This window comes from Melopsittacus undulatus, chromosome 5, assembly GCF_012275295.1.
Source record: "Melopsittacus undulatus isolate bMelUnd1 chromosome 5, bMelUnd1.mat.Z, whole genome shotgun sequence".
Lineage (NCBI taxonomy): Eukaryota > Metazoa > Chordata > Aves > Psittaciformes > Psittaculidae > Melopsittacus > Melopsittacus undulatus.
In genome coordinates, this window is record NC_047531.1 from 11,084,227 (window position 1) to 11,190,874 (window position 106,648).

General features: G+C 41.3%; 3 protein-coding genes across 4 annotated transcripts; 2 read left to right on the plus strand and 1 right to left on the minus strand.

Moving 5' to 3' along the window:
- The first annotated feature begins 4,112 nt into the window (after positions 1-4,112).
- TWF1 (twinfilin actin binding protein 1) lies at positions 4,113-23,840 on the plus strand. Its single transcript, XM_005148045.3, has 9 exons — positions 4,113-4,215; positions 7,275-7,352; positions 9,777-9,955; positions 11,095-11,190; positions 13,160-13,264; positions 17,698-17,823; positions 18,011-18,161; positions 18,568-18,689; positions 20,698-23,840. The coding sequence occupies exons 1-9, from the start codon at positions 4,191-4,193 to the stop codon at positions 20,866-20,868; spliced, it is 1,053 nt and encodes a 350-aa protein (XP_005148102.1). The 5' UTR covers positions 4,113-4,190; the 3' UTR covers positions 20,869-23,840.
- An 18,470-nt stretch (positions 23,841-42,310) lies between these two features.
- On the minus strand, positions 42,311-58,364 carry IRAK4 (interleukin 1 receptor associated kinase 4). Of its 2 annotated transcripts, XM_031048064.2 has the most exons (13): positions 58,230-58,364; positions 57,823-57,992; positions 56,607-56,752; positions 56,108-56,302; positions 55,138-55,298; positions 54,382-54,446; positions 53,953-54,067; positions 51,825-51,934; positions 49,504-49,545; positions 48,439-48,622; positions 46,565-46,627; positions 44,691-44,849; positions 42,311-44,604 (listed from the first exon to the last, which is right to left on the minus strand). In XM_031048064.2, the coding sequence occupies exons 2-13, from the start codon at positions 57,981-57,983 to the stop codon at positions 44,569-44,571; spliced, it is 1,437 nt and encodes a 478-aa protein (XP_030903924.1). In that variant the 5' UTR covers positions 57,984-57,992; positions 58,230-58,364; the 3' UTR covers positions 42,311-44,568. The 2 variants fall into 2 exon arrangements, with proteins under 2 accessions (XP_030903924.1, XP_005148151.1); XM_005148094.3 differs by lacking the exon at positions 49,504-49,545 and having other exon boundaries at positions 58,225-58,352.
- A 168-nt stretch (positions 58,365-58,532) lies between these two features.
- PUS7L (pseudouridine synthase 7 like) lies at positions 58,533-70,134 on the plus strand. Its single transcript, XM_005148093.3, has 8 exons — positions 58,533-59,699; positions 60,373-60,532; positions 62,141-62,336; positions 64,005-64,103; positions 65,545-65,626; positions 67,254-67,531; positions 69,081-69,134; positions 69,750-70,134. Exons 1-8 carry the CDS (start codon positions 58,805-58,807, stop codon positions 70,071-70,073), a joined length of 2,088 nt encoding a protein of 695 aa, XP_005148150.2. The 5' UTR covers positions 58,533-58,804; the 3' UTR covers positions 70,074-70,134.
- The last annotated feature ends 36,514 nt before the right edge of the window (positions 70,135-106,648 follow it).

Sequence of the window (106,648 nt, forward strand, 5' to 3'; positions counted from 1 at the left end):
AACCATGGAGGCAGAACAGAAAATCTGAAAAGAGTGGCTGAAACCATGACATCATTTTGCACAATGATTTTGCAGGGGTATTATCATGTTTGCTAATCGCTGCTATTAGAGTAAGCACATGAAATAACAAACAACACTCAAGAAATTTTGTAATTTTAAAATCACTGAGAGCATGAAATAATTTGATCATCATATTGCTCATTATGCTATGCATAGAGAACATAGAGATTCCATGTCTAGTGTCTATCTGCAGATTTACCAGATCAGAATATGGGCTAGAAATGGACAAAGACATCAACAAACCATTTTCAGAATCAACTCCTTAATGATGTCTGAAAGCATTTAACAGAACAGAATTCCCAATATTTACTTCTTCTTAACAAAGCCTACCAAAACACGAAAAGAATCAGCAGTCTGCAACTTTCTGAATAGCAAAACCTATTACTGCAAATCTGTTTTCTTCTATGGCAATGGCTAGGAAAGCCCCAGTACCTCAAACTTGGCAGTCTTGTAATTCAGTTTAAAATAGTTGTGTATCTAGCATGTTCCTGGCCATCCACAGACTACGTCTACTGTGTCAGCTGTTTCAGCAGCCAGAAAGAAAAGCTTCTCAGATTATGAATATTTAAAGAGAGTATGGTTTACTTTCTCATTTATGAGAAATGAACAGAAATTCTTCAAAGCTTAAAGAAATTAAGAGATATATTCATACTGCTATAAAGACTTGCTGATGAATGTAAAGTGGGAGCTGTCCACACTGTAATAAAAAACACTAGTAAGTAAGGCAAGGGAGTTATGAGTTCTTACAGTAATGCTTCTTAATAGCAGACTATCCATAAACTCTAGCCATCACAAAGAAATATGGTTTTATTTGACTTGGGCATAGTATGTTGGTTGAATAGAGCTACGTAGACTGAGACTTACAAACAGGTAACACTGGCATATTCAGAAGTCAAAGTCCATTTTGCTAGGAACAACTTTCACACGTATCCTCAAAGTTAGAAGCAAATCCAACTTTAGGAGTGTGATTTCTGCCCTTTTTTTTAGCTACCTATGGGTGTATAGGAATGGAGATTACTGGAAGCAAACAGAGCTGAAGAAATGAAGTTTTCACTTATTTCTGAAGGAAGTAATGATATTCACTCTTATTCTATATGGAATAAGATTCATCTTGTAATGGACTAATTATTATTATAATTATCTTATAAAAATATGGTTATTTTGAAGAACATGCTGATGGGGGAGAAGAATAATGTAATGTAAGATGAAGCTTGGATCAATGAAGATCCGCAGCAAGACAATGAAGTCGTAATATTGCCCAGCAAAAAAAGTTTTCACTCGTCAGCTGTTGGAAATGTCTTTAGCGTCTGAAATGTCACCTCACTGTAACTACAGACTTCAGTGATAAAAACTGTGTGTAAATAAACATGTGCATTTCCAATGTTAGAGGGACAATTATAGTCAAAACCAGGACAGGCCTTCCTGGCTACATCACAACAGGAGAAAATGTTTGCATGCCAGTATGGAACTATGAAGACAGTTAACTGAGAATTCCATAGAGATTATAACTACATTAATAAACGAGCATAAGTGAAAGAGCATTGTTAAATCAATGAAGAAGCAAATCTATTGGGAAAGACAATAAAGACAGAAAACCAAAACAAGACCCAGAATTCACACTGAAAATGCTGTAGCAAAGTCTACTAAAATATTTCCTTTTATAAATTTCATTTATCATTCAGTTACAAGAGTCTTATTAAAATTTGGAAAGGGGCAATAGACTGCCTCTACCAAAACAATCACAGCCTTCATTAGATACAAATCCTAATATATACTGGAAAAAAATTACACTCAAGTACAGGAATAAACATAACTAACAAAAAGGAAAAAGTTACTTACTGCATATGCTAACAAATAAACTTCCCTATTATTATCCTGACCATCTTATGATTTGGATAGCACTTTTATAATCAAAACCATTTTAGTAAGACTCTGAAGAACACCAAAATTCAGAAGTTTAGGCATCTTCAATAGACATAAAATTGTTACTTCCTTGTGCTTGTTTCTGTGCAATGCCTCTTCTGTGTCAAACATCAAACAGTGATTTAAGAAAATCTTTGTGATAATGATATTAAAGAAAAAACTTCAGACTTTGTCTTTTTGTCAAAAAGGAGCTATTAATGCCAGTGTGTACCAGCCTTGTTTCAGGTGAAGCAAATGTTAAGATCCCACTTCTGTACTTCAGAGCCCTCTGGCAGATTAGTGGGAATTGATGTGACCTCAGATAGCCAAGGTGATCTGGATATGGTGACAGACATTATAGTCTCATACCGCTGTGGTATTTCCATCGAAGCATAGGTTTCCACTGAAACCATAGTTCCAGTCTTAGCTACATGCCCTTGTTACCACATTGTGACAACAGTAGTGCTCCTCGGGACACATGACTAACTGGATCAAGGAACCGATCTGTCTTTTCAGGATATATATCTACCAAGGAAAACTTGTTATTCCCTTGTAAATTTTCAGGCAAATCCATCCTTTACAAACACCAACACAGGGGAGGAACCAAGAACACATGACTAGGAAAAAGACAAACTACAGCTTTGTTTCTCCAGCTGCTACAGTCCTTGCAGTGAGTCTCAACTCAGTAGCTGGTGACATTTCTCCATAGTGACTTTATATTGGCCAGACTAGGATTACACAGCACAACTCATATACTGCAGTTACAGTGCTATTTCACATTTCCCAAATAGGACACCAAATCCCTCACCTGTTTAAACTAGGGATCTGACAAGGCACAGGCACTCAGATGTATCAACACAGCTGACTCTGGAAATTCCAGAGCTGCAGTGCTCTGGAGCCTGGGAAGGTGAACCAGGGAAAGATTACTGTGCACTTGTCTTACTCTTCTATTGCCTGGTCCACCGGGGGTATTTGGCATGCCCTGTTACACTATTTCTTGTGTTCTCAGGTTGAATAGTGACCCATTAAACCCCTTTTAATTCCCAGGATTCTGAAGGAATTGTCAGCATCAGGACATTGCACTGGGTGCCTACAGCCCTATTATATCTTGCCTGAACATTTCACTTGTGTGGTCTAATCCAGATCCCAGCACAGAATGCCTGTGAAAGACAGCAGTGGCAAACCTCCTTTCAGGGCATGCTTACATTCCTGACGTTGGACTTCCCACTGAGAACTTTAAAATAAGAAGTTTAGGGAAACTTTGTCAGAAAAGTTGTAAAAGCCTTCGGCTGTGTGGAGAGGACACTTGCTGAGAAGCACTTACATGCTTCTGACAACCCAGATGAGCATCTCAACTGTCGGATCCATGCTGAAAGAAATCTACACTATTCCTGTTGATCAAGTGCCACCAAGTAGCACATAACACGAAGTTAATACAGAAAGATTGCCTTGTCAGGGGCTTGGGCTCAAGCAGCCGTGGTTCTGGGCTGCTTTCCGGGCTCTTTACCGGGTGACTGTTTAATATGAAAGTGACAGGACACACTATCAGCCTTGTGTCCCACTCTGTGGCTCCTTCCCCGCTGCCCCAAGCTGGAAGGAGAGGTCTCTACAACAGACTCCTAGAGATAACTCGATGCACCTCAGTTCCTTTTCAGCACTTCTCCCTTTCTCCAGGACGCCCGCGGCCGCAGGGCCGGCTATGTCGCGCTGCGGGCCGGCAGGTGGTACGGCGACAGATAGAACGGAGGACACCTAAACCTAACCCTAACCCTAACCTCATTCCTGGTTTAAAGAGCTCAGAGACGCCGCCGGCGGGCGAGGAAGCGGGGAATGGGCACAGAAGGGACACCCGGCCCGGCGGGGTCTCCGCTGTAGGGGGTCAGCAGCAGAGCGGCGGGGCGCTGGGGCCGGCCCGGCCCGGCGGGGTCTCCGCTGTAGGGGTCAGCAGCAGGGAGCGGGGCGCTGGGGAGGGCCCGGCCCGACGGGGTCTCCGCTGTAGGGGGTCAGCAGCAGGGAGCGGGGCGCTGGGGAGGGCCCGGCCCGACGGGGTCTCCGCTGTAGGGGGCAGCAGCAGCGCAGAGGGGAGCTGGGGCCGGCCCGGCCCGGCGGGTCCCGGAAGGCGCCGCGCTCCCCCCCCGGCCGCTGAGTGGCGGCGGCGCATCACGTGAGAGCGGCCGGGCCGGGCGGGCTGTGAGGCGGCGGCGCTGCCCGGGGCGCGGCGGTGCGACATGTCCCACCAGACCGGTATCCAAGGTACCCATAGCGCGGTGCCCACCGGGAGGGCCGGGCTCCTTCTCGCCTTTGCCCTTGCCAGCAAGGTGGCGGGCGGCGGTCGGAGCGCATTTCCCTGCGGGTCCGGAGGCAGGCGGTCGGTTTAACGGGCCGCTCCCGGCGGAATTTTGTCCCCTGGCGCCGTCTTTGTTCGCGGCTGGAGGAGCCCGTCCTCTGCGCCGCGGGGTGGCGGGCAGGGGAGGCGAGCTGAGGGCTGGGAAACTGCTGCTGGTCCGGCCCCGGGCGGCCGCCGCTCGGCTGCGAGTCAGGCTCACCCGCACGGCTGCCAGCCTGAGTGAAGTACTGCCTGCAGAAAGCCACCCATGGGGAGGAGACCCCCCCCCCCCCTTGGCTGTCCTGCGGTGGTGGCGGGGGGAGCCGGCGGTGCGGGGTCTCCCCGGGCACCTCCCGGCCCGCTCGGAGTGGCCGCAGCGGTTTGGGATGGGTTGCACAGCACGGGAGATGCTGAGGGTCGCTGCAGGGTCTGTTGTAGCGGGAGCCCTGAGGAGAACGGTGTGTCCCGGAGTAGGAAAGCCCGTTGAAAAACCCCGTTCTGGAGGCCACAACGGGGGAAGGTGTGGGGGAACCTTTTTTCCCCCGTGTTTCCACGCTTTGGAGGGTGCGAAGAGCAATTAGAAGAGTATTAGAGTGTTGTTTCACAGCATTACCAGGTCCTCCGAATCACAGAATTGCTAAACAGGGATTATACTGCGGGATTATGGGGGAGTCGGGTTTTGCTGTCTCGATTTCTGCAGTCTGCTTGTTCAGTGACTAGTACCATGTACTTTGCCTGTTCTCCCGTAGTTATTACTGAAGGTGACTTTTGTCCTAGCCGCGGCAGCTCTTTACTGCTTCTCTGTTCCCCTTTTTGTCCATTAGCTGCGTTGGATCTGCACCCTTTCACCTCTCTTCCATCCCCTGCATGCCAGTCTTCGCTGTTTTTTGCTCCTTGTTCCAAAATGTTAAACCCTTCTCAGGCTAGAGGTGCACCTGGGATAGCTTTTTTTTCCCCAGGCTGGAGAAAACTGTTAACGGTGGTTCTTCATTCCCTTGTTCTCCTGGCAATGCTGGAGGGAGGAGCACAAGAATATCCTGTTGCTTACCACAAGCAAGAGTGGCTAAGCTGCTTCTGCTGCTCTCCTTCATGTCTTTGAGAATCTCTGTCCTCTGAGGAGAGCTGTAGAGAACCCGGCAGCTTTCCTGCATGGAGCCTGCCTGTGCAGGCACTAATCAGAAGTCCTGTTTGCAGCACAAAGCATCCGCTTCTGCAATTTGGAGGAGGAATAGCACTTGTTGTGCCATTGCTGGCTTTAGCTACAAACAGGCCACTGTCACTCATAAACAATTGCAAGATTTGGCAGCATGGGATGCTCTTTTCTGGAAACAGAAATGAAGTCATGGAGCCAGTGATAATGTACCAGGCAGTTGCTCAAAGGACTGGACTTTCAAACAAGGCCAGGGCAGATAAATAGTGTAGGAAGTTGCAGAATGCATTGAACTGTAGGAAAACACACTAGAATATGGTCATAGTCTTCTAAGTAAGTTAAAAATAATAATCTCTGTAAATTATTTGTGAAATAAACTCAACTTTTAATTCTGCAGGTCTGTGCAGAAAATTTAAATATAAAATACTACTATTGTGAATTTAAAACCTTTGTGAGAAAAAGAAAAAACATAGCTCACTTGATAGATGGTTTCTTAAATGTCTTGTCTCAAAATGTTACTTCAGCAGTTGTCACAGTTCTGGTACTGGTGTAGGGACTGCTGTGTTTGTGTTCTTGTAGGTGTGTAGGTGGAAATGAGAACAAAATAAAGAGCAAAAATAAAAACAGACAAGAAGAGGACAACAAACAACAGGTCCTGGGGGAACTGAAAGGTCTAGAAAGTGACACAGTGTTTGTGTGCTGAATGGAATGGTGAGGACTGGCAGAGACAATGAGAAAAGCTGGCAGCAAGTTACAGTGAGGGTCTGCACTGGTTAGTGGGATGAATCCAGGGCTGGGCTGGTAACCCAGTGTAGTCTCCCCCCCGCCCTTGTGGAATTTTGGAATGGGCCTGAGCATCACTTAAATGGACATAGATTTAAAATGTTTTGAGTATGGGCAGCAGTGTTGCTGGATACCAACTGACCATCTGTTCAGTTGGCCTCAATCTGACTATAAATAATCCATTTTACTTGTTTCCTGGTTTGGTGTTTGTTTTGCTGGTGCTACGCTCTGTGCTGTGGGATTACTTAAAGGACCAGCTTGCAATAATTGTTCTTCCATAAATGCTGTACAACCCTCTGTCTATGGTATAATTAAACTGATTTGCTCCCAGATTATCAAGCAGAGCAGTTGAGATAGGAATGATCTTCATATGGGTCGAGAACAGGCCTTCACTCTGCTTAGGAAAATGAGTCTTATCATATTTGCGGGGTAGTGTCAGTGTGAATTATGGACTTTAAAAATGGTTTAGTTACCTTATACTGAATTTACAGAGTATCCTGTTGCGATAGGTCACGGTTTGAACTGTGTCATCAGGATGCATACGAGGGGATAATGTGATGTGAAAGGTCAGCACTGAGTGGCAGCCTTCACTGGTACTCTTCAGAGAGGTGTCCTTAGGAAAAAAACATCACTTTTGCCGGATGATCTCTAACATTTTTCCTGGCAGGCTTAAAGGTTCTGTCTGGAAGCCTGTACTGAGCCTGCAGACATTGTGAAGCTTATTGTAATTTGAGATGTGTCATATTTTTATTGTGTTGCTGTGTTAACTTTGAAACTGGAGAGTGATTATATGATGTCACCTTTAACAATGTTGAAAATCAGACGGTATGCTAGAAAGCAGGGCTGGTCTGTAATACCGCCTGTCATCTCCTTGTGCATGACCCTGGCAGGAACAGTGTGTAGCACAGAGGGAACATAATGCCCATGTTCCTTTTCAGTCCAGCTTTCCAGTGAAGGGCCAGTGTACAGTTTTCCAGTGTTGTTCTTAGTTTGTGAATATTCTTTGTCCTAGGAAGTGAAATGTGTTAATTTGATTACTTTTATGTTTTTCAGCTAGTGGAAGTGTTAAAGACACCTTTGTTGGAGCCAGAAATGGACAATACAGGCTTCTAAAAATAGTCATTGACAATGGTTAGTTAAATTTTAATCTTTTTTCTCTGATTCTTGTAGATATTTTCCTAGTTGCTTTAGTGACCTACAAGTACAATTGCTTAAGAAAGAAAATTCTGACAAACTTAATATTGCTAAGGTCTTTCATACACAGAAGGTAAGATCTTAAGATGCTAAGCTTTTTGGTACAGTGCTATGGTATTTTTGAATTTGAAGTTTTCTTATCACAGAATCATAACTGCTGTGCATTTCATATGAGTAGTATGAATGAGTTTACTCTTCTCACTAAAGAAAGCAAGGAAAAGAAAATTCACACTTGTGTGGTGTTTTGGCACTTTGGTTACTTTCATTAGACAGAGAGAATCTTGCAGAGCAACTAGTCACTTTAGATGAAGTCTAAATATTTGCCTTTTATACAGGGATCTGCTGCATGTAGAAAGCTCTGTTAAGCTCTATTAAAGCAGATGCTGAAGTAGGACTCTGACTACGTAGAAAGTATCTTCAAAAAATCTAACTTTATACAAATCTTCAAAGATAAAAGGGTTTCTTAAATCTCATGTATCTATATAAATACAAAATTAATAATTTCTTGTGGAACTTGAATTTGATCTTTGAAATTCTTGGCCATTGATCAAGGCTGCAAATGCTGCAAGATAGAATGCATAATTACTTTTTTTTTACAGCACTGGTGGTTGACTGTATAAGGAACTTCATGGTTTTGTCCATCTTTTGAAGTACTTCAAATGCCCACCTTGAGATTTTTGTTCTTTGTAGATTTCTTGCATTTACAGTACACTGAAATACATGTTAGCTGGACTAATATGTACATACACATATATATGTTTATTGTTAGGTAGCCTTCTTTGTGTTTGCTTTTCTTAGAAAGTCCTCTGACATTTTAATACTGTTTTCCTTAAGGAAGTAGAAATAGTAATATTATAGGCAGGTCACTATGGTAAAGTCTTACTAGCACAAAGTAGCAAATGCTGGCAAAGCATTGAATTATTTTTTTTTCCAGTTAGGCAAGGTAAAAACAATATGCTTTTGTATGCATTCTACTTTTTAATATGAAATGAAGCCTACAAATGATGCAAATGGAAGACATTTTGTTTATTTTTCCTTTTTGTATGTGTATATGTATATGCATTTTGCCTCTATGTAGAAGCAGAAATCCAGTCTTTGATACTATTTTCACAGTTCAGAAAGAAACCCCTAAAACTCCCAGAATACTGGAAGAGGAACGGTTACATCATCTCTCTGCAGGAGCTTTCAGCAACTGTCCTTAGTCAACACAATTGTTAATTTGAGTTCTGGTAATCTGAGTTAGTGAGAGAAGAGGTTTGCTGCTGGGCAGTAGAGTTACTTTGAATTTTTCCATCTTAAGCCCAGTGAATATAAAGTCACCTAGAGTTCAGAAGTGGCAAGTACATTCTGAGTATTCTGGTCCAGGTGTACAACTTAGCTACTTTGCACTAGTTCAAAGAAGGGCCCAACACCCCCTCTCCCTGAGATGTTTGTGTACTGTGACTTAACTGTGATAGAGTGCCTTGTTGTAGAGGCATGTATATACTGTTGTCTGAAGTTTTACAGGTTAGGTTCTAGACTCTCGAAAGAGACTTTGTTAGCTACTGTGTTGGTCCTCAAACTGTTGCAGGATTTAATTTAAATAAGGTATTTCTGTTTTAGTTGTGGGTGCTGCTGTTTATTGGGAAGCTGATAAATGTTTTGAAATACACTATACTGTTACTTTCCCTTGGAAGCCGAGATGTGATTTATAAATAAGAGAAAAATCTTGCTGCTACAGCTGTTCACATAATTAAATCTTGTCTGAACTATTCTATACAGACTTAAGCCAATTATACATAATAAACAACTTCAGTCATTTAAAGAGACCAGTTATGAAGCTGTGTTAGAAAGAGGTTTATCTACTTACATAGTCAAGTTAAAGTGATTAGAGCAAGCATATTAATTCCAAACTCTTTTCACTATATAACTGAGTTATTGATTCCTTACAATGAGTACAAACACTAACATGTTATAGCAAGAGCATCATTAATTCTAAAATTTAAAAGCTTACTCTCATCTTGTTTCTACTTAAGTATCCCCATTTAAAAATTAACTGGGAGAAGAGCAGCTTTATTTCTCTTCTGTGTATATTATGCTAAAACCACTAGCATCAGTCTTATCCCATCAGATCAAAGAGCCTGAAGACAGCCAGCCCATTACTTCTCAATTACTTGTATCTGGGTTAAAGTGAGTTGGGGTTTGAACATGCACACCTTTTGCAGAAATTCATCTGCTTTCATGCTGACTGTTCTTAACTTCCATTCTTGTGGACATCATTATGAAAGATGAAGTGACTGATTGTTTTTTTGTAATTGCTAATTTTGAAAAACAGCATTAACTGCATTGTTGCTAACCTGTAGCTTTGGTTATTGGTTATAGAACAGCTTGTTGTGGGATCCTCCAGGCAGCCAATTGGATCATGGGAAAAGGATTATGATTCCTTTGTCCTTCCCCTCCTTGAAGACAAGCAACCATGTTATATATTATACAGATTAGATTCTCGGAATGCTCAAGGATATGAATGGATCTTCATTGCATGGTCACCTGATCACTCTCCTGTAAGTAATGTGCATCGGAGATTTCATGTTGTTCATGATTTTTCAATGGTACCATTTGATATGTATCCTAGATACGAAGGAATAGGGTTCAAGGAATGAAGCATTCCCCAGACTTCTCCTAACTTTCCCCCAAGAAAACTGGGAAAACATCTTTCTTGAAGCTGATTGAGGAGCTCAGTGGGTTTAGAAGGAGTACAGCTAATCCAGCCTTATTTCTAGCCTTATTGGAGGAGAGAAGACAATGTACTTGCCCTATTTGTCTGTCTTTCTGTCAGTGTTTTATGAAAATTCACAGAAGGATAAAAGAAAGAAGGAAAGAAATCTCAGTGGGTGTTATTATAGAGAGAAAGATTATAGTGTGAGCCCAAGCTGTTCTGTTTGGCTTGCTGGCTGCCCAGCTGGCACCTGTGGATCTGTGGCCTGCCACAGAATATACTGTTAGTCAGTAGTTAGAGAACATGGGAGGGAACTGAGATTGGAGTTAAGGATTTCTAGGAGAAACTAGGATACTGTGTGCAGGTTCTAGGAATGTGAGATAAGGAAAGACAGAAAGTAAAGCTTTTCCAATATTCTTACTACTTTCACTAGCAGCTGGGAAATAGTAAGATACCAAGAGTTGGAGTGCACAGAAGAGATTAGGTGGAAGATGTGAGGTAATGTGGTGAGGATGGCATGACAGAGAAATAAGGTGGGAAGATGGATCTATTGAGAGAGGAGTAAGTGACTATGTTGGACACAAACTGATAGGAAGCAAACTTCATTTGATCTTTACCCCTAGGAAATGTAATTTTTCCACTCCATATTGAACAAAAACTATCTGGAGTCTCTAAAAAGCCCCCTCATACTCTTACTAAAGCTTCAATTTAGTTTTAGAATTACTTTGATAATAATGCATAGTCATCATGCCTTTCAGAATTTCATAGTATGTGTTAGTATTATGATCCATAACTCATTCCATGGACTTTATGCTTTATTATGAATTACAACTTCATAATGCATTTTCAACACTTAAAATATTTGTTCAAGAAAAATGATTGTTGATGGACTTAGTACACCAACATGTTAGATTTTCTGTGCACATCAAAGAAGAAAACCCAAAAGAATCCAAACCAAACCAGCACTGTTTTGTTATATGCTAGGTTCGTCAAAAAATGTTGTATGCAGCAACCCGAGCAACACTTAAGAAAGAATTTGGAGGTGGTCATATTAAGGATGAAGTATTTGGAACAGTGCAGGTATGTTTTTCTTTTGATAGTCAGCAGACTGACTTTAGACACTAAATACAGTAGTTGATGTTACTGGTATGAGTTTGTGGTGTTTCTGCTCTTTTTTGATTAATCTTTGGGAAATAAGCCTTACATGGTTGTGATGTCTGCCTGTTTGTCAGGGAGACATGAGACAGTCTTTATAATTGCCAGTTTAAAAAAAGTACAAGTTAGAGTTCTCAAAAATACAGAATTCCTATAGCTTTCATGAAAACGGGTGATTATGTAGAGATCCAAATTATCATTACCTTTTTCTTCAGCAAAGATGGAGAGACTGCAGCAGTTATCTTCTGTTTGCCCTGTTAATTAGTTCATCATATGCACAAATCTGAACTAAAGCACTGCCACTACTGACACAGGGAGCTGGTGCTGAAGGAAGAGGAGGAGTTAGAGATATGGGGAAGAATAGACGGTACTGTTGTGGGGAAAAAAATCTGTGAAAGAGACATGGGCTGTTGTGATGGACACGCAGATCCATAAGGATATGAGGCTAACTCCGCTGCTCACTGAGTAAATAATTTTTTATAGTCAGCATTAACCTGTGATGGAGGCTTCATTGTCCAAACATGCTAACAAACCTCTCTGGAGAGGCTGAAATACTCTAGAGGAGTAGATAACATGACCTCTACCAATAAACCTTCTTAGCAAATCAGTTATTTATTTTTGTTCTTGGCTCATTCAATCAACTGATGTCTCATCATACTTGAACCAAACTATTAGGAGTCTATGTAATATGTAGAATTTGTATCTAGCCCTACAACTGGGAGCCCAATCTAAGCTTCTATTTAAATTGTAAGGAAGGAGCATTGCATTTGTCTGTTATTGTTATTTTAGAATGTGCCTGGGACATTTAAGAGGGTGGATTCAATGTAACTCACTTTTTCCAAGGTCATTATGTTACAGTTAAATATATGTCTATATTGTTGGTTGGCTTGTGTGTCTTTGAAAACTTGTTAATTGTAGCTGGCTTCCAGTGTTCATCTGTGTGTAAATCACAGCTTTTTCAAGGTATCCAAGTTGCAAATACCACTCAGAGTGTTGATCAGCATCCAGTGAGTTACTCTGTGTGTTCTTAGGCACATGGATAGTTTAGTTGCAACCAGCTGTTATCCTGGTGGAACCTGGTTGTGGTCTCATCTGCTTCTTCACATGTATTGACCTCTATACCTCTGGGGTCCCGAAACAAGGCATGATGGAATATTGGCACTGGAAATTGTATTTGGGAAGGTCTCTCTCTTCCAGAAGGGGAAGAGCCAAGAAGGAGCTTTCTCTTTCTCTTCAGAACTTGAGTATAAAATCAGATTCATATGATTGCATGAAGTTCTGCCCTTTTCTGATCGACCACCTTAATAAAACTGCAGCAGTATTTGCCTCTGGTATCAACCTGTTTGGAGAAGACCAGGGCTGACACTGAGTATTAATGAATTCAGTAAAGTGCTTATCAGAATTCATCACTTCTGTGATGCTGCATCCTAAACTATTTGCAGTTATCATATGCTTACTTTCTGTCCCAAGGTAGCATTTCTGTCTCCCATTTTTAGGTCAAAAACGCCCAATAAGCTACCAGTCTGACAATGCAAATCTTATAAGAAAATAGATTCATTTTTTAGATACTTACTAAATTGTGGCAGTTCTGTGGGGTTTTGTCCAAGAAGGCTGAAGAGCTTCATGCATATTCTTCATTAATGGGAATTTTTGAATTAGCAAACTAATTGGGGACTGATTGCAGAAATGCTGCCCACAGTATAATTAGGTACAAGAGCAGCCCAGTCGGCCCTGCTGTGCAAGAAGATGGGCTGAACTTGCAGATGCACCTACACTTGTAAGCCATTCAAATAAAATGACCACAACTGTATGGGAGGTAAGGGCTTTTTTAACACTGCACACATCTTTGAAGAAAACTTTTAGTATCAAAATATGATTAATTTTGTGCTTTCAGGATGATGTTTCACTGAATGGATACAAAAAATATTTGATATCACAATCCTCCCCTGCACCTCTGACTGCAGCAGAAGAGGAACTTCGACAAATTAAGATTAATGAGGTACCTGCAACATCTTTGAGTGTGGATGGGAAACTGGGTGCAGAGTTCCAAACACATTGTAGGAAAAAAGTCTTTCTAGGGTAAAAAGGGCAGAACAGAAAGTGGACAGTTTCAGAAAGTTTGAGTGGATGAGACTGTAATTTTTTCCTCAAGGAGTTGAGGCTGCAAGATGATGGTGGCTGGAGTTGAAGTGACATGATTTTGCTGAGTTTGCAGGGCCTAGTGTCTGAGTCAGAGGCTTCAAAACTGCAGAGATTAATTGTTGATTAACATGTTGATTAACATGTTTATAACATCACCGTGTTGTGAAGGGTGACTAATACAGTGAAGGGTGACTAAGCACAGGCACAGGTTGCCCAGAGAGGTTGTGGAGTTTTCATCTTGGAAATAGTCAAAAGCCATCTGGACAGAGACCTGGGCAACTGGCTCTAGGTGGCCCTGATTAAGCAGGGTGGTTGGATAAGATGACCTCAGAAGGTTCCAACTTAAACTGTTCTATGATTGCCCACATGCATTTCCCATGGTGGCAGGAATTGTAGAGAAAACATAAAAGAGAAACTGTGCAGTGTTTGATTGTCAGGAGTATTTCAGCAGCCTTATTCCTAGAGGAAACGTACTCAGCTTCCAGCACCAGTGCACTTGTCTTTAAGACTGAGAGGAAGTGAATGGAATTCCAATAAAAATAAAATAGAAATCCAAAACTACTTGTTAAGAGACAGATTTGCTTTTGCTATAAATGCTTTATAGAAAAACCTCTAACAAATGCCTTTAACCAAATGATTTGATGTTTGTGAGCTAGATAGAGACCTAAAAGTTTCAGGAGTTCTTCTCTTACATTTTCCTTCACTTGATCACTGTTTGTGTTCAGACATGTATTAAAATAGGTCTATGAGTTCTTCAGGCTTGTATTTTACAGCTGTGGTACATGTGTTTGAAGTATGATTTGTTTCTGCAGCTGGATACCAGCAAGCCATCTTGTTAAATGCAGCTCTGTATCTTCTCTTACATTGTCACTCTACTGTGCTTTTGCTGCAATTTTGTTATTCTTTGGCTTTTTTTTCCCCCCAGTGGGGTCTTGTTTTTTTCCATGTCTGTTTTCACACAGTGTAGAAATGCATTCAGCATCACCACACACTGCATTTTACTTGAACATCTTAAAAAAAAAACCCAAACAGTAACAAATGTAAAACTTCTGTGGTCTTGCTGATAACTTGTGGTATTAGTATTATGTGCTGTTATGAAACTCCAGCAGCAGTAGCTGTGCTTTTCAGAGATAACATAAACTGTGCTTTGTTTGAAGCATCTTTCAGTACATTGACTTATGTAATTTCTGTCTTCATTGTTTCTACCATTATGAAGCCTGTAATTAGACTCGGGAAGCTAAAAGCTTTCTGATCTGAAACAAAAAAGGAAAAGTTTTCCATATATATATTCTTTCATAATTACCCTAAGAAATATTTTACTGGTTCAGATCAAAGCATCACCTCGTTTGCTGTCATGTCCCTGAGTGAACAACAGCAGAAATCTAGGAAGGGTGTAAAAGCAGGGCAAGATGGCTATAATCCCTATAATTCTCTTCTGTTGCCTCAGCATTTGCAGGTAGGGATCTGCCTGAGCAAGAGATGACATCTTACTATAATTGTTCTTAATAGGGTTTTCATCCATTATTTAGTCTTGTCTTCTTTTTATAAATCCACATTAAGCTTTTGTTGGCAGTATATTCCACAGCTTGACAAAGTACCATGTAAAGAACCACTGCCTACTATCTGGATTGGTTGGGGAGGGCAAAGAAAAGTCATAAAGTTATTCCTGTTTCCTCCTCCCCCTTGATAAAGTCAGCTGCATTCCAGAAAGTCAACTGTATCCCAGGCTGCATCGAAGAAGTGTGGTCAGCAGGCTAAGGGAGGTGATTCTCCCCATGTACTCTGCTCTGGTGAGACCCATCCTGGGGTACTGTGTGCAGCTCTGGAGTCCTCTGTACAAGAAAAACACGGACCTGTTGGAGAGGGTCCAGAGGAGGCCACAAAAATGCCAAGAGAGCTGGAGCACCTCTCCCGTGAAGACGGGCTGAGAGTTGGGGCTGTTCAGCCTGGAGAAGAGAAGGCTCTGAGGAGATGTTATTGTAACTTTCCAGACTTAAAGGGGGCTTATAAGAAAGATGGGAACAGACTTTTTAGCAGTGATGTAGTGCTAGGACATGGGATAATGGTTTTAAATTAGACAAGGGTAAATTTAGACTAGATTTAAGGAAGAATTTTTTACTGTGAGGGTGGTGGAACACTGGAACATACTGCCCTTAGGGACAGTGGATGCCTCATCCCTATAAACATTCAAGGCCAGGCTGGATGGGGTTCTGATCAACCTGATCTAGTTGAAGATGTCCCTGCTCATTGCAGGGGGGTTGGACTAGATGACCTTTGAAGGTCCCTTCCAGTATTGTATGATTCTATGCCCATGGACCTCTGTTGTATTCCTGATCACGTATCTCCTAGGCTGAAAAGTCCTATTCCAGGTAGTTCTTCCTCCTAAAGGAGGCTCTCCACACTTCTGATCCTTTTGCTTTTATCTGTGGTTTTTCCAGTTTATTTTATGAGATGAAGGGATGGGGAAGCCAGAACTGCATGTGGTATTCAAGATGCAGGCATGTTACTGGTACCTATAGTGCGTAACAATGTGTTTTGTTCTCTACTCTTCTAAAAATTCCTGACCTTTCACTTGTGGGTGGTGAGTGTTGAGGTTTTGGGGGGTTTGTTTGGCTTCTTTTCTTATTGTGAAGACTGGCCACTGGGCTTATATATTCAGAGATGCACAGTATGACCTGCAAGGTCTTGTTCCTGGATGGCAGTAGGTAGCTCAACAACATCACAGCACAAGGAGAAGAGAGATTCTCTGTTTTCTTGTGTATGCTGCTTTACACTTATTCACAGGAATTTTCATCTTCCATTTTATCCTTCACTCAGCAGCCAGCACTAACAAATCCTATGGTGTGGGTTTAAATATATTTGACTTAAGTGGTTTTCTTTTGCTTTAATGGTCTGAAACATTGCAGTACAGACAAATGGATTTTGTTAATGTTCTTAACTCTGGAGTTATGCTGGGTTACTCTCTTCCCTTGCCTATCACAGCTCCTTTTTATGTTTGGGTTTATTCCTACTTGTATTTTAATATGGTTTTTATAGTATGGTATTTAATTATGCTTTATTCTTTTTGTGATGCTTGTATTTATTAATCAGGCTTTTATGCAGATATATCCTGCAAATATTCTTTGTATATAACTTTCTTCATGAATTTATCAATCTTTATACAAAATTAACCTCTACCACCTGCTTTCATTGCCTCCTCTTCCCTTGTTGCTGACAAGCTGTTCCTTAAAATGTAGAGTATGGTTTAGTGTTGCCCCAGGTATCTTTGTTTTTTATTCTTTTGTCAGGTTGTTTCATATTTCATTAGCATCTCTAATTGAAGCTGAACAACTTCTAGTTAATAGATCCGAAACCCACACTTCCCATTTCACACACTGAGTATTGCTGCGTCATCACCAGTGTTAAATATATTTATGAAATCATAAAAGAAAGTCAGGATATTCAAAAGCTAATACTCAGCCAATAAGTTCAGACTTCAGAAAGCTGAAGGCCAGAGCTCATGCATGAATGCTAAGATAAACATAAATTCTTGCAAGATTGCCTTAAGATAACTGTACTTTTCTCACAGCATTGTGGCTACCACAGCTGGGTTAGGAACAATTGCCTAGCTTGCTGTTATCCTGTATTTTTTTCCTTTTTGTTAGACCTTCTAGAATTCAGGAATTAAAACTTGATTCATTTGTGTTGTTTGCTTTCCTTTTGGTACAGGTTTTTAAGGGGAGGGTGTTAAGCCGGGGGGGGGGGGGGGAACACACACACGACGCAGTTGCTTTGCTTTTCCTTCAGGAAGACTTCTTTGCTTTATAAGATATCATTTCTTTCTTCCTCTGAATGTTTTGACTCCCTAGAAATTATATTTGCATGCTTTGGTCTAAAATTTTTAATGATACAACAAAGCTTAGGAGAAGTATTGTCAGTTCAAAAGTCTAACACACTGCATATGAAAATCAACCTCTTTCCTCCTGGCTTATTATATTTGTACTGGAATTTAACTTGGAGCTTCTTCACTGAGGCTGGAGCCAGTTTTCCCTTCTACTGATTCTGTTGGCTCTGCCAAGTTAGCTGCTTCAGAGAGCTGGAACTGTTTTCAGGTTAGCAAGCAAACATGACCTGTACATTAAAAAGTGCAAATCTGTTGTATATGGGGATGATGTTTGGAGTAGTTTGTTCTCAGAACAGCTATCGCTAACTCTGTGTGTAACCATGTGCAATGCATTGTCAGTTATTGTATGCAACCCAATGAATGCTTGCAAAGGTTTCTGTTCACATCGCCATTGACCTGTGTTCCAGGTACAGACGGACGTTGGTATAGATACCAAGCATCAGACATTGCAAGGAGTAGCATTCCCTATTGCTAAAGAAGCTATTCAGGCTTTGGAGAAATTGAAAAATAAGAAAATCAATTATGTACAACTGGCAAGTATAAAATACTTTATTTAATAGTGAGTATAAAATAGATTACCCACACATTAACCAGTGTGTGCTGGTGACATACAATGATAAATTACTAGTCTGTATTAGATTAATACTTTTTTCCCATCCTGTCATGTTCTCTGGTTTGCTTTCTGTGTCTTAACTATATTCAGATTTGCTTTGTTAACAGCAAATTGATATGAAAAATGAAACTATTATTTTGGCCAACACACTTCATACTGAACTGAAGGATTTGCCAAAAAGAATTCCAAAGGATGCTGCACGTTACCACTTTTTCCTGTATAAGCATGCCCATGAAGGAGACTATTTGGAATCCATAGGTATGAGAAAATTTCCCAATATGAAAATTCATTGGCTTGTTTCACGTACTTTAGTGATTTTGAAGCAGAAGGATGTAGAAGTAATCTGTCTTGTCAGCATGGTCGTAAATTTCAGAGGCGGTTGGTTGTGAAACTGACTTCTGAGGAGTCCCTGTGTTTAGAAAGTTGAGAGCTATCCCTTTTGATAGTCTTCATGTCAAGACATAAAGTTAATGGCCATTCTGTCATCCCTCATTTGAAATGAAACACTTGCTGAAGCAAAGAAAGATCCAGAAGTGTTACATTTTTTCCCTTTCAGACTTTATGGTTGATTTTCAACACCTCTGCTGTATATGATTTTATGATACAGGTTTTGATGGAGTATAGTTATGGTCTGATTTGTGGGTTGTTTTTTTTTTCTCTGCAGTTTTCATCTACTCAATGCCAGGGTATACGTGTAGTATACGAGAACGAATGCTCTACTCTAGCTGCAAAAGTCCACTGTTAGAAATTGTAGAAAGACAGTTGTGGCTGCAGATAATTAGAAAGGTAAGTACAGCAAGTACACTGGTATTTTCTCCTTCCCTCTGTTCACTTCTTAGTATCTAACTATAACTTTGCCACCACCTTATCTAAACAATGAAAAAGTTCTGTGTAACTGTTAAAGTTTGTCCTGAATGATAAATACTTCCTGATAAAACTCCAGATACAAAGATAAATTGTGGAAGATTTCCTTTGTTTTGTAACTTCTACACTTTCACAGCTTTAGCAAACATATCCTTGTGCATCAAGGGAGCATATGAGAGTACTTTGAAGGACTATTTAGAACTAACAGGATTCCTTAGTAAAGGGCCTGTTCTATTTTGAACCTCATTGCTGTTGTTGAACACTGAATTCTTTAAAGCCAAGGTTATTTAAGCATTTTCAAAATAGTATCAAGTTGCAGTTCTGGAACTTAAAAGTAAGCCAATCTTTTCACATTGAATAGGTTTTACTACTATGCAGTAATTTGCTTCTTACCTCCAGAGAGGACACCATGGGAATGGTCCATTTGTGGAATATGTGACCTCTGGTTACGTTCTTAACAATTGTGCTCTACATTTAGAAAAACTTTGAGGCTGGGTTTCTGTGGGGATTATAATAATCTACCTGAAATTATCTACCTGAAAAATAGCAGAGTTAATACTAAGCATTTTTACTGAGGTGACATGAATTAAGTAGATTATTACTATGTGGTTTTATATGTAATTATTTCTCAGAAATTTCCTTCCTACAATTGAAATAAATGCACAATGTGACTTCTGAAATTCCCATACACATTTTTCTGTAGCATGTGCTTGTAATAGCAATCCTGTGGCTGGCAAGTGCTATGGTTGGCAGGTCGTGAAATGTTGAATGCGCAGGAGAGCAGGGCCAATGTTGAATGCTTAGGAGAGCAGGTCAAATTCCTGCAATTCGGAACAGTGGGATTTGGCTTGGGAACAGCTTTTCCATTAAGGATTCTATGCTTAAATTTTAAAAAACAAAGCAACCTCTCTTTTGTTCAGTAAACTTATTTTAGCTTCTCCCTGGCTTGAGCAGTTGCTGTGTTGCAGTAGCCAGCTAATTGTGTAAGCTGTTTGTACTCCTCCCCTTCTGTCTCAAGAGACAACAGTATGTGTGCACATTGCTTTTACAATACGTGTTTAAAGCACTTTTTAGTGGGGAAAAGAAAATAAATGTTAAAATGTGGAGATTACATTGAGACAGGTTTTATTTTAGAGGGGAGAATAAAGAAAGGAAATTGTAATACTAATGATCTTCACGCTGCTTCCTTTTAGTAAGGAAGTTACTTTAGAAGTAAGTAAATAAGCACTTGTTTCCAGGTGGAATGTGTACTCCTAGTTAGTATTAACATGTACACAGTGCTAAAGCTCGGGACAGAGAAAGTTTCTTGGCATATGCTGCACTTGTATTTCAGGAAAAATATGTAACTTGAATCACACTTAATACTCGTAAAAGTACAGTGGATTCCTAGAAAAACTATTTGGGATTGCTCAGGGCATTACGCACAAGTTGGAGAACATTTCACTCTGATCATTATTGGACATATGGTTTTCATACAGCATTTAGACCTCATAGCAGCCTTCCAGTATCTGAAGGGGGGCTATAGGGATGCTGGTGATAGACTCTTCGTTAAGGGACTGTAGTGATAGGACAAGGGGTAATGGGTTAGAACTTAAACAGGGGAAGTTTAGACTGGATATAAGGAAGAAATTCTTTACTGTGAGGGTGGTGAGGTACTGGAATGGGTTGCCCAGTGAAGCTGGGAATGTTCCATCCCTGGCAGTGTTCAAGGCCAGGTTGGATGAAGCCTTGGGTGATATGGTTTAGTGTGAGGTGTCCCTGCCCATGGCAGGGGGCTTGGAACTGGATGATCTTAAGGTCCTTCTCAGCCCTAACTATTTTATGATTCTATGATTCTATGATTTAGACCTTCAGCAAAATACTGAAATGTTTTTAAATATGTCTTTAAGATCAATATGATAAACATTGTTTGGTTTGTTTTCTTTCCCAGATTGAAATAGATAATGGTGATGAGTTAACTGCTGACTTCCTGTACGAAGAGGTTCATCCAAAACAACACGCTTACAAGCAAAGTTTTGCTAAACCAAAAGGTCCTGCGGGGAAGAGGGGAATACGAAGACTGATTAGAGGTCCAGCAGAGACTGAAACACCTAGTGATTAGAAACTGCTGTTTAGTATTAAATACATTACAGTGAGAAATGAAATTCTGGCTTTGGGTAATGAACTGAAATCATTCCATTCATAGATACTAGAAAACAAACAAACAAAAAAAAAGGCTCTTTTTACTCTTCTCTGACCTCAACACTTTTTATATTGTTACATGATTATATTCGTTGACCATGTTTCATGACATGTGGAAGAGCTAATTATTTTAAAGCTAGAAAAGGAAAACTAAGCTAGTACCCCTTTATTTTAAATTAGAATCCATTATTTAATAGCTGTGATGATAAATTCTGCACACAGAAGACTGAAGCTCATCTCTCCTGTGGGTCAATTGCAGCTGTCTGTCTGTGTTCTTGTGAGTAGTCTATGGAAACATGTAACCCTTTCCATGTGAGAAGAGCTGAAGGATTATATAGCATTGTCCTATATAAATCTTTATTTATCCTTGTAGCTCTTAGTACAATAGAAGGTTTTCTTCTGGTTTTGACATGATGCATTGTTGTGTTTTGTTGGTTTGGTTTTTTGGTAAGACAAAAGGTAAACTAAAATTAGTTACCCATCAATTAATATCTGTGCTCAGGAATAGCTGGGTATTTTCCCACATGAAAGCATGGTCATGTTAAATTCATAACTAATCTCATGGAACTGTCTTCTAAAGAATTCTGACATGGAACCACTAGAGCTTTTCCAGGCTTCTGTACCACTCATAGGCCTTACGTAGTAGGTACTGAATGACCAAGGGAAAGGTGATTAAAAGTGCATGAGTTAGTATACTCAGTAGATTATGGAGCTGCTTTCAAAGCAATATGCTTAAAGTTTCTAATAAATAATTGATTATCTGTGCACTTGGATCTAAACCCATGTAAATTCAGTAAAAATGGAAATAACTTGCTCAGAATAGTGAGTTATTCTTGAGATCCTCATGCATTTGCAGCATCAACTACAGTTTTAGCCTTCAAAGTATACTGAAAATTACTTTTCCTAAGCGTTTGAACTTTAGTAGTAACAAAATCCAGCTAGGTCTTGAATAACTGCTGGCAGCACCTGGTTAGGATTTTGTCTTTTGTTTTCTATGTTTTTAACCCTTCCCTTCTCTAAAATACTAAAATCACCCAGAATAGTCTAAACTTGATTGACCCATGAGTAATGTTTTTGATAGGAAGAGGGAAAACAGATTATTTTAATATGTGGATTCCAGAAGAATTAGATGTGGAAGTCAAGTATTGGGTGACCTTAAATATTTAAAATCATGTAATGAGACAAACACTAGTGGATAGGTTGTATTCCCCAGTGGGGACTTGCTGTTTAGTGTCCTGCATGTGAGCTTTGTGGGGTTTGAATTTTTTTTAAGCTACATGGGAGTTGCAAGTCTTGATTCGCTGCATATTGTCATAGGTGCAGGGTGTACACATTATATAGCAGAATCACATTTGCCTGCTGGGAGATAGATTTTAACCTAGTTTTTAGGGAAATAATGCTTTGACACTACTAGTTCCTGATAAAATCTGTTTTATCTTTATGTATTATTTTATTTGGAGATACTAGTTGGTTATTGATGTCAGAGATTGCACTATATAATATGAAGATTGCAATAGTTGTTGGTTTTACTGTGGTTCTTTCATATGCAGTTGGAATCTGACACCTCAGTTATTTTCATTTAATCTTACACACTACATCAATCCACTTCAATAGCTCTGGCTCCTCAGCTATCTCCTGCTTGCCCTAGGCTCCCATGTTCTTTTTCTGCCTCTTGCCTTCTCCCTCTAGGGCAAGGACTTGGCCTTTGAAGTGTTTCTTCTGTGTGCTGTCAGGCAAGTGTCATTGTTTATTAAACATGGTAATGTGGGTGTAGCTCATTGTACACTGTAATTAAATGTATTTTTAGTTGAACCCTGAATCTTTTCAGCACATCTAACTCATTTTGGGGTTTTTTAAGGAAAACCTTTGAGTGCAGCACTTAAAAAATTGCTGCTCCAGGGTTTTCTGTTTGAATTTAGTATTCCTGCCTATGTGTCAGCCATGCCAAGAGTGCACATATGTTTTTACACTCACTTGAGCCAATAAAGAAGTTCAGCTTTTTAATACCAAATGTTTTAAACAATGAAGAGTTTGATCTGATATGGTAACGTGCATGTTGTGTTTGGGTTTTGTTTTGGGTTTTTTTTTTCTAGTCCTGTTCTAGGTAGATGAGGATAGGAGGTAGAAAACTTAATATGGAGGATGGTGAGAACTGGTTAGGTGATTCTGTGAGGGCATTTATCATGGGCTGCTATGGAGTTCAGCCCAAACCAGGCACTGCAAGTTACCTGACTTGAAAATATTCGATGTGAGTGTACAACCCCCTGACCACCCTGCAGAGTCATGTCCCGAGTGTATTTCCGCCTCACCTTTCCCCTAAAAGAGAATTGTATAGAGTCTTGCACTACCAACTGCCTCTCCAGCCCTCTTGTAGCTCTTCTCCTGACAATAAGCAATAAGGAGCATCCAGTATTTTTGTAAGATCTATCACGTTTACATCTGTGTAGTTGCCTCACATAACACTACTGCTGTTAATGAATGTTCAGAGCCAGCACAAAATGAGGGCATTAATGGAAATTATTCCTTTAACTGTCTCTTGTCATTAAATAATTGAAAGTGTCCATTCAAACTGTTGTTGGCCTTCATAATGCCCAAAAGCAATGCAGCTGCTTGCAGTTAACTCACGAGCTATTAAACAATTAATTAACATGACAAGTAATTATTGTTGGAAAAGTTTATGTGGCAAAGCAGGGAGAACTTGATCTTTTAAAACACTCCTGTCAGAGGTCTGCAAAACTAATCAAGGCAATAACTGCTCCATTACTTAGATAAACACATTGAGTTACAGTGTCTGTGTATTCAATGAAGACCACCTTCAGACGCTAAAATTAACTAAGTTTACCTTATCTATTTTGTAATTTACTTTATAAATAAAGATTGATGCTTTACTTTGGTGTTGTCTGAATCATTTCATATTCTCTTTTAACAAAGGTCTCTATGCTAACATCCCAACTTGTGACTAATAAGAAGTTCCTGCAGGACTAGAAAGCAGTATGGAAAAAGTGGCTGAGGGCCTAAGAAGGGAGATAGGCAGAAACAGAATTCCTGGCTTTTGCTGTTGCAGAAAACCCTGTGTGTTGGAAACAGCTAATTCCCTAATGCTTCATGGAAGCAGCACAGCAGCCTCCATAGCAGGATCCAGGTCTGTTCATCTCTTGAGGTTTTTATGCTTTCAGTAATAACCCCCTTCAAGAGTTCTTCTATCATTTTAAATGCTGAAGTAGTTGATTAGTAATTTAATTTCTATGTGTTGTTACTTGCGCAGCATGAGGTAATGTAATTAAACTGCTCAAATGATGTTATTTCATTGGGATTTTGTCGTAAGCTGAAAGTAGTTGCAGTTTTCCTATTGCCCTCAGACTTCAAACTGAAAAGAACATTCAGTGGTTTGGCTTTTCTTTTCACCGTCCTGCCAACACATCCCCATGGGAAGTCAGTGATATGGCACTTTTGCAGTTGAAAGAAGGAAATTTGAAGACATGTTGAACTAGGATTTGAGAGAATATTTTTAATGTGAAATACTATACAGGAGCAAAGCTGTTCCCATAAGAGGAGCCAGGAGCAAGATAAGAGGAGGGAATAGGCTTGGCCTCTGTATGAGTATGAATACCAGGAGCAGTTTTATTTGCTGCCTTGTCAGTGGGTGTTAAACTCTCAGCTGACCAGCCCAAATCTAAAGATGAGGCAGTTCTTCCCATTTCAATAACACAAAGTACTATGGCTGGTAAAAGGTGTGTTGGCTCAAAAGGCAACTGGACAAACTGATCAAAGAAAAATTGATAGAGGCTGAGTAACTAATGAAGACCTCACATCCCTTTCAAAGTTAATGAGCTGCAAACAGTACAAACCATCATACTGCAGTGCATTAACTCTCCAGATCCGTCTTGTTCTTGCATTCTTCCTCAGCAACCGCTAATGGCTCATGTCCCAGCCAGGGTGTGGACACCCCTGCTCTGATTCACAACAGGCATTCTGTTACCTCCTGCTGTACTCAAGGGAAGAACTGATGCACTTCCTACCAGGTTTTCTTCACAGCAATTTTCTTTGGCTTATTAAGATTTGCTTTTACCTTACCTCTTCTTTCTAGAGTCTTAGTTGGAACTGCAGTAAATCACTCTTGCTATTTTTTGTTCATGCTTCCTTATGGGGCTGACTAAATAAATTGCTTTATGTGACAGTTCTCCAGATGCTCAACAAGCAAAAGGCTGGCTCTTTTACTGAGGGCAGTGGGCCTTGGCTGCCCCTAGGGCACCTTTCCCACCCATAGGGTTGGCCTCCCTCCTGTATTAGCCCTAGCTCTATCCTGAGAGTATCTATCTCATCTCCTGCATGGCAAGTTCTTCACCCACCAACAGTAGCAAATCTTCTCTTGCTGTTGAAAAACATTGGGGGGAGTGGAGGGAGGAAGGGAGGGAAGAGGGGAAGGAAGGGCAAATCCCTTCTCCTCATACCCTGTGTATTTTAAATAACTAAGCTAGCTTTACCTAACACCTCCCATTTTCATTCCTCACTAGAATAATATTAAACAAATTCAAACCTCTTTTTCACCCCCTTGTATGAAATGGTAGCTAACATGCTTCATATTCAGTGAGTGAGGGGGGCAATGGCTGCCAAAACTCCAGTACTGACAGCAGTGCTGCAACCAGTCATGGTCCTGTCTGACACAAGAACAGGCACTCACGTGCTGGTAGCTAAGATTCCTCTAATACTTGGAACATCACGGCTGATGCATAACCAAAATTGTTGTACTCTACCAGAAGTAAACACTGCTGACTGGGGTTACTCAGCAACCATGCTTCAGGACAACACTACAGATGACAGTCTAGTTCTAGGGAATGGTAAAAAGCAGATGTGATCTAATAAGAAACCCTCACCTGAGAGCTGGAGGTGTTTAAAACTGGAGAATGTCTTCAGGAGATTTTACTCTGATATAGAATTATAGAATAGTTATGGTTGGAAAGGACCTTAAGATCATCTAGTTCCAACTCCCCTGCCATGGGCAGGGACAACTCACACTAAACCATATCACCCAAGGCTTCATCCAACTTGGCCTTGAACACCGCCAGGGATGGAGCATTCACAACCTCCCTGAACAACCCATTCCAGTGCCTCACCACACTCACAGTAAAGAATTTCTTCCTTAGATCCAATCCAAACCTCCCCTGTTTAAGTTTCAACCTGTTACCCCTTGTCCTATCACTACATGAATAGTCCCTCACCTGCATACCTGTAGGCCCCCCTTCAGATACTGGAAGGCTGCTATGAGGTCTCCACACAGCCTTCTCTTCTCCAGGCTGAACAGCCCCAACTTTCTCAGCCTCTCTTCATATGGGAGGTGCTCCAGTCCCCTGATCATCCTCGTGGCCCTCCTCTGGACTTGTTCCAACAGTTCCATGTCCTTTTTATGTTGAGGACACCAGAACTGCACACAATACTCCAAGTGAGGTCTCACAAGAGCAGAGTAGAGGGGCAGGATCACTTCATTCAACCTGCTGGTCACGCTCCTTTTGATGCAGCCCAGGATACGGTTGCATTCTGGGCTGCGAGCTCACACTGAGGCCAACTCATGTTCATTTTCTCATCAACCAACACCCCCAAGTCCTTCTCTGCAGGGCTGCTCTGAATCTTTTCTCTGCCCAACCTGTAGCTGTGCCTGGGATTGCTCTGACCCAGATGTAGGACCTTGCACTTGTCATGGTTAAACTTCATGAGGTTGGCATCAGCCCACCTCACAAGTGCGTCAAGGTCGCTCTGGATGGCATCCCTTCCCTCCAGCGTATCAACAGAACCACACAGCTTGGTGTCATCAGCAAACTTGCTGACGGCACACTCAATCCCACTGTGCATGTCAGCGACAAAGATGTTGAACAAGATCGGTCCCAACACCGGTCCCTCAGGGACACCACTCGTTACTGGTCTCCAGCCGGACATTGAACTGTTGACCACAACTCTGCGTGCAGCCATCCAGCCAGTTCTTTATCCACTGAGTGGTCCACCTATCAAATTGATGTCTCTCCAATTTAGAGACAAGGATGTCATGTGGGACAGTGTCAAACGCTTTGCACAAGTCCAGGTAGATGACACCAACTGCACTATCCCTGTCCATCAATTCTCTGTCATTTGCAGGTCAGCCTTGTGGTTTCGTTTATTGCCAATAATTAAGCAATTCAAGGTAGATTATTTCACTCACAAAAAGCAAATATGCTTTGGGAAAGCTGTGCTGCAAACCATTCCCGCTTTTTGTCTCCACATAAACTCCATGCACATCACCAGAAATCAGCTACCTTGTTCCTCACTGACGTAAAGGAAAAAAAGGACTGTGGCTTCCCACAGAGCTGCAGAGTCACTGATGCTGCTAGGTACCTCTGAGGATCACCTAGTTCAACCTTAGCTCAAAGCAGGGTCAGCTACAGCATGTTGCGCAAGGCCATGTCCAGCAAGGTTTGAATAGCTGCAAAGATGGAGAGGCCACAACCTCTCTGGGCAGTCAGTGCCAGTTTTCACACACCCACATTCTGAAAAGCTGTGCGTTCTGGGGGTTTTATTAATGGCATTTCCTAAACTTCAGCTTGTGCCCATATCCTCTTGCTCTTTCACTGGATACCACAAAGTCTGTCTCTGTATCTTCCCATCAGATATTTATACACATGGATAAAATCCCCTGAGCCTTGTCTCCTCCGGGATGGCTTCTTCCCATTGTCTGAAGAAGGAGTCATCTCCTTCTCTCTGATCTGGTGGTCTGTGGCGAACACCCACCACAGCATCACCTCCATTGGTCTGCTCTCTGAGGAGTATCACCTAGCAGCTCCCAGCCGCCTCATTGTTTGCTCCCAAGGCAAAGTTCCCTCACATCATGTGCAAAACCTGCTGTGGTTCCTCACTGCCCTCCCCTGTCATTGCTGTGATGGTTTTGCCCCACTTGATCAGGAAGATCACCTTGCTTTGGAGACACCTTTGATCCCCACAGAAGATCCCATATTCATAAAAGCCCAGCCCTTGCTGTTGACACCAAATATGCAAACAGTTGCAGACCTACAGGGTCTGTCCACTCCTTCTCTAGCCCTACCTCATAAATGAGAAAACCATCGGGGCCACATGTCCTCAACCATGACCTGTCAAAACTTATAGCCATAACTCATATGCTCCGGGTGCCATTGACTCTATCACTGATGCTCACCTGAAGTGAGTGATAGCCCAGCGGCTGGACAAGCCCAACCAGTGTGTCTACAACATCCGAGATCTGAGCCCTTGGTAAGCAGAAAACATCCCCTAGAACACAGGTTGGGTTGACAGATGAGGACTCCATCCCTCACAGTCACCCATGGCCACCAGCCTTCTTTCTCAGGCTCAGATGCTTTACTGGACAGAGCTCCAGCCCCGCATCCGCACCCACGGAACTGAAGCTATTCTGTAGTTGCATATCTGCAGGGGGAGCAGAAGCCTTCCTCCTGAAGCCAGAACTCACAGGCTTCTGCCTCTGCCACCATGGGAATCTTCACTTCTGTATCAGTGCCTGATAAGCACAGACTTCCATCACATTCTTCAGTACAGCCTGGGGCTCAGGCTTTTGTATCTTCAGGGTCCCAGAGAAGAACTCATCTTTTCCTGGACTACTGCATCAACTGCTACCCCTGGGAGCTGTGTTTTCAGGCCAGCAGCTGCAGAGGCTTCTCCACAGCACCTGCTGAAAGGGTGCATGATCTTCCCAAACTAGGAGGCAGCTGGAGAAGGAGAAAAAGCTCAAAGCACCTTCTGATCAGACACAGCTGGCAGAGCTCATTACAAGTTGCCAGAGCCTGCTGGAACACAGGCCTCCTGTAGTTATCCCTTCCCAGCTGCGGCCAGCACCCTGAAAACCCTTGAAGAGTTCCCAGTTCTCCAGCAGCCCCACAAGTTCCCAGGAGATCTCAAAGGAAAGCAGAGAAACTACTCATCTGTTAGCTGCCTCTTTTAGCTGTGCTCACCGCATGAGTTTCATGGAGTCCCCATGACTGCCACGACCGACAGCGGCTTCTCTGTTTTTATGGATAAACAATACACCAGCCACTAAGTGGACCTTTGAAGGTCCATCCAACCCAAACCATTCCATCATTCCTTTTCTTCTACTCTGGCTGTGCTCCAGACACGGTCTGGGGTTTGTCCTGGTGTCGCAGGTGAATTATTCAGGGAAGCCATCCTTAGTGGGTTAAATAAAAGGGCTTTCTTCATGATGAAGCAAAGATCAAATGGTAAGGAATCAACGACTGAAGGAAATCACAGCGTAAGCAAATGGGGATAAAGTAACAGCGGAATGGGAATGAGAGTCACAGGAACTATTTAGGTTGGAGAAGGCCGTAAAGGTCATCGAGTCCAACCGTTAAGCTAACACAGCCAAGTTCACCAGGAAACCATGTCCCTAAGCTGGCCCTTGACTCTGCACTTGCAGGTGGAGCAGCCGCCCCACTGACCTGGGTGCCAAGGGCTCGGGTCCCTGCCTATGCTCTTCACAGCCAGCCCCAGGTGACCTGTGGGTCACAATGGGTGACCCAGGTCACAATGGGTGATGTGTGGCCGAGGGTGCCCCTGCCCGTATCTGGGGCACACCCAAGCCAGCGGTGCTGATGTCACAGAGGCCACAGTGACTGGTGCCGGGGGCAGGCCTATAAAAGGGGGAACGCAGGGCACAGTGCATCCCTGCGACCTGGTGAGGTGCGGGCAGCAGAGGGCAGGGACAGGGCTCTCGGGGGCCTGCCCAGGGACTAGGGGGTTCCGCACCACAGAGCTCTGGCCTGTGCTGCAAACTCATCCGTGTCTCTCTCCTGCCTCAGAGGTAGCAGAGGAGCATTTGGAGAAGAAGCCCCAGCGCTGCTGCGACAGGGACTCTCCAAACGCCCACCTTTGACGTCTGACACCTCCGAAAGGAGCTGTAGGACCCCTGACGCGATGGAGCAGGGTGAGAGCAAAGTCCCCCTCCTACAGCCTGGCACAGGGACTCCTGAGGCTCTTGGCATGGACCGGGAACGTTGGCAGGGGGAGGCAGGAGCTCCAAAGACACCCTGAGGGAGAGCTGCTCCTCTCCTTGGCAAGCGGGACCAGGGCTGGGCAGTGCGCACCCTCCGGGACACCCACGCCTACACTGCCCTTTCCTCTCCAAGGCTTCCAGCCATGCTCAGCAGCAAGCTAGGCAGGGACAGAGCAGCCCTTGGGGGCAATCCCTCAGGGATGCATCCCTGGCCCCACAGAGGTGCTCATTCTCAGTGGCATTTGCTCTCTCCCCTCCAGCATGCGTGCTATGTTGCCGCGCAGAGGCAGACAAGGACATCTGCGGGACAAAACTGAACTATCCAGGGTTCTGTGCCCATTACTTTTGCCTGGTGAGTTCCTCTGGGGCTGCTTTCATCTTTGCAACGCACCTGCCCTGCCACATGCCCCTCATCTGCTCCTTGTCTCTGCTCTTCTGCAGCGTTTTGCCACTGACTTTCAGCCACAAGGGGCGCAAGCGGAAGATCGAATGAGATCTATTTCTACGGATGCTCTACGTAGAGTGGAGCAGGCAGCCCAGACGGTGAGGATCTGAGATGATCAGGGTGGTTTGTGCCAGGAGAGCTCTGCGGGAGCTTAGCGCAGACGCCAAGAACAGAATCCCAGCCTTTCCACCCAGCTCTGGGACAGAAGTCTTGCTCCCAGCAGCTCCACACAGGCTCCAGCACAGGAGCCTGCTCTGCCAGCTGGATCTGTGGCCTGTGATCCAGCTGGGGACACATCCTGCACCCTGCCCCGAGCTGTGGGTCTGGCTGTGGAGACCGTTAGGCTGCCGCTGATGGCGGCTGCTCTGCTCTTTCCAGGTCTGCTTTGTGTGTGGCGAAAGGGGGGCCACCATCACCTGCCAGGGGACGGGCTGCGACCGCAGGTTCCATCTCCCCTGTGCCACGGAGGGTGGATGCGTCACCCGTTACTTCCTGCCATACAGGTACCCCCTCTACCCTTCTCCCCATCACCAGGGAAGGACCCAGCGCTTCTCATCTCACCCATCCCTTCCCTCTCCCATAGTTCCTTCTGCTGGGAGCACCGCCCAAAGCAGCAAGAGCTGGAGGTTCCAGAGGACACCGAGTGCCTCATCTGCCTGGACCCACTTGAAGGCAGTACCACCTATGGGACCATGGTGTGCCCAGCATGCAAACACGCCTGGCTCCACAGGGCCTGCATCCAGGTAGGAGCCATTCCCTTGCTCCAGGCACAGCAAGCTCTCAGCAGCACCAGAGCCTCACTCACGCTTTCTGTTTCTCCTGCAGGGACTGGCCATGCGTGCTGACAAGTTTGGCTTTCAGTGCCCTCTCTGTCAAAATACGGAACTCTTTCCAACAGAAATGCTCCTCATGGGGATCCGAATCCCCACAAGGTCAGTGTCCTGCCAGCCAGCACTGTGCCACACCTGGACCTGCCCCCGCACTTGTGGCCCTCTGCTCAGCCCCAAGTCTAGGCTTTAGCTCCATGCAGGAGCTGGAAACGGGCTGTCGGGGGAAGAGCGGGGAGGCCCTGCCTATGCCTTATGCTGTGGCAGCAGGGGCTCATCAGTTTTCCTTTCTCCATCAGACAAACATCAGCGAACAACAATGCATATGCCGAACTGTATCAGGGGTACGGGAGCTGCGATGCCAGGGAGTGCCTTTGTCCAGGAGGCAGGGAGGAGGCAGAGCCAGACGGGTAAGTTGCCACAGATGCACCCTGGGGCTCGGCATGGGATCTCCGTCTCAGCAAGGGCTTGAAGCAGAAGAGCTGAGAACAAGAGCTCTGCTGGACAATCCCGTGCTGTGGGCACTTTATCCTTAGAGACATGAACCCATTTCTTTTCCCAGGCCCTGGCAGCTGTTCCTGTGCCGCACCTGTATTGCTGTGGGCACTCACAGACACTGCTCCTATCTGGGCGACAGCGATGACACCACATGGGATTGTGACATCTGTGCTGGCCTGGGCAGCTGTAAGTGTCAAAGCACCCGGCTGCTCCTGGGCTGGGGCCAGTGGGCAGGCAAGGCCTGGCAGCGGGTGCCTGGTGTGGGCCTGGCAGAGCCTGAATGCTCCAGGAGGGCTGGGGCACCGCTCTGGCCTACCCTGCCCCAGGCCTGGGAGCCAAGCTCTTAATGTTCCTGCTTTCCCTTGTAGCCTCCACTGCCAGCTCACAGCTTCCTGGTCCCAGCACTGCTGGCCCAGCAGCATCGGGGCAGACTCTGGAACCTCAGGCACAGGATTCCAGCAGCCCCAGCAGCAGCACACAGGGGCCATCAGCACCAGGGCACAGTCGCCCAGTGTGTGAGGGCAGCAGCCGCTCCAGCCACCCAGGGCCTGACCGACGGCGACACCAAACACGGAGCACCCGTCAGGCCGAGACACCCTACACGTGCCCTACAAGGCTGCACGAGAGAAGCCGACGGCCAGCAACACACGCTGCCAGCAACACCCGCAGCCAGGATGTGCCAAGCCTGTCACAAGGCTCCCCATCACCTGACACCCGCAGGCACAGCACCACCGGGCAGCAGCCATCGGCGCCATCCCCTGACTCTGCACCACTGCAAAGGAGCGGGAGCAACAGATCCGGTGGCCCCATGCGGGCACGAGACCGCTCCCGTGTGCAGCGCCGAGCCCGAGCTCCCTACGCACGGCCCAGAAGACACTCCCAGGGCAGCAGCTCGAGCTGGGAGGAGCCACCAGCAGGGCACGAGCGAGCAACAGATACTTATTTCTGAGTGAATCAGGATTAAATTAAAATAATTTAAATAAAGAGAATATATTAGCTATTTTCTTCTGTTGAGGCCTTTGTAGTCTTGACCTCTATTTACTTTTGCCCTCCTGTCTCCTCGCCACTGATTAGGTATAGATCTGTAGAACCATGGTGCCAATCTGACTATCCAACATGGCAGTGACAACAGATAAGAGTTACCTGAATTATCAATAGCTGACACACATAAATGCCTACTTGCAATTTATCTTAATTAAAGCTTATACCATTCATGCACAAGATAAGAATTAGCAGTAATTATATGGGTAGTTTGGAAGACTTATTCCATTAAGATCAGTTTTCCAATTTAGAGACAAGGATGTCGTGTGGGACAGCGTCAAATGCTTTGCACAAGTCCAGGTAGATGACACCAACTGCACTATCCCTGTCCATCAATTCTCTGTCATTTGCAGGTCAGCCTTGTGGTTTCGTTTATTGCCAATAATTAAGCAATTCAAGGTAGATTATTTCACTCACAAAAAGCAAATATGCTTTGGGAAAGCTGTGCTGCAAACCATTCCCGCTTTTTGTCTCCACATAAACTCCATGCACATCACCAGAAATCAGCTACCTTGTTCCTCACTGATGTAAAGGAAAAAAAGGACTGTGGCTTCCCACAGAGCTGCAGAGTCACTGATGCTGCTAGGTACCTCTGAGGATCACCTAGTTCAACCTCAGCTCAAAGCAGGGTCAGCTACAGCATGTTGCGCAAGGCCATGTCCAGCAAGGTTTGAATAGCTGCAAGGATGGAGAGGCCACAACCTCTCTGGGCAGTCAGTGCCAGTTTTCACACACCCACATTCTGAAAAGCTGTGCGTTCTGGGGGTTTTATTAATGGCATTTCCTAAACTTCAGCTTGTGCCCATATCCTCTTGCTCTTTCACTGGATACCACAAAGTCTGTCTCTGTCTCTGTATCTTCCCATCAGATATTTATACACATGGATAAAATCCCCTGAGCCTTGTCTCCTCTGGGATGGCTTCTTCCCATTGTCTGAAGTAGTCATCTCCTTCTCTCTGATCTGGTGGTCTGTGGCGAACACCCACCACAGCATCACCTCCATTGGTCTGCTCTCTGAGGAGTATCACCTAGCAGCTCCCAGCCGGCTCACTGTTTGCTCCCAAGGCAAAGTTCCCTCACATCATGTGCAAAACCTGCTGTGGTTCCTCACTGCCCTCCCCTGTCATTGCTGTGATGGTTTTGCCCCACTTGATCAGGAAGATCACCTTGCTTTGGAGACACCTTTGATCCCCACAGAAGATCCCATATTCATAAAAGCCCAGCCCTTGCTGTTGACACCAAATATGCAAACAGTTGCAGACCTACAGGGTCTGTCCACTCCTTCTCTAGCCCTACCTCATAAATGAGAAAACCATCGGGGCCACATGTCCTCAACCATGACCTGTCAAAACTTATAGCCATAACTCATATGCTCCGGGTGCCATTGACTCTATCACTGATGCTCACCTGAAGTGAGTGATAGCCCAGCGGCTGGACAAGCCCAACCAGTGTGTCTACAACATCCGAGATCTGAGCCCTTGGTAAGCAGAAAACATCCCCTAGAACACAGGTTGGGTTGACAGATGAGGACTCCATCCCTCACAGTCACCCATGGCCACCAGCCTTCTTTCTCAGGCTCAGATGCTTTACTGGACAGAGCTCCAGCCCCGCATCCGCACCCACGGAACTGAAGCTATTCTGTAGTTGCATATCTGCAGGGGGAGCAGAAGCCTTCCTCCTGAAGCCAGAACTCACAGGCTTCTGCCTCTGCCACCATGGGAATCTTCACTTCTGTATCAGTGCCTGATAAGCACAGACTTCCATCACATTCTTCAGTACAGCCTGGGGCTCAGGCTTTTGTATCTTCAGGGTCCCAGAGAAGAACTCATCTTTTCCTGGACTACTGCATCAACTGCTACCCCTGGGAGCTGTGTTTTCAGGCCAGCAGCTGCAGAGGCTTCTCCACAGCACCTGCTGAAAGGGTGCATGATCTTCCCAAACTAGGAGGCAGCTGGAGAAGGAGAAAAAGCTCAAAGCACCTTCTGATCAGACACAGCTGGCAGAGCTCATTACAAGTTGCCAGAGCCTGCTGGAACACAGGCCTCCTGTAGTTATCCCTTCCCAGCTGCAGCCAGCACCCTGAAAACCCTTGAAGAGTTCCCAGTTCTCCAGCAGCCCCACAAGTTCCCAGGAGATCTCAAAGGAAAGCAGAGAAACTACTCATCTGTTAGCTGCCTCTTTTAGCTGCGCTCACTGCATGAGTTTCATGGAGTCCCCATGACTGCCACGACCGACAGCGGCTTCTCTATTTTTATGGATAAACAATACACCAGCCACTAAGTGGACCTTTGAAGGTCCATCCAACCCAAAACATTCCATCATTCCTTTTCTTCTACTCTGGCTGTGCTCCAGACACGGTCTGGGGTTTGTCCTGGTGTCGCAGGTGAATTATTCAGGGAAGCCATCCTTAGTGGGTTAAATAAAAGGGCTTTCTTCATGATGAAGCAAAGATCAAATGGTAAGGAATCAACGACTGAAGGAAATCACAGCGTAAGCAAATGGGGATAAAGTAACAGCGGAATGGGAATGAGAGTCACAGGAACCATTTAGGTTGGAGAAGGCCGTAAAGGTCATCGAGTCCAACCGTTAAGCTAACACAGCCAAGTTCACCAGGAAACCATGTCCCTAAGCTGGCCCTTGACTCTGCACTTGCAGGTGGAGCAGCCGCCCCACTGACCTGGGTGCCAAGGGCTCGGGTCCCTGCCTATGCTCTTCACAGCCAGCCCCAGGTGACCTGTGGGTCACAATGGGTGACCCAGGTCACAATGGGTGATGTGTGGCCGAGGGTGCCCCTGCCCGTATCTGGGGCACACCCAAGCCAGCGGTGCTGATGTCACAGAGGCCACAGTGACTGGTGCCGGGGGCAGGCCTATAAAAGGGGGAACGCAGGGCACAGTGCATCCCTGCGACCTGGTGAGGTGCGGGCAGCAGAGGGCAGGGACAGGGCTCTCGGGGGCCTGCCCAGGGACTAGGGGGTTCCGCACCACAGAGCTCTGGCCTGTGCTGCAAACTCATCCGTGTCTCTCTCCTGCCTCAGAGGTAGCAGAGGAGCATTTGGAGAAGAAGCCCCAGCGCTGCTGCGACAGGGACTCTCCAAACGCCCACCTTTGACGTCTGACACCTCCGAAAGGAGCTGTAGGACCCCTGACGCGATGGAGCAGGGTGAGAGCAAAGTCCCCCTCCTACAGCCTGGCACAGGGACTCCTGAGGCTCTTGGCATGGACCGGGAACGTTGGCAGGGGGAGGCAGGAGCTCCAAAGACACCCTGAGGGAGAGCTGCTCCTCTCCTTGGCAAGCGGGACCAGGGCTGGGCAGTGCGCACCCTCCGGGTCACCCACGCCTACACTGCCCTTTCCTCTCCAAGGCTTCCAGCCGTGCTCAGCAGCAAGCTAGGCAGGGACAGAGCAGCCCTTGGGGGCAATCCCTCAGGGATGCATCCCTGGCCCCACAGAGGTGCTCATTCTCAGTGGCATTTGCTCTCTCCCCTCCAGCATGCGTGCTATGTTGCCGCGCAGAGGCAGACAAGGACATCTGCGGGACAAAACTGAACTATCCAGGGTTCTGTGCCCATTACTTTTGCCTGGTGAGTTCCTCTGGGGCTGCTTTCATCTTTGCAACGCACCTGCCCTGCCACATGCCCCTCATCTGCTCCTTGTCTCTGCTCTTCTGCAGCGTTTTGCCACTGACTTTCAGCCACAAGGGGCGCAAGCGGAAGATCGAATGAGATCTATTTCTACGGATGCTCTACGTAGAGTGGAGCAGGCAGCCCAGACGGTGAGGATCTGAGATGATCAGGGTGGTTTGTGCCAGGAGAGCTCTGCGGGAGCTTAGCGCAGACGCCAAGAACAGAATCCCAGCCTTTCCACCCAGCTCTGGGACAGAAGTCTTGCTCCCAGCAGCTCCACACAGGCTCCAGCACAGGAGCCTGCTCTGCCAGCTGGATCTGTGGCCTGTGATCCAGCTGGGGACACATCCTGCGCCCTGCCCCGAGCTGTGGGTCTGGCTGTGGAGACCGTTAGGCTGCCGCTGATGGCGGCTGCTCTGCTCTTTCCAGGTCTGCTTTGTGTGTGGCGAAAGGGGGGCCACCATCACCTGCCAGGGGACGGGCTGTGACCGCAGGTTCCATCTCCCCTGTGCCACGGAGGGTGGATGCGTCACCCGTTACTTCCTGCCATACAGGTACCCCCTCTACCCTTCTCCCCATCACCAGGGAAGGACCCAGCGCTTCTCATCTCACCCATCCCTTCCCTCTCCCATAGTTCCTTCTGCTGGGAGCACCGCCCAAAGCAGCAAGAGCTGGAGGTTCCAGAGGACACCGAGTGCCTCATCTGCCTGGACCCACTTGAAGGCAGTACCACCTATGGGACCATGGTGTGCCCAGCATGCAAACACGCCTGGCTCCACAGGGCCTGCATCCAGGTAGGAGCCGTTCCCTTGCTCCAGGCACAGCAAGCTCTCAGCAGCACCAGAGCCTCACTCACGCTTTCTGTTTCTCCTGCAGGGACTGGCCATGCGTGCTGACAAGTTTGGCTTTCAGTGCCCTCTCTGTCAAAATACGGAACTCTTTCCAACAGAAATGCTCCTCATGGGGATCCGAATCCCCACAAGGTCAGTGTCCTGCCAGCCAGCACTGTGCCACACCTGGACCTGCCCCCGCACTTGTGGCCCTCTGCTCAGCCCCAAGTCTAGGCTTTAGCTCCATGCAGGAGCTGGAAACGGGCTGTCGGGGGAAGAGCGGGGAGGCCCTGCCTATGCCTTATGCTGTGGCAGCAGGGGCTCATCAGTTTTCCTTTCTCCATCAGACAAACATCAGCGAAAAACAACGCATATGCAGAACTGTATCAGGGGTACGGGAGCTGTGATGCCAGGGAGTGCCTTTGTCCAGGAGGCAGGGAGGAGGCAGAGCCAGACGGGTAAGTTGCCACAGATGCACCCTGGGGCTCGGCATGGGATCTCCGTCTCAGCAAGGGCTTGAAGCAGAAGAGCTGAGAACAAGAGCTCTGCTGGACAATCCCGTGCTGTGGGCACTTTATCCTTAGAGACATGAACCCATTTCTTTTCCCAGGCCCTGGCAGCTGTTCCTGTGCCGCACCTGTATTGCTGTGGGCACTCACAGACACTGCTCCTATCTGGGCGACAGCGATGAGGCCACATGGGATTGTGACATCTGTGCTGGCCTGGGCAGCTGTAAGTGTCAAAGCACCCGACTGCTCCTGGGCTGGGGCCAGTGGGCAGGCAAGGCCTGGCAGCGGGTGCCTGGTGTGGGCCTGGCAGAGCCTGAATGCTCCAGAAGGGCTGGGGCACCGCTCTGGCCTACCCTGCCCCAGGCCTGGGAGCCAAGCTCTTAATGTTCCTGCTTTCCCTTGTAGCCTCCACTGCCAGCTCACAGCTTCCTGGTCCCAGCACTGCTGGCCCAGCAGCATCGGGGCAGACTCTGGAACCTCAGGCACAGGATTCCAGCAGCCCCAGCAGCAGCACACAGGGGCCATCAGCACCACAGCACGGTCGCCCAGTGTGTGAGGGCAGCAGCCGCTCCAGCCATCCGGGGCCTGACCGACGGCGACACCAAACACGGAGCACCCGTCAGGCCGAGACACCCTACACGTGCCCTACAAGGCTGCACGAGAGAAGCCGACGGCCAGCAACACGCGCTGCCAGCAACACCCGCAGCCAGGATGTGCCAAGCCTGTCACAAGGCTCCCCATCACCTGACACCCGCAGGCACAGCACCACCGGGCAGCAGCCATCGGCGCCATCCCCTGACTCTGCACCACTGCAAAGGAGCGGGAGCAACAGATCCGGTGGCCCCATGCGGGCACGAGACCGCTCCCGTGTGCAGCGCCGAGCCCGAGCTCCCTACGCACGGCCCAGAAGACACTCCCAGGGCAGCAGCTCGAGCTGGGAGGAGCCACCAGCAGGGCACGAGCAAGCAACAGATACTTATTTCTGAGCGAATCAGGATTAAATTAAAATAATTTAAATAAAGAGAATATATTAGCTATTTTCTTCTGTTGAGGCCTTTGTAGTCTTGACCTCTATTTACTTTTGCCCTCCTGTCTCCTCGCCACTGATTAGGTATAGATCTGTAGAACCATGGTGCCAATCTGACTATCCAACATGGCAGTGACAACAGATAAGAGTTACCTGAATTATCAATAGCTGACACACATACATGCCTACTTGCAATTTATCTTAATTAAAGCTTATACCATTCATGCACAAGATAAGAATTAGCAGTAATTATATGGGTAGTTTGGAAGACTTATTCCATTAAGATCAGTTTTCCAATTTAGAGACAAGGATGTCGTGTGGGACAGCGTCAAACGCTTTGCACATGTCCAGGTAGATGACACCAACTGCACCATCCCTGTCCATCAGTTCTCTGTCATTTGCAGGTCAGCCTTGTGGTTTTGTTTATTGCCAATAATTAAGCAATTCAAGGTAGATTATTTCACTCACAAAAAGCAAATATGCTTTGGGAAAGCTGTGCTGCAAACCATTCCCGCTTTTTGTCTCCACGTAAACTCCATGCACATCACCAGAAATCAGCTACCTTGTTCCTCACTGATGTAAAGGAAAAAAAGGACTGTGGCTTCCCACAGAGCTGCAGAGTCACTGATGCTGCTAGGTACCTCTGAGGATCACCTAGTTCAACCTCAGCTCAAAGCAGGGTCAGCTACAGCAGGATGCCCAGGGCCATGTCCAGCAAGGTTTGAATAGCTGCAAGGATGGAGAGGCCACAACCTCTCTGGGCAGTCAGTGCCAGTTTTCACACACCCACATTCTGAAAAGCTGTGCGTTCTGGGGGTTTTATTAATGGCATTTCCTAAACTTCAGCTTGTGCCCATATCCTCTTGCTCTTTCACTGGATACCACAAAGTCTGTCTCTGTATCTTCCCATCAGATACTTATACACATGGATAAAATCCCCTGAGCCTTGTCTCCTCTGGGATGGCTTCTTCCCATTGTCTGAATTTCAAAACTGTTCCCATCAAAATTCTTGGGAGCAGAGAGAACGTTGTCAAGGTGTCTTTCTGAATTTCAAAGACAAAATCAGAAGCTGGTGGTGTGCAATGAATTAAGGTGTTCTCCAAGTGAGATTTAAATCTAAATATAGCAACTATGCTGATCACAAGGAAAGGGTGAATTACAATTTAAAAAATAAATGACAGATGAGACAGGGTGGACAACCTCAAAAGGTTTGGAAATTCAGTGTAGATAAGAAACTATATATACAGCACTTGGCAGAAGCTTATCCAGACTAACAGATCCTTCTGAAGAATGCCCTCCTGCAACTCTTCAGTCTTTACTTTTGATCTGTAAGAAATCCCTTTCCCCCCTCACTACCAATGCTACTGTTGGAAGACAACTTGCTAATTTCTTTCCACAGAGAATTTTCTTTGGGGTCAATCTCAAGTGCCCCAGACGCTCCTCTTTCTGGAGGAGAAGATGGTCTCTTCTCTTTTCTGTTTCAGAAATTTGGCTCTCTTTTACCTACCCACACAACCTCACACTTCTGTAATCTTTGCCACTAACAACAGTACGCATGTGCTTTTCCCCTTACTGTAATTTTCCTCCATAACTGTCTCTCATCTACAAGTGGCAGATTTAATTCAGTAGTTCAGATTTTTCATTTTAAGAACTTTCTCCACAAAAACTTGGGGAAAGGACGTGTTGCCCACTATCAGAGATGCTCTTATGAGGGCAGTCAGCGGAAGCTGCATCCTGCCTGTAGGTAAATGCGTGGCTTTGAATCTTACAGGTGTAACTCCAAAACTTTTAATTACTGACATCAGTGAATCAAGGGAGCTACAGTAGAGCAGCTGAATGATTACTCTTTTGGTCTGATTAATAGACCAGGCAGGGTTTTAAAGCATGTTTCTGAATGTGTATATGCATGTAAAGGAGAGTTAGATGCACGGGTTTTGGGGGAGTTTCAGTTTCATTAGTCAAAGTTATATAATGCAGAGTTACTGAAACACTGGACAGGAAAATATAGAATCTAAGCATTATTTTCAATTGTTTAAATAAATGCTAAATCAATTTTCTCATCAGAGAAGCTGTTTTAGAGCAATTCACCAAGTCAAGATAATGAATGAGCTGTTCTTTCACAGCATTCCTCAAGGAGGAATTATCCCAAATGATATGGTTACTTAATATGAACATTTATAAAGGGACAGTCATTATGTGAATTATGTATTTCACATAATTTATTTCAACTTCCAGTTCATAGCAGCACTTTTTATCTTTTTTTCATTCAGTGATAAAAAAGGCATCAGTTATAATTCTCCTAGCATGTCTGCTAGTGAAGGTGCTGTGCTCATTCATACATATAATTATACATTGGAGGGTCCTGAGCAACCTACATTTACCAAAATAATGAATAGATAAAACCTGCACACTTAAATGCAGCAGTTTAGGTATGTGAGAATGCACTACAAAAATATAGTTATGGATATGTGGTCTGTAGCAGTGCAACCTTCCATCTGATGACTATTGGATGGCCACTTCTGCTTTTAAATACGTAAATCCACTCAGAGCCCAGAAAGCAATATGCTTGCTACCATGTTTTTAAAAGAAAACAGAGACTTACTGCTTTCATGTCTCCTCAGACTCAATACATTTTTACCAGGGCTTATCCAGCTTGCATATACAAAGCATGGCTGTAAAGCATCCAAGTATGAAAGAAATATGAGCAAACCAGATTATAACAAGTATTACTGCAATTTCAAAGAATCTATAATCAAAGGTGAAGAGGTATAATGCAGGAAAGCAATTTAGAACCACATCACAGGTTATTATTACGGCAATGTACTATTTAGGAATTAAAGACTACTGGGATATTGGCCTGCATCAGCATGCCTGACAGCAGAGGTTGGCCAAATGCTCTAGTCTGGCTTAAAAACAATTTAAATGGCTTCTAGAAGCTAGAATTCAAAAGCTGAGTTATTACTAAAATAACATTTGTTAATGTACTTTGGCAAAGACCCTGCTAGGCCTTGCGGATGCTGAAAGGATCTGAGAGCTCAATCTTGTAGTCTTTTCACTGCAAATCACAGACAGTCACAAAAGACAGATTCCTCTGATCTGGGCTACTAAAAACCACTGACCAGAACAGACTTCCTTTTTGAATTATGGCTCAGGTGAGCATTGTGGAGGATTAGAAGTTCCTACAGTAACACAGCACGGGGGATCCCTGAGGCCTGAGGACACAAGGCTCACTGTGACATTCCCCGATCTTCTTGTAATCTTGATCAATATAAAGGTTGATCAAAGTGTTGACTAATCCTTAACAATTACTTAAAATGACCAAACCTTTCATAAGGAAGAAAAAATAACAAGATCATTAAATAGGTAGGAATTAAATGCTCCTTCCTAAAACGTTCATGACTTTTCCCCCTCTCATTTTATCTGCATTTCCTAACTTCTCTCAGCTTTCCTACAGTCAGCTGTCAAACTTCTTGCTTTAAATGCTGAGTCAAAATAAAAGGCCAGTATCACTCTTTTCACTTGTGTATTTTGTAGCAACCATTTAAGAAGCAGCAGCACTATTTCCTTCTTGATAAACATACAGTTCCAGCATATACTTTATTCCAATGACTTATTTCAGACAAATCCTTGATAGATAATGGAAATCCTAATGTTAAAAGAAATAAAAAGGAAAAAAAAAGCAAAACCCCATGACACAGTTTCTTTGACAGAAAACAGTCATTGAAGGCTTGAAAACAACACCAAAAGTTTTCCCTGATTTCTGTGACATAAAGTCAATTGCCACGTACCTGATTTCTCAATTTCTCTTTTTATGAGTATGGTTCTGCACAAGGATTTCTGCCACAATATGTTACCTTTTAGGACTACATACTAAGGAAAACTGAGAAAACTAATGAGAAGGAACTGAGTTTCTCATTCTGACTTTAATGTTATGAAATCTATAATTTCACCATAAAATACACTGATAATTTTATTTACTTTTCTTATACAACCTGAAGGCCCATCTAACCTGCATGCCAGCATGGTTCTGTGTGACAGTACATAAATGGTTATTCCATCCCAAAGGGAATCTGTAGGTTAACTATTAACTTTTAAGACTTGTGCTACTTTGCTGTATTTCCAATAGCAATCTGTGTCTTATAAACTATGAACACTGGCAACTGATAGAGTAAATGATTGCATTTGATGGATAACATTGTCCTGACAGGTAGTCCCTTCAGCAATGCTCACTGACACATTCTCTGTAGAAGAAACACTAAAGCTTTATAGCAGTTTTCTTCTCCACAAGCGCAGGTTCAGAGCTGTGCAGTTTTACCCCATGCGGTGAGGTTAGCACAATGTTATCAGAAATGCAAGCAACGTGAAACAACTGGTGTTTCCAAGGCTTAATGTTTTAATAGCAGAAACAATTATCTGCCATAGTAATGCAGAAGTTTTATTTATGTTAACAGCTTCTTACAATATCTGTTCAAATAAAACTAGAACTTTGAAAAAGCAATACAGAAACAGTTAACAGAGATCTAATGGTATTAATACATGTGTTAGGACTTGCATGCTTTCTACAAAGACAGAATATATATATATATATCTTTGAATGCAATCGGGTCATTTCTCAGTGTTTCCTTTTTCTTTTATAATCATGGAATTTCAAATTTGGCTGTAAGATAAGCCTTCATCTAGGCTGTCAAGAAAAAGGTCATGAGGCGCAGAAAAGGGGTTATATGAAAATAACCTCTTTCATTTACAATAGGAGTATTTTCATACATACTCATTGTGGAGTTTCATCCCTGCTTCAGTATCTAGAACCTTCCTAGTCACTTTCATTCCATTTTTAGTCTGCTTTGATCTTTGGTGTTTCTATTTTAGAAAGCTTTCCATGTTGCTTTTTTAAAAGTGCAATTTTAATAGTTAGTTATTAATATACATACATATATATTTTTTAAAAGAACTTAATTATTTGATTAAGCAAAATGCAGAATTGGTCTTCACAGAATTATTATTCTGCCTCCTTTAACAAAGTACACTATGTATATTTATAATCCATATTGAATCTTCCCCTGAAGTATAAAATACTCAAAGCAGCTAAGAAATTAAATGGTTTGTCACCATACAGAGGTCACTGGAAGGAAGCCAGATGTATTTTTGCATTTGCACTGCACAGCAGTTATTTTGCTTGGAAATCCTTGAAACTAAAAAAAAAGCTAACCCAGGATACATCTTGCAACATTCACCTGATTAAAACTTATCCTGAGAGGACATTCTGAAAAGCAATCACATTTACAAACATTATCTATCAGCCCATTCGCACTAACATAAGTTCTCAAGTTGAAACGACAAATAAAGTTTGTTTTAAGTGGGTGCTACTATTGCTTTTTCTCCCAGACAGTGTAAGTGCCATTTATATCTATTAAATGGTTTTGTCTTCAATAGAAAGAGGTATAGTACACCTGATCAAAGAATCAGTTCGTAGAAAAGATATTTACCTATTACTGTCATATGCCTTTGCAGCAGGCATACTTGATACTTGTAAATCAAAAGAATCAAATAGATTCTAATACAGAAACACATTTAAAAAGCTGTAGAGAAGATATACCAGCACTGCAATCTGTGAATACAAAAAAGGGCCCAATGGCTAAGGATATGTGAAAGGCTGCTCAGTTGGCAAAAACACGGTGACAGGCCAACAGCATACCTTAAATGCAGACTAGGAAGCTCTGGATAGCAGAAAAGCTGATAGTGTCCCACTGAATACTAACAAAATATTTTCTACTGGTGTCTACTCCATTACAATTCTTTTTTGTGTATCAGAAGAAACACTTATAAAATGTTTATCTCTTGTAGATGCTGTTGAACCTGCAAGAGACCAGACAGAAATACAAATAACTAATACTGTAAACACACACTCTCAAAAGAAGCCATTGGTCTGTGAGACTACATACCATCTTCATGTCTGGCCTTCTGTTTTTTTTCTCATTCAGGCACCGATCAGCAATTGAATACATTTTATGAACTGAGGGTGCATCCCAGTCACTCATCTTTTCATCAACATAATCTTCAATAGTTGCTTCCTCATCCTCAATTTCATCTTTGATACCTAACTGCAAGAGAGTTTGTACCAATAAGCAGGCAAGCCTGTAAGCACTCAAACATTATGTATTCCACAGTAACACTTTGAAAGCTTGATTTTAAGTGTCCCTTTCTTCTCTCAACCCCTTTTCTAGACAAAGAATTATGACACTGGTTCAGTAGAATAACTGTTTATCAGCCTCTAAGACGGTAAATAAACTACACATTTTTATTATAGATAATTTCTAACTGAGTTAGCACAAAATTGTAAAGCACTTTTCTTGAAGCTGCATCATACAGCTGTATCTTTCTCCCAGTTGAAGGCTGTTTCCTAGTATTGTCTCTTTTTTAAGAGAAGCTCTTTTTAAGATCAACATAAAATATCTGTGTTTACTTACTAACCCACAAATATACAAGTTTAAGTGTGAATAACTTTTTTTGTCAACTTTATAAAGCTTCTTTCTGTAAACTAATTCCTTCTGTCACCAGTCTCAGTGATTGCTATATCTATTCTAAAGGACATGTCCAGATTTAAACCAGTTTGTGTATCTGACTCATTTAGTCCAAGCTCTCCAGTTCCAACACACTTGAAATGTGTTATCTATCATCACATATACTGACTGAGGAACAACTCGGACACGTTAGTATGGTAGAGGCAATTCTGCCTTCCTCTATGCGTCAATCTGAAATTGCTAACATACAACTACCTCAAAATTTTCAAAGCTAAGGATGCCATTGACCATTCTCTGTGGTCTCAAAAGTATATTACAAAGATAAACTGTACCACTCCAATCTTACGTTATGCTCCGTTTGAGACCCTATTTCTGATAAAACGTGCTTCAAAACAGAAACAACCCAAAACCACAAGGTTCAGTACGAGAGGGACTGTTCTCCAAGGTCTTTACAGAGCTCAACTGACATCCCAGAAGACACAGCTTAGAGAAAAAAACCTCTATTAGCAGTACACAGGTATTGCTAAAGCTGTGAAGAGATCTGCTGTCAAACAGTATGCAGCAAAACCAATCCAAATCTCAATGCGATTTCATACGTAGCAAGTAAGTCTTTCTGTAATTAAATATTCCAGGAAAACTTCTTGGACTAAGTAGTTGAGAATTCAATCTTAAACTAAATAAAAGGCTAAATTAAGAATAGCCTGCTAAGATTTTTAATTTAAGAGAGCTCCAAGACATTAATTTCCTCATGAGCAGACTGAATTACTAACTGAACAGTAAAAAAAAGAAAACAAAGTTCAACCCACCCCTCACCCTGCAAAAAAACCCTTAGATTCCAAACTTCTCTAAGGTTAAAAGCACAAGGTATTTGCAAGTTATTAGTAAAGCTGAAGAAAATGAAAATTGATACAGGAATGCTAAGAAGTGTAGAGAACCACAAAGAAACAACTGAGATGGATAGTTTAAAAAGCTCTGGTGAACGAGGAGCTGTCAGGATATCTTTGTATAAGAGGAATACACTGATAAAGCGTAATGCTATGACAACAAGAAGCAGTACCAAAATAAAGAGAATTATAGTATCAGAGCAGGAGATGACCTTGGGGACTGAACAATCTTCTTCCAGACAAGAGATAAAAGTTTCAGCCTCACCTCTAAGACAAACATTTACACAAGAGCTGTTTTCATAATTATGTATTTTGATGGCTAAATTGATTGTCTCACAACCTTCTTACTATTATTGCACACAAAGAGATCCCGGAGCAGGGGGAGAGGGGGAGAAAGCAAAAGGAACCTACCAGTAACTGTGGCTCCCGTTTGTCATCTACTGGAGGAAGACCCGTTATTATTTCTAGTAAGACCTAGGAGAAAAATAGTCAAGAGGAGAAAATGAAGCACAGAATAATCCTGAGCATGTACATCACTTGGAAAAAGGAGCATGATCCCCACTCCTTCAAACAAACCCTCACAGGAGCTATGATTGTACAAAGAGAGCTCTCCACACAACCAACTGTTGTTGCTGTTGGTCCTACCTTTATTTTCATTAATTGTTATTAGCAGTCTTGCTTACGAATTTCAGTGCAAGTTCTTCTCACCCTACACTGTATCTCCTCAGAGCATGATAGAAGGAATTCCAAAGTATTCAAACACAGTGTCTGACCCACCTCCCCAAAAAACTAAATGCCACGAAGGAAGAGGTCAGTAGCAGTCAGGGTCTTGGATCTATTAATGACATATTCAGTGTTCCCCCAAATATTAAGCTCATGTCTTTCTATACTCAGCTTTAAGGCAAATCCCACATGCGCAACATACTTTTGGTGCTGAAATACAGTAAACCACACTTATTTTGGAACGAGTGTTATCCCTCAGGGATTGGTGTTGGGACCTGTCTTGTTCATCATCTTTGCTGGTGACATGGACAGTGGGATTGAGTGCATCCTCAGCAAGTCTGCCGAAGACACCAAGCTGTGTGGTTCGGCTGATATGCTGGAGGGAAGGAATGCTATCCAGAGCGACCTTGACACACTTGTGAGGTGGGCTGATGCCAACCTCATGAAGTTTAACCATGACAAGTGCAAGGTCCTACACCTGGGTGGGAGCAATTCCAGGCACAGCTACAGGTTGGGCAGAGAAGAGATTCAGAGCAGCCCTGCAGAGAAAGGACTTGAGCGTGTTGGTCGATGAGAAAATGAACATGATCCAGCTTCAGTGTGCGCTTGCAGCCCAGAAAGCAACTGTATCCTGGGCTGCATCAAAAGGAGCGTGACCAGCAGGTTGAATGAAGTGATCCTGCCCTTCTACTCTGCTCTCATGAGACCTCACCTGGAGTATTGTGTGCAGTTCTGGTGTCCTCAACATAAAAAGGACATGGAAGTGTTGGAACAAGTCCAGAGGAGGCCACGAGGATGATCAGGGGACTGGAGCACCTCCCATATGAAGACAGGCTGAGAAAGTTGGGTCTGCTCAGCCTGGAGAAGAGAAGGCTGCGTGGAGACCTCATAGCAGCCTTGCAGTATCTGAAGGGGGCCTACAGGGATACTGGGGGGGACACTCTTCATTAGGGACTGTAGTGATAGGACAAGGGGTAGTGGGTTAAAACTTAAACAGGGGAAGTTTAGAGTGGATATAAGGAAGAAATTCTTTACTGTGAGGGTGGTGAGGCACTGGAATGGGTTGTTCAGGGAGGTTGTGAATGCTCCATCCCTGACAGTGTTCAAGGCCAGGTAGGACAGAGCCTTGGGTGACATGGTTTAGTGTGAGGTGTCCCTGCCCTTGGCAGGGGTGCTGGAACTAGATGATCTTATGGTCCTTTCTAACCCTAACTATTCTATGATTCTATGATTTTCTTTTCCAGCCACTTTTTTTTCTCCAGCCTGTGCTAAAATTTTGTGCCATAGTATGTAAGAACAAGGAATGTTCTACATTACCTTAAATGACACTTAGCTAGAACCTGGGATGTTATTTTACTCTGGTGTTTCACATGCAAATTCAACATACTCAAATTATTTGAAACCCATCAAAGTTTAGAAATGGTATTTTAAGAACACTTATATTGGGGCAAAGAAAAGTGAGAGATCAGAGCAGATTATTTCATTTCAGATATTTTTGATTTTGTATGTTTTCATTATTTACCAAAAAGAAAGTTGTATACTGCTTCCTACATTCTACTTACTACTCCAAAACTGAAGATATCAGATTTAGGTGTTATCTCTCCTCGCAGAGCTTCAGGTGCCATATAGGCTGCTGTTCCAACAATTCTTTCAGTCATGATTGTTCGTGTGAATGTTACAGATGCTCTTGCAAGTCCAAAGTCAGAAATTTTGGGCATATACGTATCAGTTAGTAAGATATTTGCACTGGGGGAGCGGGAAGGGGAAAAGAAAACAAACAGAAAAAAGCATTTTCCAAACCAGTACTGTAATTAGATTTTATAACAGACTAGTAACTCTTTAGTAACTGTTTCCTGAAATCTAAGATATGTTATCCATATAACAAGAAAATAGGAGGATTAGTTTTGTTGGAAATTGCTTCATTTCAAAATTAATTGCTCTAAATAAATCAAGAACTGGCTGCCAAGAACCACCATATTTTTTTTATGCATGCACAAACAAACACAAAAGGGGAGAAAAAAAGAAAATCCATATGGGAAAAAAAACAAACACCCCCTCTACCCACAAATCCTAATAAGAAGTTCCTTATAAGACACCAATTAAGTTACACCCCTGTTTTGCATCTGAATATTCTTTAAGAAGGATAATAAAGAATACTTTGCTTTGATCACCTGGTACTGGACCACAGTCCAATTCTTAACTGTCTAAGTCTCTACTCAGAACTAACAAAAGCAGGTTTTTATACCTATTATCTAGTACTATGTCAACCATTCCAAATTCATGTGCTAAGTGAATACTAATACTCTTAATTCTTTTCTTGGAAGAGAAACACAAAACTTATTAATGCTGGAATAATATATGTGCTGTGTTTGCACTTGATCTTCAGCTTTTACTTTCCTTGAAAAAGTCCCTGAAAAATGAGGCTCATCCAGCAAACCTTAATGCTTTCATAAAATAGTCAGTGGGTTGAACTACACCATAAATCTTCTACTGTTTTTTTAAACTCCTGGCACTTGGGACCATTCTAAAAATAACTCAGTTTAACACTTCCGTAATCCTAACTTTCTGACTCCCTTAATGGAACTGTATGAAAACCACATAGCCAAACACAGCATGTTAACACTTACTAGAAACTTGCATGTCTGACTTCCCCTTCTTGTTCTCCAAACCTTCTCAACAAAATTAACACAGCTGTTAGTTACAACAGATCACTTGGTGTTAGTACTGCTGTAAATAGTGTTAAATAAAAGGCCACTGCAAAGGGCCGAACACTGGTCGAGGCATCATCCCCCATCTGGTTTCGTATTTAAAGCTCAGCACTGAAAAGAAGGAAGGACAAGATGACAACTTCATGTATCTGAGCTTCTTATCAACTTGAGTCAAACCCAAAGAGTGGCCACTTTTTTGATTCACCACGAAGAGCACAACAGAAGGAAGTTTTACTGCAACCATCAAGCTTCAAGAAATTAACTACTTCCTGAGCATAACCAAGCCAAAAAAATAGGGACATCTCTGAGAACACCCAGTCAGTCTTGTCCCCTCTAGCCTACAGAGAAGCTGTTCTAGTGCCTATGTGGTTATGAATTGTCTCCACACATCACAGCAAAATGAAGACTGAGATGTCTCTTCCTCCATGTTTCACCTGTGAGTGGCAGCACTATTCATACACCAACCAAATTTATTAACTATCCACACTGCAAGTGTAAGACGTTGCAAAATGAAATACAAAATAATAAAAAAACCCCAACAAAATAAAACCCAATCCTGTAATATGATCAACTCACAGCAGTTAGAAGGGCAGAGGAGCACAAGGTAAAATAATGCATCCCTTCCAGTCATTACACTTGTCCAGAGGCTTAAGCAGGGAAGAAAAAGATACAAGTTGTTAAAGCAGCAAGCACATTCTATGAGGCAGGCTGAAAAAGAAAAATGGGCTCCTTACAAGCTGGAAGGTCACAAAACCAAACAGCCTACATTTAGCTGGTGTCAGAAGACAGAAAACTATTGAAACTTTCATCTATGACACCCAATCAGCCAATTGATCCTTCTTAACCTGCAGAAGAGTAACGCATCTGGGGCTTTCCTTCAAAGATTTGGAATGCTTTAGTACTTAAAAAACCCCCAAAAATACAACCAACTGTAGCAAGGAAGAAAAAAAAAGAAAAGGAAAAATCTTCACCAAACTCCACAACAAAACTATCACCTCTTCTAAGCTCCTATCACTAGAAAAAAATCTGATGTAACAAACAAGTAAACATTATCTTTAAAGAACCCTGAACTTCATAACCTGACTGAAGTAATTTTACTGTCTTTATAATAAATAGCAGTAAATCAAAGGAGACACTCTGAAGAAATGTTCTAGGAAAAAGGAGGTGGGTTTCGTCTGAAAAATTCCTCATTTAAAAAGTCATTATGTTCTCTAATAGTAGTTTTTTCCATCAGCAGTAGTTGTGAAAGAACAGAACTCCTGGGTGTTCTTGCAGCATTCAAATAACTATTTGATAGTAACAGAGTGCAATACAAATTAAAGTTTACATTACATTTTACAAGTTACATTTACAATCCAAATTACAATAGAAAATTTTCTGGCAGCTGCCCAGCAGAAAAAGGCCTTGATGTGTTGGTCAACAGCCGGCTGTACATGAGCCAGCTTGCACCCAGGCAGCCAAGAAACAGCATGGCCAGCAGGACCAGGACAGTGATCATTCCCCTGTACTCGACACTGGTGAGGCTGCACCTAGAATACTGCGTTCAGTAAAAGATGTTGAGGTGCTGGAGCGGGTCCAGAGAAGGGCAACAAAGTTGGTGAAAGGTCTGGAGAATAAGACTCTGATGAGGAACGGCTGAGGGAACTGGGGTTGTTCTGCCTGGAGGAAAGGAGGCTCAGGGGGGACCTTATCACTCTCTAGAACTACCTGAAAAGAGGTTGTAGTGGGGTAGGGGGAGGTGTCAATCTTTTCTACCAGGGAACAAACAATGGGACAAGAGGAAACAGCCTCAAGTTGCACCAGTGGAGGTTCAGATTGGACATTATGAAAAATTCCTTCACTGAAAGGGTTGTCAATCACTGGAACAGGCTGCCCAGAGAAGTGCCTCAGTCACCAGCCCTGGAGGTATTTAAAAGACCTATGGATGTGGTACTTAGTGACATGTTTAGTGGTGTACTTGGCAGCACTATGTTAACAGTTGGACTTGATCTTAAAGACCTTTTTCAACCTGAACAATTCTATGATTCTAATAGCTTCATAATTCTCTTTAGAAATCTGTACTGGTCATGTCCTTGTGGCACAGACAAGATTATGGTGATGGATGTCACTTGCAGAAAAGACTGTGCCCTTGACTGAAGCAATGCTTGTTGCAGTTTATTCTCTCTAAAATGATTTTAAAAGGGGGAAGAAAAAAAAATAAAAAAGGGGGAAAACACAGCCAGATAATCAGTGACTTTTACCTTTTAATATCTCTGTGAATATGATTATTTTCATGCAGAAAGTTGATGCCATTTGCTGTACCTTGAACAATTTTACATCTTGTATTCCAAGAAATTGGTGGAGTGTCATCCTTTAACAAGAAGGGAGAAAGGCAAGTAGAAAGGTGAAAATGTAATACATGTATGCTTATATAAACCAAGGCAAACCATAAAAAGACCCCCCAATCCAAAATCCACTTCTTGCTACGGTTTGTAGTTTACAGGCAAATTGTTAAAAAGACTGATACCATACATTTCTTCACTCAGGCAGAAATACATGCATTTGTCACATTCAGTTCTTTCCCCTGCGTTTTGCCTGAGACCCGTTGCAAAGTGTTCTTGATAAGAGTCAACTCTAACCCTACAAGGCCAGCTGCAATGCAAAGAACTCTCTGTATCTACCACATCTTCCACTTTGTACCAGCACCAATATCGGAGCCTTTAACCCAAGGTAAATAATGCAAAGCCATCAAGAGTTTTTACTAACAGTGAGGAGTTAATCTTCCAGTCATTTTAGATTCACCACGTCAAGAGTTTAGTTCAACTCGTGTTACTAACTAAACCTTGGGAGTGAGGACACCTACATTTCAAAACCACCTCTTAATCTTGTCAGTGGCCAAGGCTAGACCATTAGAGTATCTCACCATTCTACCACCTCCCTTGCTAGCTCCTTAAAGTCCAGATAAGAAAAAGATGACATACGCAAGAGTCCGTGCCTCAAACACATCAAGTCACAAAATGAAGTTACCAGCAAGGATGCACCTTCAGCATGCACATTCCTCACATATACAATTTATCAGAAGATTCTGATTGATTGATTCTGACTTAAGAGTCTTTGTAATAAAGTTTGTCTCTTTCTTTTAGAGAGCTCAGTTATTTCTACTTTAGCTTTCAATTATGACCAATCTTTTAATCTCACTTGATGCTAACAGCCAAAGTTATGTGAATGAACATTTTCTAGACATCCTTATTAAGCGCTGCTCATTCCTATAGATGAACTTGCAGTGCCTTAAGTAAAACTTTGTCTCTCTTCTGCACTAGTTCAGTTTAAAAAAATAAATCATACATGTCATTTGCAAACAAATCAATCAAACCAACCTGAGACAGCAGTGGTAACAAACAAACCCAGTCATTTTCCACAACTACTCATTCTTATCCTAAAACCACTCCCATCCTGTTGGGGCAGAAGTATTTTTGTGGCCCTGCAGAGGAAATGTCTATGAGTGAAGCCTAAAGATTTTTTTTCCACAGAGTGTATTTTCAGCCTGATCAGTTTCCTAACCCAACTACTAAATGCTTGAGACTGTACAACAGGAAGACCAGTGCAAAAAAAGCAACATGACATATTTAAGGTCTGGAAGTATGGGGGCTTGAAATAGCACCAGTTTAAAATGTTCACCAGATCACAAGCTCAGAAGCTGCATTTGCTTAGTATAAAGCAGATTTTTTAATTCCTTCAACAAACTAAGATGGCACTCATCTCTGAGGTTAAGTTTGGCTTACTATTGGTATCACTCTGTCCTTCATACACAGAGTTGCCTCACCAAAAACAAAGCAACTTATTATTTATGAAAGGCAAGGCTAGAAGATACATCATTAGATTAAATCAGAAGCAAGCACTGCATTTATACAAAATGCTAACTGAAAAAAAAACCAAACATATTTCCCATTTATTTAGGCACTCCAGAAAGAAATATGCAGACTGTGAACATTGTGTTACAACTGCTATCACAAGGGCACTGAACAAAGGGCAATTACACAATGCAAAATCTTAAGAACTAGCATACACCATGCCAATGTCAGAATCAGGAACAATACTGCAGCACACTTTGCTCTGCTTCACAGAAGCACAAGTCCAAGCTCCTGTGCCACTTCAGGTACTGGTGCATGACATTGTATTGTCAGCCTGCTTTGACTTTGATGTGTCTAAAACATTTGTATAAAATATTACTGGGAGAATGTTTGTCATAATATTTGTCTTACAGAACACAGAAGTAAATAGTGAGACATCATTTGGCCATTATAATTCATTGCTGTTTCAAAGCCATTTTGTAGATATCTATTATTCAGCAAAGTACCACAACTGGAAGCTCAAAAACATTTTACTTACTAGACAAGCAAGTCGGTCAAGCAAGGAACCGTTGGGCATGTATTCGTAGACCAGACATGGCTGAGCACCATCACTTGAGAAACCAAGTAATTCTACCAGATTTTCATGCTGACACCTACAGCAAAAAAAATCTGTTTGTATATGCCCTGAAAGACTCCCAACATTTGAGGAAAACAGAAAGCAGAGGGAACTCAGTCCCCAGCTACTTGTTCCAGCACTACTGCACATAGCTAGGTTTCTGCAGTGGTGTCATTTAAAACCAAAAAAAGTACAGCCCTGCTGTATATGAAACAAACATTCTCACTTAACATGAAAATCATTAAGTTATGCTAGAAAGACAAAAATAAGGGATCATACTAGCCAATGTGTTATCTGCCAATTCAGATTCCAACAAAAGGCTATAATGACATCATGTAAGACTATACTCACTTTGCCATCAATTTTATTTCTTGATCAAATTGCTGTTTCAAGTCCTGAACACTAACATCAACCATCTACAAAAAGAAGTATTTGATGTTAATGTTGCTGGCCATATTAAAACATGCAGTTGTTCATTAAAAAAAAACAAACAGAATTATAAGCCCTTCTTTAGATTAGTTACACATAGTAACTACTTAACTTTTTAAGGTATTTTTTACTCAACTCAAAGTATCAGAACATGATTTTTAATTCCTTGGAACACAGTATTATTGGACAAATTGATTCAATTTCAGCACAGTCACAAACTTACCTATTTCACTGCAGTTACCCACTAACAGCACTTACTCACTGCACAATTATTCACACAAAACACTAGTTATAAAGACTAAAATTCTGTGGCAATAACTATTTAGCTTGTTAATTGCTCATCTGATTCTGAATGGGAAACCTCCCTAGCACTCCTGTCCTTCTGCCACTTCCTGGGTGCACAGGAGGGAGGGAAGGGAACAGACGGGATGCTCTGCTCTTCCAGACAGCTTGTCTGAACCACTGAAAGGAGAGCTACAGAAAAGGCAAGACTTCCATCTCTGGTGGCTGTGCCGACTCACACCACTCATGGGACTAACAGGGTAAGGTTCTCAGCTCAACTGATGTTTAACTTGGTGATGTTTTTTGAAGCACATCATTCAACACTTTCCACAGATAAACACGTCTATGCTATAAAATACATAGTCATTAAAAGGGAAAATGCCCAGGACAACTCACAGCAATGAGCTTCTTGACAGCCACGTTTCTGCCGTTGATGTAGCCTTTGAACACAACACCAAAGCCACCTTCTCCCAGTTTATTGCCTCCAGCTGATTCTGGTCGTGCATCAAAATTATTTGTAACACTTTCCAAATCATGAAACGAAAAATTATGGAAGCCTGAAAGACACATTTACCATTTAGCACAGAGTTATGTTTCTCACTTAAGGAACAAATATATTGAATAGATTTTCTGCTTCAGTTCTACTAAACCACAAACTTGCTACCACATAAATCCTAGCATAATGGAGCCCTACTTCTAGCTTTGTGAGGAAGATACCAGAAAAACAAATTAACTTATAAATACATATGAGATAAATATGTGCAAATAGATAAGCATAATTTTCTTCACAATTAGCACTGAAGCAGCCTTCTGCTAATAGTTTTTGTTAATATTCATAATATAGATGATAGTGCAGCAGATCAGAATTAAAAAAAAAAGAGAGCCACACAGTGTCAGATGTAAAAATATACCTAGACCACATCATGCTTCGGGCAGCAACACCAAAGTGGACCTTTAGGAAGGAGTAGACCAACCATACACTTTCCTAGGATGCTTTCTTTAGTCATCTTTTCTTCAACATTCTGAGTCATTTCTGACATATAAAATCCAGCTTTAAAATGCCAGATGCTAAACAGTCCATAAAATCAGTATTTAAAAAGTAGCACAAAATAAACTGTGATTTAGTTAACAGTCAAATTTTCATTATAGTAGCTGCCTTGTCAGTAAGGTGCCTCTCATACTCGGACATCTTATTACCCAAGCTAAATTCACAGCCACACAGAACAGAAGCACAAGCAAGATGCTGTTTCCTATAACATGCAGGACAATAGGAATATAGTCATTAATACATTGCTAGGATTTATGTGCGGTTAAGGACAGATCAGCATAAAAGACTGTACTTAATTCTACCAAACTAAGTGCCTACCGGTGTTACTGGACTGTGAGCTACTGTTTTCTTGACTGAAAAAAGGAGCTGAATGTTGCTTCTCAGTACTCTGAGCTAAAACAGGCTGTACAGAGGCCACTTCTTTTTCCTGTACAGGCAGTTGTTTCTCATGTATAGGTAATGTTTCCTGCGAAGAAAGAGGTAATGTAACTTCTTGTGCCATCCTTGCAGCTTCTGAAAATGGAATTTAGAAAACATGTTAACTACATTAGGAATCAGATAAAACAAGTAACATTAATGCCAGCATTTACTAAGGTTAGGTAACACGTAAATATCATGAGAAGATTTATATGTATAAACTGCAGGATTCTTATTTAAACTTATAACTCTTATTTAAGCTGTTATTACAAATATTGGGAAATACATCCACTTTTGGTTATTTTTACCTAATCCTTTCTCATTTTCATGTTACTGGGAAGCTTTTTAGCATCTCAAAAAGCTGAGAACACAGTGCAAACTGTACAAGAGTAACAGTTACCTGGAAGCAAAAGGCTTGCTGGTGCTAGAAACTGATTCCTAATCAGGAGGTCCACAAGATCAGCAACTGTACAGTTTGTGGTTCCCCAGTCATAAAGCAATTCACATGTGGGGCTCTTTCCCATTTGGACAAATGCCTCAAATCTCCTGGAAAGAGAAATTAAGACCAACATTAAAAAAAGGGGGGGGATCTCACGAACTATGAAGAAGGGAAAGAGATTAAAGATAAATGACAACAACAAAAAAACCCACAGGCAAAACCCCCAAAATTCTGAATGTACTGAACTGTACTGTACAACTATTTGCAGATCTTCTGAAAATGCATCAAAAATAATTAAAAAAATGAGATTCAGTGGAAAAATAATGCAAAATTTGGGGAAAAATGCAGGGAAAAATATGCATACATGGTTTCAACATGTTGCTCAGGACCCATAGTATTTTGGCACATGGAACTATGAGAATGTCAGTGACAGACACAGGGCAAGTCAGAGCCCAATCAAATGGAATGAAATTGGTTTTCCCACCCATTTGACATTCACACTTCATTCTGAATAGTTTGGGATGTACATTATGCAGAAATTGAAGTCCCATATTCTGAATGACTTAGTGTCATTACAGAAAGCCAAATGAAGACATACTGCTAACATCACTAGAAAGACTGTGCCTGTCAGCTGGGGTTAAACCACCACAGACTAGAATACTCAAGATGATAGGGTATCCAAAAATCACATAAACTTTGAGACATCTTAAGGATTCACTAAGTCCTTCAAGCTGTTCATTAAATATTGCTGACATTACTTCTCAATTAAACTTGTTACTTTTAGGCCTTGGGTTACCCACATTTGCTGGACATTCTCTTGGAACAGCGAATGAGGAGCTAAAGTCCAGTTGTGTCCTGTGCTGCTCTTCTGTGAGGATGCACAGTGAAGTCAATGTTTTTCAGTCTGCCTAGAAAGCTATACAGCTAATGCTGTATTGCTAAAAATACTTATGCTTGTGACTCTAATTTTAATTTCCATACTCAGTTTTCTTTGGCTATAGCTTGTCTGAAAACTGAACTACAGAACAATTACAAGTAATTACCTTGAGCTCCCTAAGGAAGTGGTACTCTAATGTGTAGGTACCTACTGGCATACAAACTGCAAGTTACAGTAATAGGATGGACAAAAGTGTTTAACAGTTAATAAGATTACATTACATGACATCCATAATAGGACCTTATGTGCATTTGGTTGTATCTGCTTTCACCGGTCGGGTTGGTTATATCTACTGCTAACTTCTTCCACCCTTCCTGCGGGTCGATGAAGTCTGCCAGCTGCCTCATGAGCCCGTAGCTGAGGCACCGGACGTACGTTGACATCGTCACCGGCGTGCTCATCTCCAGCTCCTACGGAACACGAGCGGCACCGTTACTGAACAGGTTCGCTGGGCCCGCAGGAAGCCGGGCAAGCCTCAGACCCAACACCGCGGGGACTCACAGCCCTTCCCACAGACAGCCGGTTGCGACCACCTCCCAAGGCCCGCCCGCTGTAGGCGAGCGGCCCGCCCACAACCGGCGGCGAGAGTCGAGGCTCCCCGCCCCGCCCCGCCCCGCCCCGCCTCGCCTCACCTCGCCTCACCTCACCTCACCGATCCCCGTCGTTCCCTGGCGGCGGCGCCTCCGCGTCCCGGCAGGCGCTGCCGCTGCTTCGCTTCCCCTTTAAGAGGGAGTGACCCGGCCTCTGACGGCGGTCGCGTCACCGGGACGGATGCAGCGGCTCCCTCAGCAGAAAGCGGAAGCGCTCTCTTCCCACGCCACCTTCCCATAGGCTGCCTGGGGATGCCCCGCCCCTCAGGGGCGCCCCATGGCTGGTCGGGGGAAGGGGGGGGGAGGGGGGGAAATCCCTTTCTCTCTTCCCCCGCGTTCCTGGAGAACTTGGTACCGTCCTCGGGCCCTTAGCGAGTGGGGCAGGAGGTTGTGGCGCCCTCTGGCGGCGTGGGTGAAGGCTGCGGGTGGTGGTGCCGTTGAACCGACCGGTAGTGGCCGTTTGTGGCGGGCGGGCTGCGCTTCCTGCCCTCCTTACCTCCTTCCGCCCGCCGGCCTTTCAGGCACCCAAAACGGTAGTAGGTGGAATTCTTTTATCACCCCCGCCTTTCCTCGCTGTCTCCCATTGCAGGTGTGGCCGTGTGTGTCTGTGAGCAGGGGAAGGCAGGGCAGCCATGCTTCCGTTCTTCAGTTACGTGACTGACCACATCGGCTTCTGTGGCACGATCAAAAACTCGCCCAGCGATTTCATAGTGACAGAAATCGAGGTGCCCCAACACTTACTGAGGGATACTCGGGCTGAATCGCTTCAGAAAGCCGCTGAAGAGCCGCTAGAGCAAAGTACCCCAGGCCCGCAGCAGCCCAATGAGCTGAGCACTGAGTGCCCCGGCCTGTGTGCTGAGGGCTGTCCTGCTGCCGTGCCCAGTCCTTCGGAGCAGGACACAAGCAGGGTTGGAGGCGGCTGTTCAGCATCCCCTAACAAAAAACAGCGCAAGGGTGAACCTGAACTGAAACCGGACCTTGGGGAAGGCCATATACTGGATTCCTTACTAGGGAAGTCCATGAGTGAGCGGCTTCATCAGTTCGTCTGTGGTCTGAAAGACACATGGGACCTGGACAGGGATGCCGGGGGTGGCGCTGGAGAGTTCTCGCTGGGACCTGTACTGGACAAGAGAAGTCGAGCTAGCCTACACAGTGCTGTCAGGCAGAAATTCCCCTTTCTGGTCACTGTTACGAAAGGCAATGAAATGATTGTGAAAGGCAATGGAGATTACAGAGAGCTTTGTCAGCTCGTGACTGAAAAGGAAACAAGTGATTTCTTTAAGTTTTTAGATGCAAAGCTAGAAAATTCTACATTTTCTTTCGAGCCTGATGGGGACAAAGAGCACAGAAAAGTAGTTCACCACTTTATCAATAGAAAGTTTGGAAAGCTTTTAGAAACAAAGTCTTTTACCGTGTCAGATGTCAATGATCAGCCAAGTATGTCAATAATGGTTCGTTTTCGAGAAAAAGGTTGGTCCAGAAAAAGGTCTGCTGGTGGCTTCAAGGAAAAACAAGATCTTTATACAGGTAAATGTTACAGTTTTAGTGAAAGTGTCAGGTATTGTGGTGTTCTTTAGTACAGACTGAAACTCAATCACTTTTATGTGACATCTAGGCCTGATTGACCCATTGTTTATGCTGAAATAAATCATTATTAATGCAATGTAGTTACATCACTGGCGAATGAGATGAATGAATCGAGTTACTGCAGTGATATTAACACAAACTGTTCAGTGATAATGGTTACACTTTTATCGTTAGTACTGTAGTACTAACTCTGTGTTATTCCCCATGTGCTAGATTTCCCTTAAAAAGTATTTGTGGGATTTTAGAAGATACACCTAGAAGTTGGATTAGTTAGTAAGGTCAAAATTGATTTATGGTTTTATTCCTTAAAGCAATTGATTTCTGATAGACAATGTTTCCAGCTCAGTGTATGTTTGTTGAATGGTGTTTATCAGGTACTGTTTTTAAAGGCAGCAGAGATTTCTGGTTGTTATAAGAGTTTTGTGTATTGTTTTTTTTTCTTTTAATACTGAAAAAATTCCATTTCCTCTAGTGTTGTGGAGTGGGAGGACTCTTTCTTTGCAGTTTGCATACTATTACAGTTTGAAGAGAAGAACCTGCCCATCTGTTATGGCAGAACACCTGTATGATTTATAAGTGCATATTTCTAATAGTTCTGAGATGGTTGTTTCAGCTTTCACCCTTCAGAAAGAAAACCTAGAAACACTGGAAGCAATCAGCTTCTTGGCTGCTGAACTTGGTGTTCTTCCTTCAGACTTCAGTTATACTGGCATCAAAGATAAGAAGGCGATTACTTACCAACCTATGGTTGTGAAGAAGGTGACACCTGAGAGGTACTTACAGTCTGAGTGCATTCAGTTTAGCACTTATTTTTATATGTTAATAAGTATTAACATGGTACAATCTTCTGAAATGTACTTATGGATGTGTCTTCTCATGTGTTACAGCACAGTGGAAATGGCTTTAACATTTTGTGGCTTTAGTGAATATACAGCTTAGTGCTGAAGTCTCCAGTGTTGGAATTTGAAGAAAAGTCTTGCCCTTCTGTGTATTTTTCATAATATAAATATTTCATATCATCTGGGACAGTATCCTTCTAGTTCATGCTTATAGGATCCACTTTTCAATTTCTTAAATTGTTCACTTCTCCACTAGCTGGAAGCGAGAAAAAGCCAGTAGTACATGGTGTGACAGGTTTTCATGTACTGGCAAAATATTGTCTTGTGGTCCACATTCCACAGCTTAAAAGCTTTATACAGCTACAAAACCAAAGAAAATAATTATAAATATACTTTGGACAGATACTGTCTGTGAGTGTTAAGTATGAACTTCTATGGTATTGTCCAATTTAGAAACATGAGACTAAATGAAGAAGCTATCACCAAACCTGAGGGCAGAAAATACATTTTGAATAATATGTCAATAATACAGGATGTGACTTTCCATTTCTCATTTTGTTATTCTCTGTAGCCAATTCAGTGGATAAATGTATCTGTGTATTAAGTTCTGCCATGGTAACTATAAAAAATTGAGTCAAAACCATAACTTATTTCTTCCCCAGCATTTAATTTCTGGTGGGTTTTTGTCTTAGTAACAAAGTAACTTTACAAATAAAGGAAAGTAGAATATATGTTTCTAGGATTTATTACTGACAGAAATATATATCAATAGTAAATTTCAACTGCAGCCTAAGCAATAAGGACAGTTGTTCAAGAGATAATTAACAAAACTTGACATTAACGTTTCAATGATCAAGCAAAATAGTTAAATGCTGCCAAGCCACAAGTGTAATGGGGAAAATAACATTTGAAATAGATAGTTTTTTAAGTTATTAAAATATTGGTTAAAATATAAGTTCTTATGCTGAAAGTTTCCTTGGTTTGAATGACTGCTACTTATACATAAGAACAAAGAGATTGAGTGGATGCTTTAAAGGGCAAATACTTGAACTCTCACCTGTGTTTCCAATTGCAAGCACACCAGGAGAATTGGTGCCCTGAGTTTGTTTTTGTTAAGGCTGACCAAGAAAGAACAATTGTGTTTTGGAGTCTGCAAGAGCACATTACTCTTTTTCCTCTCTCTCTCTTTTTTTTTTATTAATGAAGAGCAGATTTGTAAACTGAAGAGTAAATTATTGTTTTTTCAATAAAAAACGCAAAATTTCATGCAGTTGCCTTGAGAAAATTCAATTAATTGCTTGATTCTAATACCTTTCAAGCTACAGACTGTAAATGCAAATGAAGCAAGCATTGAGAAAGTATTTCTGGACTATAAAATTTAAGACTTCTATCATTTTATTTTTTTTTCTCATAATAATCTGCTTTAAATCCCCCATTTTCCTAAGTGTTGTTAATTCTAGTACAAAGGTGAAGAAGGCATTTATTAGAAGTTGGATAGCTTTAGTAGGGGTGGTTCATGATTTCTCCCAATTATTTATGCAGGTTGAAAGAAATTGGAAGCAAAATGGAAAAAAAGGGTATCAGAATACACAATGTACATTCAGCATGCCAGCACCTGAGACTTGGTCAGCTGAAGGGCAATCACTTTGAAATAGTTGTGAGAGATCTTAAACATCACAGTCATGACTCTTCTGCGGATTGGAAAATGAGAATATCTGAAGCAATGGAAAATGTTAAGGTAAAAAAGCCATGTGGTTCCCAATAATGAACAAAGTTTTAATTCTGTGCTGTAAAAACCAAAACAAAACTTTAAAAGAAAATGCTTGAAATAGCAGGAAATAGCACAAAATAGCACAAATAGCACAAAAACTGTTTCCCAGTTTTGATACTTTTTACACTTTTATGTCTTTCCTGCATTACTTAAGGAATCAGGACTAAACCTGCCTTCCAAGAAGAGACCATAAGTGAATTAATTCTGTGGTACAGGCTGCAGGCCCCAGAGTGATGCAACAAGACAGATGTGAAATTTAGAAGCAAATTATGGATATATTGGCTATTGTTGCACAGACCTAAAGCCAACTGAAGTGATGGGTTTCACTGTGGCTGTTGACAGGGTGAAAGAATATAGTTACACATGTCAGCTGGTTGCCTCTTTTGGTCATGGGAGGAACATGCATGGTTGGCCCAGGTGAAAAACTTTAATGGCATAAATACATGTGAAATATCTGTAGAGGAGAAAGAAGATCCTCTGAAATTCAGTGGATTTTGATTGCTGTTATCCTTTCCCTTAGAAGAAAACCCCATCATCCGACATTCTTAAACTCTTTCTACGAGTTACTACTCATAGAAAGGAAAAACTTTAGGTGTTTTGTGCAGCAGTACTTTTTTTACCTTATCTCTCTAAGTAATAACCATAATATAAATTACTTTAAGAACATTACTCCAGCAATGAAAACTTTAATGCATATTACCCATTATGCAAAAGCAAAGTACATTATATGTATTCTGGAAGTTAATTTTCTTACTGAATAAAGCATTCAGCTGCTACTTTAGTGCTTCTCTCTCTCTCTGCTCCACCTGACTTTGATTTTTTTTGTTTTGCTGTTTGGAAAATGAACACAAATTCCTATGGTTATGTGTCTTGCTTTATTAGATTTAACTTAATGGTCAGATGAATGACAAAACCAGCATGTGTGTTAAACCAAAATACGGATTTTTCATCTTCCGTGGAAACAAAATCATGCATGGGACCTGTGGATATCCAAAGCAAGGTTATAGGATTTGAACTGAATAACCATTTCCAAAACAAATAACCATTTATTTTATTGCTCGTCTACTCCATGCATGCTTACTATATTCTAGAAAAGGATGTTCTCATCGTATCACATGGCTGTGATTTTACTGCCCACATATGACCTATAACTCATCGGAGACTTAAAATCCCCATTAGCTGAAGTGCTCACTCTTGATCTTTACTATTGTAATAGTAATAGAAAGGATCTCATGAAAAAAGATGAGTAATTTTAAGAAAAAAAGTCTAACAGTGGTTCCTGTTCTTTATCTGTGCTAAGCTTTGTTGGCTTGAGTAGAGATTTCAGAATCTGTGCACATAAAAATCTCAATTACATTGACTGTGTTTATAATGATTACATAGAAATAATTTTGTTTCATTTACCTATTTTTTGTGAAAGACAATGATAGAACTTGGTTGTCTTTTTAGATGTTTCTAAATTAGGTGCTAAAATATTGTAATGATTCATAAGTCATGATTTTGGTACATACTGCTTTTGATTAAAAAAGTTTGTATGCATTTTGGATGTAAATGTAGATGTGTGTTTTATGCTTACTCTTACTAATTGTACCTGGCACTTCCATGCTTTTAACATATTTATTCTTTATCTTTTAGACAAAAGGTTTTGTAAATTACTACGGACCTCAGCGATTTGGACAAGGACAAAATGTTCAGACAGATCAAATAGGATTGGCTTTACTGAATGAAAAAATGGTATTTTCATTTTCTAATCTAAATAGTTACTGTCAAGTTAATTTCACAATAATGTTGCAGTATCTAGTGGTGGAGTTGACCTTCCCAGTGATGAATTTCATTTGTGAGATAAACCCATATGTGTGCTGGAGATAATTGCCAGATCAGTTTTGACAGCAAAGTGAGTGTGAAGATCTTCATACTGAAACAAAACATCCTTTTAAACAGTAGGTGCAGCTTTCAATATTTCAAGAAGTAACTTTTCTGTCTATAATTGGTGTGTGATTGTGATCGTCGTCATGCCCCTTGGCAGAGAAATGGCTGAATTCCATAAAAGGTTTGAACACTAAATTAAGCAATCTTTATACAATGTTTATTCATGGTCCTGATTGCCTCCTGACTTGTAGCCTCTTAAAGGTTTTGCTTTTTCAATACCAAAGTAACCAAAATGCTATATAGAAGAGATTGCTGCTTTCCATTATTCCTTGGCTACTGTCCCAGCTTCTTATTTCTGAGTGATTGCTCCCATATAAGCTTAAGTAATAATTCATAAGATAACACATATACTTTTCAATGTATATAGTATAGTACTTGGCACAGGTGTAAAACAGAATCAAACATCACATAGGCAAATGAATACTTGAGTATCTTTTTCATTTAATCTGTCTTGATTCTGAGAAAAGTCAAGAAAACTTATCCTTCAAATGTAAGAAGAATCAAGGTTTGCGGGCAGCCCAGAAAAGTTACTGTTGATGTATCTCATTTTGAATGAGCAGTTGGTGCACATGTGCCAGTCTCTGAAGTGTAATGATTTAAATCTCTAGTCTTAACTCAGTTACTTTTAAATTTAAAACATGTGGGACCTCCTATTTATGTTAAAAATGTGCCATTATGGGTTTGTACAGTCCTGTGCAGAGGAGGACAAGAACCAGCTGTCATGGGTTGGTATAAGTGCTAGCAAATTACGTGTCTCCACTGGTGTTGCAAGGAGCAGGGGTTAGCATAGTGTTTTCCCTGTCACTGTGTCATCCAGTCTAATACAGATCTAAAAAAGATTGTTGTCCCTCTGTGTGAGACTGTGAGAAGTGTTTAGTCTATGTTTTACATAAAATATGCGGGAGGGAAAGAAGGAACCTTCCTGTTCAGAATTCTTGATGGCATTAAAAAGTGAAGGAGTTCTAACTGGATGTTTGAAAAGAGTGACTGATTTCTCATAGAGCTCTGAAAGCTGCCTTGTGTCTTCTGTGTCTCTGAACCCTTTCTTTAACTTGAGAAGGAATGGAGCTGTATTGGTTTGCTGTTCATGGCATCTTCTGTCAAAGGAAGAATTTGACTTTGACCCTAAAGAACTGATATAATTGTGAGAGTTTGCAGACTGTCTTAACACATGATTGGATGCATGACTGTTTAGTTGACAAATAGTTAAATTTAAAAAATTACAAATTACTAATGTTCTTTAAAGGTGAAAGCTATGAAGTTATTCTTTACACCCGAAGATACTGATGACCCTGTAAACAACGCAAAAAGATACTTTCTTCGAACTGGTATGTCCATATAAGTTGTCTATGTATTTTTTCAGGGTCAATATTGTGAGGGAATAAAGTGTTGCTGCACAGAGAGATACTTTATCTTTTGCTGCTACTTTATAATTATATAATAATATTTATAATAATAGAATAACTTGCAGGCTATTACTTAGTAGAGTTACACAGTTAAAAACTAGGTGATGATGAGGCCCTGAATATGCACAATAGTGGAAAACTAATGTACTTCAGGTGCAAGACGGTATAGAAAAAACAGTATAACATAATGCTGGAAAAGACTAAGATAATTTTATCAAAGCAGTTCTAGCCTCCTTCCATCTGTCCTTCCATCTGTATATAGGAATGAGGCACCCAGCTTATACTCAGAAGTTAACAGATGTGGGTATCTAATCTTGCATCTCTTTAATTATCTATCTCTTCCATACTTTCCTGTGATCTACCTTCTTTCTGTCTTGAACTGAAATCAATATAATATGTCAAAAGCAGAAGTGTGCTGAATAAAATGCTGTTATATTTACTGGTTTTATCATTCAATTTAAGTTTCTCTCCAAAACTAAAAATTTTGGAGTTGCTCTTGACTTCAAATACATTTTTTTCTTTTCAAATATTCCACATCTGTTAGCCAGCTTATCACTGTAGATTGACAAAACAGCTGTGATAGTGGACTCGAAGAAAAAAATCCTTACAATGAGTGTGATAAAACAGTGGTACAGGTTGGGCAGAGAGGTGGTAGATGTGTCGTCACTGAAGGCATTCAGTGCCAGGCTGGATGTTGCTCTGGATAACCTGATCTCGTTGAATTTGTCCCTGCTCATTGCAGGAGGGTCGGACTAGATGACCTTTGAAGGTCCCTTCCAGCCCATACTAGTCTATGATTCTATGACATATGGCTTAAATAGACACAGATACATATTTAATTTCACAAAAAAGTTCAGATGAATCTTTCTGTGCTGTATGTTGCTGTATGGTGCATGGTGCTGAAAACAGCTGCTTGCCTTTTCCTGAAAGCAAAAGGTAAAAGGCTATGCAAAAGGCTTCATCAGGTAATCACTTGTAATGAGAAAATACGTAGACCATAAGATTTTAAACTTAGAACATTTATATACTGTAGTACAAATCTGATTAAGTGTATTTTCATCTTGGTTGAGGCTCAGGCTTCCCAGTGGCCAATGCAATTTCTACCTTTAGAATAAAGACATGTTTTTTACCTCATATGAATACATACGTGAAGTAGAGGTTTAATGCTCTTTTATAGCTTGATTTTTAACTTCAATTACTTGGTCTAAAAAGAACTTCAGACTGATGAAGTAAGTTTCTAACGAAAAAAAACCACCCATCCACCCCCCAGCAAAATACCAAAGCCCAAATGCAGCTAGACTGAATATCAGCTAATATAGTTTATACTGCATGAAACAGAATAGAATTGATGGGACTGTGTTGATAGGCAATTTGTCTAACATGACACATTGAAAGAAAGGAAATAATAACCAAAAGGTCAGCATAAAGGGGCTAGACTGACACCTTTCTTCCCTACCTGATTATTTCATCTTCTTAGTTGTATTTTTCCCTGGTACATAATATGTAAAAAATCAGGGAGTACTTACATGGTTATTTTTGTTTCTATCAGAAGATGCAAAGGGTGCACTTGTGATGCTGCCAGAATTTAAAGTGAGAGAGAAGATGTTGCTACGAGCTTTACATCGCTATGGTGTAAATCATGAAGGCTGTACCAAAGGATGGCTCAACATTCCTCATTCCATGCGCATATTCTATGTCCATGCTTATTGCAGTAAAATTTGGAATGAAGCAGCTTCATATAGGCTGAAGATTTATGGTTCGAAAGTTGTTGAGGGTGATCTTGTTTTCTCAGAAGAAAATGATGAAAGCATTTCCCTGCATGACAAGGTGAGTCTTCACAAAATAGTTCTTTTTAAAAAAAAACAAAAAAGCTTAATGCACTTGAATACGTACTTAGACACACTCTAACGTTTTTATTTTGGTTCCTTCATTAAAATATCAAATACTAGGTCCAAAGATGGAAAAAGTGATGCAGCTTTTTCTTATTTACCATGAATGGGCCCATAAACTATAAATGTTAGAACTGATACCTGTAAGAATTTAGTCTGCCTGATATATCACACTCATCTTAGGATCTGACTAGGAGAAAACTTCAGAGTGGACTCTGGGTGGGCCTATATTACCAGTCAGTTCAGTCTTTAGTCTTTCTCTCTGGGTCAGATCTTCCCATTACATGTAATGAAAAAAGGTGCATCAGGAAAGACCATGGTCAGGCTGAACTGGCAATCTCATTGCAGCTACACTGCTGAAGCATGTTTAGTACAATTTCAGATACTCAGGCAATTAGATGGATGGTGGGTCTAAACTGTTAGCAGCAGTCTTCTCAAGAAAAATAATAAAGGGCAAAGAAGTGCTTCTGCTTACTCACAGCGTAGCCTGGGTGCATGGTGCCATGGGTGAGTCAGTGAGCAGAAGCCAGCAGTAGAGTGTCTGTTCCCAGGTCTTGGCATGCTGAAGTCTGTTCTGAAGCCTTCTCGCCTTTCAGGGTTAGCAGATGTTTTAATTATTGTGGAAACATCTGGGTCTCTTCTGCCATGTAACAAGTTCCTTCGCTGAAAGGGTTGTCAAGTATTGATACAGTCTGCCCAGGGAAGTGGTTGAATCACATCCCTGGAGGTATGTGGTGCTTAAGGACATGGTTTAGTGGTAGACTTGGCAGTGTTAGGTTTACAGCTGGACTTGATCATCTTAAGGATGTTTTCAAACCTAAATAATTCTATGATTTTTTCTCCTGATCATCAGACAAAGCATAGAATTTTGCAGTGTTTTGCTGCAAATTTCCTGTGTGTGCACATAGGCAGAACGTGTCTGATTTCATTTGGGTGAACATCTTACAAGTTTGAAAGCAAGAGCATTTGAAAGGTCACTGAATAACCTCAAGTCCCTGTAGAGAGGCTTCTGTTTCCACTGCAGTTTTTCTTCATCAGTATTTTGAGAGTGAATGTTAATAAAACAAGTAGAACAAATAAAATGAAACACCGAAGTAGCAAATTCAGTATTGAGTTACTGAGTTTAATATAGCTCTATTCCTATTTAATATAAAATATTTCTCTTAGTTATTTTTGCTTTTGCTGATGTAGCACAAGATTGCATTGACGCAGTTAACTTCAAACTCAAAGAATATGAGCTTGGAATGATAGTTTGCTAAGTAGTGCTAGCTAGCATCAGGAAATATTTAATGCAATGCCATTTACCAGTAAACAAATGACTTTGTATTAAGCATCTCTACTGGTTTTCATACCTCAGACAGATTGTTGTCCTTGTCAAATAACCTTAGGATCCTTTAGGAATTTGGGAGTGCAGTGCGTAATTCCTAAAATAAAGCGGATGGTTTATTTTTAAAAAAGCTTTTTTTTCTTCTTAAATGTCTTGTCAGGTGCATGTAGTGACTGCTGCAGAAGAATCAGCCAACAAATACTCTATAAACCAAGTAAGTCTGTATGGAAAATTCTGAGTTGTTGATCTCTTTGTTTAAATGTTTTGTTTTAAAAGTCATGGGACTAATTTAACTGCTGTGGTCTTCCTTGCCAGAAAGCACAGTAAAGAAAATACACTTGAACTAATCTCCACTCATAAGAAAATAGAGGAAAGAGTTTTTACTTTGCAGTGTCATTTGCAGTGTGGTACTTCAGTTTATCTTGAAGCTGAATGTAAATACTTAGAAAACTGTTTTCATTCTACTGGGTAAAACACTCCAGAGTAGCTGACGTTCTAATTTTTGAAGGTGCAGGGTGCATAGTTGTGAATTTTTACAGGAGCAACTTAAAGTCTTCATTGCGTTGTCTTTCCCAACAAGTAAGGAAATTCAAGTTAGTGTATTTCTACTTTGTTTTAGGAATTCTGGTTCACGGAGTGTTTTTCCTGCTTTAATTACATCCAAGATACCTGCTTTACAGAGCTTCATTTCACAAGAGAAGCTGCTGTTTTACTATGTTATGCCCCCGAACACAAGATATAAGCACATTTTGAATTACAATCACATTTATTTAAAGGGGATTTGGTGGGCTTTCTTTCAAACATATTTGTTGTCTTTTTTTCTTTGAAGGTGGTTCTTCCAGTGGTGGGACATAGTATCAAGTATCCCAGTAATAAAGTTGGGCAATGGTACCATGAAAGGCTTTCTGAGGATGAGCTGCAGATGTGCAAATTCAGAGTGTCTCCACTACAGCTGAATATACCTGGATGCTACAGACCCATTTTGAAAAATGTTCAGAATTTGTCATATTTTTTTGAAGTCAATGAAAAAGGAATCAAAATTGAAGACAACCATCTGAATGAATCAAAAGTCTCTCTTCATATATCGTTTGACCTCGATCCTTCATGTTATGCAACAGTTTGTTTAAGAGAAATAATGAAATGTGACTTTTAAGATTGCAGTTAATGAAAAACTGTACGAATATAATACAATGGTGATATGTTATGTATAACGCCAAGAAGGGAGAATAACAGGTTCAAGCCAGGAACGGGAACAATTTGCAGCTTGAGATTCATATTGCTTAGGAGAGTGAGCCCACTCAAAACCTTTGGGATGTTCCAAGCATTCCAAACCCTAAATGGAAACCTTTGGATGCATTGGAGTAAAACTATGTTTTATGCTAGGCAGGTCTAACAGAACATGAAGAAACTATGGGCTGCAAGCATGTATTTCATGTTTGCACAGACATCTGCCTTGCAAAGTTAAACCCTGGAAAAATGTTTGCAGTAAAGAGATGCACCCTTTATTTTATAATCTTTTTTCATAAAGTGGTTTATACTAAACACCATTCAAGCAATGTTACAAGTTTGCAGCATACAGGTATCTAACTGAAAAATTGCTGTACTGAGGTGCATTAAATACATTATGGTTTTGTTGTGTGCAGGTACTAAGTGTTAAAAGTCCTGAATCAACAGTGACAAGTTTGATGAATCCCCCAACTAAGTTACTGCCAAGGATTCCAGGATTAAGTAGTGTGTAGCTGTTTGTTAGAACCTATTCAAGTAAGCTCAGCAAGATGAGGTGAGTAATTAACATAGCTGCAAAACCATTCAAATAAGAACAGACCCCTGTTTTACTGTTTACAGGACTATTGCTGTACCATCCCTGGAAAAAAGCTTTTGTATTTTTTTCTTAATTAAAAAAAAAAGTAATTGTGATCAAATGAGTGGATCTGTGAAAAGGGGGAGAGCAGAAAATGTCATTTTCTTTAATGAGGTGTTTGACACTGTCCCACAATATTCCTGAAACCAAGTTATGACATTAATGTCTGGATGGGTGGATAGCCAATGGGTAAAAAAGGGGATTGGATGATGTGGCTTGGGGAACAGCAATTAATGGGTCATACCCTACCCAGAGTGAGTACGGCTAGGGGGTCTCCTGGGCCCTGCCCTGTTCCTGTCACTTTGTCGGTGATCTGGACAAGAGGATGGAGTTTCCCTCATAGAATGTGCAGATGAATCCAAAGTAAGGGAACAGATGGATATTCTGAAGGATCAGACTGCCATTCAGGCCAACCTGTATGTGCTGGAGGAGCAGGCCAACAGGAACCCTATGACATTCAGCAAGGATAAACGCAAAGTGCTGCCCCCAGGAAGGAAGCACCCCTGCAGCAGCCAGATTAGGGAGCAGCTCTTTGAGCATGGCTCTGGGGCCAGCTGTGTGCATGGCAGCAAGGGTGAGCAGCAGCCTCCTGGGACACAAACAGAAGACAGAGACAAGGGGTTATGTCTCATTTTTCAGCACTTTTTGGACCACATTCAACTTCTATGTCTGATTGTGATCCCCAGCACAAGAAAAGCATTAAAAAAATAGAGCAAGTTCACCCAAGGGTTTCTAAGCTATTTGGGGACTGGAGCCTTTGCCATTTGAGGAGACACTGAAGGAACAGGGCTTCTTCAACCTGGAGAAGACACACCTTAGGGGTGAAACCCCCAGCAGCTTCCCAGTACATATGGAGAGGTTAGCAAATAGGTGGAGCCGGGCTCTTCATAGTGGTGTACAGCAGGAGAACAAGAGGCAATGAACATAAATTTAAATGAGAGATTCAGAAATTTCAAAGGAAAACTTTAAACTTTCCCCCCATGAGGACAGTCAGGCTGTGGAACAGACTGTTCAGAGGCTCTGCAGTCCCGTGTGAGAAGGTTTCTGAGACACAATGTGATAAAGCTCTGAGCAACCTGGTCAGAGTTGAGAGGTAATCCTAATTCGTGGAGGCAGTTATACTAGAGACTAGGGCTCTGTTCCAACCCGGATTACCCTGTGCAGAACGTTGCAAGTGTTTATTCAATCTGTAGGTGGCAGTATGACTACGGCAAAGTCTACTCATTTTTAGCGAGTAAGAATCAGTTCTATACGTTGAATTCTGTTTATGGCATCTGTCTTTCGGTTTTTGCTAACAGCTGAGTAAGGTAAATCTCCAAACACTGGTAAATAGACATAGAATTATAGGAATAGGAAATATAGAATTACAGAAATATACTTCACATGATTTCAATGCTTGTATAAAACCATGTAGCAATGAAGGGTCCAGATAATTAACTGCATCACTTAAGAAGATTACTCTGTAAGTCTGTATAAGTAATTAAAAATTTGAGCCTTAGCTTTTATAAGGGAAAATAGACTGTCATGCAAACAATAGCTATAGAGCCACTGCAGGTGACTTACAATGCTTGCTGTATTACAGTGCTTACTATACACCTCAGGTTTATGGTTTAGAGCCAAACTGATACAAAAATTCATTTCCCTGCCATGATGCATCTGGGACAGCTTTGTTCCTGTCTTCGCTTGTCAGTATCATATCTTTTGTCTTTCACATGCCCTTAAAAATACCCCTATTCTGGAAAATTATTTTTAAATCAAGTTGGTTTTGGTACAGCACAGCTCAAAAAGATTCGTTCTGTGGCCACTGACATGGTAAAATGCTCCAGTGCATACAGGAAGCTGCATGCAGCTGCAATGACCAGAAGAAATAAATTAGCACTGAAGTTCTATTTAAAAAGACTATTGTGGTCTTCTTCAATGTCGCTCAAAACAGCCTTGACAACTATCTCGTCATATACAAGATTTGAATACAGAAAGAATTAGAAGTTGAGCCTTGATGAGGGAAAGCACAAAAGGTCAGATTAAAAGGTTTTTGACTGAAAGGCATGCTATTTTAAAATAAAAGATCAGAAGGTGGTGTTAAAAGAGTGCCCCTATAATAATTTTAGGCTCATTTGTCAGTGCTTCCATTGAACACTAAAAGGACTAATCTTCTTAAGCAAATCATTCTTTCAGCAACTTTAAGGTGAAAGAGCTAATTATGTGTGTCCATGGGTTAAATTCCTATAGTAGAAATGTTCTACTAGGGAAAAGTCAGTTTGCTATTAGAGTCTTTATATAGCAAACATCCTTCTTATTTCAGTTGGCATTTGTTTGTAGTTAATTCTCTTAATCCTAGCAGCTATTTTGCAGGTTTGTGTACATGAACAGCTGAATTCAGAGAGTTTGTATAAGAGCAATAGTCACCTCCCTAAGTATAATCTGTATAAACAAAACATCTGTGCCCCTGCATTTAGAAATGATTATCATTGTGCACTGATCTGAGTTTAAGGAAAAGATAGGTGTGTTAGTAATCTCTCATCTTACTAAGCACTTCTATTGCTACCATCCTTTTCTGAGAAGCCTTAGCACTTTACTAATACTAATGAAGACAGGTCTCCGATTCTGTTTCTAACAAAAGGGGTTTTAAGTTCAATGGCAGTTGATTTTTTTTCAGCACAGATGATAGGTAATTGGGCATTTGAATGGGAAAAATGCAAATGTTCTTAATCTGTGAAATCCTATTACTTTTAATTCATTACAAATTTGACAACTTGTATTATCCGTAATGAGAATGTACAAATTTTCAGGTCTTTCGGAATGAGATGGCTTAAAATTCCTATCATAAAGGCAGTTCAGAAGCCAGGTAGATGTGTGATTATTGGCCAGGCTCACTCATTAAAACTCCATTAACTCCTCTCTTAGTGGCAGTGCCTGTCAGCTTGTGATTTGACCTCTTACACCCAGCTGATGGGCATAAACCTCCTTTCCTTTCTCTTGCAGAACTTTTGCCCATAATAAAAGCTCAAGGGAACAAGCTGAGAAACTATTAACACTTTCTTTCAGTCTACAGTCATCCCTTGCAGCCCAGTGATTCAGCTCTAGGTCCTTTTCAGAGGAAATGAAGCCCAGAAGCATGTTTCAGCTGCATGCCAACCACCCAAATGGAGGAACAGGGATCCAAATGAGAAGTTGGTCACTTGGATAGCTTCAGATCATATACAGCGGTGTGTTCTGCTATGACATCTAAACAACATTTAGCCCAAAGTAAACCCACCGAACCACATGTTGTGTACAGACAGCAGCTTCAGTGCTCCAGTATGTTAATCTGTTTCTGTCACACCAAAAAGCTTGCTCATGTAGGCAATGTTGTATTTGCAAGGAAGGCAGAATCAATGAAGTCAGATGTTTGCACCATCTGGAATTGCTTTATTCCACTTAGCAAAAGTTAGTCTTGTATTAGAGAAATGTAAATGCATTTTCAGCTTCTGCACAAATATGCCAACCTGCTTAGAACAGTAATGTTTTTCATTAACTTTAGAAATGACTGATTAAAAAACTTGGGTTTATCTGTCTTCCAGAATGTTCCTGCACTTCAAAACCTAGGACACCCTCTTCAATTCCCAGAAAAAGGCACCTTGTATGTTTTACCTTCAGATCTCAGTTCGCATCTCTACTGATACTATTAATAATAAGTCAGATTTCTGATTTTCAGATTTTTGCATAAAAAGAATTATAGTAATACGTGGACAAACCATTCACTTGTGAAAGCAGGACATGAATCATTCAGTGATTTCATATTGATGTTATATAGAAACAAATACATAGAATTAAACTAGATATTAATTTATTGCTCTACAACTGCAGTGACTTGAGTCAAGGTTCAATCTTGTCGTCCTGTCTGCAGTGGTTCCTGTAAGTGGGTATGTAGGAAAGAGTAAAGCAAGAGAAGTCCATATGGTATTTATCCTTTACTTTGAATTCAGGCAATTTCCTGAGCCTGAGTGTTTTTTTTTATATAGTAACTCTCAGTGGATTTCTTTACCAAATATTTCTTGTCTTCCCTTAAATATGTTCAACCCCTTCCCAGAGTTCCATGTTTGATACCTGTTGTACGAAGAGGTGCCTTTTTTTTGTTGTTGTTGTTTGTTTAAACTGCCTCCTTCTGACTTCATTTGATGATCTTTGGATCTTATATTTCTATACAAGGAACAGTAAAGATTTTATCCATCCTTGTGGTACTCAGCCATTTGTATGCTTCCCATATCTATCCCTTCATGTAAATAAGTTGCTTACTACAACTGAGCAACCATGTAGTCTCTGTTCCTATGGAAGCTTACAATAATTTTTGTCCTGTGAACTTTTCTTGGGTTTTGATATGGCCTTTTGGAGATGAGGGATCTAGAACTGTACACAGTTCAATTTTTATAGTATAGATTTCTCCACTGACATGGAGTATTTTTGACATGTTTGTTTTGTCCTATACTTCTCCTATGTGATTTCCTTTTTGACACACTTTTCTTCCCCAAGCATTGAAGCAACATATTTGGGGAACTAGGTAACATAATCCATGGGGTCCACCCAAGAGTGGTGATTTCACCCTGAAGTCAGGTGGAAGCTCATTATTTTATGTGTGAAGTCAGGATTTGTTTTGTCTGTGAGTCACTTTGCATGCGTCTACACTCTAAAGTTCATCTGCTGTTGTATTACCCTGTCATTAGCATCATAAGGATTTTCTGCAGTTCTTCACACTCCACCCTTATCTTTGCTACCCTGAGTAACTCAGTACATCATCAGTCACCTCTGTGCTTCACTCTAATACACACACTGAACTGCATTCCAGGGCCCTCTAGCTTATACAGTGACTGCTTAAAGGTGGTTGGTGATGGACTTTGTTGAGTGCCTTCTGGGAGCTCAAGTGCACCATCTCTGCTGCAGCAGGTAGTTCCATGCAGCTTGTAACCTTTCTACAGAACTCCAAGGAGACTGCAAGGCAATACTTTACAGAAGCCATGTCAGCCTTTCCCCAGTGGATCACAATTCAAGTGTCCACTACTTCTGTCCTGTAATAGATTTGCCCATTACAATTCTCTGGCTTATAGACTTGTACTCTAATCTTGTTCTCTAAGTTTTTCATTCCCATTATACAGTATATAATTTATGGTTATATAATTAAATAGCTTAGACTACTTAAGATTTACTATATTACAGAATAACTATATACATAGGAAATGTATACTGTTGTTACCAGTAATCCGAAACTGAGTTGAAGGTATGAGGGATAGACTGCAGAAGGCATACCAGCTTAGACCATTTTTTAGTCCCATTAAAATGCTTGAGTGTTTTGAAAGATCTTTGTTTGGATTTGTATTCTGCTTGGTTCAAAGCAGAAATTTGAATCCTATTTCATCATAGCCTGTTAACCACATTAAGAAGCTGTAAAAGGAACTGTTAGTGGTGGTAGTGTCAAAGAATGACATTTTTGACTGAAAATAAAAGAAAGACTTTCTTGAAATTTGAATATGGGAGATAAAATGTCAATTTTAATACAGATGGAAAAGACTTTGGATCTGTGTGGTATGGGTAGCAGATTATTTTGCAGCAACAGACTGACACTGCTGCATGCTCATGCTGTGTCCAGGTCCAGTGGTGAGGTATGGAAAAGATTGTCCCTAATGAGAACCTTGCTTTTGAGCATCAGTTTTGGGATGGGAAAACAAGGAAGTACATGTATGTGAAGTAGGACATTTGGGAATGTCATTAGTACCTAACCCCTGCTGAGAACCCAAGCCTTACAGGCAACATCTCAGAGAAATTCAAGTTAAGCACCTAAATCAACATGTCAGTTTTCAAAGTCTGGGCTATATGTTTGGGCTTAACCATATCAGTTAAGGTTGCATTTTTTTTAATCCTAGATTTATACCTGAAGATTTGATGTAACACGCCAAAACATGTGACATTGCCCCTGGAGTAATGCTTCCTTCAGCACAAGTCAAAATGACTGGAGCAGGCAAAACCTACCCTCCACTCTGACCTGTCAGTGGATGCATCAGTAGCCGTGTAAAGCCAGGCATTTCTGGTTAAGTCATCTAGCATCTTCCCTGGGGTTCAGAGCCCAGGTGACAACCGTCTTATGAAGGCACCTAAAAAGGTAACATTTTTTCCCATGGGAAAGGAGTTTCAGGAAGAAGGTATGGAGTCCTTCTGCTAGGAATCAGAATGTGCCTCAGATTCAGGGCTGAATCATTCTGGGCCCTGAGGGCACCCATAGCCCTAACTGGTCCTGACCCTCCCACCTTGCCCATGACTACCCCCAAGGCAGAGCCAGATGCCTGTGGCTGGGCAGTGGAATGGGCTTTGCAGCATACATAGTTTATATGATGCACACTGCAACCAGAGCATGTAATTAATCCCAGCACTTCCTGTGTAAAGCTGCTTCCTTTTGCACCTTGCAAATAGCACCTGTTAGCTAAATGGTTGACAAATTATTAAACCATGTTACTCAGAAAAATCCTGGAAAACTATGGGGCAGAGTTCACAGTCTCACAATGGCCGTAAGCCATAACTCCTGGCTAGACACCTTAGACAGATAGTGCTTATCTCCTGCCAGTGTGTGTCCAAGGCTAAGAGCAGTTTTCTGTTTCACAACATTTTCACATAAACACATTCTCAGGCGGTTTAGCAAAGCCTCAAGCAGCCCACCAGTTACTTATTCTCCTAGAGTAGTGTATGATATATGTTTTAATGTTATTGTAAATGAACTCTCATCTGTTTTTCCCAAGGGGAAAAATAAAGCAATATACTCTATCAAATTAAAAAGCCCTCTTAAAGACTGAGAGCTCTCCACCTCTCTCTTACTCAGCCAAGCTTGGGAAGTATATCTGGGGGCGTGTAAAACAGCATAAGATTATCTTCTAGATGAAAAAGAAACTTTTGAGGTGGATGTTTTCAACAGCTGGTTTAAGGGAAGTGTGAAGAAGAGGTGATTTTGGAAGCTGGCATGATTGTTATATCAAAATGGATTGATAAGATCGACACACTGTGGAGTGGTGTTGGGAAAGGCAGGAATGCAGAGAGAGATGGTCTGAGAAGTAAGCAATGCCTGAAAATGATAGTGGGAAATTAATAATAGGAAGAGAAAGTCAATGAGACAGTATGTGTTAGTGTAAATTGACATAGCCCCATTTAACTCAGTATTTCTCAGTACACGTTCATTATACCAGTTCAGAGTGTGACTTGCACTATATAAAATATGGGTTTGATCTGGTGCTGCCTTGCAATTTATAGAAGCATCTACTCTTTTCTCAAAACACGAGAGATCAGAGAGAGGTTTACAGCTGTGGCACACAGGGTGAGTGACGATGCAAGTCTGCAAGTACATTCTTATGGGCACAGGAGGCTGCAATCAGGACCTCAGGTCAAATCCTTGGCAGCTTGACTGTCAGGAGCCAATTGAGATACTGTAGGGAATATATAGTACGATGGGGTGCGGGCTGTCAAGGAGCACACAGATTAAAGGGCAGTTTAAAAGAAGACAATTTAATGGAAAAAAAAAAGCCTGATTTTGGTCTGCCTCCCTTAAAGTACAGCCACAGTGTGACTGTAGTATTCCCAGCTTCAAATGGACTCCAAAGTTTTCTTTCATGCTACTTGTTTTCAGATCAACGAAGCCAAAGGTTGTGTCCTACTGTTATTTTATAGCTGCTTTTTAGTACTTTTTAATCAGTAAATAGGATAAAAAACATGATAACACAACCTTTCCCCTTCTGTCCTCCCCACATCATGCATTTTTGTGGTATTTTACTCTTTTATTTAACCTGACTTCTTTGTTTCATCTTCCATTTAAAGCGTTTCCTCTCTCTTAAATGCTGAGAAGCATCTGCATGAGAGTCGCAAGTAGCTCATGCCCTACTAACCTAAAAATGTGGCTTTTTAATGCTAACATTCTAGTCAGAGAACCTGCCACGCTCCTTCAGTGTCCACCATTGAAGCTTTGCATAGCTGTGCTGGTTTGGAAGGAGCTGTGTAAAGTAAAACTGCAGGACAGAGGTTCATTTTCACAGTAGCAGCATAGGTTCAGAAAGTCACTGCATTTTCTTACTGAGCTCAGCCCTTCAAGCCTTGAGAGCTCTCCAGTGTGGGTCTGAGTGTGTTAGAGCAAGGGGGGATCCAGCAGCATCCAGAGCTTGTCCTACTTGAATTTGCATAACAAAGGCCTTAACAAACATAAGAAAACTAAGCTTCCAGAAGGCTGGTATGTTGACTTTGGCAAAGCAGCTGGCCTACAGCTGATACTTTTCCTCTGAGGACCTTTTTTGATGCTGATTCTGTTCAGGAACTGTGAAGTGATTTGTCATCTTCAAAGGACAGGTTCGTCTTTAGTGCTTTTAAGGCTCAGTTGAGCAAACAGATGAAGTGCTATTCTAAAATGCAGTAAAAAGTGGCATTCAGTTCAGAGTATAAAATATTCTAATGAATTGAAAAATGAGAATGAGGTGAATGTGAAAACTTTTCATCCTTGAAAACTTCTCCCTCCTGCCCCATATATTAAAGCAGTGCAGATGTGGAAGGTAAATCCCTTACTGTGTGGGACAACTATGTTTTATGCTGTGGTCTCTTAAGCTAACATCAGGAAATAATTGTAAAAAAATACAATATCAAAGGTCTTTCTTTTGTCACATGCAAGCTTTCCTTTTTACCATCATTTTCATCCAATGTTAGAATGCTGAGACAGGATACATGTAAAGAACAGATTAGCATTTCTACTGCCAGAACTTCAGCTGTCTTCTGAAGCACTGGTAATTAGTAGCCCCTTTTATGTTCTTCATTGTCATATATGAGCAATTTGCTGTTTCTTCCAACATTCCTGGTTTTAGACAGACAAATTGTGCAGGTGAAACAATTCATAATTCAGTTTATTATCAGCTTAATTGTCCTAGGTAAAAGCATCATAAGAAAATTTGATTCTAGGATTTAAACTGCTTTCAGGCATTAAGCAGGAGATTTCCAGCCTGTCATATTTTTAAAGAGCGAGTAAAGAATAAAACAGCATATTGTGCCAAGGCTCTTGATGAAAGACCATCATGTGGCTGTGCAGGAATGCTGAGGTAAAACCAGAGCCAGACAAAGACACCAGAAGTATGTGTGTGGGAAGAGCATTTGATTTTTACATGCCACGGAGTCTAATCACAAAGGTTCCAAGGGAGACCCACGTAGGCACCAAATGCACTGAAATAAGGTGTTCAGTCAAAAGAATCACTGCTTTCCAGAGACGTGTGTATGGAGGAGAAACTGAAAATAGTAAAGTGTCACATTTGTTGTGCTCTGCTTTAAAAAGCACATTGACACATGATTGCTATCATACACATTCTTGATTTCTAGAACATCAAATTGGTACAACTCATATGAATCAGATTCCAGTAGAGACTGCACAAGTCTCTACAGACACTCACACACCCTTCATAGAATATCTACCCCATTGCTGGTTCTCCAGAACATCTGAGTCAGCAGGGCTTTTCCATTTGCTGGTTCTTCATGGCAAGGTCTCTGCATGGCATCCCACATTCATGTTGAGCTACTTGTTTTGACTGCATACAAATGGTTCTCCTACCAGAACATGTTGCCTACAGTTTGCATGACAGTACTTAGTAGGAATCAAAATTCTAAGCACCACTGATTGCAGTTTTTCCCTTTCTGTGGCTTCATTGCCTATTTAAAAATGGAGCTATGGTGTTAAAAATAGAAACATATCTGTGCTAATAGACTCTGAAATGAATACGATGCTTTGTGGGGTTCACATTATAGAATTTACTAGGTTACTGTGGTACATTTTAGTACTGAGGTTGGCAGGAAATGTGCCAAAGACTATTTTACAGGGCCTTAGATATGATTTGATTTAAAGCATAAAGGGTAGGTTCCCAGGACAAAAACCTTGGAGGAACAGAGAGAAAGTCAACACAAAATAGTGAATACTTTCCTTTACAAGCAGAGGTGTCCTTGGTATTTCAGAACTGGCTCTGCAAATCAGGCTTGCCTGGAAGCCTTACATGAAGCTGGCTGCAGAGAAGGCTTCAATGTTCAAATGGAGCCAAGCTCTCTTTTACCCAGTTCATGGAACATTCTGAGCCAAGCACGCTTGCAGCCCCATCCACTAGCAGATACCCTGAGGCTGGATTTGTCTAAACAGTTTTCATGTTCTCAGCCAAGCTACAACAGAGTCCACAGCCAATAATGTGGGCAGACCAGGCGTGGCTTTCCCAGCCTTGAGACTGCTCTTAACCTTGCTGTGTGTGTACGGAGGTTATGTGTAGACATAATTTGTATTATTTCCACATTAAAAAATGTTTGAGGTCTGCATGTGCTTTTCCTAAATGCTTAGGAAATTACTGGCTAGAAAGTGCATTAAAAGAATATTATGGTAGCAAGAAGAAAGATACTGGAACTGAGATTCCCTATGCAACCTCAGTTCAGACTTCTGTGTCTCTGCTATTATACAGCCCTTTATTAATTATTTTTCCCACAGGAAAATGTGAAGGATGGATAGAGTTCTGAGGAAGACTAGGAACAGTGGAGTGAAAGAGGCTTTGTCTTGTGATCTGTACTTATGATGGAGGGGTCTATAGAGAAAGGAAAAATAGTCTTTTGTTTCAGGCAGTTGAATACAGAATTGTAAAATGTGGAATTGCAGCAGCCGAGTGTTGTGGGACTTGATTCTGTCCTTGCCTCCAGCACAGAATTCCTGTGAAATATTTGTCAAGACATTTACCCACAAGCTTCATAAATGTGTCCTCACTTTAAAGGGAAGCTTTCTTGAGACTATAGGATCTTATCTGCAAAGTGCTGAGCCATGAATTGAAATTGAGAGTAATGATACCTTGGCTTTCCTATTTGTGAAAGTTCAACTGTAAGGATCAGTTTGGCACCTAACTTCAATGGAGACTTTTCCCTTTTATTTCTGCTCCCCCATCTGGAGATAAATGATTCTTTCATTTTCTGAAGTTTTTGAGAAAAGCTGTTTATTGTTTGGGAGGCATGGATGGTGCTATAATATAATGAAATATCTATGAGGAAATAAATAAATCTCTTCAGAGGAGGGTCTGGACTCTTCAGTGGAGCTTATGGCTGTGCACTGTATGTTGAAAGTCAAGGGAGATTTTCTGTGGCTTCCTGTCTGGTGTTTCTGGCTATTCTATCTCTCTGGGGAGATTGCAGACCCATGGAAATACAGTATAAACCAACGTCATTAAATTTATTTCCTAACACATTGTCACAATGGTATTTAGTGGCATTTTCTGACTCTGCATGCTTGACCTTAACTTTTCTGATGCAGCTTCTTCTGTACAAGACTGTTCTATGCTGGTGCTGATAGTCACACAGCCTTAACAAACAGATAAACGCATCCCGAGACAACTGGATACTACAACTCTTCTATATATATGATCTCTTTTCAGAAGTAGCCCCAAAGGAGTAATTTATTTTGATCAAACAAACATTTCTTATTCAGAGACAGTCTGAGAACCTGACCCAGTCATCACTGACATCAGCAGTATCACATTTGTTCACAAAAGGTGATGGAGCTGACTGCTGTGATGTGGCCCTCAGCTCACAGTTCATTTGTCTGAATGTATATAGTCATTATCTCAGACAAAGAAATATGCAGCCATAAGATGGTGACTTTCATTTGCTGCCAATGTGAGCACAAATTCAAACAAATACTCTGACATTCTTTCCGATGGTCGGTAATTTTGTAGCCACCTGCAGTATCTGTTTAGACGAGCTTTTAATTGCAAGAGATAATTGGAAGAAAGTGAGTGACAGGAGCAATTGGAGCCAAATGGAAAATTCTGAAGGTGAAAATACTCTGCCCTTGCTCTTTTGATCCAAACTGTGGCTTTGTCAAGTAGAAGGTGATTCAAGAAAATAAGAACACCTGATTTAGCTGCATTATAAGATAAAATGAAACAGCAGGTGAGGAACCCCCCATCATTATGGAAACAATGCCATCCCTTGTATTTACACTACAGCTGTCTAAATCTCCCAATGAAGGTATTAACAGAGATCAAAGATATTCATAGAAATGGAAAGGAAAGGCCAAAACTCAAAGTAATAAACCAGGTAACTATACACGCTGACAGCACAATGATTTTCATTTAACTCAGCAATAACACTGGGATCTTATTTCTGGGGACTATAGCACCTTTCATTCAAAAGGATTTTCTGAAATATCCAGAAAGGAATCATTTCAAGTGGTTGAACCACTGGAAGGCTGACACTAGGTTATAAACTAACCCTTCTTTGAAACCCATCCTACTGCGTGAGAAACAGAAAGGATGAACTGCAGTGAGGGCTTTGAACTAGGACTTGGCAGATGAGGTTCCTAAGCATTATTGCTGTGACCTTTGGCAGCTCTTCTAAATCACTTTGAGTGCCCAGCATTTAATCTTTTAGTGCCTATGTTTTCTTCTCATGTTTTGGAGGTAATAGCCATTTCTCTTTACACTGAGGAAAAGATGGGATATCAAATCAATGTGAAACCTCAGTCCATTTAGTGTTGAGAAGAGCTCAAGCCACAGACTCCATGGTTTGCAGAAGCTGGTCATTTTGAAGAGAAAAGTCAAACAGTAGTTGCCAGTGAAAAGAAAGAAAAAAGAGAGACAAAGTATTGAATATCATCCTGACAGCCAATGATTAGTCAGTTCTCTGGTTCATATGCAGTCAGATCTGCAGACAACACTGCAACTTTCTGGAGAAGGAAATGGGGGCCCTCTGAGTAAGCCCCTGTTTTTTTCATGGCTCAGAAGCTAAAGAGCAGATCTGATGAATGATTGACAAATTAGTTTGTCAACATGAAGTATTTCTTGTGTGATGGACAACCTTGCATTATTTGATAATAAATTGATACTATTTTCTGTATTTTAATGATTAACAGTAATACAGAAGACAGTGGGCAGTGCTGGCCTAGACAACATAACTATTCTTATGTTTGAATGTGTTTCGGTAAAAGAAACATCTATGTGATTAAACTGGAACAAATCTGAAGATCTAAAGCCTGGTTTCATAACTGACATACTAGTCAATGTGTTGTTCACCTAGGAATATCTAATGCTAAGACATGTGGCTTTCACCATGGAGCTCTTGTGCCGGAGCAAGGCCTCGGATCACCTTATGCACTGCCCAAGGATAACTGAGTGTCTCAGAATGAGGTCCATGAAAAGCAGACACTGGAGGTGTTTCGAAGATCCATGTCCTGTGGTACTTTGGCTCTTGATTTGGGACTGTAAAGTGAAATGTTCTGGACCAGAATTTACTGTTTATACTCTGTAACTTCTGCCATCAGATGCCTATGTGGTTTCTTCAAAACTCATGGATCAGCCATTCCTTTCTTTAAAAACATACTTGCAGAAGACAAACAAATGATCTGGCATGTTTGTCCTCCTCAACTGGAGTGCATTCAGTCCCAGATCTCCCATCTCCTAGTTATGCTGGGGTGGATTTGTCCTCTATATCTCTTTGTCAAGCAGTGCCACTCTGCTAATAAAGGATTTGTGATTCACTGTAGTAACAGATGGCAGCAAGTGTGAGCACAGTTCTGCAGTTTAATGTCAAGATGTTCCTTTGTAAGAGAGGATACCTGCTGAAAAGATTTCTAATGGATTTCACTTATGAATTATTTAATTACAAACAAAATTTATTATATTTTGGTTAGTCTGGGTGAAAAAAGCAAGGGGAAGAGAACTATCAGAATAAGAACAAGTCACTGGTTTGATGACTTGGTTAGCCACAGTGATGGGAACAGACTACTTCGTCATCTGAGAGGATTAAAAAGAGACAAAATAATGCAAAAGAAAACTTAGGAAGTAAACTTAGGAATAAAAAATAAATCATCATCTGGTCAGAAAGATGTTAGAAGTCCGTTTTCTTTGGCATTTACTTAATGTGAACCCATTATTATGTGAAGGGAGTAGGCGTAGGTTAAAGGCTAGTAAGCTCTATTCCCATGTAAACTTAAAGCAAGATAACAGGAATGGCATATTAAGATTTTTTACTAGGAAAACCCCATTATTTTTATGATAATGACAATGGTGCTGCATTATTGGAGGAATTATTTTTTTTTTTAAGTAAAGCAGTGGTCTTCCAGTGCCTGGCAAAAAACTAATATCAAGCTACCAGGGTGCCCTGCCAAAGCATCAGCACACTTTGAGCCTGAGCTAAGCCCAAATCAAAGACATGCTTCAAGAGAAGCTCTCTTGACAGTCTTCCTGCTAGTGTTGCAGTACAGCTGATAAAAGGTCTTGCTTTGTAGCTAAAGTCAGTCAGCTTTTGGCTTTGATTTCAAAACCCTGAATCCATTATCAGGACAATACATTAGAGAAAGTAGTAAGAAGTCTTCACATCCTAGCGTCCATCAAGGAAAGGAGTATGAACCCAGCAGCCTGAGAACTTGGGTACAAGGAAGATGAGCATGTCCTCTCATGTCTGAATTTGGATTCTAGGATCTGGCTGTGAAAGGCTGCATTTGCATTTGAGCTCAATTTGCAGTCCAAAGGTTCCTAGAGAAGACACTGAAACCAGAAACTGTCTGAAAAGTGTATTGTGGGGGTACATAGCAGAGAACTGGTATTGCTGAAACAATAAAGAGATATAAGGATACTACACTGCTGCTGGGGACATGGAATGAGATTTCTAGATTGCAAGATAAGGCAACTACGTACTGCAAGCAGCCACCCACAGAGCTATGATGTACATGTGGAAAGTGACCTGCTTATGCAGCAAGTTCTTGCAACAGTTTTGGTTTTAATTATGGATGCAAAAGAATAAGCTATAAAAACTGCTGAAAGATTTGCACACACAAACTACTCCAGCAGAAATAGATGGAAAATAGAATAAAAATAGAATTCTTTTAGAGAGAAACATGGAAATCTCAGAAAGAGTAAAGCTATCAGATGGCAGAGATCATGAGCAAATATTGCAGGCAGCTGTGAAGAAAAGGGATTTCTAAATCACAAACTGGGGAAATGTGTTCAAATTATGCAGGGAGCAGTAGAGTATTTCAGTCACTTTGCCCTCATGATATCAAAGATGAATATATTTTGGGTATGTATAAGACTTAACAAAAAATACTCATTTTGGTAGCTCAGATGCTCCTTTTGCCCTTGTCATTAATCCCAAGTTCAGCTGGAGCATAGCAAAGCATTGCTCACTTTCACTTAATGTATCACTCTGGTTTAGAAGGAGCCCAAATGGATCTGCAGGGAGGAGGTGAGTTGACACTCCATTTTTTTAGGCCACAATATTTTGGTTTCTGATGTTTCAAAGACTGATGTATGCACTGGGGAAGAAAGCTCTGCTTGCCCTTTATCTCTCAGTGTCCTTTCTTAGCTTCGGCCTTGATTTTGCTCTCATGTCAGTAATCTTGAAGTCACTGTGGACTTAGACCATTTTTAATTCTCAAAAATCCTTTCTCTGTATGAATTTCTTCTGCCACAAACTTCAGAAAGTTAATTAAATACAATGATCCATCTGCATCTCTTTACTTGCAGTAAACCTACACTATATTTATCCTATTATCTCTTTTTATTGTCCTCAAATCCTTGGTCTGTGAGTGTCAATGGATTAAGAATGCTGAAAGGAGACAGTTTTATGTCTTTAGAATGTAGGTTTTATCTACTGTGCAAGCACACAATTCCCTTCATCACCAGAACATATGAAATGAAATAATGAATTTCAGTTTATACATGTACATGTCTTTGGAGAGACTATGGAGTTGTCCCTAAACAGCATCTCTAACTTGCAAAACGTTTTTTCCTGTAACTTAGAGGATAAGAGCAGACTCCTAGGAATATGATCAGCCTTGGATGCAAAAGTATGCCCTTAACTCCTTCTGCAGGTATTTACCTGCATCATACCTATGATTGCTTTTCTGCTCCAGGCCTGCCACATGAGAATGTGCTCTGTATCTTCCAGTTCTTCAGTCTACAGTGGAAACATTGCCTGAGATGTACTGCTACCTAGTTGAGCTCAGAAATACCCAACTGGTAGCAAATGCATCAGAGACACTGCCCATGTACCCATGCCACCACAGCCACTGAAAACTGGTGGCAATGAGGGGGAAAGAAGGAAAGGAACAAGTGTTTTTTCCTCAGGAAGAATGACAGTGAGTGAGTTCCCTGGAGTTAGTTTGCTTTTGTAGGTAAGAGTCTTCCAATAAAACAGATTTATTTTTGTCCTGCAGCTCTCTAAAACGTCAAGGATTTAATGCTCTTGAAAACTTTTAATAGGCTTTGAAATGTTACTCAAGCAGTACGGAAAGGAGATTCCATCAGAAGGGAAATCAAAATTGCAGACCCCAGTCATACAGGTTTCTTGATTGAAATATTTCATCATTGTATCAGAGGCATTATGAAAAATTTCTCACCTGACCAGCATGGGGTCAAGATGCCAAGATCAGTGGAAGAATGTTTTCAGTCACCTTTGATGACAAACAAAACCAGTATGTAGGTGTTTATTCCTAATGTGACAGCTTATGTTGGTGACAGTTAATGATGAAATTATATTAAATGATCTTATGGGAGCTACATTTTCAGCTGTAAAATAGTTCTTACAAAACCACTGCTGACCACGTTGTGACTTTGGAGTATGAAGCTTTAGAAAATGTATTGATTGTATTGTATCAGTTCCTGAAGTGCCTTTCCAGCAGATGAAAGCATTAACTCACCATCACTAGAAGTTCTTTCCAACTTAGGAATGTTATCTAGAAATGCTGCATTTATCATAAACTCTTTAGCAAGACACTTAAAGATCTAACATGAACAAGATCTTTCTAAAGACTCTTTCCATATGCGGCATTAGATGCTTAAAGATCACTCATCTCTGATCTTTGCTTACTTGAGATGTCAGAGCCATAATTCAGTGTACATCTGAGAGCAGGAGGAGTGACCAAGGCTCCATGCTTAGCATCTAGGACATTCATAGGGCAGTAAAAGAGATCTGGATTCTGTTCTTATCACCAAGAAGAATTGACAGCTTTCATCCACAAAACCACAGGAACCATGCCAAGTTAGACCACAGGCTTATCTAGCCCAGTAGCCTACAGCCAACAGTAGCAGATGTCCAAAGAGATTAGAAACAAGCTAAGAATGAAGGAGTAACTCCCCAGGATAGTTTCCTGACCCCTAACAATTTGTGGCTCAGGGACATCCTTTGCCAGATACTTGTTTCTTCACTTGTCTCAGTCAAGATGTGTTTCATTTGTTCCACTTTCCCTGGAGCAGTTGGAGACTTTTATCTGCAACTTGCTGTGCATGGAGTCCTACAGCTTTGTAAGTGGTGTGAAGAATGACCTCCCTGTTTGCTGCAAGCCTCCCTCCCTCAGTGAAGGCTCCATAGTTCTCTACTAGAAAAAGGAGTGAACAGTCTATCCCTATTAACTTATCCAGGCCACTTAAGGTTTTGTAGTCCACTTCCATATCAAACCCTGGACATGTCCAGTCTGAAAGTTTTTGTCTGCTTAGTTGTTTCCCATAGGAAAATTGTTCAACGACTTTGAAGATCCTTGTTATTCTTCTCTGACCTTTTTTCATTTCAGTCTAGTCTGTGCAGGGCTAATTGTCTTTGATTGCTGACTTTCATCAGGAAAATGAAAATTAGCTGTTATTATTTGCTGCATATCTAAATATCTAAGAAGAAAGGAGTTCTACTCCCTTTTCCTGCCTTTCACAAAGGCATTCGGCTGCTGTTGTTGTTATAAAAAATAATTAGTTGCTTTCTAACCAGAATAAAGAAATTTCCAATTGGTATTTACAATTGCTTCTCAGTCATCTGTTTCAGAGGAAGTGAGCTGTTGCCAGTAATAAAACATCACAATTTACTTCTACTGTGTTTTAAGCTATATATTTTACTTTACTGCAGTGAAATAATCATTACAATAAAAAATTGATACAGTAGATGAATACACACAAAACAGAAAAAATATTAAATCCCTTTTTTTTCTGTAGTTCAGAGGAAATGAAATCAAATTTTCCAATGCCCTTCTTGAAAGGCTGTAACCCATGATATTAAAGATTTTGCATCATGGTACCATGCAAAAGAAGGCCATGAACACCCCGCTTATAGCTTATTTTCTAACTCTTTACAAAAGGCTAACTCCCCTCTGCTACCTCAGGAAGGTATAGGATATCTGCATCAGCAGCACCAGGCTGGTGGCTCTGGAGTGCCCACCATGCTAAGGGCCAGGGAGCCAGGCAGTGGTGTGACCAAGGCACCATCCCAGGGTGCTCTGATGTTCCTTTGCACTGCCTCTGAGAGGACCAAGGGCCTAACTCACTGCCCTGGATTCCACTCTGGGGACCAGGTGCTGATAGCTGGTGATGGTGAAGTTAGCAATTGAGAGGTTTTAACATAGTTCAGTGCCCAAGTTCCTTTTTGGATCTAGCTGTCTCTTAGCATGTAGAGCGCAGGGTCACAGCTACCACATTCATCCACAAAAGCTTTGATGTGTCTCATGCAGCCTGCTTAGCCAAGGATGGGAGGGGGAGGTTGGCTGGTTTTAAAGCCTTTTGAGCTATTTCCATGTTTAACTCTTTTTTTGGTAAACGCTCCAGATATGAAACATCACAAAAAAAACCCCCAAACCCTCCCAAAAAAACCCCAAAACCCAACAAAACCCAAAGAACTGCATTATCTTAATCACTCAAGAGACAGAAAAAAATTAACAATTTATCATCTCAGGAAATGATAAATGTTGGAAATGAAAGAACAGACTCGGTTTTGAATAACGTTAATGTTCTTTTCCTCTGATATTGCCTTTAAATGTTGATATATCACGTCTCTGAGGAAGAGGTGTTATTCCAGCCGCTGGTTGTGATTATTAGATAAAGGTTGCAATTGTGTGTCCCTCCTCCTTGAAAAGGGTCTGATTGTTAAAGCATTCTCTGAAGAAGCTGTTTCAAGCTTTTCCGCTATGCTAGACTTCATCCTTGGTGATTAGCAGCCTCTTTGCTTTGAAGATTTAGTGCAAGCAAACTATACTTTTGTGACCTTTCATTTACATTCTGAACTCTCTGAAGATTCTTGCTTGGCACAAAAGAAGGCATGCACATGCCAGCCTGACAAAAGGAAAAGAGCTTTCAGAAACAGAAAGGTATAAATCAGGAAGCAATTCCTCATCCTTGCCTATTTAGATACTTGCTTTTCCTTTCTCTATCTCAGAGAATGTAAGTTATTTTTATAAGCTGCCATTCAGAGGTTGCCCTTGCCGTTGAGGCTTTGGCTTGACAAGACAGAAATCTGTTTTCAGTTTGTGGCTCTGATTTAGACTTGCTGTACAGCTTGTCAAGTGACCAGCGACAAGAGTAATCAGCCCTAACAGCACCAGAAGAGAGAATTTAAATCTCAGTGAGTCATTGACAGACTGCTAATCTGAACTGGGCTCTCTTTATAGGTACAGATTCATTTTCTCCTAACACAGACAGTTGGAGCAGGCCGGTTGGATTGTCTCGTGATGATGCTTTTTTATCTCCATAAGCCATGCAGGGGCTATGCAGGGGCTCCAAGGTGAGATGGTCCTACTTAGCAGTGGACTTTTGAAGTCTTTTGGTGAAAGACTCCTACTTAAAATCCCTGTATTTTCCATCTGTAAAACTTGTGATAGTTGTTTTCTGTTCTTTGTTTGCCTCTTCCTTTCAAACAGGAGATTTCTGGGGGGAAAAAAAGTCTGTTTTATCATGTGAATTTGTGGTGCCTGCCATGGACGGAGGGTGGAGGGGAGTCACAGATTCAGGCAGGGCTCCTGCTTCTCAAAAAACACAAACAGTACACTGTGGCCATGGACTTTAATAGGAATCAAATTCTGATCTATGATGCACTTCAAAGATGCTTGCAGGATTGCTGAAGGGTCCCAGGAAAGATGGGAATGCTCCAGAAAACATCAGTGGTGGCTGAGAAGGACCCCACCTACTGAACCTTTGGAAACCTCAAAAGCTCATCAGCCAAACTTCAGTGCCTTTGATTTATTGAGGTCAGAAACTTGACCTCACAGAAATTACATTATGGGAGAATGGTTGCTGAAATTAGATTCTTAATTTCTCATATGCAATTGCTTTAAAAGCTGGGAATGAATTAGATGCATAGAACGAGTTTGCTTCTTGCTACAGTTAATCCATATCCAGCTTTCTGAAAATACACTGCCACCTCTGACGGATAAGCAAAGTTATTCTGTAATTATCTTCCTTTTAGCAGAGCTTTGCTCATGGCAAAATATTTACAAATAATCACTCTGTTTTACTAAGGTCTCGCTCGTATGTCATGTCATATATTGAATCTCATACCATGTCATATATTGAATCTCATACGCCATGTCATATACTGAATCCCTTCCTGGTGGTTTTGCACAGCTAGTTGACGATTCCTCCCATGAAACTGTGTAAGTCTTGTTTCCAGTCTTCAGTGTTGGAATGATTTTAATTTTTCACAAGTTATTGTCAAAATAGTTTTATTTCCTTCCCTCTGCAGTTTTCTAACTGGTTTCTAAATAGTTCACAATAGTTCCAGGTTTCTAAATAGTTCACAACTGCCTGGTGATATGCCTGTTCCTATCTAGCTTTTCCTTTACAGAGAACCAACAGAATACTACAGTTAATGAGTTTTCTTTGACACTATTCATATAAATGATAAATCAAATAAATGAATTCCATCTGACTTTCTCTCATCTAGCTGCAATAACTGGCATAATGCTAACTCGGAGTATTTCTAAACAATGAAGAGAGGAAGTTACTGAGGTTCACAGACATCTGCTGTTTGTCTCCGTTATACAACTGGGTTTAACTGGTCTGGACCAGCCCTGGTAGAGCTAGCGCAAGAGAGCAGGCTGGGTGGTTGGTTAGTGTGGTTTGATAGATAATATGCCCTCCTCTCAATTAGAAGATGATGTCTTTTCTCTCTAGAACTTCACTCTCACAAAACAATGCTGTGGAATAATACCCCTGCTCCAGGAGGATATGCTTGCTCCTTGTGTTGCAAATGCTGCAGAAACAGTAACTTTTACAAAAGAAACAGCTCTGGGAAAAAGCATTTCATCTGGAAAGGAGAAAAGAAAGATTTTTGAAACAGCAGAAAACAAACCCAAAAGATTGAACTAGGAGAAAGAGAAGATGGGGGGAAAATGAACACTGATGTGCAGGAAAGGTGTGATGTAGAAAGGAAGCGAACTGCGAGAATGTGAGGGAAAGCAGGACATGAAAATGACTGTGCAAATACCTGGAAGACTTCTCAGAGGGAAGACATAGAAAATAAAAATACCAGTGAATAAAGGGTATTAAACCACATGTTCTGAGGTAATTTGAGGTCACAGTTTCATGTAACATGATGAAAGCTTTTATTTATAACGACACACTCTGCCATCACTGAAATAAGCCTGAGCTGATTCTGCTGACATCATTAGCTTTTCATGTAACAGTTTTCAAATCAGAAGAAGTCAGAAAAGTCAGATGACTCCCCTGGAATTCATGGGATATGCAGCCATGTAAACTGAGAGCAGAATTTAGCAAAGCTGAATCAGTGCCACGGGTAATCATTTTCTGTGTGGTTATTCTGGATTAGTACAAAGACATGATGTTTGTTCAAAGTATTCAAACCTTTCATTGTGGTGTGACTCTCATCATCTCAAGAGGTATATTCTCTTGAAAGAAAATATAAAAATACAAAAAATAAGCCCAACTGACAATTTTTATTGATGATGTTACTAAAGCAATAGAATATGCACTTACTAATATTCATAACTCAGTTATCACTCAGCTAGGTATATGCAGTCATATTTTAAGATGTAAGCTAATTTTTTTCTTCACATTTATTAAAAATACTATTCACAAAAGAGTTTCATGTGTGCTTTTCCCATGTTTTTCTCCTGGGATCACTAGTGCCCTGAGGGTTACTATGCTCAATTTGTCTTTCTTGCTGGAGGTTACTGCAGGTCCTAGGGACCATCTCTCTGAAGTGGGAACAAAGGCAATATTTGAGCATATCCTTTCTAATTGAAACAAAACAGTGGGAAGGAAAATTCCAGACTCTGGGACTGGGGTGAGAGGTTGGAGTGTAGGAAGAGTGTAAACTTCTCTTTATACTTTTTGATATACTGAACAGAGATAAATAAAGAGCAGCTATTGTCCAACAGATGTACTCTGAGCTAAGCCTTTATCAATCCAATCATCACTGCATTAATGAAGTGGGATAAAGAGTTTGCCCTGCAAAAACTGACATAAGTCTTACCCTTTTCCCAGCTCCCTAATAATTTCCTTCCTTGATTTTCTTTTATTGCACTGTCTCTATTATTAGATGCCAAAAGTTCTGAGGATTTGGCAGACTGCTGCTATCATTTGGCAACCCCCTTTGGTGCACAGTAATGTTGTGGGTTTACACTGTATATGTCCTTTCTGCAAGGTTGAATCAGAGGACTCCTTTTTTTATCCCATACAATGCTGACACATTGCCACAAAACTGCAGCTGGAGCTGTAAAGAACACCGTAGGCTTGAGGGCCAGGCCTCAGAGCAGCTTTATTGGACAACAAGGCTAAATTTGAAAAGGAAAGGAAGGAAAAAGGCAACAAGCACAGCAGGACACCTTCCATTTATAAGTGGAGTTTCCAAGTGAGGCTGCAGATTCCACTTGCTAGTGGATTGTCATAGCTTGCCGACTGCAAGCACCTTTAATAGCTCCAATGTGACTATTAAAGGTTTTATTCAGAATATGTCAGATTCTATTATTGTAAGAGAAGATGAAGTCAGCTGTTCTTCAGACCCTGCCTGGAGGGATGATTCGACTATTTGCAGCAAAGGGGCAGATCACATCCATTAACTTTTAAAATCTTCAAGTGAGGGATCTTCCATCTTACAATATATAGATATTTAAAATGAAGTAATACAGGAAAGCATTAGGAAGATGGTAAACAAGTCTTATATTTTTTTAATAGAAGTACTTACAAAGTTCAGGGCAGCAAAAGTGTTAAAATCATTTTCTGTAAGACAAGCAGTGTATTTGTAATTTAAATTAGGTTAGTAGACAAATCCAGCTGTGGGAATGGATGGATTCTTATTTATTCTACTGCCATCTAGAGAACAAGGTATTTTGCATTAGGAGTAATTTCATATACGACTGGAATCTTCTATTTTCCTTTCAATAGCTATTAGGAATTTAATCTTTCTCAAGATCAAGTTATTTGCACCCTTGTTCTACTGGAAGAGGTTTTTTGGATAAGTGATTTTAACTAAATGAGACTTGCTGGTCCTTACTGCACACTTCTCTACCCTCATTGTCATTGCACCTGAGTAAATTCAGTTTCCTACAGGCATGTAATCTATTGATGAGTAGGTTGTAACTCAGGCAGGCAATTGCATTCAGCTTTTCTCCTCAGTTTCACTCTTTCTGGAGGAAGAAGCTACATAAAGAGATACTATAAACTTGAATAGAGGCTGAAGGTGGACAAAGTTAGATTTTAAGTAAAGCCTAAATGAAAATACAATACTATAATAAGCATTCTAATACAATGTTAAAAATTGCTTCCAAGCTCTCCCAGTGATTGAATCAGCTTGACTCAGCAAAATCTTCAGTGTCATGTGCATCTGACTCTGGCAAATATTCCTGTAATGGAAATTAGTATGTCAGACCTATTTTTGGAATGTTTGTGTCATAGAACTCAATCGTACTGCCACAAATTATCCTGAAGAAGAGACCTGGGTAGGTAGGAAAACTCTATGGTCCTTATCCTCCTTAATTTGTTCATCCGCAGGTGTAGAAGCAATTTTAACAACAGAGTTTGAACTCAGTTAATTGCATCTTCAGAAGATGAAGGTTGGAGGCCCATTAAAAGTGAAAGCTATTAGTGCAGGAATTGTATTTTATAAGTACAAATACGTTATAGGTACTTTTCAAGACACAAACCAGAACTTTTTTAAAAGATAAATGAAACCAACAATGTTTCCCAAATCAATTAAATTAAACTTGAAAATATTTAGCTTTCAGGAGCAGAAGAAAAAGGTTCTGTTAGAAAAACAAAGTAAAAAATATGAAAATCAGATCTCTTTCTAAATCAGCAAACCCTAAATATTGTTACTCAGTAGTCTGTATTCTTTGCTTGTCAGAAGTTGCTTCTTGAGCATATTTTGCACTGCATTGTGTCTGTATAAACAACTTTATCCTTAGAAGAGAAGCCATGAGTCTACTAGCAGAATGGGTCATTTTACTGGATTTATTACATGAAATGTAGCCCTTTAGAGTAAAAAAGAGCTAACATTTATATTGTGGCTTTATAATAACTGTTAAGAAACATAACACAGGTCACTGTAGAAATAATAGTGACAAGAATAATTCAGTGACTTTTGAATTTTCACTAAGCCATATTTGTTTGTTATTTAAATTCAGTGCTAGGATGAAACACAAAGGAAAAGCAGTTGGTTTTCAGAAGAAAATTGGTTCTATTAATGCACAACAGTAGAGAGATCTGAGGAGTGAGGGGCTCTAGATGTCCCGGGGAGTTTGCTGAGATTTCAATAAATAAATTCAATATCGGAGCCGAAAGACTCATGCGAAGCTTGTGCTGTAAAAACCTTCAATAAAATTGAAGAATATCCTTTGGAAAAAGTTTAGCTCACCTTGATTAAAAGTTAAAAATAGGGAACTGCATTACAAAAGTCAGGAAAAAGGCAACAGAATGAGAGAATTGGTTGCTCTGTGAAGCGTGCTGTAACAGATAAATAGGAAATGTCAGTGCCTATCTGAGAATCTATCAAACCCCTTCAAAGACCCCAGAATAAAGAGCCAGCCTAAACAATTTCCGGAAATTGAAATTCCCTTGTATAATGATCTGATTTGCCATCAGACTCCACAGAAGCTCAGCCAAAAAACTAAAAAGAAGTATATTGTGATATTTGTATTGCGTGGTATCTCTTTGACTTCACTATGAATTAGTTCTCATTTTTTACTTTCAGAGCAAGCTCAGACAGTAATGTGAAACATATTGAGGGCAAAACCAGGCAGCTTGAAGCTGTGAATTAAAATCAAGTTTAGTACATCATATATCATTTCCTTGATCCATTTGAACTCTATTATTGTTACTGTTAGTATTGCTCCTTTGAAAGGTTAACTGCTTGCTTGCTAATGCAGAAAATGGAAATTGAATAATAGTGAGAGACGTGACATTAATAACGTACTTCCTAAATATTTTCCTATGTGATGCTCTTTCAGTATTTGAAATATTCACTATTTATATGTCTCTGAAAAGTGCATCCGCTAGAATACTACAGGCACTGAACTAACATCGTTTTGCTGGCAGCAACCACTGCATTTTCCAAGGGTGCTCACTAGTATTTACAACATTGCTTGTTCTGCTGTCTTGTTCATGAAGCTGCTGGTTTTAAAATGCTGTCATCTGCTGAGTTACAGGAATATGGAGGCACAAGATTCACTAGTCACCCATTTATAGAAACGTTTAAAGAGAATGAATTGCAAGCAGACATGTTCTGAACCTGAATGGTAGAAGGAAGACTCTAGAGTCTTGTGTGCTGGAGTACAGGAGTTTGGGAACAATTTCTGGGAGGCAGAAACGACAGCTGATAATGAAATGGAGGAGATGGAGGAGAGACAGAAGGACTGGAGAAGGAATTTTCAGAGCAAAGCCAGAAGGAAGATGCTCAGAATAGTAGGACATGTCTGGGAAACTCAGCACTCTTCTTCAGTCAGTCCTACAGTGAGATGATCCCAATAAGACCCCTCCTGAAGGTCACCAAGAGGTAGCCCAAGAGATTTCCAGTCAGACCAAGCTGTTGACTTGGAAGGTGCCTGTAAGTCACAGATGTGTTCCACAGTGATGCTTTTGCTATGGATCCTTCTGATTAGTTTTCCATCAAAATCCAGTCTGGTTCCTTTGAAATCACTGGGACATTTCTGCCTTTGGGCTGTGAAGGCAGTGGGTATTCAAAGCAATTGCTTTGTGTTTCCTTTCCCCAGACACTGTTGGGCACAGAACCAAGCAAAAAGAGATGGTTTTGTTTTGGGACCTTGTCAGAGCTGCTTCCTTGGGAAAATCTCATCCTTCCCCACACAGATAGCCCCAGTTGCCCTTCTAGGTAGGGAGAACTCAGGGAGTATGGTGACCAAATGCACCCAGAGCACAACACATGCAAGACACTTCATTTCTCAGTGTAACCTCCCTGACAAAACAGGATCATCTGCATACCAGTAGATGGGTCAAATCCTGGCCTTGATGAAATGAAAATGCCTGGTGAATTCATGGAGCCAGAATTTTCCACCCTAGTATTCTCTTATGGGAGCATTATACAAGGGAATCTAATACACTGCCACAGAGGTCAGAGTAGGTCTTAGTGTGATACAAGTTAAAATTAATAAACAAAATGGATAGGAAATCTTCCTTTTTTTCCCCCTTTTTTCTCCTTTTTTCTTATGTTTTTTACCTGATCCGACAATATAATAAACCAGCTCACTTTGATTTGATTTACAAAAATAATCTGTTCTAAGTGACAGCTCATCTCATTTTTTAATAGTAAATGGGGTAATTTACTGTCAGAAGACACTAAAAATATGCTGCAAACACTGTCAAATAGAATGACCCAAAGCTCCAGAAGTCTGGAAACTGTTGCTAGCATACAAAGCTCTATTCATTAAAGTATTTTTTATACTTGCCTGGAGTACTAGCATACATAATACTCATCCATGGGACAATAAAGAATTTAGTTAACAGCTTTTGTAAAATTGAAACAATGTGCACATACAAAATTGTTCACTCACTCAAAGCAATACGAACAACTGCTTCCAGAAACTGGTGTTTCAGTCATGCTTGGAGTATAAAGCTTGGAAACTGTTCCAGGCCTCTTTATCCACAGTGTTATTCATTGCTAACAGTTTGCTTCTAGCTTACTTTAGCGAATCTGCTCAGGGTCAAGAACTGATTGGCTCTGGTATTCGTTACCTGTAGCATACATCAAGCCAGGGAGTACTGAATGTGGACAGCTTCAAGCAGAGTCTGATTGGTATTTGAAAGCTGACTATGGTGGAAAGTATGGAAACTTCTGTTGCTGCACGCAGCATGTTTTGCAATTTCATTGTAGTCAGTATATATATTGTATATTTTTTTCACTTTTCTTTGAAAAACTTGGCAGAAATGCAGATAAATAATATGAGAAAAATCCTTTCTTGACTATCTTCCATTAAAATAACAAGCCACTGAAAAGGAATAATTAACAGAAAACTGAGTGTGTAAAAAAGTTAAAAGGGAAGTTTTGTTAGGGTAGATCACACCTTGCTGCATCTTGCTTCCTGTAAAAGACCTGTAGCCTGTTCAGTGAATGCTGCAGTCTTTCAAGTTGCAGCCCTCTGTTATCCTTGAACACAAGCTTTGGTTCATAACCAAATTCATAGGACACTGTTGGCAAACATTAATACTATGTAATTAATCTCTATTAGTAGTACTTCCTATCTTGTTATCTCATTGATTCTATATAATATCATTATAATGATACTTAAGTATAGTTCTTGGCAATATGGAAGTGAATATCAAATCACATTTTTCAAAGGATGAACACCTCAAGAAGAGCTGCACGTCTGATATACAAGAGACAACCAACTGCTTCTGCCAAGTCATTGCCTACCATGATTTTACATCCATTCCAGAAGGGTTGCTTCTGCTACAAAAATGCAATGGAAACACTGACAGATGACAAGAAAGTCTAGTGATGTCCTCTCAGCTTGCCTATTCTCTGCTTCTGAACACAGTAAACTGTTGAAGGGGAAACACAAACAGTGTTTTGGGCCTTCTCTGAATATGCTGTTAGAGCTCGATAATGTCAGGCAAGAACAGAAGAGAATTTGAATCTGCCAGAAGGATGAAAGATTGGGCTGGAAAAACTGAATGACACAAAAGTTGTGAAGTTCAGCAATCACCATGAAAATAAACAGCTCTCAGACAGCATTAAGTGCTGTTTCCAGAGATTAGTACCGTTAGACCACACCAACATAACAGCAATCTGAGGTCCTTTGGGTCAGCAGTAAACAGAGACCATACTCTAGAATAAATCAAAATAGTGCTATCAGAACAGAAACTGATGTCAACAGAAGCAGAACCACACGCATGTCTTTGAAACTGCAGAGATCTGTGAGGTCTGGGGATAAGAAAGACCACTTCTTGGAAATGGTAGCATTAAAGAGAGCAGGTAGAGTTCATAACCTGTCAGAAACTCTGCTCTGTTCCCTGATTCTCTTTGCAAACTGCAATACAGTGTAACAGATCAAAGTCTCTGCTGCACTGCAGCTTCACTCACCCAGAAATATGAGGGTCACTTCCACACCAGTACAAGTCCCAGCTACTGCAGAGCCAAAAGCTGCTCTAATGCCTGACAGCTTCCAAAAGCTTTTCAGGAGCAAGGCTGCCTGCAGCAAAACATGCCTTCTCCTCTGTGGAATGGTGTGGGTCCAGCTATTCCAAACACTTGGTTTGAAATTCACTAACCCAAGTACAATTTGGAGATGGTGTCGGTCTCTCTCTGAGCATCCAGGCTGCTCAAAAAGATGCATCACTACTATAGTAAAACACTGCATCAGTGAATGAGTGATCAGAGGGAAAAGGGAAAGAAACAATGCTGCCTTCTGTGCACACATGCCTCTCCCATCAAAAAGACAAACACGGTTTTTGTTCACTTCTTCAGAGCTTAATTTTCTATACTTTTTTCATTTCATCTTCAAATATTCATCACCTTTTAAGTACTTTCAAATGAAGAGGTAATAAAATGTTTTCAGTCTTCTGCTGTAACTTAATTAGCCTGTACATGTTGCTTTGACAGCCCTGAAGAGGGAGGTCTGCTCATCCCTAGAACAGGTACAGCGCAGTCAGAAACGCTGCATTTTTCCACATTGCCATACTGATAAACCTCAGCTGCTGCTCAAACACAGAATGCCTAGGAGTGAAAGGACAGTTTAATCTCCATGTCCAGTCAATTTTTGGCCTCTGTAAAGAGACTGCCAAAAAAGTTGCCAATTAGTGCTAATTGTAGAGAAGGTTTTTGTGATGTGCAGCCTTGCCCACTGAAAATTGGATTACAACCACAAACCTCATTTCCTATGCTGCTGATATGTTTTATTCAGGTCACCAGCACTTCTGCAGCTAGCCTGATTTAAAATAGGGCCTGATCATACACAAGAACAGAGGTTGGAGACCCATCGTTCCATTTCGCTCTCTTTTCAATCAATGTGTTAGCTTTATTTGGGGGGTTACGTTAGCTGAATTTTCTCAACCACAGTATGCAAAACCAAAATGAGACTTCAAGAGTCTTTCAGTTCTCATGTGGTTATGTAATAACACAGTAATATAAAGGATTTCCATTTTTAGACATCAAACCCCTGACAGATGTTTTTGGATCTAGTTGCATTTAGTTAAGTCTTCATTATTATGGCACACTTTGATCTGGAGAATTCCTTGTCTGTGATCAAATGTAAAATGAATTCAGATTCGTTCCCTTTCATCTCATGTGAGCAAGACGTGTGAACCATTTACTTAGCCCTGCGACTCTGTATGATGAGCATTGTCTTTTTCACTGGTTCCTGGTGGGGTTTTTTTCTTTTCCCGGTAGATGAACCAGCTCCTTTATATGATCTCACAAAAGACACCGGCAGAATGTCACTTCACATTTGTCAAGAGCAAGCCCCACAATCTCTTTAACAAGTGATGGTTTACAATGTCTTGCAGGAGATTTTTTTGCACACTGATGTTAATTAGCCCAGAAAAAAAGAAAAAGAAAAAGATAGCAATTAAGGCATCAAAACTGTCTTTGGAAAACCTGAAAGGTTTTACTGAGCCCCGGAGAGGTAGATATTATGAAGGCTAACACTACAAAAGACTCCTTAACTCATCTCCTTATAACTAAGCATTGTAGTAATCAGTCAAGAAAGATTACCCTTGTTAGGAGGTTTTGCTGCCACTATCAAGGCTCAACAGACTGTGCTGAAAGAGATTTTCGGTAATATGAGTTTCTTTGTTCTCATAGGTTTACACCACATCATGATCATAACTGTGTACATTTCCTATACCTATAGCTGTTCTTACTACAAGTAATATGGAAAAGACAAATAGGTGAAACAGAAATCCTTTTCCTCTCTCTCATGCTTTTACCATCAGTAGTTTAAAATAAAGTACTATGGTATATATTGAACAGCATATGTCAACCATTTACATTCTGAATTCTCAATATGCCCATAATCTTTTCTTTAACCTATAAGAACCTCTAACATTCATACAAGCTTTGAAGAACAGGTTCTTACATACTTATTTTGTACATATGATTTTCTTTACCCATTTATATGCAGGCTATTTTGTAACTGAATGTTATGCTTTATGCTAACATATTTATAAGCGAGATACTATCATGGACTACAAGTGCACAGGCATATAGGTGTGCATATAAGTTCCAAGATTGAAATGGCTCTTATACAACATAAGGAGTGTCTGCACAGCAGTCACAGAGGAGACATCCTTAGATGGAATGGGATAGTTTTAAATTTGTGGTCCTAGGTGCTATTACAGTTTAGCTTCAGCTGAGATCCATCTCAACAGCCAAAACTGTGCCGGGCACTGTGCAACTCTTCGCCATTGTGGAATTCCCTGGCAGGGGTAGTTATGTCCATTCCAGATTTGTCTTACTTACAAGGTTTTCAGCCTCCTCCAGCATGGGGTGTCAGTCTGTGCTGTTCTTCAGTTCCTCAATGCTGCCTTGAAATGGGCATGCTCTGCCAAACCAATTGAGCAACGATGGCACAAGAGAAGGCCCCCATGCCCACCCCTCCCTGGGCACCCTAATGCCCCCAGTTTGAGTTCATCGAGTGAACAACTCTCCATTTGAGCTGGAACTCTTAAACTGACATTAAGATGACACTAAGCTGTTGGATTTGTATTTTGCACTTCTAGGATTCAGGTATGGCAATATCAGTACTGAAATGGAGTCTAATTCAACTTTAAGATAATACTTTTTGTCCAAATTATTAACCCATAACTTAGAAGGGATCTTCTTGCTATAGCAGCAGTTATTTGTTTAAACATCTGTGCAATGTTTTAACTCCCAAGTCACATTTATGATATTGTTGGTTGTTTTTATTGTCAGTTCAGTGCATTTGAACCACTTCAGAGAAAGCTCCTTTAATGCCCTATTATACTGTAGGTTAGGAAAGAGAAGCAAAGTTTGTGAGATTCTGTGGGAAGGTCGGTGAAATCAGTAATGTTGAATTGACCCAGTAAAAAACAGCCTGTGTAAGGCTAACTTCATCTTTTCAGCCTTGCCTATGTCTGTGTGGGGGCTGCTTCTGGAAGGAGGGAGAAAATTCTGCTCAGTCTTTGAGAGTGGAAAGACTAAAAAAGCCAGTGTTGCAGCGGCTGGACCGCACAAGCAGAGGCCAGGGGTGCACTGTGCAGGTGAAGAGGCAGTTTCTGCAAGCAGGTTACCAAATAACAAATGGTGAGTGTAGTTTCCCAAGCAGAAACATAGAAGTATTTTAAGCTATCTATTGCTGTCGTTTGGTTGCTTGGAAAGATGGATGTGTTTAAAGCATGAACACATTGAGCTCCCACTGTGAGAAGAGACAATAAGTATGGAGAATTAAGTGGAGTTGTGAAAAATTCTGGGATTTCAAACTAGACGGTTTAAAAATACAGTGTGAAAGAGCTGATAAAAGCATCATTTTTTACCTGCCATGGTACAAGAAAGCACCCTCAGTACACCAGTGTTGCTCAGCTATCATGGAAATTTACCAAGCCATTGTAGCTGAGTCCCTTGCAAATTCATGGGCTTCCAGTATATGCCCAAAGCAAAACTGTATTTTTCACAGTTTATAACACTTTTGTCTGTTTTGGCAGGAATTCAGCTCAATTGATTTTTCTCCCTAGCTAAGCTCTTGGAAGGGACACAACAGCACACATTACATTGTAGGGTAGTGAGCAGGCACTACTGATGGCAACACTTAATGGTAAAGGAATAAAATGATCCATGTGGTGTGAGCTGGAACTCTTATTGGCACAAGATTGAAATACCTTTCATAATCCCTTGTTTTGCTTCAGTCATGTGAGCTGGCTGGTAAAATCTTAAAATCACACAATCTTTAATCTTATTTCAAATTCATCATTGCCTTTTTAGCCATTTTCTGTTGGAATGCAATGCGTGCAATACCTACTATCATTTCTGTTTGCTTTCTCATCAGCTTTAGCCAACTACATTCTTCAAGGATTTTCTGTCTCTAGGGTGGTGTTTACAAGTAGTTATTATCCATATTGGTTCTATGCTGCCTCTGGATGGCAGTAAAGAGGCTGATGTTGGTGGGGTTTTTTCACACGAGATATTTGTACGCCACATTGTCTGGTACACTGCGTCAGGCACCCTTAACTCCCAAATGTTACAGTTCTGGGATAAAAGGAAGGCAGGGAATCTCAGTCTCAAACGGAAGGGCTCCAGTCGTCACAAAACATTTGTGACCTCTATTGTCTCTCAATAAATCACAACACTTCTGGCTTGAACACAGTTCTGCAGGTTGTGGCCAAATAATTTAATGCCATTTTAAATCATTTAAATGTCATGCATGCTTTCTACAGCAGTACACTTACAGAATAAACTGAAACAATCTGAAAATTGGTCCTTGGAATGGTACATACACCTGCTACACCTTGTTGCTTAGGTAACTGATGGGATATTTCAACAGTGGAATTAATGGTCCAAAAGATACAATATTTTAAATAAGAAATGAATTCTGCATTTTGAATAGCATTACATCCTGGAGGAATGAATACACAAAGAGTACTTTGCAGCTGTGGAAAAGATTGCAAATAGTTTTGTTCTGCCAACAACTGCCAGCCAGAAAGGGCATGCAACACTATGGTCTGCTGTTCTGTACAGCCATGGTTGTATTTTTTGTACATAACAGTAAAGTGCTATGCTCTTGTAGACAAATTTCATTCAAAATTGTAGGGCCCACAGAGGGCCCATAGTTTCATCTCATAAAGGGTGATAACGAGAACTGTGGGTCAGTCAGACAAGGGGCCTTTTGGCTCTCACGAGCACATTGGAATTAGTTTGCTATTTTCTTTCAGTTGCAGGATGTTGGGATTTCCCCTTCCTTGCCTTAAGGGGGAAGAAAGAAGTTCAGTGATTGTCAAATGTTACCAGAGCAACCAAGGAGACCCCCAGAGACTGGCTGGACTCTTGTTGCTTGGCTTCTTCAGAAATGCCCTCAAGAGCCAGTCTCACAAGACTTCCCCAAGGAGGTTCTCAGGGATCTTCCTGAATCTGCTGCATGTTTGAAGAGATCACTGTACCAGACAAGCCTCTTATATCTCTGTGTTATAAATCGCTAACAGCAAACCTCTGTTCCCAAAGAGGTGATGCGTCAGTTACTGCCAGTGAGTAATCATCCAATGACATCACCCATGCATGCATCCACTGCACAGTGCAGTGATCCCAAAGGCAGTTTAGGACTTTGCTTAGTGTCCATATTGAAGTCATTTCTACCCATGACCATTTAATTTCCTGGAGAGTTTGAACTCGTCCAAAGAGCACATCTCAAGAAAACCTCACATTTGGCAAAAGTAGTATCCAGAATTAATAGTATCCAGAGCTTCTAATTAGAATTACTGTCAGGTAACACTTCATTTCTTCTGTCTGTTGACTTCGTGAGAGCTTGCCTTTTGGAAGAAACTCAAATCTGCACAAGGAGGATGACTTCTTACACAAGGGCATGTAGCAATAGGACAAAGGAGAATGGCTTGAAACTGATAGAGGGGAGATTTAGATTAGGTATTAGGAAGAAATGATTCACTGGGAGGGTGGTGAGACACTGGAACTTGTTGCCTCAAGAAGTTGTAGATGCCCCATCCCTGGAAGTGTTCAAGGCCAGGTTGGGTGGGACTTTGAGCAACCTGGTCTAGTGGAAGGTGTCTTTGCCCATGGCAGAGATGGTTGGAGCAAGATGATCTTTAAGGTCCCTTTCCAACACAAATAATTCTGTGACTATGAAATACATATAAATAAAGAAATTAACTGACACTCATTTTTTTGCAACTCTGTTTACGTTACTGCGTAATCCTTACCAGCCATTCTTCGGAATCCTGGTAAGGAAGTCTTATGGAAGCAGGATATTATCCCCATCTTCTTTAGGTCAGGACTGGTTTCATCTGAAGTCTTTTCCTCTGTGGACAGTATCACTATTATAGCTGCCTATTAGTGTGCCATATACATCACTAAATTTGGAGCCCTTCATTTTGCATTGCAGTGGAACTAAATATTCATCTATTGACTCTGGTACTCTTACACATTTTTCTAGTTGGGATATTTTTAATGGGATATAGTAAGCATGTTCTCTACAGTCGCCTGTGAAGATGTGTTCATCAGCTCCCAGTGTCTGTGTGCAAGAAAAATGTAGGAAATGGGTTTGAATGTCTACTCAGTGATGTGCAAGTGTATCAATAACAGCTTCTGACACAACATCTAGGATTGCTGTTTTGCATGAAAGCTCAGAGTGAATCAAATACATGCAAATCTTATTGGTTACTCAACCCTCTGAGTTTATTTGCTGTTACTAGTTCCTGTTGCAAACTTTGCCAGGACAAGATGTCTTTTAAATGCTGTTGGAGTGTGATCATTAACTGATATTCAATATAATACACTTAGGGTATTCTATTATATTTTTCTGCTGTCAATCTTTTGTATTGATTCCTCATGACATGAAAGGGAAAAATTAACATACCCCTGTATCTTCTTCTTAATCACTTACAATAATGGTACAGTGAAGGTGTGACAAGATAGCTCATGTATATAGGGACAAGTTTGTTTTTAGCATTGCTGTAATATAAAGGTGAAAGTTTTACCAGAATTCCACTTGTTTTTCTATTGTTTTAGTCTGATGAATTTCAGTCCTCAGCATTTCAGAGGTTTTCGTTTCCTTATGGAAGCAGTTACTCTGATTATGGAATTCACACAATGAACTTCCAGGACTGGCAACTCAAATTTGTTCTGAAAGTTGTTAAATAAAGCACAGCATCTCAGGGTCTGATAACTCAAGAATACTTCTTTTACATATGCCTATTTCTAGGCAAACAGAAGTGCACTGTTATTCAGGAAAGAAAACAAAAGTAGCAGACCATGATTCCACTGCATGTCTAGCAAGCATGACAACTAGACTAGGCTTGGGTATCTTTCAACAGAAACACCGCAGGATTAGAAGAGCTGATTTGCGGCAGTTACAGTCCTTGACAGTTGGAAGGAGAGTGGGACACAACTAACTCTGTATGTGTCATACTGGAGGACAGAATTGCAACCATTAAAATCATGGATTTGGATCCCACTGAAGGACATTCTTCCTCATAGCACATGCCTCACATAACCTCCAGCACATTCAATGAGAGGTGCGAAAGCGATCTTGCCCAGGTTGGCAGTACAAACTAATATAGCTCTCTAAAGAATGTAAAGCCACATGCTTCACTCTCTCTTCGCTTTAACACCATTTCTGAGATCCACACGTACTGTGGTAAGTGATACAATAACAAGGTGTTGATGATTTAGCTAAAGACATTTGTGGGAAAGGTATGCTCAACTTATGTTCAGACAAAGTCTCCAACTGTGTTAACAGCATTTTCTTGTGAGCCACATAGCATATGAATGGTAAGACTTTAAATTGAGAGCTTAAATAAAGTTTGAAGCTCTGGACAAAGATCAAATACAAAAGCACGCTGCATTTAAAGTGCAAGGCTTTAGACTGACAGTTTAAAATGTGAAGTCCTCATATCTGGACGTTTCATGGCTCTGCTATGGATTTCTTGAGTGAAGCTAAGCAAGTCATTTATATCATGATGTGCTACAGT

Coding starts and splice junctions, on each gene's coding strand:
- TWF1 (XM_005148045.3), top strand. CDS start 4,191: ATGTCCCACCAGACCGGTATCCAAG. Junction 7,353..9,776: donor AAAAATAGTCATTGACAATG/GTTAGTTAAATT, acceptor TATTGGTTATAG/AACAGCTTGTTGTGGGATCC. Junction 17,824..18,010: donor AAATCAATTATGTACAACTG/GCAAGTATAAAA, acceptor CTTTGTTAACAG/CAAATTGATATGAAAAATGA.
- IRAK4 (XM_031048064.2), bottom strand. CDS start 57,983: ATGAGCACGCCGGTGACGATGTCAACGTACGTCCGGTGCCTCAGCTAC. Junction 49,546..51,824: donor ATTCACAGAGATATTAAAAG/GTAAAAGTCACT, acceptor TTTGTTGAGAAG/GTTTGGAGAACAAGAAGGGG. Junction 44,605..44,690: donor GAAGGCCAGACATGAAGATG/GTATGTAGTCTC, acceptor GGTCTCTTGCAG/GTTCAACAGCATCTACAAGA.
- PUS7L (XM_005148093.3), top strand. CDS start 58,805: ATGCTTCCGTTCTTCAGTTACGTGACTGACCACATCGGCTTCTGTGGC. Junction 59,700..60,372: donor AAAACAAGATCTTTATACAG/GTAAATGTTACA, acceptor TGGTTGTTTCAG/CTTTCACCCTTCAGAAAGAA. Junction 64,104..65,544: donor CTTTACTGAATGAAAAAATG/GTATTTTCATTT, acceptor TGTTCTTTAAAG/GTGAAAGCTATGAAGTTATT.